The sequence below is a fragment of the Pseudophryne corroboree genome, chromosome 1 (assembly GCF_028390025.1).
Source record: "Pseudophryne corroboree isolate aPseCor3 chromosome 1, aPseCor3.hap2, whole genome shotgun sequence".
In the NCBI taxonomy this organism is placed as follows: Eukaryota; Metazoa; Chordata; class Amphibia; order Anura; family Myobatrachidae; genus Pseudophryne; species Pseudophryne corroboree.
Genome location: NC_086444.1, coordinates 903,010,292 through 903,154,470, shown reverse-complemented (window position 1 = coordinate 903,154,470; position 144,179 = coordinate 903,010,292).

Genomic DNA, 144,179 nt, shown 5'->3' with positions numbered 1-144,179 from the left:
TTGGGATCGTGTGACCGGTGGTTGGGAGACCGCTGGCACAATACTGATGGCAGGATACCGGCTTTTAGATGGCCTGCGGGGGCGAGCACAGCGAAACCCCTTGCGGGCTCACTGCACTCACCATGCAGTGGTCTCGGTGGCTTGCTGTGCTTGCCACAGGTTCTATTCCCACTATATGGGTGTCGTGGACACCCACAGTGGGAATAGTCCCTATTGGTCGGAATACCGACTGTCGGGCTGTTAGCTGTTTGGGATCCCGGTGTCGGCATAGTGACCAGCGGTCACATAACCGCATTCCATTAGGAGAGATCTTTCCCCATTCATAGACTATATTATTTATGTAGTGAAGGAGATTAAAATCTGATGATCAATGTGACAGATAGAGGGACTACAATCCCTAGACCACACTATTTTCGCAATTCTTTTTTTTTTTTAACAGTGCTGCCAGTCTTCTGTACTGGTGGGGAGAAGGTGACTTCTTTTCCAGGGGAACTATAGAGGGTTCATACTACAACCCCAGAGGCAAGTTAGGTGTTTGTGCCCCCCACCATTTGCATTCACTACTAACACCCAGAGGCAGATTTAGTCCTCATGGGGCCCTAAGAAACATCAATTATGGGCCCCCCTTCCTCAAACAATCCTCAGTGTGCCCCCCCCCCCACCAATTGTAGCAGACAAGTCCTGCTGCCCCCCAGTGCTGCCCATTGCTGATTATAGCAGGAGAAAGGTAGTTGTACTAGTGTATTGATTATTATTTATTACCAGTTATTTATATAGCGCACACATGTTACGCAGCGCTCTACAGAGAATATTTGGCCATTCAGTCCCTTCCTCAGTGGAGTTTACAATCTATATTTCCTACCACATGTACACATTCATGCTAGGGTAAATTTTGTTGGGAGACAGTTAACCTATCAGTATATTTTTGGATTGTGGGAGGAAACCGGAGCACCCAGAGGAAACTCACGCAAGTATGGGAAGAATATACAATCTCCACACAGTTAGGGCCTTGGTGGGAATTGAACCCATAACCTGTGTGCTGTGAGGCAGTAATATTAACCATTACACTGCCCATACTGCCCTTAAAATCACACCTGGCAGCTATCTAGTCACTGAGAGCCTGCCGGGGGTATTCACCCAGACATTTTCAGCGGAAATCAGTAATGCCCTTCCGACTCCATGATCTGTCGGCGAGCCCCCTGTGACCCGTCGGGCCTTGCGGCTGCTTTGGATGCATACTGGTAAATCCGCTACTGCACAGTAGCCTGTTCGCTAACTTAGTTGTCTGATTTCGTATAATGGAGTCACACTACAGTCACTGATATACAGTCAATACAGTCACAGTCTCTGAGGGGTGCAATAATGGATATTATAAGGGATGGGGGACTTGCTAATAGGGGATGGGTAACATGCTACAATCAGTGTGTGTGTGTGTGTGTGTGTGTGTGTGTGTTAAGCACTGATATATAATGCAGGCACCCATACCTTATAATACTTAGTATTACACCCACTTACATTGTTGACAGCATTATAGTGCCTCTCTCCCCCCCCTTACTGATTGTAGCAGCCTAGTAGGTCCCCCATCCCTTATAATACCCATTATTACATCCCTCAGTCAGTGTAACTGTATTGATTATATATCAATGCCACACTGATTGTAGCACACATCTCCCATAACATGGTCGTACTTAAAATTAGTGATGCGCACCGGAAATTTTTCGGGTTTTGTGTTTTGGTTTTGGATTCAGTTCCGCGGCCGTGTTTTGGATTCGGACGCATTTTGGCAAAACCTCCCTGAAATTTTTTTGTCGGATTCGGGTGTGTTTTGGATTCGGGTGTTTTTTTTTACAAAAAAAACTCAAAAACAGCTTAAATCATAGAATTTGGGGGTCATTTTGATCCCATAGTATTATTAACCTCAATAACCATAATTTCCACTCATTTTCAGTCTATTCTGAACACCTCACACCTCACAATATTATTTTTAGTCCTAAAATTTGCACCGAGGTCGCTGGATGACTAAGCTAAGCGACCCAAGTGGCCGACACAAACACCTGGCCCATCTAGGAGTGGCACTGCAGTGTCAGACAGGATGGCACTTAAAAAAAATAGTCCCCAAACAGCACATGATGCAAAGAAAAAAAGAGGCGCAATGAGGTAGCTGTGTGACTAAGCTAAGCGACCCAAGTGGCCGACACAAACACCTGGCCCATCTAGGAGTGGCACTGCAGTGTCAGACAGGATGGCAGATTAAAAAAATAGTCCCCAAACAGCACATGATGCAAAGAAGAAAAGAGGCGCAATGAGGAAGCTGTGTGACTAAGCTAAGCGACCCAAGTGGCCGTCACAAACACCTGGCCCATCTAGGAGTAGCACTTCAGTGTCAGACAGGATGGCAGATTAAAAAAATAGTCCCCAAACAGCACATGATGCAAAGAAAAAAAGAGGCGCAATGAGGTAGCTGTGTGACTAAGCTAAGCGACACAAGTGGCCGACACAAACACCTGGCCCATCTAGGAGTGGCACTGCAGTGTCAGACAGGATGGCACTTCAAAACAATAGTCCCCAAACAGCACATGATGCAAAGAAAAAAAGAGGTGCAATGAGGTAGCTGTGTGACTAAGCTAAGCGACCCAAGTGGCCGACACAAACACCTGGCCCATCTAGCAGTGGCACTGCAGTGTCAGACAGGATGGCAGATTAAAAAAATAGTCCCCAAACAGCACATGATGCAAAGAAAAAAAGAGGCGCAATGAGGTAGCTGTGTGACTAAGCTGAGCGACACAAGTGGCTGACACAAACACCTGGCCCATCTAGGAGTGGCACTGCAGTGTCAGACAGGATGGCACATACAAAAAATAGTCCCCAAACAGCACATGATGCAAAGAAAAAAAGAGGTGCAATGAGGTAGCTGTGTGACTAAGCTAAGCGACCCAAGTGGCCGACACAAACACCTGGCCCATCTAGGAGTGGCACTGCAGTGTCAGACAGGATGGCACTTCCAAAAATAGTCCCCAAACAGCACATGATGCAAAGAAAAATGAAAGAAAAAAGAGGTGCAGGCATCGCAACCGACACAATTGGACTCTCCTTGGGGATTTGTGATTTAGAAGAACGCACAGTTCTTTGCTGTGCTTTTGCCATCTTAACTCTTTTAAGTTTTCTAGCAGGAGGATGAGTGCTTCCATCCTCATGTAAAGCTGAACCACTAGCCTTGAACATAGGCCAGGCCCTCAGCCGTTCCTTGCCACTCCGTGTCGTAAATGGCACATTGGCAAGTTTACGCTTCTCCTCAGACGATTTTGATTCAGATTTTTGGGTCATTTTACTGAGCTTTATTTTTTTTCATTTTACATGCTCTCTACTATGACATTGGGCATCGGCCTTGGCAGACGACGTTGATGGCATTTCATCGTCTCGGCCATGACTAGTGGCAGCAGCTTCAGCACGAAGTGGAAGTGGATCTTGATCTTTCCCTATTTTACCCTCCACATTTTTGTTCTCCATTTTTTAATGTGTGGAATTATATGCCAGTAATATATCAATAGCAATGGCCTACTACGATATATACTGCGCACAACTGAAATGCACCACAGGAATGGATGGATAGTATACTTGACGACACTGAGTTAGGTAGAGCAGTGGCCTTCTGGGGTCTGGGACTCAGGGTCGACAACAAAAAGGTCGACACACCTTAGGTCGACGCCAATTGGTCGACACACCTTAGGTCGACATGGACAAAAGGTCAACATGGACAAAAGGTCGACAGGAACAAGGTCGACATGGAAAAAGGTCGACATGAGTTTTTTATGTTTTTTTGGTGTCGTTTTCTTCGTAGAGTGACCGGGAACCCCAATTAGTGCACCGCGTCCCCTCGCATGGCTCGCTTCGCTCGCCATGCTTCTGGCATGGTGCATTCGCTCCGCTACTGCTTCGCTTGGCACATATTACCGTTCCAATCGTAGTCCACATGGATCGTTAAGTATGAAAAGGTTCCAAAAAAGAAAAAAATCGTGAAAAACTTATGTCGACCTTTTTCCATGTCGACCATGTTCCTGTTGACCCTTTGTCTATGTCGACCTTTTGTCCATATCGGCCTAAGGTGTGTCGACCAATTAGCATTGACCTAAGTTGTGTCGACCTTTTTGTTGTCGACCTGGAGTCCGGATACCGGCCTTCTGTACCGTACTGCTATATAGTATATACTGTTGGTCAGCAAACTGTGCAAAACTGAAATGCACCACAGGTATGGATGGATAGTATACTTGACGACACAGAGGTAGGTAGAGCAGTGGCCTACTGTACCGTACTGCTATATATTATATACTGGTGGCCAGCAAACTGTGCAAAACTGAAATGCACCACAGGAATGGATGGATAGTATACTTGACGACACAGAGGTAGGTAGAGCAGTGGCCTACTGAACCGTACTGCTATATAGTATATACTGGTGGTCAGCAAACTGTGCAAAACTGAAATTCACCACACGTATGGATGGATAGTATACTTGACGACACAGAGGTAGGTAGAGCAGTGGCCTACTGTACCGTACTGCTATATATATAGTTATACTGGTGGTCAGCAAACTGTGCAAAACTGAAATGCACCACAGGTATGGATGGATAGTATACTTGACGACACAGAGGTAGGTAGAGCAGTGGCCTTCTGTACCGTACTGTTATATAGTATATACTGGTGGTCAGCAAACTGTGCAAAACTGAAATGCACCACAGGTATGGATGGATAGTATACTTGACAACACAGAGGTAGGTAGAGCAGTGGACTACTGTACCGTACTGGTATATATATAGTTATACTGGTGGTCAGCAAAATTCTGCACTGTCCTCCTACTATATACTACAATGCAGCACAGATATGGTGCGTTTTTCAGGCAGAGAATGTATAATACTGGTGGTCACTGGTCACTGGTCAGCAAAACTCTGCACTGTCCTCCTACTATATAATACTGCTGGTCCCCAGTCCCCACAATTAAAGCAATTAGCACACTGAGCACAGATATTTGCAGCACACTGAGCACAGTCAGATATGGAGCGTTTTTCAGGCAGAGAACGTAGATATTTGCACTTGCAGCACACTGAGCACAGATATTTGCAGCACAATTTGCAGCCCACTGAACATAGAAACTGAGAGGACGCCAGCCACGTCCTCTCACGATCATCTCCAATGCACGAGTGAAAAATGGCGGCGACGCGCGGCTCTTTATATAGAATACGAATCTCGCGAGAATCCGACCGCGGGATGATGACGTTCGGGCGCGCTCGGGTTAACCGAGCAAGGCGGGAGGATCTGAGTCTGCCTCGGACCCGTGTAAAATGGGTGAAGTTCAGGGGGGTTCGGACCCCGAGGATCCGAACCCGCTCATCACTACTTAAAATACAGTATTATAGCATATTGAAATATCCCCAGTCAGTATGTGCTTCCTACCAAGCCATGATTATAGCAGGTGGATGTTAGACACTGTACTTAAAATAACACTGTCATCACCCACTCATGCCTGACTGAAATTTGAAGTAGGTGGTGGATGTTGTATAAAATGTAAAAAAATACTGTAATAAAGTACACTGGAAGAACTCATGTTTTTTTCTGTGCACATCCTGGCTCTTCTCTCTAAGCAACTGATGTCATACACACGTGTTTCATGACTGGTCACACGCACAGTACTGCAGGACTGGAGACACAGGCATGCGCTGGAGCCGGCACCCAACAGCTGTCTAATTACTGACAGCCTGCTGGGAGTATTCAGCCAGCTCAACTCTTGGACAGTTACGGTGAAGCTCGTGGCCTGCCAGAAATGCCCTTTATACAGCCTTGTCAGCGGGCCCCCTGAGACCAACAGGGCCCTAAGCAGATGCTTTGGTTGCCTTGTGGTAAATCCTCCTCTGCTAACACATTGTCCAGGCAGATCACCCTGACACACACTCTCTCCAGTGGCACCACACTGGGAAGGGGGGTTCTAATTACCTGGGCCCGGGCTTGTTAGAGGGTTCTGGCCTGAGTCATCTGTACAGCTACAAGGAGGAGAGGACATTAGAGATATCACAGCTTTTAATAGAAATTATAACATATTGTTGGTATTTTGTGGTACCAGTTGTGGCCGCTCCTATTGAATGTGCCTGGAGATAGCCCTGTCACTAGTAACAGTGACATGGAGAAACATCAAAAGATTTCACAGAGCATTTCAACAAAAACAGATGCTGGAGTACAGTTATGGAGCATAATACTCTGGCACAGAATAGTGCCCAGAGACTTCTTTTTATAGGGAGGAGGCTAAAACTGGTGCCAAATGTGATATCACAGCAGCAGGTGAGGGAGTGATGACAGCAGCAGGACCAGATCACAGAGAGAGGTGACAGCAGGTAGGGGACTGGCACATGCCTACCCCAGCCCCACAGCCACATGGGAAGACCCAGTATGAGGGAGCCGGGCTCCGGTGCACTGTGAAACCCATATTTTAGACAAACGTCTGTGATGATGTGAAATAAAATATAACATTACAAATATATACCTCTATAATCAACACACACACAATAACTTATCTCTAAAATATTTGTAACATTAGCATGCATTTTTAAAATGTAGAAAGACAGCAACATTGTTTTTATCATTAATTGCAAGAGTCAATGAGAGTATTAACCCTCAATGTGCAGCTACAAAAATATACAGTATTTGTGTTGAATAGACTATGCAGTTCTTGTGTGTAGAATCATACCCCTTTTCCACTTGCTAGCATGGGTCGCACCCGGGAGCCTCACATGGCTGCGACCCGTGCTAGAGCCCCCTTCTACACTGAGCTCACCAACCCGGAATATTGCCGGGTTGCTGACGCTGCTAGTGACGCGGCAAGGGCGGCGCTGGGAGATCACATGATCTCCCAGCGCCGCCCTTCCATACACTGTGAACGGGAGCCATGTCGCATCGACATGGCTTTCGTTTACACTACACAGCTTACCGGGTTGAACAGGTGTTCAACCCAGCAAGCTACCCGGGTAGGATTCCCGGATTACTAGACCCGGGAATTTGTAGGGGGGGCATTTCCACTAGAAAAAAACATGGGTAAATGCCCGCCCCCACGCATTTACCTGTGTTTTTAGAGCTAGTGGAAAAGGGGTATAAGATGTGCCTCCATGGATTTGCTCCTACAGTATGTGGGCAGTGCTATTCACTACCAACCCTTTCTTTGCTTGCTGTGTCCATGTATTTATTCATGAGCCTGAATCTCAATGAGCTCTGGATCAGCCACAATAAAATATACTGTATTGCCATAGAAAGAGAAAACAAGTTTAATGGTAGCACTGAAATGTGAGATAAAAAGATAATTTTCTATACATGAGTTCTCATACACTGTGGCTTCAATTGCACCAAATAGCCACATTTCCCCCACCTCCCTCCCCGGTATGTCAGATCCCCAGCTACTGCCTGCTTCAAACGTGCTTTACGTTCAAAATATGTGTTTTATTCACAGAAATAAAACTGTACAGGAAGATCCTCCGTGGTTAGAGGCGAAATGCATCATAGGGTTATTTGAGCATACTTTTATTTTTATTTTTATAATATCCATCACTACAGAAAGCTTCCTATTCCAGTCTGTCTTAATTACTGGCACCGGTGCATCTCCCACACTGATGCTGCATCTGGATTGGTCGTTTTACATACAGTACAGAGTGGAACAGAAAATTGCCATGCCAGCTTTACTTGTACCGAACTTGAGAGCCTAAGTTTAGCCAGAAGACTGTCTGGTAATTAAGATGCCCAGGTTGTGTTTAGATTTAAATACTGTTACATTGGTTACATCTTTCATTGGGACTTTTAGTTCCACTTATATATATATCTGGAGGTTCACCTGGAATTATGAGTTATCATACTGTATATCAAGCCCTGTGCCATAGTATACACACTGGATACTTATACTATTACAAACAAGATCCAGTAGCGGATCTTGCCATGGGCAAGCAGGACTTTTGCCTGGGGCGCCGTTTCCCCAAGGGCGCCGCTGTGGGAAGATCCGCTACTGGTGCTGGTGCCGTGTGGTGTGCGATGACATCATCACGCACAGCACGGCATTGTGGGAGCGGCCATAGACGCTAGAGGTCATAATTGACCTCTAGTGTCCATGAGGTGCTATGGTAGAGACGTCATGACGTCTCTCCCATAGATCTGAGGAGCGGCGCCGGCGGCCGGAGACGGAGGGAAGCAGCAGTCAGGAAGCGGGAGCAGGCATGGTGAGAATTTATTTATTAATTTATTTTTGTAAGCAGCACAGCTACAGGAGTCACAGTACTGGGGGCACAACTACTGAGGGCACAGCTACACAGTGGGCACAGTACTGGGAGCACAGCTACAGGGGGCACGGTACTGGGGGCACAACTACTGAGGGCACAGCTACAGGGGGCACAGTACTGGGAGCACAGCTACAGGGGGCACAGTACTGGGGGCACAACTACTGAGGGCACAGCTACACAGTGGGTACAGTACTGGGAGCACAGCTACAGGGGGCACGGTACTGGGGGCACAACTACTGAGGGCCCAGCTACACAGTGGGCACAGTACTGGGGGCACAGCTACAGGGGGCACAGTACTGGGGGCACAACTACTGAGGGCACAGCTACACAGTGGGCACAGTACTAGGGGCACAGCTACAGGGGGCACAGTACTGGGGGCACAACTACTGAGGGCACAGCTACACAGTGGGCACAGTACTGGGGGCACAGCTACAGGGGGCACAGTACTGGGGGCACAACTACTGGGGGAACAGTACTGGGGGCACAACTACTGAGGGCACAGTACTGGGGGCACAACTACTGAGGGCACAGTACTGGGGGCACAACTACTGAGGGCACAGCTACAGGGGGCATAACTGACCACGCCACTTCCCTATGAAGCCACGCCTATGGCGTGCACTAACCCTTTTTTGCTTGGCGGGGAGGGGGGCGCCGAAGGAAACTTTCGCCCTCTGCACCACAGGGTCTAGAACCGGCCCTGACAAGATCAACAATTATTTTCTATTTCTGTAGTGTTGGTGTTTATTTATATAATATAGAAATGTATAATCTATTTTATAATAGTATTTATGTTGATATGTACAGGTTGAGTCTCCCATATCCAGAATGCATGGGAACAGAAATATTCTGGATATCAGATTTTTCCATATTTTGGAATATTTGCATGCCATAATTAGATATCTTGGGGATGTTACTTATCACTGAATACACTTATATATACTGTACCTTATCATAGCCTGAAGGTCAATTTATACAATATTTTCTATAATTTTGTGCATAGATCAAAGGGGTTACGGTCATTAGGTTGACAGCACTTAGGTCGACAGTTACTAGGTCAACCACTATTGGTCGACATGCATTAGGTCAACATGGTCAATAGGTCGTCATGGAAAAAGGTCGACATGAGTTTTGTTATTTTTAATCTTTTTTTTTTTTTATACTTTATGATCCATGTGGACTACAATTGGGAACGGTAACCTTGCCCGAAGCATGGCGAGCGAAGGGACACGGTGCACTAATTGGGGTTCCTCGTCACTTTACGAAGAAAACGGCACCAAAAACAGTCGAAAAAGTAATGTCAACCTTTTTCCATGTCGACCTAGTACATATCGACATATTGACCATGTTGACCTAATGCATTTCGACTAATAGCGGTTGACCTAATGACTGTCGACCTAAGTGCTGTCGACCTAATGACCCATACCCGGATCAAAGTTTGTTTACATGCAAAAAATGAATTTATGTTTCATATACACCTACTCACAGCCTGCAGGTAATTTTATTCAATATTTTTAAGAATTGTGTGCATTTAACAAAGTTTGTCTACATTAAACCTTCAGAAATCAAAGGTTTCACTATCTCAGTCACGCCAAAAAAAATTCATTATTTCGGAATATTCCGTATTTTGGAATTCTGGATATGGGAAACTCAACTTGTATTTTTACTGTGTGTAGAATGTATCCATCCTTAAGGCCAGTACTGACGGGAGAGATGTGTGCTGAGCGATCTTAACACAGACCGCTCAGCACACATCTCTCCACACACTCTGCACAGCGTCATGTGTGCTGAGCGAGGGGGGCGACGGGGGGCGCTCACTTCACAGCGCTGAAGTGAGCGATCCGCTAGATTGAGCCTGCATGCAGTGCGGGGCCGCGCATCGCTATCGCTGGGGGGCATACACACGACAGATCGGTGCTTAAAATCTAAGCAATCTAGTCAGATTGCTTTGATTTTAAACACGGATCTCTCTGTGTACCCCCCCCCCCCCCCCTTTAGTAGTTTTTGATTGTTTTCTAGAGTAATTAAGGCAAGTAGTTGGAAGTTAGATAACAATAGAAATCTACATTCCTGAGTCAGACTGAGGTTATCAGTAAATGGATATCCAGACAAAGTAGAATTCTTTGAGCAGGTAGTCTTTGTGTCTTACAGGGGGAGAGAGATAAAGTGGAGAGAGTAGAGATGAGCGCCGGAAATTTTTCGGGTTTTGTGTTTTGGTTTTGGGTTCGGTTCCGCGGCCGTGTTTTGGGTTCGACCGCGTTTTGGCAAAACCTCACCGAATTTTTTTTGTCGGATTCGGGTGTGTTTTGGATTCGGGTGTTTTTTTCAAAAAACCCTAAAAAACAGCTTAAATCATAGAATTTGGGGGTCATTTTGATCCCAAAGTATTATTAACCTCAAAAACCATAATTTCCACTCATTTTCAGTCTATTCTGAATACCTCACACCTCACAATATTATTTTTAGTCCTAAAATTTGCACCGAGGTCGCTGTGTGAGTAAGATAAGCGACCCTAGTGGCCGACACAAACACCGGGCCCATCTAGGAGTGGCACTGCAGTGTCACGCAGGATGTCCCTTCCAAAAAACCCTCCCCAAACAGCACATGACGCAAAGAAAAAAAGAGGCGCAATGAGGTAGCTGTGTGAGTAAGATAAGCGACCCTAGTGGCCGACACAAACACCGGGCCCATCTAGGAGTGTCACTGCAGTGTCACGCAGGATGTCCCTTCCAAAAAACCCTCCCCAAACAGCACATGACGCAAAGAAAAAAAGAGGCGCAATGAGGTAGCTGACTGTGTGAGTAAGATAAGCGACCCTAGTGGCCGACACAAACACCGGGCCCATCTAGGAGTGGCACTGCAGTGTCACGCAGGATGTCCCTTCCAAAAAACCCTCCCCAAACAGCACATGACGCAAAGAAAAAAAGAGGCGCAATGAGGTAGCTGACTGTGTGAGTAAGATAAGCGACCCTAGTGGCCGACACAAACACCGGGCCCATCTAGGAGTGGCACTGCAGTGTCACGCAGGATGTCCCTTCCAAAAAACCCTCCCCAAACAGCACATGACGCAAAGAAAAAAAGAGGCGCAATGAGGTAGCTGACTGTGTGAGTAAGATAAGCGACCCTAGTGGCCGACACAAACACCGGGCCCATCTAGGAGTGGCACTGCAGTGTCACGCAGGATGTCCCTTCCAAAAAACACTCCCCAAACAGCACATGACGCAAAGAAAAAAAGAGGCGCAATGAGGTAGCTGACTGTGTGAGTAAGATAAGCGACCCTAGTGGCCGACACAAACACCGGGCCCATCTAGGAGTGGCACTGCAGTGTCACGCAGGATGGCCCTTCCAAAAAACCCTCCCCAAACAGCACATGACGCAAAGAAAAATAAAAGAAAAAAGAGGTGCAAGATGGAATTGTCCTTGGGCCCTCCCACCCACCCTTATGTTGTATAAACAAAACAGGACATGCACACTTTAACCAACCCATCATTTCAGTGACAGGGTCTGCCACACGACTGTGACTGATATGACGGGTTGGTTTGGACCCCCCCCAAAAAAGAAGCAATTAATCTCTCCTTGCACAAACTGGCTCTACAGAGGCAAGATGTCCACCTCATCATCATCCTCCGATATATCACCGTGTACATCCCCCTCCTCACAGATTATCAATTCGTCCCCACTGGAATCCACCATCTCAGCTCCCTGTGTACTTTGTGGAGGCAATTGCTGCTGGTCAATGTCTCCGTGGAGGAATTGATTATAATTCATTTTAATGAACATCATCTTCTCCACATTTTCTGGATGTAACCTCGTACGCCGATTGCTGACAAGGTGAGCGGCGGCACTAAACACTCTTTCGGAGTACACACTTGTGGGAGGGCAACTTAGGTAGAATAAAGCCAGTTTGTGCAAGGGCCTCCAAATTGCCTCTTTTTCCTGCCAGTATAAGTACGGACTGTGTGACGTGCCTACTTGGATGCGGTCACTCATATAATCCTCCACCATTCTTTCAATGTTGAGAGAATCATATGCAGTGACAGTAGACGACATGTCCGTAATCGTTGTCAGGTCCTTCAGTCCGGACCAGATGTCAGCATCAGCAGTCGCTCCAGACTGCCCTGCATCACCGCCAGCGGGTGGGCTCGGAATTCTGAGCCTTTTCCTCGCACCCCCAGTTGCGGGAGAATGTGAAGGAGGAGATGTTGACAGGTCGCGTTCCGCTTGACTTGACAATTTTCTCACCAGCAGGTCTTTCAACCCCAGCAGACTTGTGTCTGCCGGAAAGAGAGATCCAAGGTAGGCTTTAAATCTAGGATCGAGCATGGTGGCCAAAATGTAGTGCTCTGATTTCAACAGATTGACCACCCGTGAATCCTTGTTAAGCGAATTAAGGGCTCCATCCACAAGTCCCACATGCCTAGCGGAATCGCTCCGTGTTAGCTCCTCCTTCAATGTCTCCAGCTTCTTCTGCAAAAGCCTGATGAGGGGAATGACCTGACTCAGGCTGGCAGTGTCTGAACTGACTTCACGTGTGGCAAGTTCAAAGGGCATCAGAACCTTGCACAACGTTGAAATCATTCTCCACTGCGCTTGAGACAGGTGCATTCCACCTCCTATATCGTGCTCAATTGTATAGGCTTGAATGGCCTTTTGCTGCTCCTCCAACCTCTGAAGCATATAGAGGGTTGAATTCCACCTCGTTACCACTTCTTGCTTCAGATGATGGCAGGGCAGGTTCAGTAGTTTTTGGTGGTGCTCCAGTCTTCTGTACGTGGTGCCTGTACGCCGAAAGTGTCCCGCAATTCTTCTGGCCACCGACAGCATCTCTTGCACGCCCCTGTCGTTTTTTAAAAAATTCTGCACCACCAAATTCAAGGTATGTGCAAAACATGGGACGTGCTGGAATTTGCCCATATTTAATGCACACACAATATTGCTGGCGTTGTCCGATGCCACAAATCCACAGGAGAGTCCAATTGGGGTAAGCCATTCCGCGATGATCTTCCTCAGTTGCCGTAAGAGGTTTTCAGCTGTGTGCGTATTCTGGAAACCGGTGATACAAAGCGTAGCCTGCCTAGGAAAGAGTTGGCGTTTGCGAGATGCTGCTACTGGTGCCGCCGCTGCTGTTCTTGCGGCGGGAGTCCATACATCTACCCAGTGGGCTGTCACAGTCATATAGTCCTGACCCTGCCCTGCTCCACTTGTCCACATGTCCGTGGTTAAGTGGACATTGGGTACAACTGCATTTTTTAGGACACTGGTGAGTCTTTTTCTGATGTCCGTGTACATTCTCGGTATCGCCTGCCTAGAGAAGTGGAACCTAGATGGTATTTGGTAACGGGGGCACACTGCCTCAATAAATTGTCTAGTTCCCTGTGAACTAACGGCGGATACCGGACGCACGTCTAACACCAACATAGTTGTCAAGGCCTCAGTTATCCGCTTTGCAGCAGGATGACTGCTGTGATATTTCATCTTCCTCGCAAAGGACTGTTGAACAGTCAATTGCTTACTGGAAGTAGTACAAGTGGGCTTACGACTTCCCCTCTGGGATGACCATCGACTCCCAGCAGCAACAACAGCAGCGCCAGCAGCAGTAGGCGTTACACGCAAGGATGCATCGGAGGAATCCCAGGCAGGAGAGGAATCATCAGAATTGCCAGTGACATGGCCTGCAGGACTATTGGCATTCCTGGGGAAGGAGGAAATTGACACTGAGGGAGTTGGTGGGGTGGTTTGCGTGAGCTTGGTTACAAGAGGAAGGGATTTACTGGTCAGTGGACTGCTTCCGCTGTCGGCCAAAGTTTTTGAACTTGTCACTGACTTATTATGAATGCGCTGCAGGTGACGTATAAGGGAGGATGTTCCGAGGTGGTTAACGTCCTTACCCCTACTTATTACAGCTTGACAAAGGGAACACATGGCTTGACAAATGATGTCCGCATTTCTGGTGAAATACTTCCACACCGAAGAGCTGATTTTTTGGGTATTTTCACCAGGCATGTCAACGGCCATATTCCTCCCACGGACAACAGGTGTCTCCCTGGGTGCCTGACTTAAACAAACCACCTCACCATCAGAATCCTCCTGGTCAATTTCCTCCCCAGCGCCAGCAACACCCATATCCTCCTCATCCTGGTTTACTTCAACACTGACATCTTCAATCTGACTATCAGGAACTGGACTGCGGGTGCTCCTTCCAGCACTTGCAGGGGGCGTGCAAATGGTGGAAGGCGCATGCTCTTCACGTCCAGTGTTGGGAAGGTCAGGCATCGCAACCGACACAATTGGACTCTCATTGTGGATTTGGGATTTCGAAGAACGCACAGTTCTTTGCTGTGCTTTTTCCAGCTTGAGTCTTTTCAGTTTTCTAGCGAGAGGCTGAGTGCTTCCATCCCCATGTGAAGCTGAACCACTAGCCATGAACATAGGCCAGTGCCTCAGCCGTTCCTTGCCACTCCGTGTGGTAAATGGCATATTGGCAAGTTTACGCTTCTCCTCCGACAATTTTATTTTAGGTTTTGGAGTCCTTTTTTTACTGATATTTGGTGTTTTGGATTTGACATGCTCTGTACTATGACATTGGGCATCGGCCTTGGCAGACGACGTTGCTGGCATTTCATCGTCTCGGCCATGACTAGTGGCAGCAGCTTCAGCACGAGGTGGAAGTGGATCTTGGTCTTTCCCTAATTTTGGAACCTCAACATTTTTGTTCTCCATATTTTAATAGGCACAACTAAAAGGCACCTCAGGTAAACAATGGAGATGGATGGATACTAGTATACAATTATGGATGGACTGCCGAGTGCCGACACAGAGGTAGCTACAGCCGTGGACTACCGTACTGTACTGTGTCTGCTGCTAATATAGACTGGTTGATAAAGAGATGTAGTATGTATGTATAAAGAAGAAAGAAAAAAAAACCACGGGTAGGTGGTATACAATTATGGATGGACTGCCGAGTGCCGACACAGAGGTAGCTACAGCCGTGGACTACCGTACTGTACTGTGTCTGCTGCTAATATAGACTGGATGATATTGAGATGTAGTATGTATAAAGAAGAAAAAAAAAAACACGGGTAGGTGGTATACAATTATGGATGGACTGCCGAGTGCCGACACAGAGGTAGCTACAGCCGTGGACTACCGTACTGTACTGTGTCTGCTGCTAATATAGACTGGATGATAATGAGATGTAGTATGTATAAAGAAGAAAGAAAAAAAAAACACGGGTAGGTGGTATACAATTATGGACGGACTGCCGAGTGCCGACACAGAGGTAGCTACAGCCGTGGACTACCGTACTGTACTGTGTCTGCTGCTAATATAGACTGGTTGATAATGAGATGTAGTATGTATAAAGAAGAAAGAAAAAAAAAACACGGGTAGGTGGTATACAATTATGGATGGACTGCCGAGTGCCGACACAGAGGTAGCTACAGCCGTGGACTACCGTACTGTACTGTGTCTGCTGCTAATATAGACTGGATGATAATGAGATGTAGTATGTACAAAGAAGAAAGAAAAAAAAACCACGGGTAGGTGGTATACAATTATGGACGGACTGCCGAGTGCCGACACAGAGGTAGCTAATGCCGTGGACTACCGTACTGTACTGTGTCTGCTGCTAATATAGACTGGTTGATAATGAGATGTAGTATGTATAAAGAAGAAAGAAAAAAAAAACACGGGTAGGTGGTATACAATTATGGACGGACTGCCGAGTGCCGACACAGAGGTAGCTACAGTCGTGGACTACCGTACTGTACTGTGTCTGCTGCTAATATAGACTGGATGATAATGAGATGTAGTATGTATAAAGAAGAAGAAAAAAAAACACGGGTAGGTGGTATACAATTATGGATGGACTGCCGAGTGCCGACACAGAGGTAGCTACAGCCGTGGACTACCATACTGTACTGTGTCTGCTGCTAATATAGACTGGATGATAATGAGATGTAGTATGTATAAAGAAGAAAAAAAAAACCACGGGTAGGTGGTATACAATTATGGATGGACTGCCGAGTGCCGACACAGAGGTAGCTACAGCCGTGGACTACCGTACTGTACTGTGTCTGCTGCTAATATAGACTGGATGATAATGAGATGTAGTATGTATAAAGAAGAAAGAAAAAAAAAAACGGGTAGGTGGTATACAATTATGGACGGACTGCCGAGTGCCGACACAGAGGTAGCTACAGCCGTGGACTACCGTACTGTACTGTGTCTGCTGCTAATATAGACTGGTTGATAATGAGATGTAGTATGTATAAAGAAGAAAGAAAAAAAAACCACGGGTAGGTGGTATACAATTATGGATGGACTGCCGAGTGCCGACACAGAGGTAGCTACAGCCGTGGACTACCGTACTGTACTGTGTCTGCTGCTAATATAGACTGGATGATAATGAGATGTAGTATGTATAAAGAAGAAAGAAAAAAAAACCACGGGTAGGTGGTATACAATTATGGACGGACTGCCAAGTGCCGACACAGAGGTAGCTACAGCCGTGGACTACCGTACTGTACTGTGTCTGCTGCTAATATAGACTGGTTGATAATGAGATGTAGTATGTATAAAGAAGAAAGAAAAAAAAACCACGGGTAGGTGGTATACAATTATGGACGGACTGCCGAGTGCCGACACAGAGGTAGCTACAGCCATGGACTACCGTACTGTACTGTGTCTGCTGCTAATATAGACTGGATGATAATGAGATGTAGTATGTATAAAGAAGAAAGAAAAAAAAACCACGGGTAGGTGGTATACAATTATGGATGGACTGCCGAGTGCCGACACAGAGGTAGCTACAGCCGTGGACTACCATACTGTACTGTGTCTGCTGCTAATATAGACTGGATGATAATGAGATGTAGTATGTATAAAGAAGAAAAAAAAAACACGGGTAGGTGGTATACAATTATGGATGGACTGCCGAGTGCCGACACAGAGGTAGCTACAGCCGTGGACTACCGTACTGTACTGTGTCTGCTGCTAATATAGACTGGATGATAATGAGATGTAGTATGTATAAAGAAGAAAGAAAAAAAAACCACGGGTAGGTGGTATACAATTATGGACGGACTGCCGAGTGCCGACACAGAGGTAGCTACAGCCGTGGACTACCGTACTGTACTGTGTCTGCTGCTAATATAGACTGGTTGATAATGAGATGTAGTATGTATAAAGAAGAAAGAAAAAAAAACCACGGGTAGGTGGTATACAATTATGGATGGACTGCCGAGTGCCGACACAGAGGTAGCTACAGCCGTGGACTACCGTACTGTACTGTGTCTGCTGCTAATATAGACTGGATGATAATGAGATGTAGTATGTATAAAGAAGAAAGAAAAAAAAACCACGGGTAGGTGGTATACAATTATGGACGGACTGCCGAGTGCCGACACAGAGGTAGCTACAGCCGTGGACTACCGTACTGTACTGTGTCTGCTGCTAATATAGACTGGTTGATAATGAGATGTAGTATGTATAAAGAAGAAAGAAAAAAAAACCACGGGTAGGTGGTATACAATTATGGACGGACTGCCGAGTGCCGACACAGAGGTAGCTACTGCCGTGGACTACCGTACTGTACTGTGTCTGCTGCTAATATAGACTGGATGATAATGAGATGTAGTATGTATAAAGAAGAAAGAAAAAAAAACCACGGGTAGGTGGTATACAATTATGGATGGACTGCCGAGTGCCGACACAGAGGTAGCTACAGCCGTGGACTACCGTACTGTACTGTGTCTGCTGCTAATATAGACTGGATGATAATGAGATGTAGTATGTATAAAGAAGAAAAAAAAAACACGGGTAGGTGGTATACAATTATGGATGGACTGCCGAGTGCCGACACAGAGGTATCTACAGCCGTGGACTACCGTACTGTACTGTGTCTGCTGCTAATATAGACTGGTTGATAATGAGATGTAGTATGTATAAAGAAGAAAGAAAAAAAAACCACGGGTAGGTGGTATACAATTATGGACGGACTGCCGAGTGCCGACACAGAGGTAGCTACAGCCATGGACTACCGTACTGTACTGTGTCTGCTGCTAATATAGACTGGATGATAATGAGATGTAGTATGTATAAAGAAGAAAAAAAAAACCACGGGTAGGTGGTATACAATTATGGATGGGCTGCCGAGTGCCGACACAGAGGTAGCTACAGCCGTGGACTACCGTACTGTACTGTGTCTGCTGCTAATATAGACTGGATGATAATGAGATGTAGTATGTATAAAGAAGAAAGAAAAAAAAAACCACGGGTAGGTAGTATACAATTATGGATGGACTGCCGAGTGCCGACACAGAGGTAGCTACAGCCGTGGACTACCGTACTGTACTGTGTCTGCTGCTAATATAGACTGGATGATAATGAGATGTAGTATGTATAAAGAAGAAAGAAAAAAAAACCACGGGTAGGTGGTATACAATTATGGACGGACTGCCGAGTGCCGACACAGAGGTAGCTACAGCCGTGGACTACCGTACTGTACTGTGTCTGCTGCTAATATAGACTGGTTGATAATGAGATGTAGTATGTATAAAGAAGAAAAAAAAAAACACGGGTAGGTGGTATACAATTATGGATGGACTGCCGAGTGCCGACACAGAGGTAGCTACAGCCGTGAACTACCGTACTGTACTGTGTCTGCTGCAAATATAGACTGGATGATAATGAGATGTAGTATGTATAAAGAAGAAAAAAAAAAACCACGGGTAGGTGGTATACAATTATGGATGGACTGCCGAGTGCCGACACAGAGGTAGCTACTGCCGTGAAGTACCGTACTGTGTCTGCTGCGACTGGATGATAAATAATGATATAAAAAATATATATATATCACTACTGCAGCCGGACAGGTATATATTATATAATGACGGACCTGCTGGACACTGTCAGCAGAATGAGTTTTTTATAGAATAAAAAAACACCACACAAGTCACACGACGAGTGTTTAACTTTTTCAGGCAATCACAATATAGTATACTATACTGGTGGTCAGTGTGGTCAGGTCACTGGTCAGTCACACTGGCAGTGGCACTCCTGCAGCAAAAGTGTGCACTGTTTAATTTTAATAATATGTACTCCTGGCTCCTGCTATAACCTATAACTGCTCCCCAGTCTCCCCCACAATTAAGCTGTGTGAGCACAGTCAGATATTATACATAGATGATGCAGCACACTGGGCTGAGCACAGATATGGTATGTGACTGAGTCACTGTGTATCGTTTTTTTCAGGCAGAGAACGGATTATATTAAATAAAACTGCACTGGTGGTCACTGGTCAGTGGTCAGTCACTAGTAAACTCTGCACTCTCTAGTACTCCTAAGCTCCAGTAAATCAAGTGTCTCTGTCTCAATCTCACTCTCTCTCTTCTAATCTAAATGGAGAGGACGCCAGCCACGTCCTCTCCCTATCAATCTCAATGCACGTGTGAAAATGGCGGCGACGCGCGGCTCCTTATATAGAATCCGAGTCTCGCGATAGAATCCGAGCCTCGCGAGAATCCGACAGCGTCATGATGACGTTCGGGGCGCGCTCGGGTTAACCGAGCAAGGCGGGAAGATCCGAGTCGCTCGGATCCGTGTAAAAAAAGCTGAAGTTCGGGCGGGTTCGGATTCCGAGGAACCGAACCCGCTCATCTCTAGGAGAGAGATAAACTACCAAGCGGCTCCTGTCATTTTTCAAACATAGCCTGTAAAATTGCAGTTAGGAGCTGATTGGCTGGTACTCTAATGGTCCCACATACTGTGCTATCTGTTAGAGATGAGCGGGTTCGGTTTCTCTGAATCCGAACCCGCCAGAACTTCATGTTTTTTTTCACGGGTCCGAGCGACTCGGATCTTCCCGCCTTGCTCGGTTAACCCGAGCGCGCCCGAACGTCATCATGACGCTGTCGGATTCTCGCGAGGCTCGGATTCTATCGCAAGACTCGGATTCTATATAAGGAGCCGCGCGTCGCCGCCATTTTCACACGTGCATTGAGATTGATAGGGAGAGGACGTGGCTGGCGTCCTCTCCGTTTAGAATAGATTAGAGAGACACTTGATTTACTAATTTTGGGGAGCATTAGGAGTACTCAGTACAGTGCAGAGTTTTGCTGATAGTGACCACCAGTTTTATTTATAATCCGTTCTCTGCCTGAAAAAAGCGATACACAGCACACAGTGACTCAGTCACATACCATATCTGTGTGCACTGCTCAGGCTCAGGCCAGTGTGCTGCATCATCTATTATCTATATATAATATTATATATATCTGTCTGACTGCTCAGCTCACACAGCTTATAATTGTGGGGGAGACTGGGGAGCACTACTGCAGTGCCAGTTATAGGTTATAGCAGGAGCCAGGAGTACATAATATATTATATAGTGAGTGACCACCAGACACACAGTGCAGTTTATTTAATATATCCGTTCTCTGCCTGAAAAAAGCGATACACACAGTGACTCAGTCAGTCACATACCATATCTGTGTGCACTGCTCAGGCTCAGGCCAGTGTACTGCATCATCTATATATATTATATATCTGTCTGACTGCTCAGCTCACACAGCTTATAATTGTGGGGGAGACTGGGGAGCACTACTGCAGTGCCAGTTATAGGTTATAGCAGGAGCCAGGAGTACATAATATTATATTAAAATTAAACAGTGCACACTTTTGCTGCAGGAGTGCCACTGCCAGTGTGACTAGTGACCAGTGACCTGACCACCAGTATATATAATATTAGTAGTATACTATCTCTTTATCAACCAGTCTATATTAGCAGCAGACACAGTACAGTGCGGTAGTTCACGGCTGTGGCTACCTCTGTGTCGGCACTCGGCAGCCCGTCCATAATTGTATATACCACCTAACCGTGGTTTTTTTTTCTTTCTTTATACATACATACTAGTTACGAGTATACTATCTCTTTATCAACCAGTCTATATTATCAGCAGACACAGTACAGTGCGGTAGTTCACGGCTGTGGCTACCTCTGTGTCGGCACTCGGCAGCCCGTCCATAATTGTATATACCACCTAACCGTGGTTTTTTTTTCTTTCTTTATACATACATACTAGTTACGAGTATACTATCTCTTTATCAACCAGTCTATATATTAGCAGCAGACACAGTACAGTGCGGTAGTTCACGGCTGTGGCTACCTCTGTGTCTGCACTCGGCAGCCCGTCCATAATTGTATATACCACCTAACCGTGGTTTTTTTTTCTTTCTTTATACATACATACTAGTTACGAGTATACTATCTCTTTATCAACCAGTCTATATATTAGCAGCAGACACAGTACAGTGCGGTAGTTCACGGCTGTGGCTACCTCTGTGTCGGCACTCGGCAGCCCGTCCATAATTGTATATACCACCTAACCGTGGTTTTTTTTCCTTTCTTTATACATACATACTAGTTACGAGTATACTATCTCTTTATCAACCAGTCTATATATTAGCAGCAGACACAGTACAGTGCGGTAGTTCACGGCTGTGGCTACCTCTGTGTCGGCACTCGGCAGCCCGTCCATAATTGTATATACCACCTAACCGTGGTTTTTTTTTCTTTCTTTATACATACATACTAGTTACGAGTATACTATCTCTTTATCAACCAGTCTATATTAGCAGCAGACACAGTACAGTGCGGTAGTTCACGGCTGTGGCTACCTCTGTGTCGGCACTCGGCAGCCCGTCCATAATTGTATATACCACCTAACCGTGGTTTTTTTTTCTTTCTTTATACATACATACTAGTTACGAGTATACTATCTCTTTATCAACCAGTCTATATATTAGCAGCAGACACAGTACAGTGCGGTAGTTCACGGCTGTGGCTACCTCTGTGTCGGCACTCGGCAGCCCGTCCATAATTGTATATACCACCTAACCGTGGTTTTTTTTTCTTTCTTTATACATACATACTAGTTACGAGTATACTATCTCTTTATCAACCAGTCTATATATTAGCAGCAGACACAGTACAGTGCGGTAGTTCACGGCTGTGGCTACCTCTGTGTCGGCACTCGGCAGCCCGTCCATAATTGTATATACCACCTAACCGTGGTTTTTTTTTCTTTCTTTATACATACATACTAGTTACGAGTATACTATCTCTTTATCAACTAGTCTATATATTAGCAGCAGACACAGTACAGTGCGGTAGTTCACGGCTGTGGCTACCTCTGTGTCGGCACTCGGCAGCCCGTCCATAATTGTATATACCACCTAACCGTGGTTTTTTTTTCTTTCTTTATACATACATACTAGTTACGAGTATACTATCTCTTTATCAACCAGTCTATATTAGCAGCAGACACAGTACAGTGCGGTAGTTCACGGCTGTGGCTACCTCTGTGTCGGCACTCGGCAGCCCGTCCATAATTGTATATACCACCTAACCGTGGTTTTTTTTTCTTTCTTTATACATACATACTAGTTACGAGTATACTATCTCTTTATCAACCAGTCTATATATTAGCAGCAGACACAGTACAGTGCGGTAGTTCACGGCTGTGGCTACCTCTGTGTCGGCACTCGGCAGCCCGTCCATAATTGTATATACCACCTAACCGTGGTTTTTTTTTCTTTCTTTATACATACATACTAGTTACGAGTATACTATCTCTTTATCAACCAGTCTATATATTAGCAGCAGACACAGTACAGTGCGGTAGTTCACGGCTGTGGCTACCTCTGTGTCGGCACTCGGCAGCCCGTCCATAATTGTATACTAGTATCCAATCCATCCATCTCCATTGTTTACCTGAGGTGCCTTTTAGTTGTGCCTATTAAAATATGGAGAACAAAAATGTTGAGGTTCCAAAATTAGGGAAAGATCAAGATCCACTTCCACCTCGTGCTGAAGCTGCTGCCACTAGTCATGGCCGAGACGATGAAATGCCAGCAACGTCGTCTGCCAAGGCCGATGCCCAATGTCATAGTACAGAGCATGTCAAATCCAAAACACCAAATATCAGTAAAAAAAGGACTCCAAAACCTAAAATAAAATTGTCGGAGGAGAAGCGTAAACTTGCCAATATGCCATTTACCACACGGAGTGGCAAGGAACGGCTGAGGCCCTGGCCTATGTTCATGGCTAGTGGTTCTGCTTCACATGAGGATGGAAGCACTCAGCCTCTCGCTAGAAAAATGAAAAGACTCAAGCTGGCAAAAGCAGCACAGCAAAGAACTGTGCATTCTTCGAAATCCCAAATCCACAAGGAGAGTCCAATTGTGTCGGTTGCGATGCCTGACCTTCCCAACACTGGACGTGAAGAGCATGCGCCTTCCACCATTTGCACGCCCCCTGCAAGTGCTGGAAGGAGCACCCGCAGTCCAGTTCCTGATAGTCAGATTGAAGATGTCAGTGTTGAAGTACACCAGGATGAGGAGGATATGGGTGTTGCTGGCGCTGGGGAGGAAATTGACCAGGAGGATTCTGATGGTGAGGTGGTTTGTTTAAGTCAGGCACCCGGGGAGACACCTGTTGTCCGTGGGAGGAATATGGCCGTTGACATGCCAGGTGAAAATACCAAAAAAATCAGCTCTTCGGTGTGGAGGTATTTCACCAGAAATGCGGACAACAGGTGTCAAGCCGTGTGTTCCCTTTGTCAAGCTGTAATAAGTAGGGGTAAGGACGTTAACCACCTCGGAACATCCTCCCTTATACGTCACCTGCAGCGCATTCATAATAAGTCAGTGACAAGTTCAAAAACTTTGGGTGACAGCGGAAGCAGTCCACTGACCAGTAAATCCCTTCCTCTTGTAACCAAGCTCACGCAAACCACCCCACCAACTCCCTCAGTGTCAATTTCCTCCTTCCCCAGGAATGCCAATAGTCCTGCAGGCCATGTCACTGGCAATTCTGACGAGTCCTCTCCTGCCTGGGATTCCTCCGATGCATCCTTGCGTGTAACGCCTACTGCTGCTGGCGCTGCTGTTGTTGCCGCTGGGAGTCGATGGTCATCCCAGAGGGGAAGTCGTAAGCCCACTTGTACTACTTCCAGTAAGCAATTGACTGTTCAACAGTCCTTTGCGAGGAAGATGCAATATCACAGCAGTCATCCTACTGCAAAGCGGATAACTGAGTCCTTGACAACTATGTTGGTGTTAGACGTGCGTCCGGTATCCGCCGTTAGTTCACAGGGAACTAGACAATTTATTGAGGCAGTGTGCCCCCGTTACCAAATACCATCTAGGTTCCACTTCTCTAGGCAGGCGATACCGAGAATGTACACGGACGTCAGAAAAAGACTCACCAGTGTCCTAAAAAATGCAGTTGTACCCAATGTCCACTTAACCACGGACATGTGGACAAGTGGAGCAGGGCAGGGTCAGGACTATATGACTGTGACAGCCCACTGGGTAGATGTATGGACTCCCGCCGCAAGAACAGCAGCGGCGGCACCAGTAGCAGCATCTCGCAAACGCCAACTCTTTCCTAGGCAGGCTACGCTTTGTATCACCGCTTTCCAGAATACGCACACAGCTGAAAACCTCTTACGGCAACTGAGGAAGATCATCGCGGAATGGCTTACCCCAATTGGACTCTCCTGTGGATTTGTGGCATCGGACAACGCCAGCAATATTGTGTGTGCATTAAATATGGGCAAATTCCAGCACGTCCCATGTTTTGCACATACCTTGAATTTGGTGGTGCAGAATTTTTTAAAAAACGACAGGGGCGTGCAAGAGATGCTGTCGGTGGCCAGAAAAATTGCGGGACACTTTCGGCGTACAGGCACCACGTACAGAAGACTGGAGCACCACCAAAAACTACTGAACCTGCCCTGCCATCATCTGAAGCAAGAAGTGGTAACGAGGTGGAATTCAACCCTCTATATGCTTCAGAGGTTGGAGGAGCAGCAAAAGGCCATTCAAGCCTATACAATTGAGCACGATATAGTAGGTGGAATGCACCTGTCTCAAGTGCAGTGGAGAATGATTTCAACGTTGTGCAAGGTTCTGATGCCCTTTGAACTTGCCACACGTGAAGTCAGTTCAGACACTGCCAGCCTGAGTCAGGTCATTCCCCTCATCAGGCTTTTGCAGAAGAAGCTGGAGGCATTGAAGAAGGAGCTAAAAGGGAGCGATTCCGCTAGGCATGTGGGACTTGTGGATGCAGCCCTTAATTCGCTTAACAAGGATTCATGGGTGGTCAATCTGTTGAAATCAGAGCACTACATTTTGGCCACCGTGCTCGATCCTAGATTTAAAGCCTACCTTGGATCTCTCTTTCCGGCAGACACAGGTCTGCTGGGGTTGAAAGACCTGCTGGTGACAAAATTGTCAAGTCAAGCGGAACGCGACCTGTCAACATCTCCTCCTTCACATTCTCCCGCAACTGGGGGTGCGAGGAAAAGGCTCAGAATTCCGAGCCCACCCGCTGGCGGTGATGCAGGGCAGTCTGGAGCGACTGCTGATGCTGACATCTGGTCCGGACTGAAGGACCTGACAACGATTACGGACATGTCGTCTACTGTCACTGCATATGATTCTCTCAACATTGATAGAATGGTGGAGGATTATATGAGTGACCGCATCCAAGTAGGCACGTCACACAGTCCGTACTTATACTGGCAGGAAAAAGAGGCAATTTGGAGGCCCTTGCACAAACTGGCTTTATTCTACCTAAGTTGCCCTCCCACAAGTGTGTACTCCGAAAGAGTGTTTAGTGCCGCCGCTCACCTTGTCAGCAATCGGCGTACGAGGTTACATCCAGAAAATGTGGAGAAGATGATGTTCATTAAAATGAATTATAATCAATTCCTCCGCGGAGACATTGACCAGCAGCAATTGCCTCCACAAAGTACACAGGGAGCTGAGATGGTGGATTCCAGTGGGGACGAATTGATAATCTGTGAGGAGGGGGATGTACACGGTGATATATCGGAGGGTGAAGATGAGGTGGACATCTTGCCTCTGTAGAGCCAGTTTGTGCAAGGAGAGATTAATTGCTTCTTTTTTGGGGGGGGTCCAAACCAACCCGTCATATCAGTCACAGTCGTGTGGCAGACCCTGTCACTGAAATGATGGGTTGGTTAAAGTGTGCATGTCCTGTTTTGTTTATACAACATAAGGGTGGGTGGGAGGGCCCAAGGACAATTCCATCTTGCACCTCTTTTTTCTTTTCTTTTTCTTTGCATCATGTGCTGATTGGGGAGGGTTTTTTGGAAGGGACATCCTGCGTGACACTGCAGTGCCACTCCTAGATGGGCCCGGTGTTTGTGTCGGCCACTAGGGTCGCTAATCTTACTCACACAGTCAGCTACCTCATTGCGCCTCTTTTTTTCTTTGCGTCATGTGCTGTTTGGGGAGGGTTTTTTGGAAGGGACATCCTGCGTGACACTGCAGTGCCACTCCTAGATGGGCCCGGTGTTTGTGTCGGCCACTAGGGTCGCTAATCTTACTCACACAGCTACCTCATTGCGCCTCTTTTTTTCTTTGCGTCATGTGCTGTTTGGGGAGGGTTTTTTGGAAGGGACATCCTGCGTGACACTGCAGTGCCACTCCTAGATGGGCCCGGTGTTTGTGTCGGCCACTAGGGTCGCTTATCTTACTCACACAGCGACCTCGGTGCAAATTTTAGGACTAAAAATAATATTGTGAGGTGTGAGGTATTCAGAATAGACTGAAAATGAGTGTAAATTATGGTTTTTGAGGTTAATAATACTTTGGGATCAAAATGACCCCCAAATTCTATGATTTAAGCTGTTTTTTAGTGTTTTTTGAAAAAAACACCCGAATCCAAAACACACCCGAATCCGACAAAAAAAATTCGGTGAGGTTTTGCCAAAACGCGTTCGAACCCAAAACACGGCCGCGGAACCGAACCCAAAACCAAAACACAAAACCCGAAAAATTTCAGGCGCTCATCTCTACTATCTGTGCTAGGTGCGATTTGAGCCTATACAATGTGCGCTTTGCAATATGGACTAAGTGGTATGCGATTTAAACTACACCCGATTTTGACTACACTACAATATGTAATGTATGCGATGTAGTACAAACATACCTGACTGCACATACTATTTTGCCTTGCGCATCTTATCGCAAGGTAAAATAGACACGTTGCAATTTGAACTAGATGCAATGCAATTTGAACTAATAAGATCAAATCGCACGCAATAATCGCACCGTATGTGAGCACCATAATACTCTCCACTTTATCTCTCTCCAAGGCTTGATACATATCTCCCTGAGTTTGTCTAAGAGTTTAGATAACAGCAACAGAATAGGATTCCAATGACAGTTAATGGAACAAGGAACTTGACAAAGTCCACATAGGTGGTTTAAATGCATAGCTAGTAAAGCCCTCAGTGTGCCCCACAAGTGCAGCTACAAGAACCTACAGTATAAGCAATGGAACTTTGATTTGTCCTCCATGTTGTCTCATGGACCTGTAACCTGCAGTATCTGCTGCAACGCTGTGATCTCCCATAATACATGGACCAGGACTGTTGACAGTGAGAACTTTGTAACAAAATACACTATATGGAATCATACATACTGTACATCTTTGTATCAGCTTTTATTAACAATATCTAACTTCTTCCTGTGGTAATAACATCGGACACAATAAGTGAGCTGATTGCTGTTGCTCTCTTAGGGGGTCATTCCGAGTTGATCGCTCGCTGTTGGTTTTTGCAGCGCAGCGATCAGGTAAAAAAACTGCAAAACTGCGCTTGCGTATGCACCACAATGTGAACGCGCATCATACGGGTACAAACAGCATTGTTGCTGTGCAATGCTTATAGCGACGATTCCATTCGCACAGCCGATCGCAAGGAGATTGACAGGAAGAGGGCGTTTATGGGTGTCAACTGACCGTTTTCTGGGAGTGGTAGGAAAAACGCAGGCGTGCGCAGGCGTTTGCAGGGCGGGTATCTGACGTCAATTCCGGGACCTCCATCGCTTGGCTCATCGCACAGGATAAGTAACTTCAGGGCTGGTCTTGTTTGCACAAAATGTTTTTGTACTGCTCGGCTGCTCATGCGATCGCACACTTGCAAAGCAAAAATACACTCCCCCCGTGGGCGGCGACTATGCGTTTGCACGGCTGCAAAAAGTAGCTAGCGAGCGATCAACTCGGAATGAGGGCCCTAATAACAAATGAACTGCTTTAGCTGCACTTCATAATACAAGACACTCGCTGCTTGTTTTACTAGGATCAGTTTATTTCACTAGTATCCCTCTGAACCTCAGACCTCCAGTGACACACATGTTTTTTAATAGTGGATTTCCTCAACTACTGTAAGTCTTTCTTTATGAAGATACTGTATTTTAGCTCTATTCTATTAGCTAACTTATTCATTATCTATTAATTGGTATTATATGTAACACGTATACATGGCCACTTATTATTGTAATCGTCCTTTAAGAATCTATGGGGGGGATGTAATATCCAGCGTAAAAGCAGATAGTATGAGACGTTGTCCTGCTTTTTAAAGAGGCAATCATTTACACGGACAAACCAACTTGGGTTTACCATGTAAATTATTGCTACTTAAAAAAAATGGCTATTACATTCCCCCTTTATCTAAATTTTAAATAAATGCATTTATATTTATATTGATATCTGCAGGTTCACTAATTATTTGGTTTATGTCAGTACAGTGATCATCTAAAGAAAGGAGTAAAATAGCCAAGAACATGAGCTGGAAGAGTAGTCAGATAATGCAAGATAACAGGAGTTGGGATGCCACCACAGGAAGCCAATGTCATAAACAAATAATCAATGATCAGTTATTTGGTACCCCAAAAAATATGTTGATAAAGATGATTACTGCAGGCCCAATATTACCTTGTTGCTGTAGGGGGTGAGGGTTCAGCTCCTTGTTCTGGTACAACCATCAGCAATGCCCTTCTGCAGTGCCTGTCCAAACATCACAGCAGGGAGGCAGGGGAACTCAACTCAATAAATGCACACAGTTATAATACAATAATAGGGCCGTAACTAGGTGTGTGCCAGTGATGCCTGGTACACAGCGCCGCATGTGCACTGTGGGTGCAGGACCGCTGGCAACAAGCAAAGGTCCGCTGTACCATCCTGTGTGTCCACACAAGTTACAGTAGCTACAGTACTACTTGTACAGCGCTACATAGATCGGTAGCTGGGTAGCACTTCAGGTTGTGTGTACATGCTCTGGCCATTATAGTTTAGTCATAAGGTATAGTTGTGTGCAGCGGGAAGAGGGGGTCAGACAACTCTAACATACACACACCTTGCATAATGTGTATCAGGGGCTCTACCTGGCATTATGTATATCAGGGGCTCTACCTGGCATGATGTGGGCTCTTCCTGACATAATGTGTATCACAGGCTCTACCTGGCATAATGTGGGCTCTACCTGCCATAATGTGTATCAGGGGCTATACTTGGCATAATGTGGGCCTTACCTGGCATAATGTGTATCAGGTACTTTACCTGGCATAATGTGCATCAGGGGCTCTACCTGGCATAATGTGGGCCCTATCTGGCATAATGAGTATCAGGGGATCTACTTGGCATAATGTGGGCTCTACCTGGCATAATGTGTATCAGGGCCTCTACTGTGGTGTAATGTGTGTAAGGGGTACAAATGTGTGGTGTTATGTGAATCAAAGGAACTACTGTGCCATTTAATGTGAATTGGTACTATTCTGTGGCCACGCCCCTTCCCCTTAAAGCCACACCACTATATTTTGGGAACACCTTAGGCACGCACTGTCCATGTTTTATATGGTGAGAGAGGGGGCACCAATTCTTTTTCTTGCACAGGGCACCAAAATGTCTAGTTATGGCACTGTGCAATAATACAGATGTGTCATCATACATCATTGCTGCAGATGCATCAAACAGCCACTCTTGGCTCGCCAAGTCCCGTGAGACTCTACTAGCGCTGGGTGTCTTTTTTGAGGAAAATGCATCTTAGTCACGTTTCATCTTAGTCATATTGACATTTAGTATTGCATATAGCAAAAAATATTGATACACGGAAATTATTATAACATTTATAGTCAAGAAACAGATAACATTGATAATGAACACATTTTTTAAGGTAAAGAATTGACTACTTGGGATTAGAGTACATATCTTTCTGAATCTACTTAATTAACTTGAATGTAAATAGCCCAGGCCATGGTTGAAAAATAATAATTGATTGCACAGTTGAGACCCTTTTCGTATTCAAACAACTCCATGTTGCAGCACCGTTAATTCAATTAAGGTGTATCTTTAGTGAATGCAATCAACATAGAATACTGGTTTTATCTTACCAATCTGATAAGATTTCTATAGGAGGATGATGCGCTCTCAGATGTGGATCAGCAAACATTCATTCCAACTTGTGGCATTATAGATCTCAGATTAACCTGCCTTCCATCCTCTGTAACATTAGAAATCAGCCTCTGGACACTCTTTGCAGACATAAAGGTCTCCTTCCCTCTTGTGAACTGCATATCACTCCAGCAATCCATGTAAACAATAGTTTAACAGCAGACAGTCTCTCGGGAGCTTGCCTGTTTTCTCACAACACAACTCTGTTGAGGATCCAAACATGAAATGCCTAACCAATACTCAGGCTTTCCATACAGCAAACCCTCTAGACTCATGCTTAGCTGCCCAGCTTCCAGCTTCACGTGCAGTTCTCCAACAACTTGGCATCTGTCTCTCCCATCTGCCCAGCTTCCAGCTGATTGCCTTAAGGCCTTATGTGATGTATAGTCTTAAGTGTGACACTTTTCAGCATGTGGGTTATCACAGTTACATAAATAACAGTTATTAAATGGGAAACTTGCTGAGGGCTGATCTGTTGCAGTAAGTGACAGTTTGATGTGTGTAAAATGTATGTGCCCATTGGGAGTTGATGTATCAAGCAGTGAAAAGAGTAGAGAAGTGGACCAGTGGAAAGTTTGCCCATAGCAACCAATTTGCTGCTACCTACCATTTGTAGAGTGTGCTTAATAAATGCTTCATCAAAGCTGATTGGATCCTACGGGAAACTTCTCTGTCCACTTCTCCACTCTTTCCACTCCTTGATACATCAACCCCCATATGTGCCTATAACTTTGAATTACTTGTATTGTAACAACCTTGGTTTCATGGAATATGGCTTAGACAGTAAAACCATGTTGCTGAAGCATTTAATAGATGTGGCAGCAGGTAAAGATTGGAGTGAAATCTCAGCAATAGTTTTTAGTCAAAGATGCTGCATGCAAAAGAAACCTTTCTCCACACTGGTATTTTACTAGTATCATAGTGCCTTTTTCAAAATTATATGATATAGCAGAGCTACAGGGATGCTCAGGTCACTCAGCCATCAGGTTACTCAGATTTCCTTCTCAGATCCACAGTCAAGTTCAATAAATCTGTATCGCCAGACACATACACTAATTTCAGCACTCCCACAAAATGGAGGCATCACACCTCCGTTTTGAGGAATGGAAGTGGTCGCTGCCCCTTCTTTGCCCCAAATGACCTCAAACTGTCAATCAGGCTGGGGCTTAGGTGGCAGTCATACTGTCCCAGCGGGGCTGACTTAAATATGGTTAACCGTGAGGTGCGTAATGTGATCAGATTTCTGCATCTAAAGGCACATGCAGTTTCATAGAAATGTCACTAATACCGCTTTCAGATCGCAAACCCAGGTCGGACCCAGCTTTTGAACCCGGGTCTGACCCGACAATAACCTGAGTTATTTTGGCAATGTGAATGGGCTATAACATGAATGTGTCTGTCCTGAATCAGACCTTCCATGAGGCACAAGTTCTCATCTGGTATGATGTACTTGGCTGACTGATATAAAATGGAGTGCCCCAAACCAAAGCCTGCTTCTGTGACATGACATTATCATTGTACACCTCAACAAGTTGGCAATGAATTTCAGCTGCTGATGTGCACTTTAGATGCTTAAATCTGACCATACACTACATACCTCTATGTTTGACCATTTTCCACCAGCCCTGCTATCGAACACCTATTACACAAATATTCTTAAATATTTGATCTTTTAGTTGGATGTTCTGTATATTAAACCTATGGTAGTGTGTGCACATTTATACTCCCTAATTATTGGCACCTCTCAAAAAATTGGGAAAACAATCATAAAATAAACAATACATGTAATGATTCAATAGTTCCTCAAAAAGGTTTGTAGAAATTGCTTACCATTTACAGTAGATAACAGATATCATTCCTACAAGTGTGTTGTTTTAATTCAAGAATACAGTACTGTATTCTTTCAAAAGAATATGGGACGAAATCATTGGTACCCCTAAAGAATGTTTTAAATAAATCCAAAATCATTTTCATCTTAGTGCAAAAACTTTATTGTTCCTACATATCATTCAAATGCTCCTCAAAAATGTATTTTTTTTAGATATTGCTTACCATTTAGATAATAACATCATTCCTGCAAGAGTGTTGTTTTATTTTAAGAATAATGTATTATTTTAAAACCATATGGCACACAAAAAGAATATTTAAAAAAAAAAAAAAATAATTTTCATCTTAGTGTAAAAAAACTTTATTGCTCCTAGAATTCAGGTAATAGTTGGTTATGACAATTTCCTTTTTATCTGGAGTATAATTATGACATTATACACATGTTAAATCCTTTTATCATACATATACATAGCTGAAAACTTATATGAGACAGAAGGTTGTGGACCTGTACAGATTAGTAAATTATATGGAAAAAATGGTAGTCAGTGGAAAACACCATTAAACTAAATCTAGGTGATAATAAACAAGTAAGAAAAGCATGGAACAGTGGAAAATTTGGCAGAAATAGGATGCATGAGCATGCAAGATTACAGTTTCAGAACTGCACAGTTTAGTTGGATCTTGCAGTTTTAAAATTTCAAAATACACTGTATAATGCCACATTTCCTGACCAGATGCTTTCTGAAATTGTTGCAGGAACTGTGAAAGTCGAAATTGCATTTTGCTCTCAGAATGCAATATTGCATTTATTAGCATGCGTATGGACGCATTCTGCGTACTATGGTACCTTGCGGATTACCGCATCTTACCCTTATTACGGTAGAACATGCAGTTGCTAATAAAAGCCATATTACTACACATATCTATACTCCAAACTTACACATAATTTACACATAGTCATAAGATGATTTAATAACAGACTTTAGTATCTAGCAACATTAAGGTTAGATCAGGAGACAGCATTTCACATAGCACAGGTCTAGAAGCATAATATCACATCTTATTTTATATAATCGTGTTCAGCTCTCCATTAGCTGCACCCCGGTATGTACGTACAGAATATTGCATATTGCGAGCGCATGCTATTGGGAGAAATGTATTATAGGTGAAATATTGTGCATTGTGAGGGCCGTAGAACTAGCCTGTTTGTGTTACCTTTTCGGCAAGATCCTGAGGGCATCAACAGTCACATTCCTGAGAACAATACCCTTGAATGGACTAATGGACCACAAAGTTACGAAAATGATTACATCACGGCAGAGCCGGCCCTAACCAATATGATGCCCTAGGCAAGATTTTGGCTGGTGCCCCCTAGCACCACTGCGGGTTCCGCCTCTGACCGTACACCTCTTTCCCAGCATCATCACCCCTCACCCATAACAGTGCTCATTTTGTTTTTTGTATCCCCTATATTTTAAATAGGAACAATTCGCACATTTGGCGCACAGCCCAAAAAGGGGTGTGTTTTTGCTGGCAAGGGGCATGGCCACACAATAGTAACCCCAATTCAAATTACGCCACACGGTACTGCAACTTTATTCACATTTGATCATGCGATAGTGTCCATAATTCACATTACATCCCACAGCAGTATCACTTTACCTTATAAACATTACTCCTCACAGGAGAGCCCCTTATTCACATTACATCACACTGAATTGCTCCTTACTCACATTACACCACACCCTATTGCTCTTTATTCACATTAGACGACAAAGTAATGCCCTTTCTATATGCAATACCACATAGTAAAGCACCTTATACACATAATGCCACACATTAGTAATGCATTTATACACATAATTCCACACAGTAATGCCCCTTACACATACAGTATGAGACACATCATTAATGTCCTTATAAACATAATGCGCCTTACATATTATGACAACCTTTATTAATGCCCTTTTACACATAATGTCCCTTACACATATGCCGCACATTATTAATGCCCTTATACACATAATGACACACATAGTGACCCGTACACATTTGCTGCACATTATTAGTGCCCCTATAGGCATAATGACACACATACAGTAGTACCCTGTTACACATATGCCGCCCATTATTAATGCCCTAATACACATAATGACACACATAGTGCCCCTTACACATATGTTGCACATTATTAATGCATTTTTACATGACACACATAATGCTCCTTACACATTCCGAACACTACTGCACAACCAACCCACTCACATGCACACAGCACTCACACTGCCACTAACACTGTGACCTCTGCCTCTGCTTGGATACAGATGTGTCCTCATAAATCTTGCCTCAATGCTAACATTGGGCACCTTTTTTTCTTTATTAAAATGCATCTTATTTGCATTGCTATGTGGCTAGGATGCACAAGCAGCTTCTGCTGATTAAAATGATATGCAGCATGCCTATGTACTTTGTGAGACTGTGGCTGTATCTGCATATGAAATGCTACACACAGAATATAGGCATGCCGCATATCATTTTAATCAACAGAAGCTGCTGATGCCCCTAGGCATATCAAATGCCCTAGGCAATTGCTTAGTTTGCCTATGCTTATGGCCGGCTCTGCATCACGGACCAATAAGAACAGTGTGTTTACTATTGTATTATGTGTGTTAGAAGCTACTGTATAAATACAGTTGCCTGGTTCCATTCCAGCGAGCTCCTATCTCAGAACTATCACGGTTATCTGCTGACAACTGTTGCCTGGGTCGAGGGTGGCGCTTGTGTATGTATGGCGCGTGAGATTAAGCATGTGCAATTAAGCGCATGCTTGTGTGTACCTCGTGCGTGATTGCGCTTTTGTTTGTCTGAGCGTCTGATTATGTAGTAAACAGCCACATGTCAGAGGTTCTGGCTGCACCACAAAAGCGTACTCTCTTCTGGCTTTAAACTTAAAAGCCACCACAAAATCTATTTATATTACTCCTTACAAACAAAACAGCATAATATTCAAAGTCCCGCTGCGTGTAACTCAATCTCCATAACCGCAGAGCCTGATTGCTATCTATACTTATTATCTATGCTTATACAATTAAATGCTCGCACAGCTTCCTGCTAAAACACAATCCAAACTGAAACAGACCCACTCTATCAATTATTATTATTATTATTATTATTATCCTTTATTTATATGGCGCCACAAGGGTTCCGCAGCGCCCAATTACAGAGTACAAATGCACTTAAAAAAATAGGAAAACAGTAACTTACAGTTGAATACAATATAGGACAAGTACAGGGCAACTAAGCATAACTACACCAGTAAACATAGAGATAAGTTCCAGGTGGTCAAAAAACTGTGGGATCTGGGCAGTTGAGGATTATTAAAGTAAGAAAAAGTATAAGCACATGAGGGAAGAGGGCCCTACTCGTGAGAGCTTACATTCTAAGGGGAGGGGTAGACAGACAGAGATGACACAGATGGGGTACCTAGAGAGCGTGGAACAGAGGGTTATGTTGAGATTTGGCTAGGTTTGGTAAAGAAATGGGTCTTAAGAGCCCGTTTGAAGTTTTGTAGAGAGGTGGAGAGTCTGAGGGGGAGAGGTAAAGAATTCCAGAGAAAGGGAGCAGCACGTGAAAAATCTTGGAGATAGGAGTGGGAGGAAGTAATCAGAAGACAGGAGAGTCGGCGTGCATTAGCAGAGCGAAGAGGACGGGTGGGAGAGTAAAGGGAGATAAGGTCAGAGATGTAGATGGGAGAGGAGTGGGTGAGGGCTTTGTAAGTGAGTGTGAGAAGTTTGAATTGGATTCTGAAAGGGAAGGGAAGCCAGTGGAGGGCCTGTAGGAGAGGGGAGGTAGACGTAGTGCGTTTGGTGAGGAAGATGAGCCGGGCAGCAGCATTGAGGATAGATTGGAGTGGAGAGAGGTAATTGTCAGGGAGGCCAGTTAACAGGAGATTACAGTAGTCCAGTCTGGAAATAATCAGTGAGTGAATAATGATCTTAGTGGCATCCTGGGTGAGAAAAGGTCTGATTCTAGAAATGTTTTTGAGATGAAAATGACAGATTTGTGAGAGGTGCTGAATGTGTGGTTTGAAGGAGAGGGAGGAGTCAAGGATTACGCCAAGACAGCGTACTTGGGGGCTAGGGGAGATAGTCGTGCCATCAATGGATAATGAGATTGTGGGAGGTGAGGCTGTGCGGGAGGGTGGGAAGATGATCAGCTCAGTCTTAGACATGTTGAGTTTAAGAAAGCGCTGAGACATCCAGGAAGAGATAGCAGAAAGACAGTTTGAGGTACGAGTGAGGAGAGCCGTGGAGAGATCAGGGGAGGAGAGGTAGATTTGAGTGTCATCAGCATAGAGGTGGTATTGGAAGTTAAAAGAACTAATGAGTTCACCTAAAGAGGACGTATAGAGAGAGAAAAGGAGAGGACCAAGAACAGAGCCTTGGGGGACACTAACAGTTAGTGGAAGTGGGGGGGAGGTAGCATCATGAGAGGAGACAGAGAAGGAACGATCAGAGAGGTAGGAGGACAGCCAGGAGAGGGCAGTATCACGCAGACCAAGAGAGTGAAGGATTTGCAGAAGGAGAGGGTGGTCCACAGTGTCAAAAGCAGCAGAGAGGTCAAGAAGAATAAGCAGAGAGTAGTGGCCCATAGATTTGGCTGCATGGAGGTCATTGCAGACTTTTGTGAGGGCAGTTTCAGTGGAGTGGAGAGAACGGAAACCAGACTGGAATGGGTCAAGCAGTGAGTGAGAGGAAAGAAAGGCAGTGAGGCGATTATAGACAATACGCTCAAGAAGTTTGGAGGCAAAGGGGAGGAGAGAGATGGGTCGATAGTTGGAGAGAGTGTTAGGATCAAGGGTAGGTTTTTTAAGAATAGGGTAGACAAGAGCATGCTTGAAGGCAGAGGGGACAGTGCCTGATGAGAGGGAGAGATTGAGAAGGTGGGCAAGATGGGAACAGGCAGAAGGGGAGAGGTAACGGAGGAGGTGGGAGGGGATAGGGTCGAGCGGGGAGGTTGTGGGGGGGGAGGAATGGATGAGGGCCATGACTTCCTCGCCAGATACATGGGAGAAAGATGTCAGAGTTGGTAAGAGGGAAGGGGAGGGGTGGCAAGGGATGGGTGGTGGCTGGTTGCTGGTCTGGTGGGAAGTGATATCCTGACGTATGGAGTCAATCTTGGATGTGAAATAAGTGGCAAAGTCAAGAGCAGACAATGAGGAAGGGAGAGGAGGTGGTGGTGGGCAGAGAAGGGAGTTAACAGTGGCAAAGAGGCGCCGGGGGTTGGAAGACTGTGTAGAAATGAGGATTTTGAAGTATGATTGTTTAGCAAGGGAAAGGGCAGTACTGAAGGATGAGAGCATGAATTTGAAATGGAGGAAGTCTGCTTTAGAGCGTGATTTCCTCCACTGTCGCTCGGCAGTACGTGAGCATTTTTGTAGGTATCTGGTGCATTTGGTGTGCCAGGGTTGAGGTGTTGATCTGCGAGGGTGAATAGTGGTTGGCGGAGCAACAGAGTCAAGGGCAGAAGTAAGAGATGCATTGTATAGGGATGTGGCTTGTTCAGGGCATGTGAGAGAGAGAAGAGGAGAGAGAAGGGAGTCAAACAGGGAGGACAGGGATGAGGTGTCAATAGCCTCAATGTTACGCTTCGTGATGGTAGCCTTAGGAGGGAGAGATGGGGAAGCAGAGATATATAAGTTAAAAGAGAGCTAGTGGTGGTCAGAGAGGGGAAAAGGGGAATTGGAGAAATCAGAAATATCACAGCGGTGAGTGAAAACCAGATCCAGTGAGCTCCCGTTCACATGGGAGGGTGAGGTGGTCCACTGGGAGAGACCAAGTGAAGAGGTGATGTTAAGGAGTTTAGAGGCAGGTGATTTTGTGGGGTTATCGATAGGGATGTTGAAATCACCTAGAATAATGGAGGGAATGTCAGAAGAGAGGAAGTGAGGTAGCCAGGAAGCAAAGTTGTCGAGGAATTTGGAGGAAATGCCAGGTGGACGGTAAATTACAGCAACTCGAAGATTAGTAGGTTGGTAGAGGCGTAATGCATGGACATCAAATGTAGAGAATGTAAGAGAAGGTTCTGGAGGTATAAGTTGGTATGTGTAGCTTGAGGGTAAAAGGATCCCAACACCACCCCCATGGCGACCCCCGGGTCGGGGTGTGTGTGAGAATGTGAGGCCCCCAGCAGAGAGAGCAGCAGGAGAAGTGGTGTCATGAGGAGTAATCCTGGTTTCTGTAATGGCCAGGAGGTGCAGGGAGTTGGAAATGAAAAGGTCATGAGTGGGGGCCAGTTTGTTGCAAATAGATCTGGCATTCCAGAGTGCACAAGATAGGGGGTATGAGTTTGTGGGAGAGATGTGAATGAGATTATCAGGATTGCTGTAGCGTTGAGGTAGGAGTAATTTGGAAGGAGAGGATAAAGAGGGTGTGATGATGGTGCTGGGGCCTTGGCTAGGAAGGGAGACTGCATGCGTGAGACAGGGAGGGAGTGCAGTTTGATACTGGTGGAGGAGAGGTGAGGAGACAGGCAGAGGAGGGAGAGAGCAGGGTTGAGTGGTTTGGTATAAATGGTGTGAAGGGGCAGAAGTGAATTGCAATGGGGAAACAGAAGAGGGGTAGGGAGGCAGACAGAGGAGAGAGGATGAGATGTAGGAGACTGGGAGAGAGGGATAGAGGTGGTAACAGGGGACAGAATAAAGGATTAGAAGGACAATGAGTAATGGGGGTTGCCAGCCTGGCCATAGTGTGGATGGTGTGTAAACTGGTAGTAAAATGAGAATAGGAGGAGGAGTGGTGGCTGTATGAGAGAGCAGTGAAGTTTGCAGAAAGAAATACGATTTGCAAGTATTTAAAATGATGTTAATATCTACAGATTACCAGTAAATCAAATATTTGTTGATGTTAGATGGAAAATTACACAGTGTTGGCAAACCACAAGTCAGTGTTACTTCATCAAATATGCTTCTCAATAAAACATTTGTTTTCCAGGTATTTGCAGGGTCAGAGTAAAAGTTGTATTGCAGGTTTTTTTGCAGAAAGTGAATGTTTAGTTTCCGGGTAAGTGAGGTTTGGAGAATAATAGGCATGTACATACATTTGTAGCTGCAGTCCAAGTTTTGGTGGATTGTGATGATTTATTTGCTTTTGTTTGGAGTTTCCATGCAGTTTCCGTCCAGTTAAAGTCCAGTATAAGTCCCAGACGAATCCCTTAGAAATTTTCTCCCTTTGAGATCTTTCTCCACACAATGATTCAGCAACGCTAATTCAGCTAAACTACACACTAATATAAAGCCCAAACATGTGTATGTAAGCACATTGATTGATTGGACCCTCCCCTAGCCCATCACCCATTTGGAGCAATAAAACTTAAACAAACAAATGATGTGTAGGGATGAAACCATTACACATTCCCCAAATAACTACAAATAAAACTTGAATAAATCTGCTAATATTTAATACACTAGACATACCTATGGCTAGGCATTCAGGATATTCCTATATGATAATTAGCAGACTCAGTACAGCTTGCTGGGCATTGTTGTTCCACTAGACATACCTATGGCTAGGCATTCAGGATATTCCTATATGGTAATTAGCAGACTCAGTACAGCTTGCTGGGCATTGTTGTTCCACTAGACATACCTGGTAAGAGAACAATGAGATATGAGGTTACTTCATAGTTCATGCAAATTGATCACAAAAGTAGTCCAGTATAAGTCCCAGACGAATCCCTTAGAAATTTTCTCCCTTTGAGATCCTTCTCCACACAATGATTCAGCTATCAATGGTGGTCATTCCGAGTTGTTCGCTCGTTGCTGATTTTCGCTATGCTGTGATTTGCTTCTAAATGCGCATGCGCATGGTACGCAGCACGCATGCGCTTAGTTATTTAACTAAAAACTAAGCAGTTTTGCTGTTGTTCGTGCGACTCTTTTCAGTCGCTCGGCTGATCGGTGAGTGATTGACAGGAAAGAAGCGTTTCTGGGAGGTAACTGACCGTTTTCCGGGAGTGTGCTAAAAAACGCAGGCATGTCAGAAGATAATGCAGGCCTGCCTGGGGAAACAGGGGAGTGGCTGGCCGAACGCAGGGCGTGTTTGTGACATCAAAACAGGAACTAAACTGTCTGCAGTGATCGCAAGGTAGGAGTAGGTTTGGAGCTATTCTGAAACTGCATGAAAAATTTTTTCGAGCAGTTCTGCTAACCTTTCGTTCGCACTTCTGCTAAGCTAAGATACACTCCCATAGGGCGGTGGCCTAGCGTTTGCACTGCTGCTAAAAGCAGCTAGCGAGCGATCAACTCGGAATGAGGTCCTATATCTCCGATTTCCCGGATCCTAAGGAAGATTTAGCCAGCTGTCAAAAGTTTGTTAGAGATTTGGCCAATGCTCATGAACCTACTAATAAAGATTGGAGAATAGTGTTGAGGGCGTTTCTCCCTCCCACTATTAATGTCCAGAAATTCATTGAAGACTGTCGATTGGAAGAAGGCGATTCTTTGAATGATGAGGATAACCAGAATAACGTAAAACAAATAAATACCCAATTGGCTGTGTTTTTCCCAGTAACCGCGGACTGGAGCAAAATATTTACAATCAGGCAGAAAGAATCTGAGCTTGCCTCTGATTACTTTAACAGGGCTTTGACAGCAATGGCTAACTATACTGGGATAGCCAACATCAAAGATGATCTACACCAAAGGGAAGTAGCTGTCTCTGTACTAATGGATGGTCTCAAAGAGACGTTAAAGACCAGAGTACAGACCTCATTACCAAATTGGAGAGGAATCTCAGTAGATACCCTTAGGGAGTCTGCTGTGGAACATGATAAGAATATAGGGAAACAAAAGGAGTTGCAGGGGGAAAGACTGATGGTGGTAAGTATCCAGGCTCTAGAGAACATACCTACACGACCCAAATAGTACAACACTCATGTGGAACACAATAGGAGACCGATCATATGCTATTCATGTTGCATGGTAGGACACACTTTCAGAAACTGTCCGGCACCTAGAAATATAAACAGGTATGACACACATAGATGGGATCACAACACGTATAGAAGGGATTACAATTCACCTAGAAGGGATCATGAGACACATAGGGGGGAGGTACGCAAGTACCCACCAAGGAGAGAATGTGATGCTCTTGAAAGGCTTCCACAGATAACCCCTCACCTCCTTGCAACCAATGCCTTATGAGAGAGGTTAGAGCAGCAAAAGGAAGAAGGCCACACCTGTAACTTACAGCCAGTTAGATTAACCCAGGATCTTAGGGAAGAACCCAAGGTGATGGTTGGTATAGCTGGCAAGAAACATACTTTTCTTATTGATACATGGGTGGCCAGGTCCGTATTAACTTCTCCTTTGGGTATGGAGACAACAGGGAAAACCATTCCAGCAATAGGAGTAATGGAAACAGTGAAACATAACCCTTTAACAAAACAAACAGAAGTTTCTATAGGGCCGCTCCACACCAAGCATTCTTTTCTATTGGCAGCGGTGGCCCGACTAACTTACTAGGAAGAGATTTGCTATGTAAGATGGGATGTGTAATTGATTGTACCCCTGATGGTGTATTTCTAGATACCCCAGGAAATTTGGCTCAAGAAGTACAAGACGTGTTGGACACTCCCCAAAGATTAATGTTGCATTCTACCATTCTAGGCTCACATCCATCTCAGGTTGTAGAAATGATCTCACAGATACCGGGTTCCCTATGGACTAAAGATGGACAGGATGTTGGATTAATGGCTGATGTAGCTCCAGTAGTAATTCAGTTAAATACGGAAGGGTAGCTCCAAAAATACAGCAGTACCCTCTAAAGCCAGAAGTGGAATTAGGGGTGTACCCTGTCATTGAACAGCTACTTCAACAGGGGATCCTAATTAGGACCTCCAGTACAGCCAATAGTCCCATCTTTGCAGTAAAGAAGAGTTGGGGGAGGGATTTTAGATTAGTACAGGATTTAAGAGGGGTGAACAAAGTAGTCGAGAGCCAATTCCCCATAGTGCCTAATCCAGCCGTCATCCTAATGCAATTCCCCTCCACCACTACCTACTTTACAGTGATTGATCTTTGCTCTGCATTCTTTTCTGTCCCTCTACACCCTGACAGTCAGTACCTTTTTGCCTTTTCTTACAGAGTGGTACAGTACACCTGGACTCGTCTTTCTCAAGGATTCATTGATAGCCCAAGTATTTTCTCTCAGGCTTTACATGATTGCTTACAGTCTTTTCAGCCTAAAAATGGATTGATTCTAAATCACTATGTTGATGACTTATTGTAATGTTCGATTCATTTGTGTCCTCTGTTGCTGACACTAAACAATTGTTGGTTCACCTTTCACAGACAGGACACAAGGTTTCAAAAGATAAACTGCAGTTGTGTCAGACCAGGGTGAAATATTTGGGACATTGTCTCACTCAAGGATTAAGACATTTGACCATTTACCGGATAAAGGCCATCCAAAACATTACACTGCCGCAGACCCAGCAGCAAATTCGAACCTTTTTAGAAATGTGAGGATTCTGCCGAAATTGGATCCCAGGTTTCTCTGTTTTGGCATTTCCATTACAGGAGATGGTTTCATCAAACAAACCTGAATGGGTATTTCATACCGAGTCATCCGAACTGGTGTTTGAGAAACTCAAGGAGTGCTTGAAAAAAGCCCCTGCATTGGGAATGCCTGATTATGAGAAACCTTTTGACTTGTACAGTACTGAAACTGCTGGGTGTGCTGCAGGGGTCTTGACACAGAAGCATGGTGATGCCAACTGACAAGTAGCATACTACAGTGCACAACTGGACACTGTGGCACGCTCACTCCCTACGTGCTTGAGAAGTGTTGCAGAAATGGCCCTACTGGTAAGTAAAAATGAAGATGTAGTGTTAGGGCATGATTTGACAGTTCATGCACCACATGTTTGAGGAAAAACATTGGTAAGACAATACCAACAGAGCCATCCCATATTACTCCTACAGACGGACCTTTCCAGGTAATATAAATAGACTTTATACAGTTACCACCCGGTAGGAATTTAAAATATGTTTTAGTTTGTACCGATGTGTATTCAAATTGGGTGGAGGCATTTCCACCCACCACCAACACTGCAGTATTCTCTGCCAAGAAAATTATGCAAGAGTTTGTGTGTAGATATGGTATCCCTAAAATTATTGAAAGTGACAGGGGTACCCACTTCACAGGTGAAGTCTTCCAAGTCATGTGTAAGCTCCTGGGGATTAATAGTAAACTTCATACTCCCTACAGGCCTCAAGTGAGTGCAAAGGTGGAGAGGATGAATAGTACTATTAAGAACAAATTGAGAAAAGTGATGGTTGAAAAAGGACTGTTATGGCCGGAAGCATTGCCATTAGTGTTATATAGTATCAGGACCACTCCCAGGGCTCCACTCAATTTATCACGATTTGAAATTCTTTTTGGAAGACAATCGTATGTTATGATAGATCCACAAGAAGATTTGAAATGCAACAATGAGGTGGCAGTGCAATACCTCATAAAGATGAACAAGCATTTGAGAGATCAGCAAAAGAACTTAAAACTGATTCCAGATATGCCAAGTTCAAATTGCCATAACATTGAACCAGGAGACTATGTGATGATTTGCAACTTTTTACACTCAAGTTGTTTAACCACTTAACTGACGATTTATTTAGCCAAAAACCACTCCGAAATTTTTGGTTTTTTTATGAGTGAATTAGGTGAAGAACATGAATTTCACCCTATCCCAAATGATTTTAGCTAAAAAAAAGAAAACTAATAATTTTTTTGATGTAAAAATCCTCCCCCCCCAAACATCAAAACATCGATATGGAACATCGCGACCATTGGAACATCAGGAACATCGTGACCATCGCAGCTTTTATTTTGAAAGCCGGGACAGCCTCGAGGTATGCAGGGGGGGTCTGGGTGCAGCTAGGGAGGGTTTATTTACACTCCCCAGCGGCTGCCATTGTCTGCAGCCGCTGGAGGGGGGGGGATCCTGCCGTGCTGACCGATCAGCAGTGATCGGCAGCATGGCAGACACAAGAGGAGAGTGCAGGGAGGCAGAGGGACCTTCTGGTCCCTCTGACAGCAGCAGCGGAGGGAAGTTTATCTTCCCTGCCGCTGCTAGCACTCTCTATCTGACTGGTCGCATCCTGTGCGACCAGGTTAGATAGAGCACTTGCAGGCATGGTCGCATCTGATGCGACCATGCCAGGAAAGTGGTTAGTAGATCAATGGGAAGGACTGTACCAGGTTTTGTTGACCAGCAACACTTCCCTGAAGGTTACAGAGAGAGAGACTAGGGTCCATTACTCATGCTGCAAGAAAGCCAGAAAACCGGAAGAAGCTCGAGACAGAAGTGAAATTAAAGAGATATCCCTAGAGAATTTGTTCAGGGAGAACTGAGAAGTGATAACAGTGAACATTTCCCTCCCTGAACGTATTAATTGTTCACTGGTCACCCAGGACCTTTGGTCACAAGATGGAAGGTCATAGGCAATCAACATTTTTCTTTTTCCATTTTTATCATTTTGCTTTCATTTTTTCCAGGACTGCCAATTTTTGTGAGGGTTCCCAAGGACTCCAAACTTACACATAGTTTACAAATAGTCATAAGATGATTTAATAACAGACTTTAGTATCTAGCAACATTAAGGTTAGATCAGGAGACAGCATTTCACATAGCACAGGTCTAGAAGCATAATATCACATCTTATTCTATATCATCATGTTCAGCTCTCCAGTAGCTGCACTCTGGTATGTGTGGACAGAATATCGCATATTGCGGGCGCACGCTATTGGGAGACATATATTATGGGAGAAATATTGTGCATTGTGAGTCACATTCCTGAGAACAATACCCTTGAATGGACCAATGGACCACGAGTTACAAAAATATTTATATCACGGACCAATAAGAACAGCGTGTTTACTATTTTATTATGTGTGTTAGAAGCTACTGTATAAATACAGTTGCCTGGTTCCATTCCAGAGATCTCTTATCTCAGAACTATCATGGTTATCTGCTGACAACTGTTGCCTGGGTCCAGGGTGGCGCTTGTGTATGTATATCGGCTGTAACTTACTCTGACGGTGTGTATAATACTTGCTGTTTATCTATATTTCTGTACTTGTAGTATTTTACCTTTTTCTGTTAGTATTAAATCTGTATGTGCATTGGACCATATTACAAATGTATATGGTTTCATATTTGGATTCTTTAAGGTATTTGCCTGCGCATAACCACACATAAGGTACGCTTCGCATTTCCATGCTAACTGCGTCCACAACAACATACTCTGCTTTGTTATTAACATTTTGAACTTCACAGAACATAACATTAAAGTTTTGAAATTGCATTCTCAGTCTCCTGATGTGTATTGACTATTGAAGAGGATAGTCCACAAATGATGATCAAAGAAAACAAAGGAGCAAGAAATGTTCTGCATGGAGAAATGGCCCAAGATCCCTATACAAGTTTTCGCCAACCTTTTTGAACATTACGGAATACGGCTCAGTGATATCATTTATGCGAGGGGAGGCTTTACCAAATGTCAATAATGAGGGTGCAAATATTTTTGGAACCTATTTTTAGTAAAATATTACTTTTAGTAGCAAATCACAGTTGGAAAATAAAAATCATGCAGCTTACAACTTTGTTTAAGCCCAAAATATCAGTTATTTATTCAATGTGTTGATTGTAGCTCATTTCCATAGGTACCAATAATTTTTGCGTTAAATGTATATTATAGTTTCCAATTACTTTCCTTAGTATTCCAATATAGGGCCTGATTCTTAGTCAGACACAAAGGGCGGGATGTAATGCTGCCCGAGTTCGGCCGACAATTGGGATTCTGCCCTAACTCAGACGTTTTTTTTAAAGGGGCATTCACTTACAAAACAAAATCATGCCTTGTAAGTGATTGCCCCACAGGACTACTCATAATGAGAATGCAGTCGCACTGGGGCCATGTTTTTAGTCGCAATCTATTGCAACTGACGTCAGATAGACACCCCAAAACCGTCAATGATCCACTTGTGTTTTTCTAACCACTCCCCACAAACGCCACGTTAACACCCACAAGCAGTCACAACCTGTCAATCAAATTGCAATCGCATTTCACTAAATTGCGATCACAATTTAGCCTTCGCACACGAGCAATGCGATCACAGCGCATGCGCAGCCTGCAGATAATCGCCCGATTTGTGATTTACAATTTTGCAACTAAAACTAAATAAGGCCCCCAGTTAGTAGATCCATACCATTGCCTTTGGAAATGTTCCATGATTTGAGGCTTTTGGCTCCAGGTTTATGCCTACTCTATAGATAATTTGCTCTAATTTGAATGGGATCTGTTTGGAATATTTCACTCCCTGGTAACCCCCTGCAAACCAACTAATACTTGTAACAATATTTGAAAATAATATGGTGATAGAATTTCAGAGATATTTGTTACATATATTTGCAAATATATAATAAGCTGCTGAGCTCCTGATTATCGTCAGTCTCTATACTACACGGTAATAGTGCCCAGTTAAGGCCATGTAATTGTCTCTACTAAGGTATAAAGGTACATATAGAAATAGATCCAGATTGAGGATTCCTATAGTTTACCTTAGGAGACACCCGTGGGATCTCCCGTTAGCACCACAGGGACCAGCATGCCTTCCAAATGCTAATCCCATACAATGCCTTCTCACACATGCAAACAAACACAGTGGTAGCTACTCAATAACTCTGGCAATACTTACCAGGTGCATGAAAGGGGAGGGGTCCCAGCAAACAGCAAAGAGAAAGGAAGTGTATTTTCCCCCCTGGTATTTGTATGTTGCATTGTTTTCTATCAAAAGTACTTTTGAGATGTATCACTGGTGTATTTAGTCATATTTGGGTTTTTGTGTGTGTTTTGCTGATAAAATCATGTTTGTTCAACTGTGTTTAGCATTAGTACATCTACATGTTTTGAAAATTGGCCAAATACGCCCTAGAATGCATTCTTGACCAAACACAATATTTAGTACATATACCCCTATACATCTTAAGTATTATTACACTATTGTTTGTTTATTTTTTTTCTTATATGCTTACACTATTTTATAATATAATGTTTGTTTATGTGACACTTGATGCTATGTTTTTAAAAAAATGTTGTATAATAAAAACACAGAAACACATGTAGTGTTAAAACTGGTTGGTCTTTTTATTTAAAATATTAATAATAAATAGGGATGAGCGGGTCGGTTCCATGAGAACTGAACAGCCCTGAACTTCACGCTCGGAGTCCGAACCCGAGCCCGGCTCAGGTTTTCCCACCAGACTCGGAAACCAGAATGAGGCAAAACGTCATCATCCCACTGTCGGATTCTCACGGGTTTTGGATTCCATATAAGGAGCTGCGCATCGCCACCATTTTCACTCCAGTTCTGGAGAGTGAAGCGAGAGGACGTGTCCTCTCAGTGTCTTTGTGGGAAAGTGGTGTGGCACGTGGGGTGGCGACCTGCTCTTTTGTGTCATTCCAGTGCTGTCTTGTGCTGCATCAGGCCAGTGGTGGTGTCTTGTGCTGCATCAGTCCAGTCACAGTGGTGGTGTCCTGTGCTGCCATAAGTCCACTGTTGCTGTATAAGTCCAGTACAGTGCAGTGGCGCTGTCTTATGCTGCATCAGTCCAGTGGTGGTGTCCTGTGGGGATACGGTCGTTAGGTTTACACAGCTTAGGTAGACAGTAGAGATGAGCAGGTTCGGTTCCCTGACAACCGAAACCCTACCGGACTTCACTACTCAAGCCCGGATCCGCTGTCGGATTCTTGTGGGATTTGGATTCCATATAAGAAGCCGCACGTCGCCGCCGTTTTAACCCTGGCATTGGAGAGTGTAGCGGGAGGATGCGTCTCCATCCTCAGTGTCCTGCATCAGTACAGTGGTAGTGTCTTGTGCTGCATCAGTCCAGTCACAGTGGTGGTGTCCTCTGCTGCCATATGTCCAGTGCTGCTGTATAAGTCCAGTCCAGTGGTGCTGTGTTGTGCTACTTCAGTCCAGTGGTGGTGTCTTGTGCTGCATCAGTCCAGTGACAGTGGTGGTGTCCTCTGCTACCATATGTCCAGTGCTGCTGTATATGTTCAGTCCAGTGGTGCTGTGTTGTGCTGCATCAGTTCAGTGGTGGTGCACTGTGCTGCATCAGTCCAATCACAGTGGTGGTGTCCTCTGCTGCCATATGTCCAGTGCTGCTGTATAAGTCCAGTCCATTGTAGTGGTGCTGTGTTGTCCTGCATCAGTATAGTGGTGGTGTCTTGTGCTGGTGTATATGTCCAGTGGTACTGCCGTATATGTCCAGTGATACTGCCATATACTGTATGTCCAGCAGTACTGCCATATAAATCCAGCGATACTGCTGTATATGTCCAGCGGTACTGCCATATAATTCCAGTGATACTGCTGTATATGTCCAGTGGTACTGTCATAGAAATCCAGTGGTACTGGCATATAAATCCATTCCAGTAATACTGCCGTATATGTCCAGTGGTACTGCCGTATAAATTCAGTGGTACGGGCATATAAATCCAGTCCAGTAATACTGCTGTATATGTCCAGTGATACTGCCATGTATGTCTAGTGGTATTGCCAAATAAGTCCAATGGTATTGCCGTGTAAATCCAGTGATACTGCCGTATAATTCCAGTGGTACTGGCGTATAAGTCCAGTGATACTGCCATATAAATCCAGTCCAGTGTTACTGGCATATAAGTCCAGTGGTACTGCCGTATAATTCCAGTGATACTACCATATATGTCCAATGGTACTGCCATATAATTCCATTGATACTGCCGTATATGTCCAGTGGTACTGGCGTATAAGTCCAGGGTACTTCCATGTAAGTCCAGTCCAGTGGTGCTGTCTTTTGCTGCATCAGTCCATTGGTGGTGTCTTGTGCTGCCATAAGTCCAGTGGTGGTGTCCTGTGCTGTATATTATTTACCTTAAATAAAAGGGTTATATACATTACTTATATTATTATCCAAATGACCTGTGTGGTGTAGGGTTATGCTCGCTTGTGCTGCCTATTATTATATTAGCTCCAAATAAAAGGGTTATTATTATCCAAATTCATTTTACAGGCTTTGCCATATGTTTGTGTGGTTTAGGGGTATGCTTTTCTGTGCCAACAATATTGTGCATGTATTACATCTCAGAAAATTCCAGCACGTCCCATGTTGTTTGTGCCGCACACTTGTTTCACTTAGCTTAGTCATACAGTTACCTTTTTAAGTGCCATCATGTCTGCCATTGCAGTGCCACTCCTAGATGCGCCAGGTGTTTGTGCCGCACACTTGTGTCACTTAGCTTAGTAATCCAGCTATTTCATTGCACCTCTTTTTCTTCTTTGCATCATGTGCTGTTTGGGGCCTATTTTTTAAATCTGCCAACCTGTCTGCCACTGCAGTGCCACTCCTAGATAGGCCAGGTGTTTGTGCCACCCATTTATGTCGCTAAGCTTAGTCATCCAGCTACCTCAGTGCAACCTTTTGGCCTAAAAACAATATTGTGAGGTGTGAGGTGTTCAGAATAGACTGGAAATTAGTGGAAATGAATGTTACTGAGGTTAATAATACCGTAGGATCAAAATTAGCCCCAAATTCTGTGATTTTATCTTTTTTATGATTTTTTCAAAAATCATCCAGATCCAAAACCAAAACCAAAACCAAAACATGAAAGGGTGGTTTTGGCAAAACCAATCCAGATCCAAAATACGAGCATGGAACCAAAACACAAAACATGAAAAGTGCCCGCCGCACATCTCTAAGACAGTCATTAGCTCGACTACTGAATGACAACATGTGTTAGGTTGACATGGTCGATAGGTCAACATGTTCATTAGGTCAACATGTACTATGTTGACAGGTCAAAAGGTCGATATCACATTTTTATTTAATTTTTTGCATTTTTTCATACTTGACGATCCACGTGGACTACAATTGGGAATGGTAACCTGTGCCAAGCGCAGCAGTAGCAGAGTGAGGCACCTTGCCCGAAGCATGGCGAGCAAAGCGAGCCATGCGTTGGGACATGGTGCACTAATTGGACACGGTGCACTAATCCCCGTCACTTTACAAAGAAAACAACACCAACAAAAAGACTAAAAACCCATGTCAACCTTTTGACCTGTCGACCTAGTACATGTCGACCTAATGACCATGTCGACATATTGCCCCTGTTGACCTGTCAACATGTGGTCGACCCAATGACTATCGACCTAAGTTGAGTCGAACCAACGACCCATACCCGTCCTGTGCTGCCATAAGTCCAGTGGTGGTGTCCTGTGCTGCCATAAGTCCAGTGGTGCTGCTGCTGTATATGTCCAGTACAGTGGTGCTGTGTTGTGCTGCATCAGTCCAGTGGTGGTGTCCTGTGCTGCCAAAAGTCCAGTAGTGGTGTCTTGTGCTGCCATAAGTCCAGTGGTGCTGCTGCTGTATATGTCCAGTCCAGTGGTGCTGTGTTGTGCTGCATCAGTCCAGTAGCAGTCTCCTCTGCTGCCATAAGTCCAGTGGTGGTGTCCTGTGCTGCCATAAGTCCAGTGGTGCTGCCGTATCAGTCCAGTCCAGTGGTGCTGCTATATCAGTCCAGTCAAGTGGTGCTTCCGTATAAGTCCAGTCCAGTGGTGCTGCTATATCAGTCCAGTCAAGTGGTGCTTCCGTATAAGTCCAGTCCAGTGGTGCTGCCGTATAAGTCAAGTGGTGCTGCTGTATAAGTCCAGGGGTACTGCCGTATAAGTCCAGGAGTACTTCCATATAAGTCCAGTCCAGTGGTGCTGCTGTATAAGTCCAGGGGTACTGCCGTATAAGTCCAGTCTAGTGGTACTGCCTTATAAGTCCAGTGGTGTTGCCTTATAAGTCCAGTGGTACTGCCATATAAGTACTAAAACAAATTTTGCACTTATCTCAATTTGCGCACTGAAGCAGCAAAGAATGGAATTGTGTCCCAAAAAAAGGGTGTTCCCTCACCCTCAAATGAACTCAGAAAAGCTTTTTGGGGCCCCATACCTAAAAAGCTTTTCTGAGTACTGCCATATAAGTCCAGTCCAGTGGTACTGCTGTATAAGTCCAGTCCAGTGGTACTGCCATATATGCCCAGTCCAGTGGTACTACCGTATAAGTACAGTCCAGTGGTACTACCGTATAAGTCCAGTGGTACTGCCGTATAAGTCCAGTGGTACTGCCTTATAAGTCCAGTCCAGTGGTACTGCCGTATGAGTCCAGTCCAGTGGTACTACCGTATGAGTCCAGTCCAGTGGTGCTGCCATATAAGTGCAGGGGTACTGCCATATAAGTCCAGAGGTACTGCCTTATAAGTCCACTCCAGTGGTACTGCCGTATAATTCCAGTGGTGCTGCCGAATCAGTCCAGTGGTACTGCCATATAAGTCCAGTCCAGTGGTGCTGCCATTTAAGTCCATTGGTACTGCCGTATAAGTTCAGTCCAGTGGTGCTGCCATACAAGTCCAGGGGTACTGCCGTATAAGTCCAGTGTTACTGCCATATAAGTCCAGTCCAGTGGTACTGGCGTATAAGTCCAGTCCAGTGGTGCTGCCATATAAGTCCATGGGTACTGCCGTATAAGTGCAGGAGTACTGCTGTATAAGTCCAGTCCAGTGGTGCTGCCGTATAAGTCCAGTGGTGCTGTCCTGTGCTGTATATTATTTATTCCAAATAAAGGGGTTATTAATATTTAATCCAAATAATTTTTTCAGGGTTTGTCCTATGTGGTGTTGGGGTACGCTCTCCTCTGTTGCATATTATTATATAACTCAAGAAAAATAATGGAGAACAAAAATTTGGAGGATAAAATAAGGAAAGATCAAGAACCACTTCCTCCTACTGCTGCTACTGCTGCTGTTGTTGCCGCTGGGAGTCGATCGTCATCCCAGGGGGGAAGTCAGAAGACCACTTGTACTACTTCAACTAAGCAATTGACTGTCCAACAGTACTTTGTGATGAAGATGAAATATGACAGCAGACATCCTGATGGTGTTAGACGTGCATCCGGAATCCGCCATTAGTGCAGTGGGATTTAGACAATTGATGGAGGTAGTGTGTCCCCGGTACCAACTCTAGATTTCACTTCACTAGGAAAGCGATTCCCAGACTGTACAGGGACATTAAGAAGAGTGTCCTTAGTGTCCTGAAAAATGCAGTTGTACCCAGTGTCCACTTAACCACGGACATGTGGACAAGTGGAGCAGGGCAAACTAAGGACTACATGACTGTGACAGCCCACTGGGTAGATGTATTGTCTCCCGCAGCAACAACAGCAGTGGCACCAGTAGCAGCATCTCACAAACGCCAGTTCGTTCCTTGGCAGGCTACGCTGTGTATCACCGGTTTCTACCGCTGACTACCTCTTATGGAAACTGAGGGACATCATTGCACAATGGCTAGCCCCACTTAGACTCTCCTGGGGATTTGTAATATTGTGATATTGGACAATGCCACCAATATTGTGCTTGCATTACAAATGGGCAAATTCCGGCATGTATGATTAATTTGGTGGTGCAGAATTTTTTTTAAATGACAGGGGCGTGCAGGAGATGCTGTCAGTGGTCTGAAAAATTGCTGGCCACTTTTGACATTCAGCCACTGCGTGCCACTCCTAGATGGGCCAGGTGTTTGTGCCGCACACTTGTGTCGCTTAGCTTAGTCATCCAGCTACCTCGGTGCACCTCTTTTTTTCTTTGCATCATGTGCTGTTTGGGTCTTAGTTTTTAAAAGTGCCATCCTGTCTGCCACTGCAGTGCCACTCCTAGATGGGCCAGGTGTTTGTGCAGCACACTTCTGTCACTTAGCAAAGTCATCCAGCTACCTCAGTGCAACCTTTTGGCCTAAAAACAATATTGTGAGGTGTTCAGTGTTCAGAATAGACTGCAAATGAGTGGAAATGAATGTTATTGAGGATAATAATACCGTAGGAAAAAATGACCCCTAAATTCTGTGATTTTAGCTGTTTTTGTGTTTTTTTCAAAAATCATCCAGATCCAAAACCAAAACCTAAACCCAAAAGGCAAAATCAATCCAGATCCAAAATACGAGCGAGGATCCAGATCCAAAACCAAAACACAAAACACGAAAAGTGTCCGCCGCACATCTCTAAATTATTAATAAACTGTTAAATTTGAAGTGACTGAAAGAAACAGTAGTTGACAGATGTCAATCAGGGGCTTATCTGGGAATAGGCAAGCAGGGCAATTGTCCAGAGTGCTGTGGCCTGAGATCGTGGCCGCAATCATCCAACTGTGCTGTCAATCTGACGGCACCTGCCCACTCTAGCCCGCCACCAGGGCAGTATTCAGGGCTGGCTTTTGACACTTTATTTTTGGTGCTGTCAATCAGCCAATCAGAGCTTGAGGTATGGCAGCAGCGGCTCCTGATTGGCTGCTGGACTACAAACTTTGATTGGCTCATTAGCCAGCACCATATTTAAAATGGCTGCTGGAGACCGGTCTCAGCGAAGGGGGCAACAGGGGTGCATGTTGTGCTCTCCTGCTACCAGGCACGGATGGCAACGGAGGCAGCCAGTAGTAGCAGCAGCATGGTGGCAGTGAGCACTGCTGGGGCATATGTCAGGGGATGGGGTGGAGAGAGGACACAGGAACCAGTGGAAGTGGAGTTTATGTCAGGTGGGGAAGCAGGGGTGTGTCAGGGGGCAGAGAGGACACAGGCATCAGGGAAGCTGGGGTACATGCCAGCGGGGCGGAGGTGACACAGACACTGGGAAGCTAGGGTAAATGTTTGGGAGGGGAACAGAGAGGACACAGGCAGGAGGTAGCTGTGGCTTATGTCAGGGAAGGTGGAAGAAAGGACATAAGTAGGGGGGAGCTAGGTTATATGTCAGGGGGGCAGAAGGAACACAGGCACCAGGTATGGGTGACGTCATTTCTCCATGCATCATCGGGATGGTTACTGTTACCATGGAGAAAGTCATAGCCCAAATACCTATTTGTGTCTTATCCTATATCAGTGTAAAATAGAGGCTGTGACCAGTGTATAAAGCAATTTATAGCTGTTTATAGTGTATTATAGAGCTAGACCTGTGCCCTGTGTAGAGACGGGAATATTAGATGCATCACTAGGATATAAAGCATGAAGCTATGATTACTTGCTTGCCAATATCATTGCTATCACTCCCCCTTCCCCTATTATGGTGCCCCCCAGAATTTTTTTTCTGGATCCGCCCTGGAGGGGTCAAAAAAGTAGTGTAAGGTATTAAGGAGTTAGCAATGTTGTGTAGGGTATAGACGGGTCAATGATTTAGTGTAGGGTATACAGGAATCAGTGATGTAGTGTAGGGTATGGAGAGGTCAGTGATATATTGTGGGCAGTAGCGGATCTTGCCACGGGCAAGCAGGACTTTTGCCCGGGGCTCCGCCTTTCAGAGGGTGCCAGCGCCATCCGGAGGGCACCGCACCATGGCAAGATCTGCTACAGTGCTCCCCACCGCTGTGACCCCCGCCGCTGTGCCCCCCACTGTGACCCCGATGTGAAGGGAACCAGACGCTACGCGTCTAGTTTCCCTTCGTGGAGGGGACCTTTGCTGTGCGGTGCGTGATGACGTCATAGTGCACCGCACAGCATTGTGGCACAGACGCTAGGGGTCATAATTGACCTCTAGTGTCTATGCTGATCTGAAGAGAGGAGAGGAGCGGCGCCGGCGGCTGTTTGCAGCGGTATGGAATCAGGAGTGGGGATAGTAAGTATACATTTTTTTTTCTCTTATAGTGGCGCTACAGGGGGCACAAATGGGGGCGTAACTGACCACGCCCCCATATGAAGCCACGCTCCTATTGTGCCGGGGCGCTAGAAGGGCAAGAACCGGCCCTGATTGTGGGGGACAGAGGGTTCAGTGATATAGTGTAGGTATACAGACATCAGTGATGTAGTTTAGAGTACACTATTGTAGTGTAGGGCATACAGAGGTCCTTGATGTAGTGTAGGGTGTAGTGGGATCAGTGATGTAGTCTAGGGTATAGAGAAGTCAGTAATATAGTGAAGGGTGTAGAGGGGTCAGTACTGTGTATATAGTATACAGGGGTCAGTGATGTAGTGTATGGTATAGAGGGGTCAGGAATGTAGTGCAGGGTATAGAGGGGCCAGTTAAAATACTGATACCAAGTACTTAGTACACCATTATTGAATTAAGATGTAAAATGCAGGAAAAAGTATGAAATCTGAGTAAAAAAACAAAATAAAAAAAGAGCCCTGGTTTGCGCCACCTATCATTCTACTCAACTTAAGATACAGTATTTTTGTTATTTTTTTTTATATTTTATTGTTTTGTTTTTTTTTGGAGGGGGGGGGAGTGCCAAAGGAAATTACCATCAAATCCCGGTTAGGAAGCCGATCAGCCTCTCCTGCAGCCACAAAGAGAGAGAGAGAGAGAGAGAGAGAGAGAGAGAGGAGACTGCTGCTTCTCAGCTGAAGATATAGTTATAGGCCCTTTAGATCTTAAATCTTGTGATGTGCTGTTTGAGGGAAGTACTGTTGCACTTGTGTATGTACTTTCAGTGGCCATTGCTGCTTTGTGATATGAATGAAAGTCTTGGCATGGTGTAACAATAACCACTGGGCAGGTGATGGCAAACTATCTTGTGGTGTGCTTATTAAGTTATGCTACAAACATATTGGTTTTATCACATGTGCATTTTTTCAGCAGGTGTTTGGCTGAGCAGATTGCACTTTCTGCTAGCCAACTGGATTATGAATAGTGGGGACTGCTGATGGTGTGTATACAGTCCCAGATATATGCAAACTCTTTGAACTCTCTACTGTGAATTGCATGGCGTTGTGTGTGATGAGTTTTTATAGGATACCATGTTTACCAATGTGTCTCAAGTTTGGGAATAACAGTAGCACTGGTGAGATTAGGCAGTAATCGAATTCAAACCACCCTGAATAGGAGTCCACCAAGACTAGATGTTCCTTTCCTCTCCATTCAAAGATGTCTGCAGCAGTAACAGGCCAGGGCAAGTCAGGTACAGAGATTCCTTTGGCTGATGTACTTTGAGAGCATTGCAATGACCACATATGGAGACTTCTCTCTCAATGTCACAGTGCATTGTGGACAAATAAAGCAATTTTCTGGCCCTGCACTTGGTAGCTTCAAGGCCTTGGTGGCCCTGGTGGATCTGCTTTGTATAGTAGTTCTACAGACTGTATGGTATTAAAAATATTTGACCTCTCGGGACGACTCCTGTGTGAGCTCATCTCTAATAGCAAAAAAAGGGCACAGATCCTTGGAGATCTCCCTAGAGGACTTGGGTCACCCTTGCAGTATGATTTGAGACAGTCATTGGCAGAGATCATCTGCCAAGGTTTCACACTATAGCTCATCCACTCAGAGGATAAGTATTTGTACAGACATTACATCATATTCATCTTCCACAGTGTGAGGTAAGTAGGCCATGGCGAGGGCATCAGCCATAAACAGTTCTTTGCCACACGTGTAGAACCCATCCAGGTGGTATCTCTGTAACTTGAGCATCATTCTTTGAACGCGAGCAGAAGTATTCCTGAGAATGGTGATGAGTAGTTGATAATCCGTATCTACAGTGATATAGAGTCATGAAGGCTCTGCCTTCCTCCGTCCAAGTGGTGGGACTCCGATCAACTAAGTCTAAGCAGGGTTTAGAAAAAAAGAAATATATTAATTACCCATTGTGAGTGGCTGCCCGCCATGCTTCCTTATGTTAAAACCAGACTCCTCTTACGGACAGTGGCAGTGCCATATTCCTCGCTTTCCTGTGGTAGAGAGAGGTTCTTAAAGTCAGTAGTCCCCCCCTCCCTTCCCGGTGGATACTAGCCAGTCTGACTCTGTCGTGATGTGATATTATCAATCATGGGGTGATTAAAAACAACAAGCTCAACACGTTGATGGAAGCAGAAATCTTGCCATTACTTTGATGTGCCTGTTCGAGCCTTACACCTAACCTTCAAATGCTGGCAGAACATCTGGTTATCAAGAAGTCACGTGGAATTGTAAGATTTTTGTTATGGTTTGTTATATTTGTTTTTCTTTCCATTAAAATACATATTATTGTGTTGTTGAGGAGTTGTGTCTCTTTGTTTAATGGTATTGTTTTAAATTATTCCTGAGATTATGGATAGAGTGCAACCCTACTGAATGTTGGAGGACCCCACATGTAACTCGTCAAGGCATCAGGTTCCCCATCACTGTTCTACACCACTAGATTCAGTGATTTGTCACCATCCTGCAATACTATTGTTATATAAAAAATAGTACATGTTGAATTTTACTTTGTCAGATCGGATTATTTGAATTACTTAAATGAGTTTAGAATAAGAATTTACAGAGGTGTTTGCGTTGCAAAGGTCACATACTGTAGTATTTTCATTGTTCCAAAAGGAAATTAATTCAGTTCAACCTTTGAGGTTTCAGAGATGCGATCTGTTCATTGAAAAAGTTTAAATTAATAAAAGGGGTGCATTGTTTTTGATGTCTGTAAAGTGCCTTGAGTCCTATTGAAAAAGAGCGCTATATAAATAAAATTATTAATATTATTAAAAAGGGTGTAGCTGTAAAGCATACAGTAAGTAAATCTTCATTACTTATTAATTAGTCTCCTTATAGGAGGCTAGGGGTGGTATTCAATTGATTATCGCATCCGATCTCCCATCTAAAGTGATGAGAGATTACAGTGGTGATATTCAATTGTATGCAGTTTTCACACTGGTTGCACCCATAGAGGTCGGGTTTAGCTGCTACCAAAGTGCTAGGCACAATCACAAAAAGTGCCCTTTGAGCACTCAAATAGATCACTTTTCACTAATTGCAGTTCGCCACCGCGGGGGGTGTCAGCTGAAATGCAGATGCCGGCACCCATCACGCCCGTATGGAGCTACAATTGAATAGTTCTGTTTGGGCACCATCTACTAGCTGCCAGTGGAAAAGCAATTGAATTACGCTCTAGGAGTTTAAGATATCAGCAAGCTTTGCAAAGTGCAGGTTGAAAAACTTGATTAGTAAGCACAGGTGTGAGGACTTAAGTTAGACCACATTGTACCAAGCACTAGCCCAAGTCTGCCACTTCAGATCATACAACAGATGGGGCACACTGTGGATTTCCCTGCTATGCCAATAGTCCAAACCTGCACTGTCTGTCATCTGTACACTAATGCATGACACCCTATAATTCCATAATAGAGCTCTTCATCCTTACACTTTCAAATTAATGTCTGAAATGACGAAGGAAAATCTGGTCTAACTATTGTCATTGCCAACAACAAAAGAATGTCCTATATACACAATATTAATAACTGACTCCCCACATAAATCATATGTAGATTCTGCACTCCCATATTAATCCCTTGTGGACCCAGATCAATGATAAACACAGCATACCCTCACCCCCCATCATCACCACCACCACCCCTGTGCGAACATTACCTGTCCAGTGTCCCTGGCTCTACAGAATCCACTATTACCTGCTTCCACAGGCCAAGCAGAGATTGAGGAGGAGCTGAAGTGAGGGAGGTAGAGTGTAACCTATTGTACTTATCCCCCTGTGATCAACTTACAGGGTGAGCAGTAATTGTCAGGCCAAATAATGGCATTGAGAGCTGGAAGAGCAAAGCACACCGACAGCCTTGTCTCCTCTAAGAAATAGGACAGCGTGCAGAAGGACCCAACATAGATTCCATAGTACCCTAATAGGCCAGACCAAATTTAAGCCCCCCTTCAATATATATATTTTTAATTGAGCAATGGAGCACTTAAACTAATCTTATTGTTCACTTTGACTATACTTTATTATGTACAGTATACAGTATGAATAATGTAAGGGAAAAAGTGATGGGAATGCAAAATAATAAATTATGTTCAAGAAACGTTATTCCAAGTACAGTAAAGTCACAAGAGACAAAAACTATAGAAATATGTAGACGTTCAGGGAAAATTACTTAAAGATCATGCAATTCACAGAACAGGCAGCATCCACACTGTGCTGTGACAGCAATGTCAAATAGTTCCTTAGAGTAAAACTATTTTTATTCAGTAAAGGTAGCAGCGAAAATGACTGGGTTCTTTCTGTGAACAGTACAGTATATGATATCTGTCACAGACATTCTTGTACTTGCACTTAAACATAATACAATATATTCATTCTCATTTACAACCATGGATATTATTATTCATGTAATATTAAAAATTGAATAGTACAAAATAATAAAATTAGAAATATTATATGTGATATCAGTAAAAGAACACCACAAGCTGGCTAATAATGTATTATTTGTTTTGTTGTTCATAATTTATTAACCACTTGCCTGGCATGGTCGCATCAGATGCGACCACACAAGGCAGTATTTTATCTGACCTGGTCGCACAGGATGCGACCAGTCTGATAAACAGTGCTAGCAGCGGCAGGGAAGGGAGACTTCCCTCCGATGCTGCTGTCAGAGGTACCGGAAGGTCCCTCTGCCTCCCTGCACCCTCCCAACAGTGTTGCTGGGCTGCCAATCATTGCTGATCTGTCAGCATGGCAGGATCCCCCATAGTGGCTGCAGACAATAGCAGCCGCTGTGGAAGTGTAAAACAGCCCCGCGAAGCCCAAACCCCTGTGTATCTGCAGGCTGTCCGGGCTCTAAGAGGTCAAATCGCGATGGTTGTGATGTTACCGATGTTCCGATCCAATGTTTCGATGTTTTTTGGGGGGAAATTAAAATCATTTTAAAAAGTTTTTTTTTTTTTTAACTAAAATCATTTTGCATAGGGTTAAATTCATATTCTTTACCTAATTCACTCATTAAAGACCGTTTTTTTTGGAGGAAAAGTGGTTAAAGAAATAATGTCCTTCCTCCTCATTAATACTGTATGTATGGGTATATCACCTATTTAGTGATGGCTTCCTCTAAGCATTACACCTTTAAACAATTGAACCTAAATCTTAATTAAAAACAGAGACATGGTTGATGTACAAGGTTACAACTTTTATCAATTGTAATTAGAGATGAGCGGGTTCGGTTCGTCGAGATCCGAACCCCCCCGAACTTCACGTGGTTTACACGGGTCCGAGGCAGCCTCGGTTCTTCCCGCCTAACACGCAAAACCCGAACGGGGGAAAACGTCATCATCCCGCTGTCGGATTCTCGCGAGATTCGTATTCCATATAAAGAGCCGCACGCCGCCGCCATTTTCACTCGTGCATTGTCGAGATAGTGAGAGGACGTGGCTACGTTCTCTGCCTGAATAGCCCAATATCAGCTAAATCTCAGCTCAATATCTGTGCTCAGTATCAGTGCTGCATTGTGGTGACCAGTATATATACAGTAGTACAGTACAGTAGTCTATTGCTGTATTTTGCTGCTCTGTGTCAGTTCTATTATCCAGAACAGTGCTCAGTATCTGTGCTCATTATTATCATTGCTGCATTGTGGTGACCACTAACCTGTATATAGTAGTACAGTCCATTGCTGTATTTTGCTGCTCTGTGTCAGTTCTATTATCCAGAACAGTGCTCAGTTTCTGTGTTCATTATTATCATTGCTGCATTGTGGTGACCACTGACCAGTATATAGTAGTACAGTACAGAAGCCCATTGCTGTATTTTGCTGCCCAGTGTCAGTTCTATTATCCAGAACAGTGCTCAGTATCTGTGCTCATTATTATTATTGCTGCATTGTGGTGACCACTGACCAGTATATAGTAGTACAGTACAGTAATCCATTGCTGTATTTTGCAGCTCTGTGTCAGTTCTATTATCCAGAACAGTGCTCAGTATCTGTGCTCATTATTATCATTGCTGCATTGTGGTGACCACTGACTAGTATATAGTAGTACAGTACAGTAGTCCATTGCTGTATTTTTCTGACCAGTGTCAGTTCTATTATCCTGAATAGTGCTCAGTATCTGTGCTCATTATTATCATTGCTGCATTGTGGTGACCACTGACCAGAATATAGTAGTACAGTACAGTAGTCCATTGCTGTATTTTGCTGCTCTGTGTCAGTTCTATTATCCAGAACAGTGCTCAGTTTCTGTGTTCATTATTATCATTGCTGCATTGTGGTGACCACTGACCAGTATATAGTAGTACAGTACAGTAGCCCATTGCTGTATTTTGCTGCCCAGTGTCAGTTCTATTATCCAGAACAGTGCTCAGTATCTGTGCTCATTATTATCATTGCTGCATTGTGGTGACCACTGACCAGTATATAGTAGTACAGTACAGTAATCCATTGCTGTATTTTGCAGCTCTGTGTCAGTTCTATTATCCAGAACAGTGCTCAGTATCTGTGCTCATTATTATCATTGCTTCATGTGGTGACAACTGACCAGTATATAGTAGTACAGTACAGTAGTCCATTGCTGTAGATGTATTGCCTCCCGCAGCAAGAACAGCAGTGGCGGCACCAGTAGCAGCATCTTGCAAATGCCAACTCGTTCCTAGGCAGGCTACGCTTTGTATCACCGCTATCCATAAGAGGCACACAGCTGACAACCTCTTACGGAAACTGAGGAACATCATCGCAGATTGGCTTACCCCAATTGGACTCTCCTGGGGATTTGAGACATCGGACAACACCATCAATATTGTGCGTGCATTACATGTGGGCAAATTCCAGCACGTCCCATGTTTTGCACATACAATGAATTTGGTGGTGCAGAATTTTTTTAAAAACGACAGGGGCGTGCAAGAGATGCTGTCGGTGGCCCGAAGAATTGCGGGCCACTTTCGGCATTCAGCCACCGCGTGCCAAAGACTGGAGCACCAGCAAACACTCCTAAACATGCCCTGCTATCAGCTGAAGCAAGAGGTGATAACAAGGTGGAATTCAACCCTCTATATGCTTCAGAGGTTGGAGGTGCAGCAAAAGGCCATTCAAGCCTATACATCTGCCTACGATATAGGCAAAGGAGGGGGAATGCACCTGACTCAAGCGCAGTGGAGAATGATTTCAATGTTGTGCAAGGTTCTGCAACCCTTTGAACTTGCCACACGTGAAGTCAGTTCAGACACTGCCAGCCTGAGTCAGGTCATTCCCCTCATCAGGCTTTTGCAGAAGCAGCTGGAGAGATTGAAGGAGGAGCTAAAACGGAGCGATTCCGCTAGGCATGTGGGACTTGTGGATGGAGCCCTTCATTCGCTTAGCCAGGATACATGGGTGGTCAATCTGTTGAAATCAGAGCACTACATTTTGGCCACCGTGCTCAATTCTAGGTTTAAAGCCTACCTTGTATCTCTCTTTCCAGCAGACACAAGTCTGCAGATGTTCCAAGACCTGCTGGTGAGACAATTGTCAAGTCATACGGAACATGACCCACCAACAGCTCCTCTTTCATTTTCTCCCGCCACTGGAGCTGCCAGGAAAAGGATCAAATTTCCAAAACCACCCACTGGCGGTGATGCAGGGCAGTCAGGAGCGATAGCTGACATCTGGTCCGGACTGAAGAACCTGCCAACGATTACTAACATGTCATCTACTGTCACTGCATATGATTCTGTCACCATTGAACGAATGGTGGAGGATTATATGAGTGACAGCATCCAAGTAGGCATGTCAGACAATCCGTAAATACACTGGCAGGAAAAAAGAGGCAATTTTGAGGCCCTTGCACAAACTGGCTTTATTTTACTTAAGTTGCCCCCCCTCCAGTGTGTACTCCAAAAGAGTGTTTAGTGCAGCCAGTCACCTTGTCAGCAATCGGCGTAGGAGGTTACTTCCAGAAAATGTGGAGAAGATGATGTTCATCAAAATGAATTCTAATCAATTCCTCCATGGAGACATTTACCAGCAATTGCCTCCAGAAAGTACACAGGGACATGTGATGGTGGATTCCAGTGGGGACGAATTAATACTCTGTGAGGAGGGGGATGTACACAGTGAAAGGGGTGAGGAATCGGACAATGAGGAGGAGGTGGACATCTTGCCTCTGTAGAGCCAGATTGTGCAAGGAGAGATTGATTGCTTCTTTTTTTGGTGGGGGCCCAAACCGACCAGTCATTTCAGCCACAGTCGTGTGGCAGACCCTGTCGCTGAAATGATGGGTTTGTTAAAGTGTGCATGTCCTGTTTATACAACGTAAGGGTGGGTGGGAGGGCCCAAGGACAATTCCATGTTATGTTACACCTCTTTTTTTATTTATCTTGGCATCATGTGATGTTTGGGGCCAAGTTTTTTAAGTGCCATTCTGTCTGACACTGCAGTGCTACTCCTAGATGGGCCAGGTGTTTGTGCCGCCCACTTGGGTCACTTAGCTTAGTCATCCAGCGATCTCGGTGCAAATTTTAGGACTAAAAATAATATTGTGAGGTGTGAGGTGTTCAGAATAGACTGGAAATTAGTGGAAATTATGGTTATTGAGGTTAAAAAATACTATAAGATCAAAATTACCCCCAAATTCTATGATTTAAGCTGTTTTTGAGGGGTTTTTGGAAAAAAAAACACCCGAATCCAAAACATACCCAAATCCGACAAAAATTCTTAAGGGAGGTTTTGCCGAAATGCGTCCGAATCCAAAACACGGCCGCGGAACCGAATCCATAACCAAAACACAAAACCCGAAAAATGTCCAGTGCACATCTCTAATTGTAATCAATAATGAAGAAATGGGTGGTTGAGAAAGCATTGCACCCAATCAGCTCCAGTCAAAACACCATATAGCCATAATAGAGCCAAGATGGTAATAAAGGGTGTGTGACTGTACTGCCATCTGGTACTACTACCTCATTTGCCTGGCCTCCATTTGCCGCCCAAATGACACCATGTATAGGAAGGCTGCCACCATTTTTCACTTTGAAGATAGCCTGGAGATGTAGTCTACTGCATACAAAGGCACCAGACACATCTATAGGATGTACCATCTTCCTGTTCTCAGTCCTCCACAATGCAAGTTATGTGATGTCAAGATGTCACAAACTCCAGGAAAGGGGGTGGAGTGCGGGTGGGGGGACTGCCATTCAATGTCACATAGGTATCCTGGAAGTACACATGTGGCACCCTGGAAAATTGTGTGTGTGTGTGTCCCTTTAAAGTTTGCTTACAGTGTCCACAGCAGTTAAGGTGAAGCACTGGCACAGCAGGGGTTTAGCACAGACCTAGGTCCAATCACATGGTCCTGATGCTGCTTATGGATTGGTCAAGGTAGTCTGGGAGCAGAAGAGCCTTGTGGTAAGAAGAAGGAGCAGTTGAGAAGTGTTGAGATATGCTGGACACGCTGAGTGAGGTGCGGAACGGGAATTGAGCAACACATGCAGACCGCATGGACATGTGGGGGACATGGGTGGTGAGAGCAACACTGCAGAGCAGAAGCAGTGGCAAAGCAGAGAGCTGGGTAAGTGTGAGACATTGCAACTGGAGGCTGGACACCGCCAGGCCTAGTTACAGGCGCGGATGCCGTGGCCATCTTGTACAGGGAGGAACCGCTGAAACACAGGCAAAACAAGCACCCAGCTACAGTATCCGATTTGTCACATGCTGTGCAGTGTAAAGAGCGCAGACAGCATAGTGCCACATCTTACAAGCCAGTCCTTATTGAAAAATATAGAGGGAAAGCACCTCATGCTTAAAACACTGTTGGCAAGTAAGAGACTGAGTTATTTATGCAAGTGAAAGTGAGTTACAGATGTAGTCACGCTCATCGTTGCTGCTGCTGCACCATACAGGAGTCCTGGGTGCGCGATACAAGTAGTGCAGGTAGGCAAAGTAAGGCGGGATAAGGCTCAAGAGGATCCACAGCATGAAATACACAGCTTCACCACTGGTTGGCGATTGTTCCACTAATGGAAACCACAGTAGAGTGGTGGATAGCAGCCGATGGATATGGCACTACAGAATACTGAACAATGGCCCTCACTCCGAGTTGTTCGCGCGCTAGCTGCTTTTAGCAGCATTGCACACGCTAGGCCGCTGCGCTCTGGGAGTGTATCTTAGCTTACCAGAATAGCGAACGAAAGATTAGCAGAACTGCTACTAAATAATTCTTTGCAGTTTCTGAGTAGCTCCAGACCTACTCACAGACTGCGATCAGCTCAGTCTGTTTAGTTCCCGGTTTGACGTCACAAACACGCCCTGCGTTCGGCCAGCCACTCCCCCGTTTCTCCAGACACTCCCGCGTTTTCCCTGACACGCCTGTGTTTTTTTAGCACACTCCCGGAAAATGCTCAGTAACCACCCAGAAACGCCCCTTTCCTGTCAATCATTCACCGATCAGCAGTGCGACTGAAAAGCGCCGCAGGATCCACAGCAAAACTGCTAAGTTTTTAGTTAAATAACTAAGCGCATGCGCCCTGCATGCCTTGCGCATGCGCATTTAGCAACAAATCGCAGCATAGCGAAAATCGGCAAAGAGCGAACAACTCAGAATGACCCCATTGTTTAAGCCCTGACAAGTGGGCCAGTGCACAGTAAATATAGTAGTTCTTTTTTAATATAATAATACTGTAGGGCAGAATATTAAATCACTGGAACAGCAGGTGCCCAGTGACAACATGACTTACAATTGAAAGCTCCCCTGGTGCGCTTTATAAAATGATCTCTACAGCTAGTAAAAATGTGAACACAAAAAAAGACCTGCTCAGTGTTTCCAATGTACACAAAGAAAAGCACAGTTCAGAGTTCTACACAGCTCTCTATAAGAAAAAAAATAATTACAATCAGCGATGGAGTTGGGACACACAGCACTATAAAAATATTTACAATGAGCGACATCACTATGTCATCACTATGTCTCTTGTCTCCATGGTTCTCTTGGCATAGTGAAATCGCCGATGGTTACCATGCCCGTGAGCTAGGGTTCGATTCTCGCAAAGGACACACTTGTATTGTATATCTGTGTAAAAAATATCATCCCGCAAATGACGCACTTGTATTTTATATCTGTGTAAAAAGTATTGTTCAGAAAAAATTAGTGCAACCTGAAGATTTTTCTGATGAATGTATTGACTTGTTTTAGAGCTGGAGGCGAGGGCAGTGGTGCAAGTAGAAAAAATGTGCTACGGGTACTGTGTGCGCGCGCCTTCGGCGCGCGTGCAAAAAAATGGGTGTGGCCAAATGCCACATGGGGCGTGGCCAATGAAAATGGGGGTGTGATACACATATGGGGGGAGGGGCAGATACACGTATGACCCCAATAGTGCCAGATACACGTTGCCCCACAGTGCCAGATATACATTGCCCCACAGTGCCAGATACACATTGCCCCACAGTGCCAGATACACATTGCGTCACAGTGCCAGATACATATTGCCCCACAGTGCCAGATACAGAAATGCCCCCAGAGTGCCAGATATACATTGCCTCACAGTGTCAGATACACATTGCCCCACAGTGCCAAATACACAAATGCCCCCACTGTGTCAGATATACATTGCCCCCCGTGCCAGATACAGAAATGCCCCTACAGTGCCAGATATGCCCCCAGTGCCAGATATCCCCCAGTGCCAGGTATACATGCCCCCCCAGTGCCAGATATCCCCCAGTGCCAGGTATACATGCCCCCCCTGTGCCAGATATCCCCCAGTGCCAGGTATATATGCCCCCCTGTGCCAGATATGCCCCCAGCGCCAGGTATACATGCCCCCCCCCCAGTGCCAGATATCCCCCAGTGCCAGGTATACATGCCCCCCCTGTGCCAGATATCCCCCAGTGCCAGGTATATATGCCCCCCTGTGCCAGATATGCCCCCAGTGCCAGATATCCCCCAGTGCCAGATAGAAATGCCCCCCCAGTGCCAGATATCCCCCAGTGCCAGAGAGAAATGCCCCCCCCAGTGCCAGATATCCCCCAGTGCCAGGTATAACATGCCCCCCCTTCCCTGCTCACCGCTGCCGCTGGCCGCTGCTGTCCTGTCTGTCATGTGAGGGAAGCAGAGCGCAGCCTGCGCCTCTCCTTCCCCTCAGTCTCCGGCGGGTGTCTCACAGTTTAATTCAGCGCCGATCCGTGAGCCAATCAGAGCTTGCGGTGCGAGCTCTGATTGGCTCACGGATCGGCGCTGAATTAAACTATGACACCCGCCGGAGACTGAGGGGAAGGAGAGGCGCAGGCTGCGCTCTCCTCCCCTCACAACAGCGGCGGTGCGGCGGTGCGGCGATGCGGCGGGGACGGCGGGTGCGGCGTGGAGCCAGCAGAGGGAGGGAGGGAGGGAAGAGGAGCGGCGGCCCGTCGGTGTGGGTACGGCGTACCCACGGCTAAATTCTTACGGGTACGCCGTAACCACCCGTACCCGCCCACTTGCACCACTGGGCGAGGGTAGCTCTATAATAAAGTCTATGGAGATATTGGTCCATGGGTGATCTTGAGTTGAAGGGGATGTAAAAGACCAATATGAGCTTGAAGCTGAATTTGAGCTGAGCACAGATAAAACAGGCTTCCACAAAGTCCATCTTGATGTGTTTACAGATGTCTGTCAGTGACTCAGACTCAAGTTCAACACAGGAAAAAAATGTGTTGGAACATGCCAGTATCCTTTATTGTATTTTGTGCAGTATACATTTTTCATATCCATTTTTTGTAAAACTATAAACATTTTTAATAACATTCATTGGTAACACAAAGTTTAGTTATTAATTATATACCAACTCTAGGGCTGCTTACTCCCACTATTACTACAGCTAAAGGGTGGATTGGGAGACCAGCATGGAGCAATGGATTAAGGGCCTAATTCAGGGGCGTTTTAAGAGAGGAAGAGGCCCGTGTTCAGACTCCTCCGTTGGGGCCCCCTCCTCTCTACCCGGAGCGCTGTAGAGTCTGAGCACTAGAGGGATCAGACTCTACTGCGCATGCACAGATCTCTGGAAAAATGGTGCAGTGGCCATTTTCCCTGAGATTTCTCTACTGCACATGTGCAGAACTCTGTGAAAATGGCCGCTGAGCCATTTTCACTGTGTTCTATTAGCGCTGCGGATGCCGGCGCTGGACTTCGGAGGGGCGAGTATTTTAAAAATGGGTGCAGTGTGTGCGGTGGGGGCCCCCTCCGGTCTCAGGGGCCCGTGTGCACCACACACACTGCACCCATTATAGAAATGCCAGTGGCCTAATTCATGTTTGTACGCTGTGGCTGATGTTCATGCAAGTGAGCGATTATCAGCAGACTGCGCATGTTCTGCGATTGCACTGTACATACATCAAGGTGCCATTGTGATCCTGCTCGCAATGAGGATTTCATGGCAAAGTGATTGACAGGAAGAGACTGTTTGATAGTGTTATCAGGGGGATGTAGTTATGTGACCGACGGTTAGGAGGCCAGTCACAATACCTCCCTCTTCATCCCGCCCCCTCACAATCCCTGCAGTCAGCATGCCAACCAACAGGCACTATTCCCACTCGTGAGTGTCCACGACACCCATAGAGTGCGAATAGAACCCATGGTGACCTTAGTCGGCGTCGGTATGCTGACCTGCGGTCTCCTGGCCGTAGGTCATGCATACCACACCCTTCACAAGGAGTGGTTACAGTGGTACATACCACACCCTTCACAGTGGTTACAATAATGCACCCTCAGAACCAATGTTCCTCGTTTTTGTGTATAGGCTGCAAATGTGAACACAATTGCAAGTGGGTTTGCAATAACACCAGTAGGCTTCCATATTAATTTTTGGGTGGCAGCTTCACTTGCTAACATTAGCAGTCCTGTAGCCTAGAAAGTACAAACTTAAATTAGGCCCATAGTGGGTAACTATGGTTTTCCCTACTTCTATGTAAATTAGAGTCTGTTCTGAATCTGATAATTGTCCATATGCTTTTATGAGGTGCAGTAATGGGTCTTTAGTTTGCCAGCGGCCGGGCTCCCGACGACCAGCATACCGGTGCCGGAATCCTGACCGCCGGCATACCGACAGCTTTTCTCCCTCCTGGGGGTCCACGACCCCCCTGGAGGGAGAATAGATAGCATGGTGTGCGTAGCGCGCCACGGTGCCTGCAAGGGGCTCATTTGTGCTCACCCAGCTGTCGGTATGCCGGCGGTCGGGATTCTGGCGCTGGTATGCTGGCCGCTGGAATCCCGACCGCCAGCATAACATACTACACCCACTGTAACAAAGGTGTGATGATACATAAATACATGAAAGAGGAGTGTCAGGGTAGTCCCTATTTGTGAAACAGAAAGGAAAGTGTTAATTATCATTGGACTGATGTTTGCAATTACATTCAAATAAGTTCCTTGAGAAGCATTAATGCTCAAGACTCAGTACCAACAGTTGTGAAGCACAATACAGAGATATTTTGGGCTCACCTATTACTTGTGGAACTATGGCTCATTGTTTTTTAATTTAATGATATCAGGATTTGACCAAAGGAATTTAGTAGAGAAGTGTTTACTATTACAACAGACTTTGAATTGTTTTTAGACATCACTATTACCGTGGCAAATGTATAATTATTAGCACTTGCATCTACACTGTAATCTCTCAATTCGTGTTTAGACCACTACAGTATGGCCCTCATTCCGAGTTGTTCGCTCGCAAGGCGAATGTAGCAGAGTTACACACGCTAAGCCGCCGCCTACTGGGAGTGAATCTTAGCTTCTTAAAATTGCGACCGACGTACGCGCAATATTGCGATTACAAACGAGTTAGCAGTTTCAGAGTAGCTCCAGACTTACTCTGCCTGTGCGATCATTTCAGTGCTTGTCGTTCCTGGTTGACGTCACAAACACACCCAGCGTTCGCCCAGGCACTCCCACCGTTTCCCCGGCCACTCCTGCGTTTTTTCCGGAAACGGTAGCGTTTTCAGCCACACGCCCCTGAAACGCCGTGTATCCGCCCAGTAACACCCATTTCCTGTCAATCACATTACGATCGCCGGAGCGAAGAAAAAGCCGTGAGTAAAAATACTTTCTTCATAGTAAAGTTACTTGGCGCAGTCGCAGTGCGAACATTGCGCATGCGTACTAAGCGGATTTTCACTGCGATGCGATGAAAAATACCGAGCGAACAACTCGGAATGAGGGCCAATGTTAGAGATGCTTAATTAAGTGCCACATTTATTGTACAGTATATGAAATTTTCCTGAGTGAACATTATTTAAATAAAGATTTTCATTTTAACTGGCTGTGCCTTATAGTGTGCCCCATTGTGAAATACTTTTCTTGGCCCTCTCCTTTGGAGGGTCAAATGTTCACCAGGGACCATAGCCTGAACTGTATTGCAGAAGATTGGCTGGGAATGTATGAAAGTAGGCACAGTACAGAAATTGACAAACAATTTGGCAGCTGCTCAGTCATACCTGGAGATAATTATATATCAGGTGCTGGAAGGGGGAGGGGTCACAGTCAAACAACAGACAGGGGGGGGGGGGGGGTTTGCAAATCCCCACCCCTAAATTCCCTTCCGCACACTGAAAATTACCTGTAACCATCCCTGAACCTATCTGGTAATAAAATTCAGAGAATTAGTCACAAATGTTTGCAAACACATGTTTAGCTGCTGGCCACTTCACGGCCAGCAGCTAAACATGTCACAGTCAGACAGAGGGGGGGAGGGAATTTAGGGGGGATTTGCAAACCCCCCTGTCTGTTGTTTGTCTGTGACCCCTCCCCCTTCCAGCACCTGATATATAATTATCTCCAGGTATGTCTGAGCAGCTGCCAAATTGTTTGTCTGCTTGAGTGTGAAAGGCATTGAATGGGAGCAGTATTTGGAAGGCATGCTGTTCCTTGTAATGCCAATGGGAGATCCTGGGGGTGGCTCCCGGGTAAGTTAGCTCTCTGTCTGGAAGTGTTTTAGTAATAGCCTTTATCATGAGGCCTACTGTGACAAATTACATGGCCCTATGTGGGCACTGCTATTACGTAGGTTAGGACTGCTGTATCCGAGAAGTCGTGAAGTGGCCAGCAGCTAAACATGTGTTTGCAATCATTTGTGACTAATTTTATTACCAGATAGGTTCAGGGATGGTTACAGGTAATTTTCAGTGTGCGGAAAGGAATTTAGGGGTGGGGATTTGCAACGCCCCCTCTGTCTGTTGGCAGTACAGAAATTTTAAGCATGACAGAAGCAGAAGATTGAACATTGCATTTGCTGTGGCTCAGCAAGTCTGGAACGCTGGTCTGAGGGCCATAAAGTCCTGGAATCAAAACATGTGGAGCACATCAGCACTGTTTGTTATGGGATCATGCTTCCAACATTTGTTCTGTGGAAAATAGTTATATCCATCATATCTCCACATGTTACAACAATTACATTTTCATTAAGAGCGGTTTGAAAGTAGCACCATCTGGAGATATCAGGTCATGCTCCACCAAATGATGAAGCCACACCCTTTCCAGAAGACCTCTGATTTTAGTGGAGGATACTTCTGTGTGACACATGATCAGTCATGGCAGACACTCTACTCTTTGTAGAGCAGAGCCAGGGGCATGTAGCAGCATCAATGGGCATCTAACCAAATCAGGCATTGCATTGTTTTTGTTACGTTTACTGTACTTGGTACTCCAGAGATAGGGTGGATGAGCCCCAAGTACAGGAACGTGATGCTGCAAAAGATACGGAGCTCAGCAGCAACCCCTACAGAAACCTGACTCCGTTGTCTCACCCTCGTAGTCAGCTTACGCATGCGAGACTATGGTTTCTTGGGCCCACGGCAGCCGCGTTTTATGTGCAGATTATGTCTGCTCAACTACGATGCCCCCCATCTTAGTTGGAGACAAGGTGTAAACTGTGATGGGATGATGACAAGGGGAACCTCTAACTAAAGACAGAAATACAGAGTTAGGGGCGCTACAGAACTAAATGAAAGCATGCGCGGCTCAGCCGCCAAGACTAACAACCAAGGCAATGCTGTCCACAAGCCTACACGACACTGTCGTATACCGGTGAGGACAGCCAACGCAGAACCTCTGCAGAAACTCCAAAACAAATATAACAAGACGCTGTGGCCTAGGCCGAGGAATGCGGCAGAGCCACTACTTACGAAACCGGTATGAATACTGGCAAAAGGACAGGAACCCCCAAAGTAGCTGACACAGGCTCTCAGGACCGGAGAACAGGCAGAATTCCAAATGACAGACCAGTGGACACCAAGAAGCAGGATACTGGATCAGACACAGGCAAAGCCACAGGACTCCTGGACAGGAATGCTTCTAGGCAGGATACTGGATCAGACACAGGCAAAGCCACAGGACTCCTGGACAGGAATGCTTCAAGGCAGGACACTGGATCAGACACAGGCAAAGCCACAGGACTCCTGGACAGGAATGCTTCTAGGCAGGATACTGGATCAGACACAGGCAAAGCCACAGGACTCCTGGACAGGAATGCTTTAAGGCAGGATACTGGATCAGACACAGGCAAAGCCACAGGTCTCCTGGACAGCAATGCTTCAAGGCAGGAAGCAGCTAGACAGAAGCTATAACCGGTGTATGTGTAATGCACTGAGACAGAATATAACAAGGATTTCTTCCAATCACAGCAGGGACCCTAATTAATTATGTCGTGCAGCTGCCCTGCTGCACGACTCCAAACAGACAGGTGCAATTAACAGACAGGTGAGGCTAAACACATGAAAACAGGCTGCAATTACACAGACTCACCACCGGCGGCCAACAAGAGTCTTTTAAACCAGAGCAAAAGAAATCCTGGCCTGCAAGAGAATTATAGCATAAAATACATAAACAGGAAGCAAACAGGAATGAACCACTACTTGTGGTTCATAACAGTACCCTCTCCTTAAGGGTGGACTCCAGACACCCCATGACACCCACGGGGAGCAGAAACAGAAGTATAACATAAAAAAAATAACCAAAATTCAAAACAGGAATGAGCCACTGCCGTGGCTCACAACAGTTTTGCTGTTAGTTAGCATATTCAGCTGCCATTAATGCACCCAGAGATGTGTCTAGCTCTGCCCAGGAGGAGTATTTAGCACCACCCTATACATATATATATATATATATATATATATACACACACTAATTTTATATATATATATATATATATATATATATATAGTACTTTGGCAAAGTTGTGAACTTATCACACTCTTTTTAAACATGCAGAAGCCACACAGAGCCCCTCTGCTAATCAGCTATTTCTATAGAAGGAGATCTTCAAATCAGGGAGTAAATACATGGGTTAAAAAACAGTAAAATTAGGGTAGAGTTGGGGGGGAGCTTAGCCTTTAAAAAGGTGCTGGTTCCTGTGGGCAGGACAATTGACGCTGAACAAATAAAGCAGATAGCTATTTTGGAGATGTTCGTGTCACACATTTACATGTCATCAGTTCTTATCATCATGTCCTTCCAATCTCCCTCTATTACATGACCCACCCAATATTGCGCCATATTGGTATATAATTATCTCCTTACAATATCCTTACTCCTTCACCGTATCTACTGTACCTACTGTATGACCTGATCAGCCGGCTCAAGCAACTGTAATGCCGCACACTAAACAAAAAGGGAGGTAATCTGCGCACTGGGGTGGTTTTACTGTATGGGATGTGCTGCTAGTCAAAAGGGTGTCCTTGCCCTTTGGTTCAATATGGATATCTGGTTTTCACCTGACTGCGCTCATCCCCTACAGTTTGAGTACTCGTGAAATGATGCAAATGGATACTTATATAAAGGTGTGTTTTACTTTCACATGTATCAAATATGACACTCAATATAATGAAACAGTGCAGATAAATATTGTTGAACATGAAAAAGGTGGTAATCACAATGTGTGCTCCACGGGGAGCACCTGTTTAACTCAGTCCTTTAATCACTCAAATTGGTGATTAAATCCTTTAGGTTCTTGGCGTGTGTGTTCTGACACAAAGGCCAATGGGCTGGAAAAAAAAAATATATATGTAATGATTAAATCTGGCTGTGTTGCTTTAAAAGTCAAATATAGATTTTCCAGTGGAAATGTCTCTAGTCCAGACCGGACTGTGTGGGCTTTAAAAATCTGTCTTTAGTAATTAGATTCATATAGTTGCAGAGGACGGCGTCCCGTACCTCTGCGTGTGGAAGTCAGGTATTCGTGCACTATCGTTGCGGCCGTACTTGTAAGATGTACAGGTGCGGGGGGCAGCGGGAACCTCCTGGCGGCTCCAGACAGACTCGTCCCTCAGCTCGCACACACGCTCTCCGGTTCGACCTGTTAGGGATCTCCCTGTGTGCCTGCGCCGCTCGCTGGGTTGGTCGTGTTCGCGTGGGGGGGAGCTCAGCCACAGGATCTAAACAGAGCCTGTGGCAGTGTTGCACCTCCCCACAACGGAGTACTCACCTGTGTGGTCCTCCTGCTGCCCGTCCGTCTGTACTGCTTACCGATGTCTGCGCCGTAGGTCCGAGGGTCTCACAGCACTCTCCTGTCCTCCAATGGTTTGATGTCTCTTAGTCGTCTCCTCCAACGCGTTTCAACCGGATCTGTCTTCCTCTGGGAGTCTTTGCAGTGTTCTGATAGTGGTGGATGCAGGGCCGAAACTAGGGTTGCTCTCACCCGGGGCAAGATAGTAAATTTGCGCCCCCCCCCGCAAAGTAAAAAAAAAAAAAAGTATAATTAAAATACAATTTTATATATATATATATATATATATATATATATATATATATAAAATCCCACACATTACACCACAGAGGAGCCTCTGCCACACTACAGCCGCTTATGCACGTTACACCACAGAGGAGCTGCGTATACATATTAGATAGATTATATAGGGGGCACACTATCACACATATGGTGCAGGTCCCAGGGGAACTCTGACACCCACACACAGACCAGGGGCACCCTGACACAAAAACAGATTGTATATGACCACATTGACACACACACGGTATAGGGACCAGATGTACACTGACACACACACAAAATATATAGGGACCAGATGTACACACACACACACACACACACACACACACACACACACACACACACACACACACACACACTGTATAGGGACCAGATGCACACTGACACACTGTATAGGGACAAGATGCACACTGACACACACACACACACACACAACACACTGTATAGGGACCAGACGCACACTGACACACACTGTATAGGGACAAGATGTACACTGACACACACAAAATGTGTAGGGACCAGATACACACTGACACAACACCCACACACACACACACACACACACACACACACACACACACACACACACTGTATGGGGACCACAGGAACACTGACACACGCACACACACACACACACACACACACACTGTATAGGGATCAGACACACACTAACACACACACACACTGTATAGGGACCACAGGAACACTGACACACACACACACACACACACACACACACACACACACACACACACACACACACTGTATAGGGACCAGAGGAACAATGACACACACACAAACACATGCACATTGTAGAGGGGGAGCTGTCTGCCAGGTAGAGAAACATACCTCATAATAAATCTCTCTCTGTCACAGCTGCCCCTCGTTCACAGTCCACGCTGCTGCGTTGTGTGCCTCCCCCTGTTCCCAGTCATGGGGGAGGGCTGTGGGCTCAGGGCTGCTGGAGACATGCTGTCTCCGTGAAAGCTCCCCTGTCAGAGGAGCCTGCATAGTCCAGTGCGGAATGCTGCAGCGTCAGTGACAGTGACTCATTCACTGTCACTGACTGACTGACTGCAGCCGCCAGCCAGTGTGCTCTCATCAGTCCCAGGCTCGGCTCTGCTCAACCGCGCCGGCCAGACGACTGTCTCCGTCCTCTCTCCCTCACCTCCGCAGCAACCAGAGATTTTGGCTGCAGAAACAGCCTCCCTAGCGCCCCCACATTCCAGCGCCCAGGGCACGTGACCCCCTAGCCCCCTCTTAGTTACGGCCCTGGTGGATGTTAAAATGGCTTGCGGGCGGGACCAGCATCAGTTCCTCCTTTGTTCCACTGATTTGATTGGTGGTTGAGGTTGTCAGTATTGGATGTTAAATTGGCTTGCGGGCGGGACCAGCATCAGTTCCTCCTTTGTTCCACTGATTTGATTGGTGGTTGAGGTTGTCAGTATTGCAGGGGGCAGATCACATGTTCCTGCAATCTGTCCCATTTGTGAGTTTCAGAAACAGGGAAAGTATGAAAACATAGCAATGCAAATGAAATTCCTTTTTTTTTTTTTTTTTTTTTTGATTGGTGGTTGAGGTTGTTAGTATTGCAGGGGGCAGATCACATGTTCCTGCAATCTGTCCCATTTGTGAGTTTCAGAAACAGGGAAAGTATGAAAACATGGCAATGCAAATGAAATTCCTGTTTTTTTTTTTGATTGGTGGTTGAGGTTGTCAGTATTGCAGGGGGCAGATCACATGTTACAGCAATCTGTCCCATGTGTGAGTTTCAGAAACAGGGAAAGTCTGAAAACATGGCAATGCAAATGAAGTTCCCTTTTTTTTTTCTTTTTCTTTTTTATGTGGCAATGGTATGTGGCTTGTTAGTATGCTATCTGATCACGGAGCTTTTAAAAAATTCAAGATGTTTCTTGTGTGTCAACAATTATGGTAAAGTGGATTCTTTGGTATTGTTATGAAATATCTGGGATATATATAACTTTCCTACTTTGGAGTGGTTTATAATCCTATGTTCCCTGTGGGCTTTTTCTGGGTATTGGATATCTGTATACTAAATGATTGGTTCTACTTGCAGATGATAGACCTTATTTCATTATCAATGTTTAACCCTTTTGGTGCTAGTGTGCCAAAGGAGATTATTAAACGTAACTCTTCTTTATTTATTTTTTGTATATAATCCCCTCCCCTCCAGTTCTTCTTGATTTCTTTCAGCCCCGTAAACTTTAGTAATGCGGGATTTGATTCATGATGGTCTCTAAAGTGTAATGAGAGCGGATGATCTTCTGTTTTTCGTTTAATATTGCGAATGTGTTCACTGATTCTGATTTTCAGTGGTCGGACGGTTCTCCCTATATACTGTAACTTACATGGACATTCTAGTAAGTATATGATGCCTTTGCTGTGGCATGTGATTCTGTCTTTGATTTTGTAACTGTATGAGTTAGTTGCAGATTGTTTCATGATAGTGGGTAATGTGCTTCTTGCTTTTACCATATGGCAACCTGAGCAGGTCCCACAATGGTAAAAACCTCCTTTGTTCTGTGACCCATCTATTGTGGTTTGTATCTGATTTGGTGGCGGTATGTGGCTGTGTGTTAGTTTTTTCTTTATGTCAGGAGCCTTTCGATAGATGACTTTTGGGTTAGGGGGTAGAAGTTTAGCTAAATTGTCATCTTGCAATAATATCTGCCAGTGGTTTGTGATGATCTTTTTGATCTGATGGGCTTGGTCTGAATATTGTGTTATGAAGAGTGGTTCTTCGATTTGTGTCATCTGTTTTGGCTTCTCTTTGTAGTTAAGGAGTGCGGGCCTCTCTATCTTTTTTGCTGTTTCGAAGGCTACTTGTACTGTCTCGGTGTGGTAGTTTTTTTCCTTAAATCTGTCACTCAAAACCTTCCCCTGTGTTTCATAATCACTCATTTTGGAACAGTTTCTACGAAGTCTTTTAAATTGTCCCATTGGTATGCCATTGAGCCATGTCGGATGATGCCCACTGGTGGCTAGTATATAACTGTTCACGTCGACAGTTTTATTGTAAGTGTTTGTGTGTATTCGATCTTCATCTATGAAAATGTTGAGATCTAAAAATTTTACTTTTTCCTTGCTATATGTGGTGGTGAGTTTGAGATTCCGATCGTTCTGATTGAGGTGTGTATTAAAACTTTTGAGTGATTCTTCATCTCCCTTCCAGATGAAGAATATATCATCTATGAATCTGGTCCAGAGGACGAGGTTCGCACCAAGCCCCACATCAGACCAGATTGTATCGTCTTCCCACTTGCTCATGAACAGATTTGCGTAACTTGGCGCGAACCTCGTCCCCATAGCGGTCCCGGTGGTCTGTAGGTAATAGTTGTTGTTAAACCATAGGTAATTGTGGGTGAGAATATACTCTATGCCCCCCAAAATGAATTCTCGTTGGTCTGATAACATGTTGGGGTCTTGTTCGAGGTAATGACATGTGCTGTCTATTCCCTGTGCATGATCTATGATGGAATATAAAGAAGTGACATCGCTTGTGACTAACCAGTAGTCCTCTTTCCATGTGATTGATTCTAACTTTCTAAGGATGTCAGTAGTGTCTCTAAGATAGGATTTCTGAGTTTTAACGTATGGCTGTAGAAAGACATCAATATACTGTGAGAGATTTGAGCTGATTGAATCTATTCCGGATATGATCGGTCTGCCTGGTGGTTTTGTTGGGTTTTTGTGCACTTTTGGTAGGTAGTAGAATACTGGTATGATTGGATGTTGTATGTTGAGATATGTGTGTTCCTGTGCCGAGAGGATCCCTTTGTCCAACCCTTCTCTAAGTAGGGTCTGTAGTTGCTGTTTGAATGTATGGGTGGGGTCTCCTTGTAGTTTTCTGTAGGTGCTTGTGTCGCTCAGTATGTTGTTGGCTTCCTTCATATAGTCATCCTTGTTAAGAAGTACTACCCCTCCCCCTTTGTCTGCCGGTTTAATTACCAAGTTAGTATTTTTGCTGAGTTCTGTCAGTGCTCTTTGTTCCTTATTGGTCATGTTGTGTTTCCTAAGTCTATTAGGTCTGTCGTCTAGTCTCATGACGTCTTTCTCTACCATATCGGTGAATGTCGCTATATGGTTTCCCATCATGTAATTGGGATAAAACTGTGACTTGGGTTTGAGAGAAGTGTGAGAAAAAGGGTCATCTTTGTCTGGTTTATGTTGTGGTAGCGGGGTCTTCTGAAAGTATTTCTTTAGTGTAAGCTTACGTGTAAATTTTTGTATGTCCAGATAAGTTTCGAATTTGTTTAACGGTGCTGTAGGTGCAAATTTGAGTCCCTTATCTAGGGCACTAACTTGATGTTTGTTAAGTACATGGCTGCTCAAGTTGAATATGCCCTGTCCTTCGGTTTGTGTCACTTTAGGGTTCAGTGTTTTGCTTTTTTGTCCCCCCCTGCATCCTCGTCGGGTTCTGAAAGTTTTCTCTTTGTCTGCTGGTTCTGTGTCTTGACAGACCCTATCTGGTGGATGAGGTCCGTCGTTGGTTCTAAAAAACTGTTGGAGTCTCCACATGTTGGATTGGTGTCAGTTTTGGCTTCTGCAATGAATATGGTGCTCTCACCGGTGGCCGTGAGATATTCCGTCTGTGACCCCAGTACTCCTGGTGTTGTATTGAGTAACGCTAATTCAGTGTCAAGCCAGCCCTGTTCTAATGATTTTCTGGCTAAATCATGGGAGAATTCGTAATTAATGTCATAGATAGAAAAGGATGTATCGTTATCAGTTATCTTAGATGTTTTAATGGATGTGTCATGATAGCTTGATTGGGTAATGGGTTTGCCTGTTTCTAAATTTCTCGAATGTAACTTTGTCATGTACTGTTGGTATGTTAATTTTAACCTTTTGTATATGGGTGTTCTAGGTATAGCTGGTGGTGCTTTTGTTCTCGCTTTGGGCAGACTTTTGTTCTGATTAGCGTTTCTGTGTGAATCATGAGTTGCTTTATGTTTGGATTTGTTTTTCTGATGTATTCCAAATTTATCTCTGAGTATTTTATTCTTTTTAATGGTGATGATCTTCTCTTCTCCTTGTCTAATCCTTTGTAGTGTGATTTCTGTTAAAGTGCGGAATTCTTGTTTTTGTTCAAATGGTTCTAGTTCCAAACTTAATTGTTGAATGTTGTGTTCTAGTTTGGCTAACTCCTCCGTATGTGTATCTAGTAGTAATTTAACTAATTGATGAGAGCACTCATCAAGTATGTTGTTCCATTGTTTCGTAAATGTGATGTCAGGATTGTGTAGGGCTGAAGCCTTCTTGATTTTAAGCCCTTTTGGTATAATATTGTTGCTTTTGTACCATGCTAATGTCTGTATGTCCCACCATAGTTTATTTTCTTTCGTAATATGCTTTTCTAATAGGGTAAATTTGTTAAAGAAGTTAGTGGTGTTGGGTACCTCATTGGTGGCACTACTGAATTGTGCAAATAAATCCTTGGCTCTGTTTTCCCTATCTGTTCGATTGTAAATGATGCCCATGAACGTGAATGTAGTGACCCTTGCTGCAGATTATGGACAGGCTAGACAATTAACAAAAAGGGAGGTAATCTGCGCACTGGGGTGGTTTTACTGTATGGGATGTGCTGCTAGTCAAAAGGGTGTCCTTGCCCTTTGGTTCAATATGGATATCTGGTTTTCACCTGACTGCGCTCATCCCCTACAGTTTGAGTACTCGTGAAATGATGCAAATGGATACTTATATAAAGGTGTGTTTTACTTTCACATGTATCAAATATGACACTCAATATAATGAAACAGTGCAGATAAATATTGTTGAACATGAAAAAGGTGGTAATCACAATGTGTGCTCCACGGGGAGCACCTGTTTAACTCAGTCCTTTAATCACTCAAATTGGTGATTAAATCCTTTAGGTTCTTGGCGTGTGTGTTCTGACACAAAGGCCAATGGGCTCGAAAAAAAAAATATATATGTAATAATTAAATCTGGCTGTGTTGCTTTAAAAGTCAAATATAGATTTTCCAGTGGAAATGTCTCTAGTCCTGACCGGACTGTGTGGGCTTTAAAAATCTGTCTTTAGTAATTAGATTCATATAGTTGCAGAGGACGGCGTCCCGTACCTCTGCGTGTGGAAGTCAGGTATTCGTCCACTATCGTTGCGGCCGTACTTGTAAGATGTACAGGTGCGGGGGGAAGCGGGAACCTCCTGGCGGCTCCGGACAGACTCGTCCCTCAGCTCGCACACACGCTCTCCGGTTCGACCTGTTAGGGATCTCCCCGTGTGCCTGCGCCGCTCGCTGGGTTGGTCGTGTTCGCGTGGGGGGGAGCTCAGCCGCAGGATCTAAACAGAGCCTGTGGCAGTGTTGCACCTCCCCACAACGGAGTACTCACCTGTGTGGTCCTCCTGCTGCCCGTCCGTCTGTACTGCTTACCGATGTCTGCGCCGTAGGTCCGAGGGTCTCACAGCACTCTCCTGTCCTCCAATGGTTTGATGTCTCTTAGTCGTCTCCTCCAACGCGTTTCAACCGGATCAGTCTTCCTCTGGGAGTCTTTGCAGTGTTCTGATAGTGGTGGATGTTAAAATGGCTTGCGGGCGGGACCAGCATCAGTTCCTCCTTTGTTCCACTGATTTGATTGGTGGTTGAGGTTGTCAGTATTGCAGGGGGCAGATCACATGTTCCTGCAATCTGTCCCATTTGTGAGTTTCAGAAACAGGGAAAGTATGAAAACATAGCAATGCAAATGAAATTCCTTTTTTTTTTTTTTTTTGATTGGTGGTTGAGGTTGTTAGTATTGCAGGGGGCAGATCACATGTTCCTGAAATCTGTCCCATTTGTGAGTTTCAGAAACAGGGAAAGTATGAAAACATGGCAATGCACATGAAATTCCTGTTTTTTTTTTTATTGGTGGTTGAGGTTGTCAGTATTGCAGGGGGCAGATCACATGTTACAGCAATCTGTCCCATGTGTGAGTTTCAGAAACAGGGAAAGTCTGAAAACATGGCAATGCAAATGAAGTTCCCTTTTTTTTTTTCTTTTTCTTTTTTATGTGGCAATGGTATGTGGCTTGTTAGTATGCTATCTGATCACGGAGCTTTTAAAAAATTCAAGATGTTTCTTGTGTGTCAACAATTATGGTAAAGTGGATTCTTTGGTATTGTTATGAAATATCTGGGATATATATAACTTTCCTACTTTGGAGTGGTTTATAATCCTATGTTCCCTGTGGGCTTTTTCTGGGTATTGGATATCTGTATACTAAATGACTGGTTCTACTTGCAGATGATAGACCTTATTTCATTATCAATGTTTAACCCTTTTGGTGCTAGTGTGCCAAAGGAGATTATTAAACGTAACTCTTCTTTATTTATTTTTTGTATATAATCCCCTCCCCTCCAGTTCTTCTTGATTTCTTTCAGCCCCGTAAACTTTAGTAATGCGGGATTTGATTCATGATGGTCTCTAAAGTGTAATGAGAGCGGATGATCTTCTGTTTTTCGTTTAATATTGCGAATGTGTTCACTGATTCTGATTTTCAGTGGTCGGACGGTTCTCCCTATATACTGTAACTTACATGGACATTCTAGTAAGTATATGATGCCTTTGCTGTGGCATGTGATTCTGTCTTTGATTTTGTAACTGTATGAGTTAGTTGCAGATTGTTTCATGATAGTGGGTAATGTGCTTCTTGCCTTTACCATATGGCAACCTGAGCAGGTCCCACAATGGTAAAAACCTCCTTTGTTCTGTGACCCATCTATTGTGGTTTGTATCTGATTTGGTGGCGGTATGTGGCTGTGTGTTAGTTTTTTCTTTATGTCAGGAGCCTTTCGATAGATGACTTTGGGGTTAGGGGGTAGAACTTTAGCTAAATTGTCATCTTGCAATAATATCTGCCAGTGTTTTGTGATGATCTTTTTGATCTGATGGGCTTGGTCTGAATATTGTGTTATGAACAGTGGTTCTTCGATTTGTGTCATCTGTTTTGGCTTCTCTTTGTAGTTAAGGAGTGCGGGCCTCTCTATCTTTTTTGCTGTTTCGAAGGCTACTTGTACTGTCTCGGTGTGGTAGTTTTTTTCCTTAAGTCTGTCACTCAAAACCTTCCCCTGTGTTTCATAATCACTCATTTTGGAACAGTTTCTACGAAGTCTTTTAAATTGTCCCATTGGTATGCCATTGAGCCATGTCGGATGATGCCCACTGGTAGGTAGTATATAACTGTTCACGTCGACAGTTTTATTGTAAGTGTTTGTGTGTATTCGATCTTCATCTATGAGAATGTTGAGATCTAAAAATTGTACTTTTTCCTTGCTATATGTGGTGGTGAGTTTGAGATTCCGATCGTTCTGATTGAGGTGTGTATTAAAACTTTTGAGTGATTCTTCATCTCCCTTCCAGATGAAGAATATATCATCTATGAATCTGGTCCAGAGGACGAGGTTCGCACCAAGCCCCACATCAGACCAGATTGTATCGTCTTCCCACTTGCTCATGAACAGATTTGCGTAACTTGGCGTGAACCTCGTCCCCATAGCGGGGACGGTGGTCTGTAGGTAATAGTTGTTGTTAAACCATAGGTAATTGTGGGTGAGAATATACTCTATGCCCCCCAAAATGAATTCTCGTTGGTCTGATAACATGTTGAGGTCTTGTTCGAGGTAATGACATGTGCTGTCTATTCCCTGTGCATGATCTATGATGGAATATAAAGAAGTGACATCGCTTGTGACTAACCAGTAGTCCTCTTTCCATGTGATTGATTCTAACTTTCTAAGGATGTCTGTAGTGTCTCTAAGATAGGATTTCTGAGTTTTAACGTATGGCTGTAGAAAGACATCAATATACTGTGAGAGATTTGAGCTGATTGAATCTATTCCGGATATGATCGGTCTACCTGGTGGTTTTGTTGGGTTTTTGTGCACTTTTGGTAGGTAGTAGAATACTGGTATGATTGGATGTTGTATGTTGAGATATGTGTGTTCCTGTGCCGAGAGGATCCCTTTGTCCAACCCTTCTCTAAGTAGGGTCTGTAGTTGCTGTTTGAATGTATGGGTGGGGTCTCCTTGTAGTTTTCTGTAGGTGCTTGTGTCGCTCAGTATGTTGTTGGCTTCCTTCATATAGTCATCCTTGTTAAGAAGTACTACCCCTCCCCCTTTGTCAGCCGGTTTAATTACCAAGTTAGTATTTTTGCTGAGTTCTGTCAGTGCTCTTTGTTCCTTATTGGTCATGTTGTGTTTCCTAAGTCTATTAGGTCTGTCGTCTAGTCTCATGACGTCTTTCTCTACCATATCGGTGAATGTCGCTATATGGTTTCCCATCATGTAATTGGGATAAAACTGTGACTTGGGTTTGAGAGAAGTGTGAGAAAAAGGGTCATCTTTGTCTGGTTTATGTTGTGGTAGCGGGGTCTTCTGAAAGTATTTCTTTAGTGTAAGCTTACGTGTAAATTTTTGTATGTCCAGATAAGTTTCGAATTTGTTTAACGGTGCTGTAGGTGCAAATTTGAGTCCCTTATCTAGGGCACTAACTTGATGTTTGTTAAGTACATGGCTGCTCAAGTTGAATATGCCCTGTCCTTCGGTTTGTGTCACTTTAGGGTTCAGTGTTTTGCTTTTTTGTCCCCTCCTGCATCCTCGTCGGGTTCTGAAAGTTTTCTCTTTGTCTGCTGGTTCTGTGTCTTGACAGACCCTATCTGGTGGATGAGGTCTGTCGTTGGTTCTAAAAAACTGTTGGAGTCTCCACATGTTGGATTGGTGTCAGTTTTGGCTTCTGCAATGAATATGGTGCTCTCACCGGTGGCCGTGAGATATTCCGTCTGTGACCCCAGTACTCCTGGTGTTGTATTGAGTAACGCTAATTCAGTGTCAAGCCAGCCCTGTTCTAATGATTTTCTGGCTAAATCATGGGCGAATTCGTAATTAATGTCATAGATAGAAAAGGATGTATCGTTATCAGTTATCGTAGATGTTTTAATGGATGTGTCATGATAGCTTGATTGGGTAATGGGTTTGCCTGTTTCTAAATTTCTCGAATGTAACTTTGTCATGTACTGTTGGTATGTTAATTTTAACCTTTTGTATATGGGTGTTCTAGGTATAGCTGGTGGTGCTTTTGTTCTCGCTTTGGGCAGACTTTTGTTCTGATTAGCGTTTCTGTATGAATCATGAGTTGCTTTCTGTTTGGATTTGTTTTTCTGATGTATTCCAAATTTATCTCTGAGTATTTTATTCTTTTTAATGGTGATGATCTTCTCTTCTCCTTGTCTAATCCTTTGTAGTGTGATTTCTGTTAAAGTGCGGAATTCTTGTTTTTGTTCAAATGGTTCTAGTTCCAAACTTAATTGTTGAATGTTGTGTTCTAGTTTGGCTAACTCCTCCGTATGTGTATCTAGTAGTAATTTAACTAATTGATGAGAGCACTCATCAAGTATGTTGTTCCATTGTTTCGTAAATGTGATGTCAGGATTGTGTAGGGCTGAAGCCTTCTTGATTTTAAGCCTTTTTGGTATAATATTGTTGCTTTTGTACCATTCTAATGTCTGTATGTCCCACCATAGTTTATTTTCTTTCGTAATATGCTTTTCTAATAGGGTAAGTTTGTTAAAGAAGTTAGTGGTGTTGGGTACCTCATTGGTGGCACTACTGAATTGTGCAAATAAATCCTTGGCTCTGTTTTCCCTATCTGTTCGATTGTAAATGATGCCCATGAACGTGAATGTATTGACCCTTGCTGCAGATTATGGACAGGCTAGACAATTAACAAAAAGGGAGGTAATCTGCGCACTGGGGTGGTTTTACTGTATGGGATGTGCTGCTAGTCAAAAGGGTGTCCTTGCCCTTTGGTTCAATATGGATATCTGGTTTTCACCTGACTGCGCTCATCCCCTACAGTTTGAGTACTCGTGAAATGATGCAAATGGATACTTATATAAAGGTGTGTTTTACTTTCACATGTATCAAATATGACACTCAATATAATGAAACAGTGCAGATAAATATTGTTGAACATGAAAAAGGTGGTAATCACAATGTGTGCTCCACGGGGAGCACCTGTTTAACTCAGTCCTTTAATCACTCAAATTGGTGATTAAATCCTTTAGGTTCTTGGCGTGTGTGTTCTGACACAAAGGCCAATGGGCTGGAAAAAAAAATATATATGTGTAATGATTAAATCTGGCTGTGTTGCTTTAAAAGTCAAATATAGATTTTCCAGTGGAAATGTCTCTAGTCCTGACCGGACTGTGTGGGCTTTAAAAATCTGTCTTTAGTAATTAGATTCATATAGTTGCAGAGGACGGCGTCCCGTACCTCTGCGTGTGGAAGTCAGGTATTCGTGCACTATCGTTGCGGCCGTACTTGTAAGATGTACAGGTGCGGGGGGCAGCGGGAACCTCCTGGCGGCTCCGGACAGACTCGTCCCTCAGCTCGCACACACGCTCTCCGGTTCGACCTGTTAGGGATCTCCCCGTATGCCTGCGCCGCTCGCTGGGTTGGTCGTGTTCGCGTGGGGGGGAGCTCAGCCGCAGGATCTAAACAGAGCCTGTGGCAGTGTTGCACCTCCCCACAACGGAGTACTTACCTGTGTGGTCCTCCTGCTGCCCGTCCGTCTGTACTGCTTACCGATGTCTGCGCCGTAGGTCCGAGGGTCTCACAGCACTCTCCTGTCCTCCAATGGTTTGATGTCTCTTAGTCGTCTCCTCCAACGCGTTTCAACCGGATCGGTCTTCCTCTGGGAGTCTTTGCAGTGTTCTGATAGTGGTGGATGTTAAAATGGCTTGCGGGCGGGACCAGCATCAGTTCCTCCTTTGTTCCACTGATTTGATTGGTAGTTGAGGTTGTCAGTATTGGATGTTAAATTGGCTTGCAGGCGGGACCAGCATCAGTTCCTCCTTTGTTCCACTGATTTGATTGGTGGTTGAGGTTGTCAGTATTGCAGGGGGCAGATCACATGTTCCTGCAATCTGTCCCATTTGTGAGTTTCAGAAACAGGGAAAGTATGAAAACATAGCAATGCAAATGAAATTCCTTTTTTTTTTTGCCGCACACACTCTGCAACTTCCTATTCAGGGTAGAAGGGAAGATCACATTCCATTACCCTATGGGCATATTTTTATAATTAGAACCACATATTATGACACTCAGTAGTTCCCAATTCATGTTATGCCATAAGAACTGCCCCCAATTCATATTATGTCATACAGAAGTGTCCCCAATATTATTTTATACAGAAGAGCTCCCAGGAATGTATATCTTATACAGTACATGTTTAACATATCCAGAAATCACATAGCAACAGATGCAAAGTAACAAAGGACACAGTATGTGATGATGCAAGTCTGGATGTACAGGCCTACTGTAGCTAGCAGAACTACTGTAGGACTGGCAAGGCTTAGATGGGCAAAGGGACATTTTTTTTACTTCTAGCATACCAAGTAAGTCTGGTCTGTAATGCCTTGTATCTGACATAACTGCACCAAGTTACAGATATAGCCATGCTGATCTTACTGCGATGCGACATGTTGCATCACGGCATGCTGCATGGTGTGTCAGGCTGCAACAATTCACAGCCGACGATCACTTTATTAATTAGGAATTCATGAAGCGATCGCCAGCTGCGAATAGTCACAACCTGTCATGTCATGCAGTAAGCCGTGTTGCAGAATGCCGCATTGCAGTAAGTTGAGCATGGCTGATTCTGTATGTGAGGAGTTATTGGGACTATCAGACTCCAGGCTGAATCTGTATGTGAGGAGATGTTGGGACTATCAGACTGCAGGTGGACCTAACCTACATAAATCTTAACCCCGCCACATGTTTTTTAAGCAATGCATAAGGGGATATTTATTAATTCTTGGAGACATATAAAGAAAGATAAAGTACCAACAAATTAGCTTCTAACTTTCAGTTTACGGAATATGCTAGAAAAATGACGTTTAATAGTTAATCTGTTGTTATGAGTAACTCCTCCATTTTATCTCTCTCCAAGATTTAGTACATGTCCCACTTAATTGTTATTTACTTATTATGTAAAACTAGAGAGAAAAGCATTTCAATAAACAAGAAACATCTTTTGCCAATTATTCTACAGCTTCAGTTTTCCTTTAAACGTGGCGTCTAATTAGTTTTTTCACCATTGCAGGTATGGGACTACAAATTCATACATATGGAACTAAAACATTCTTGTACTTTGTAGTGGAACAATCATGAATATGTCCAATGTGCAATTACATCAATGGAATGCCAGTATAAATAGGATAGAAAGTGCATGCAGTCCATACATTTCAATATCATGCTACCGCTGTGGCATATTGTATTATGCATATTATGCGGCATTCTTCTTGAATTCTAAAGATTTCTTTCAGAAAATTAGGAATAATGGTTTGCTCTCCGAAATGTAATAGTTTTTTTTGTTTATTTATACCAAAGCAATATCTACCACTCTGATTCCTTAGCAACAGAAGAGGAGCACATCATAAAGAACAACATCTCAATAAACACGGGGACTAGAACGTCAACATTGGATAGATATACAGAACTTTGTAAATGCTGTCACTAAATATTCTTAACATATGCATAATAAACCTGTAACATATGTAACAAAAAATCTGAGATAAGTTACAAAGTTTCATACTAACTGAGATAGATGTGACGCTGGTTCACATTGATAATGTTGAAATATCCTTAGGAAAGAAAGCTACACCTTAAACACACCTTAAATACACTTTACCATGGAGCCGCTGCGGCCGCTACACTTAACACACACTCTGTGCACTTTGTACGCTTTTAGCGTACAAAGTCCCGTACTGCGTACGGACTTCGCGTACAAACGCCGCGCTGACGGTACAAAGTACTCATAGCGCGTACACACCGAGAGATACACCACAAACCCTGAACAGTTATGCAATGCACTGAAAATACGCTTTAAACCTTAGCAGGGCAATGAAGACACAACACCAATTGTGATTTTATCGCTGGGTTCCGACACCACAGTGGATTATTGCTGAAAGGGGGTTACAATACAAATAATACAATACAATATAACAGAGTAAATGGCTACATTCAATGGTACATACGTGAGTGGACAAGCTTGCGTAGCCCGGACGGTCCTCGGCCATCTGATAGATAACTTGGTGAGTCTTGTGTCTGACCAGGCCTGCAACAGGCTCTCTTTATACAATTGTTCCAAAAGCAATACAATGGATACTGTAATCTCTTTGTCCATTGGACACAGGAATGCACATTTACAGTACAGGAGAGGTCATAGGTCGGTTTGAATAGGTAGGCGATGTCTTTCCCAACTGCTCTTGTGGGTGGTCTCCTCTGGATTCCCGCCGCATACATAATGTACAGTAAATACAGTTTATATCTATTTTCTGCTCCTGCACATAACTATCCGCAGGAACATGCGATCTTTCTCAAACCAACACCGGAATGTTACCCTTAAAATACCCTTCAGCTGGATACCAAACACCACCTTATGACCTTGTTCTGTCCCCTCCTATTCTGTAAAGGTGAATCCCTTTGTTCTGAAACCATTCAAGCTGTTGTTACTTTCTGATGTGGTGCAGGGATACTATGTGTACATTGTGCACTATTTGGATTAAATATGTAATGTGTTTTGATAGCTTTCCATGCGTTCACAAACTCTACCGTAAATAACCATACCACGCGCTAATGCACATGACCGCGGGAGCGACCATACGCAAATTGCGGAAATGTGCACGCACAGCAGAGCAAGTACGCGCACGGAGGCCATCTGTGTGTGGTTTGTACTTGGTGTGTGTGTTGTAATATTTTTGAACTTTGACAGTCCACCCTTTGGCAGTCACCAATAACTGCCACTATCTAATCACTAAACAGAAAAATATCTATACAATATCTACAGAAGCTTTGATGATCGGAGAGAGTTGTAGGTGCGAAATGTATGACCTAGTGGGATAGTAAAAAGCATGCATGTATGAATCCATGTCTGCGGGGCATGTATCATTGTGCCGTATATGTTCTAAATAAGCTTCGAGGTATTGCGAAGTATACATTAAATCCTTCTCATCCCGTACTAAGGGTCTGTAAATGGGCCAACAAACCCTACCGAGCTCTTTTCGGCTTCTGGTTCCTACAAATGGGGTGCACATTGAATTTGATGATACATGGAGGGGGAACATATGTGAGTGCTAGTATGTGGATATCACCTGTTGACTATGTGTGCCATTAACTGGAGGTTGCAGAGATGAAGATAAGACACATATCTAAAATACATTCACAAAAACATTTTGGGTAGGGCAGATGTCTTTTCCGGATGGATGTATCTGGGCAGAGTGGGAAACAAAAGAAAAACGGGTGAAAGAAACAGGCCATGATATTCATTTGCAATCCTTATCATAACACTGTCTCTATGGATGGGTCATAAATTAAATCTGCTGCTATAACAGCACCCTCACTCCTTAGACTCATCAAATTTGTGCCGTGCTTGCGCCGCATAAGAATTCGAACACACCTAAATATCAGACCAATAATTATGACTGCCAACAATATATTTTACTAAAACCCAGCGCTCGCAAACCACCAAAACTGTTTGACTATATATATATAAAAATATCCACAAAGGATTCCTGCGTCTCCCACCGGTGATACTGTACCACCAAAAATAATCTATATAGGAAAAATAGTATACACTATCAATGGAGCGCTTGAATCTTATTGGATTTTAAATATATTTAATTTATTCATACTCCAGTTAACAACATAAAACATAAAACCATATATATGTATACATTCATGTATTAAAATACTCTAATCCACATACAATAACTCATAAAAAGTTGCCCTTAAAGCTCATTTGTAAAAAGTGTCCATGAAGTATCTTTTATATATGTGTATACTTAGTAACAATTGTTACTCATGGACAGCCGTCTCTGTAAGAATGCCGGAATATAAGGTGCAGTCATTAATTTTGGCCACTTGTTCAGATTGATAGGGTTAACAGGGGGAGAGCGCTGTGTATTCAACTGTCCACAGCGGTATGCTACGACCCCAATTTGTATAATGCCATATTAGATCTCTTTAGCCGGAATAAAGGTATAAGATGATAGTTTCACTCACTTATGAGCTTTTTTGCTGCTGACAGGGGGAGTCCGCTGTATTGGATCTTAGCTGCAGCGATACACTCCACCCCTGTGCTGTCTAGCAACGGTAATTGTCACAGGTTACTCACGGCTATAGCGGTATTAGAATGAACAGGGTGCGGACCTCCTTAGCTTGGTCCCGCTGTAGCCTTTACCCTGTTTGGAGACTTTCCGGCAGTCAGAGAAAGTAGATGGTAACGGGCAGCAAGATGCAGGTGCTGGTGCCTTCTTACGCGTTTCTCCGCTAAACTGGCAGGCGGTTTCGTCAGAGGATATTCTCAGCAGCAGCATTGATGTGGTTATTAAAGTAGAGTGGACCAATCAGAATACTAATAACATTAATTGAACACATCTGTTATCTAAATCAATACATATGTGTGGAGTATGTAATTACCATTAAAAGACATCAATTTTAAACAGTTTTAAACAGTTCAAACATTTTTGGTGGTGTAATCATAAAACCGCATAAATTAGCAACATATATCTAGAAAAGTAAAGATGTATAACCTATCTAATCTAGATATAAATAGAAACTGACCAGGAGATATAGTAAACAATTCCACTATAAATCATAAATTTAACATATCGTAAACCCACATTGGATTTAAGGGAAAAGCTTGTGGCTCAGAGGGAATGCAGCCAACCATTCATTCACACAGACCTTGGTTCAAAACCCAGACAGACTCATCTTCCACCGAAGAAGCTCCAACATTATTTTTATTTTTAAACTTAAATCAAAAAATTCTTATTGTTATCTTCAATCAAACAAATAAAATTTATATTAAACACATCCTCTTTGTTATATATCTCATTCTGTAAGTACATAATATCCCTCATAGATCTAAATTCTAATCGGCCGATGATAAACTTATCTAGCAAGCATTTTTTGTTATCACCTCTATGTTAGTAATCATGACATTTATTAATTCCATTTAGGCTGGGCTCCAATAGCTCTGGGAGAACACCGCCGATCATCCATCCACAGGATCCCGAGTTCACAACCCAAGCAATCCCGATCCCACCCCCAACCCAAAAATCCCCAAATGGTTTTTGTTCTTCAAAATAGTTTATATTAAACACCTTTCCTATATATATACACTTTGTTGTTCTTATATACAAAGAACGTACATATAAAAAATATATCAATAGAACTTATTTTGCAAATGTTGTTTGTTAACACATCTGTATTATTAGTCTCGACATTCATTCCTTCCATTTATACAGGGCTCCAATAGCTCAGAAAGAACACCACCGATTATCCATCCACAAAATCCCGGGTTCACAATCTGAGCGATCACGATCCCACCCACAACTCAAGAACACCCCCAATTGTTTTTTTCAATTTATGTTTTTTTCAAAAACAACTTATACTGAACACTTTTATTATATATATACACACACCTACTTTCTTGTTCTTGTGTATAAAAATATATCTAATAATAATAAACTATTGGTGTACTAATTTTACTCATTAGATCCAGAAAATTATTTCGGTGCACATGTTACTATTTTTCTTTAACATTTTGATATTAAAGTGTATGTATACTTATGTGTATATACATATACAAACTTTGTGTTTTCTTACCTTCTATTGATCTAACTTAGTTTGAGGACACCCCAAGCTCAAACCATATGGTACAATAGATGTCTGGTATATTGTGAATTTGCCCTGGAAAAAGGAGAAAAGGGGGAAGAACAAAATAACCCTCTGAGTATGGGAGGAGATAAATTCACTAAACCGGGGACCTTATTATCGATGTCCTCAGATATTTAGGTCCCTAGATACTGATTTGATTATATGCATAGGGATCTTTATTACCAAACCTTACCTAATAATTCTAGACTATTCAGTCACCAATATTGTTCAATTCGACATTCTCGTTGAGACCCTCAGGCATAAGGGTCCCCAACGAGAATATCCAATATGCCTCCCTTGTGCATAGCCGATTATACCTATCCCCCCCTCGTGACGTAGGAGCTATGAATTCTATTCCCTGCACTTTTAATACCCCAACATCCCCTCCATGGCAATAGGTAATGTGTCGTGAAAGGCTATATTTACAATTTTTCTTTATTACATTTCTCCTGTGCTCAAGAAATCTCGTGTTCAAACTTCTAATTGTCTGCCCCACGTACTGTTTTTTACATATACATGTAACAAGATAGATGACATATGAATGTTGACAATTAATTAATGTCTCTATGTCAAACGTATGACCTAAAGAAAAGAACTCAAAGGTCAAACTTCTATTAATAATGTGTGAACAGGTCAAACAATTCTTTCTACCACACTTGTAACAGCCTCGTAATTTGGTTAGCCAATTTTCAGTTCTGGGAGTATCAGTACCTTGATTGTGAAAAAAACTTGGTGAAATAACATTTTTGATGGTCTTAGCCTTACGAAAAACTACCCCCACTGATTCTCCTAAACATGAATTCAATATTTTGTCTAGTTTCAGAATTTCAAAATTCTTAGATAGAACTTTTTTGATTTCATTTGAACCTATATTGTATTTAGTTATAAAAGGGAGTATTTTGTTGTTAACGCTCTTTTTATTTATAATGGTATTAGTATTGGAATCTTGTATAGTACTGCTCGTAGGTTTAGAAAATAGAGAACTTCTATCTCTATTTTTCACTTTCTCTAAGGATTCTTCTAACAATCTGGGGGGATATCCTTGGTCTAAAAAAGCCTCAGTTATTATGGCCGCATGTTTTTGAAATTCACTTTCTTCAGTACAGTTTCTCTTCATCCTCAAATATTGTCCTTCCATTTATGGTGATGACAGCTTGTGTAGTTTAAATAATTATTACATTCAACTTCCTTCCTAAATGTTTCCGTTATTATGGCACTTTCCCTGACAGAGAGAGCAACATCCAGATAAGCAATGTGTGATGGGTGACAAGAGTGTGTGAATTTTAACCCAACGTGTTAGAATTAATATAAGATATAAAAGAAGAAACACTAGAGTCCCCATCCCAAATAATAAAAAGATCATCAATGTACCGACCATAGAGCACCAAGTTCGCCACATATGGACCTCCCCAGATGTATTTATCCTCGAAGAGCCCCATATATAAGTTGGAAAAACTCGGGGCGAACCTGGTGCCCATGGCGGTACCGTGCACTTGTAAGAAAAACTGTGAATTAAACAAAAAATAGTTATGTGTTAAAATGTATTCGATTGACTCCAATACAAACTCACGTCGTCCAGGCATCATACCCACATCGGAACTAAGGTAATGTCGACATGCCTCGATGCCCTCACAGTGTGGTATATTTGTGTAAAGTGATTCTACATCACAGGTCAAAAAGACATAATTAGGTCGCCATTCAATACTACTCACAAGGTTTAAAAAATGGGTGGTGTCCCTAATGTAGGACCGAAGGCCCACGACGTGAACTTGTAAAAAAGAGTCAACGAATGCAGAAAGATTTGAAGTGAGGGACCCAACACCTGAAATTATGGGACGACCAGGAGGTGATACCAAAGACTTGTGGATCTTGGGAAGGTGATAATATGTGGGGATGATTGGGTGTGAATTGAAAAGAAACAAATGCTCATCCTTAGTGGTTGCTCTCTCTGACAGGGCATAATCCAAAAGTGACCTAAGTTCATATACTTTTCAGTGGGATTCCCTCTAAATTTCTGATAATATTCTTGATTAGATAATTGTCTTTCTGCCTCTTCCAAATATGATGATTTGTCTTGTACTACAACCCCCCCTCCTTTATCCGCATTTTTAATAATTATGTTGGGATCTTGTTTCAAAGATCGCAATGCTCGGCGTTCATTTATATTCAGATTATCTTTCCTTCCCTTCCCCTTTCTCTTCTTATCACACAATATGCGGAACTCGTTTAAGGTTGATGTGTAAAAGGTTTCAATATAAGCACTTCTGTGTTGCAGAGGGTAAAATTCAGATCTTTTCTTAAATTGCTTACTACTTACTGTATTCTCTAATATATCAAAGACCCTTACTTGTTGTGTTTCAGTTGGAGCTTCTTCTCCATTCTCTAACAACAAAGAGTTTAATATATATAAGCCATTCTCATCCTCCTTGTTAAGTATTATGGGTGTGCCTTCAATTTCCTTATTTTTGAGAGTTTTATTAATAAAGTATCTCTTACGACAAAGATCTCTCGTAAATTTGTTTAATGCTACAAACAATTCAAATATGTCGGGTTTTACTGAAGGTGCGAATTTTAAGCCTTTGGCTATCACTGCTTTCTCGTGTTCATTCAAAACTCTTGTTGACAAATTATATATACCTCTATTTCTCAACCTAGTTTTACGCTTTTGGCGTTGTACCTTCTGTCCTCCTCTACACCCCCTAGTTCTTCTCTTGATCTTTTGGGGGTGGTCGTTTGTAGGGGTTCGAATCTGTTTTGTGTCTCCCATTTTGATCTTTCTCTTTGTCCTAAAAAAACTTTAGATGCCTCATCTTTCTCTCTATATTGATTCCCTCTTTCCACCATATTACTTTCTTTCGGTCTTGCTCCTCTATCTTCAAATACCCCTTTATCATTAGCCAACTGACCTAAATTTCCTCTATTCTGATGGGTTTGATAATTATCTCTTACTTCTCCTTTTCTCCTTGTATATACAACTTCCTGTCTTTGCCCTCTTGTTGGTTCCTGGTAACCTTGATCTGATAATCTCCTGCTTTGACCGTCAAATCTGTTACCTCTCTCTGAGTGAATATCTCTGGTCATTGGAGTCCTATCTCGTCTATTCCTATTCTTATTTTGATAATTGGAATATTGATTATGATTACTACTTGATCTATTCCTATTATAATGCATGTTCTCTCCCCTATTTTCTCTTTTATTATACGTCCTGACTCGATCAGATCTGTAATCATCGTTGTCTCTTTCCAATTTTTTCTTTTTAAAAAGAATTAATGAGTGCTCAAATTTATTGATTCTATTATTAAGCACCCCATCACGTTCTATAAATTCTTTACTATTCTCGTGGGGTTTAAGGAGTTCTTGAATTTTCTCTATCTCTTCTGAGATTTTATGAACTTTATCCTTCCTAAATTTGATTAATAATTTAATCAAAGAAAATGAGCAATTGTCTAGGATCTCATTCCATTCATTTGTCAAAACCGAATCATCTTTGAATGAGCAAGATTTAAATACCCATAAACCTCTTGGAATTATTTTTGTCTCTAGGTATTTACTTAGTGTTTCTTGGTCCCACCAATGGCGCGTTTCCGCTTTTAATAAGTATTCTAACTCATTAAACAATTTACCCAATTCTGGAACATCATTTTCACCTTCTAAAAAATCAACATCACTATTAGTCATCAACGTTTTTCTCCTGGTCAGTCTCTCAGATATGCTCCTAAATGAAGCCATAATTTACTCTGAAAGTAAATAAACTTTCTAGACAAATGTCTATGCAAGCTGCTACGAAAAAACAGTTAATTATAGATTGCCAACAATATATTTTACTAAAACCCAGCGCTCGCAAACCACCAAAACTGTTTGACTATATATATATATATATATATATATATAAAAATATCCACAAAGGATTCCTGCGTCTCCCACCGGTGATACTGTACCACCAAAAATAATCTATATAGGAAAAATAGTATACACTATCAAGGGAGCGCTTGAATCTTATTGGATTTTAAATATATTTAATTTATTCATACTCCAGTTAACAACATAAAACATAAAACCATATATATGTATACATTCATGTATAAAAATACTCTAATCCACATACAATAACTCATAAAAAGTTGCCCTTAAAACTCATTTGTAAAAGGTGTCCATGAAGTATCTTTTATATATGTGTATACTTAGTAACAATTGTTACTCATGGAGAGCCGTCTCTGTAAGAATGCCGGAATATAAGGTGCAGTCATTAATTTTGGCCACTTGTTCAGATTGATAGGGTTAACAGGGGGAGAGCGCTGTGTATTCAACTGTCCACAGCGGTATGCTACGACCCCAATTTGTATAATGCCATATTAGATCTCTTTAGCCGGAATAAAGGTATAAGATGATAGTTTCACTCACTTATGAGCTTTTTTGCTGCTGACAGGGGGAGTCCGCTGTATTGGATCTTAGCTGCAGCGATACACTCCACCCCTGTGCTGTCTAGCAACGGTAATTGTCACAGGTTACTCACGGCTATAGCGGTATTAGAATGAACAGGGTGCGGACCTCCTTAGCTCGGTCCCGCTGTAGCCTTTACCCTGTTTGGAGACTTTCCGGCAGTCAAAGAAAGTAGATGGTAACGGGCAGCAAGATGCAGATGCAGGTGCTGGTGCCTTCCTTATGCGTTTCTCCGCTAAACTGGCAGGCGATTTCGTCAGAGGATATTCTCAGCAGCAGCATTGATGTGGTTTTTAAAGTAGAGTGGACCAATCAGAATACTAATAACATTAATTGAACACATCTGTTATCTAAATCAATACATATGTGTGGAGTATGTAATTACCATTAAAAGACATCAATTTTAAACAGTTTTAAACAGTTCAAACATTTTTGGTGCTGTAATCATAAAACCGCATAAATTAGCAACATATATCTAGAAAAGTAAAGATGTATAACCTATCTAATCTAGATATAAATAGAAACTGACCAGGAGATATAGTAAACAATTCCATTATAAATCATAAATTTAACATATCGGAAACCCACATTGGATTTAAGGGAAAAGCTTGTGGCTCAGAGGGAATGCAGCCAACCATTCATTCACACAGACCTGGGTTCAAAACCCAGACAGACTCATCTTCCACCGAAGTAGCTCCAACATTATTTTTATTTTTAAACTTAAATCAAAAAATTCTTATTGTTATCTTCAATCAAACAAATAAAATTTGTATTAAACACATCCTCTTTGTTATATATCTCATTCTGTAAGTACATAATATCCCTCATAGATCTAAATTCTAATCGGCCGATGATAAAGAGGATGTGTTTAATACAAATTTTATTTGTTTGATTGAAGATAACAATAAGAATTTTTTGATTTAAGTTTAAAAATAAAAATAATGTTGGAGCTACTTCGGTGGAAGATGAGTCTGTCTGGGTTTTGAACCCAGGTCTGTGTGAATGAATGGTTGGCTGCATTCCCTCTGAGCCACAAGCTTTTCCCTTAAATCCAATGTGGGTTTACGATATGTTAAATTTATGATTTATAATGGAATTGTTTACTATATCTCCTGGTCAGTTTCTATTTATATCTAGATTAGATAGGTTATACATCTTTACTTTTCTAGATATATGTTGCTAATTTATGCGGTTTTATGATTACACCACCAAAAATGTTTGAACTGTTTAAAACTGTTTAAAATTGATGTCTTTTAATGGTAATTACATACTCCACACATATGTGTTGATTTAGATAACAGATGTGTTCAATTAATGTTATTAGTATTCTGATTGGTCCACTCTACTTTAAAAACCACATCAATGCTGCTGCTGAGAATATCCTCTGACGAAACTGAATGCCAGTTTAGCGGAGAAACGCGTAAGGAAGGCACCAGCACCTGCATCTGCATCTTGCTGCCCGTTACCATCTACTTTCTCTGACTGCCGGAAAGTCTCCAAACAGGGTAAAGGCTACAGCGGGACCGAGCTAAGGAGGTCCGCACCCTGTTCATTCTAATACCGCTATAGCCGTGAGTAACCTGTGACAATTACCGTTGCTAGACAGCACAGGGGTGGAGTGTATCGCTGCAGCTAAGATCCAATACAGCGGACTCCCCCTGTCAGCAGCAAAAAAGCTCATAAGTGAGTGAAACTATCATCTTATACCTTTATTCCAGCTAAAGAGATCTAATATGGCATTATACAAATTGGGTCATAGCATACCGCTGTGGACAGTTGAATACACAGCGCTCTCCCCCTGTTAACCCTATCAATCTGAACAAGTGGCCAAAATTAATGACTGCACCTTATATTCCGGCATTCTTACAGAGACGGCTGTCCATGAGTAACAATTGTTACTAAGTATACACATATATAAAAAATACTTCATGGACACTTTTTACAAATGAGCTTTAAGGGCAACTTTTTATGAGTTATTGTATGTGGATTAGAGTATTTTTATACATGAATGTATACATATATATGGTTTTATGTTTTATATTGTTAACTGGAGTATGAATAAATTAAATATATTTAAAATCCAATAAGATTCAAGCGCTCCCTTGATAGTGTATACTATTTTTCCTATATAGATTATTTTTGGTGGTACAGTATTACTGGTGGGAGACGCAAGAATCCTTTGTGGATATTTTTATATATATATATATATATATATATATATATATATATAGTCAAACAGTTTTGGTGGTTTGCGAGCGCTGGGTTTTAGTAAAATATATTGTTGGCAATCTATAATTAACAGTTTTTTCGTAGCAGCTTGCATAGAAATTTGTCTAGAAAGTTTATTTACTTTCAGAGTAAATTATGGCTTCATTTAGGAGCATATCTGAGAGACTGACCAGGAGAAAAATGTTGATGACTAATAGTGATGTTGATTTTTTAGAAGGTGAAAATGATGTTCCAGAATTGGGTAAATTGTTTAATGAGTTAGAATACTTATTAAAAGCGGAAACGCGCCATTGGTGGGACCAAGAAACACTAAGTAAATACCTAGAGACAAAAATAATTCCAAGAGGTTTACGGGTATTTAAATCTTGCTCATTCAAAGATGATTCGGTTTTGACAAATGAATGGAATGAGATCCTAGACAATTGCTCATTTTCTTTGATTACATTTTTAATCAAATTTAGGAAGGATAAAGTTCATAAAATCTCAGAAGAGATAGAGAAAATTCAAGAACTCCTTAAACCCCACGAGAATAGTAAAGAATTTATAGAACGTGATGGGGTGCTTAATAATAGAATCAATGAATTTGAGCACTCATTAATTCTTTTTAAAAAGAAAAAATTGGAAAGAGACAACAATGATTACAGATCTGATCGAGTCAGGACGTATAATAAAAGAGAAAATAGGGGAGAGAACATGCATTATAATAGGAATAGATCAAGGAGTAATCATAATCAATATTCCAACTATCAAAATAAAAATAGGAATAGACGAGATAGGACTCCAATGACCAGAGATATTCACTCAGAGAGAGGTAACAGATTTGACGGTCAAAGCAGGAGATTATCAGATCAAGGTTACCAGGAACCAACAAGAGGGCAAAGACAGGTAGTTGTATATACAAGGAGAAAAGGAGAAGTAAGAGATAATTATCAAACCCATCAGAATAGAGGAAATTTAGGTCAGTTGGCTAATGATAAAGGGGTATTTGAAGATAGAGGAGCAAGACTGAAAGAAAGTAATATGGTGGAAAGAGGGAATCAATATAGAGAGAAAGATGAGGCATCTAAAGTTTTATTAGGACAAAGAGAAAGATCAAAATGGGAGACACAAAACAGATTCAAACCCCTACAAACGACCACCCCCAAAAGATCAAGAGAAGAACTAGGGGGTGTAGAGGAGGACAGAAGGTACAACGCCAAAAGCGTAAAACTAGGTTGAGAAATAGAGGTATATATAATTTGTCAACAAGAGTTTTGAATGAACACGAGAAAGCAGTGATAGCCAAAGGCTTAAAATTCGCACCTTCAGTAAAACCTGACATATTTGAATTGTTTGTAGCATTAAACAAATTTACGAGAGATCTTTGTCGTAAGAGATACTTTATTAATAAAACTCTCAAAAATAAGGAAATTGAAGGCACACCCATAATACTTAACAAGGAGGATGAGAATGGCTTATATATATTAAACTCTTTGTTGTTGGAGAATGGAGAAGAAGAAGCTCCAACTGAAACACAACAAGTAAGGGTCTTTGATATATTAGAGAATACAGTAAGTAGTAAGCAATTTAAGAAAAGATCTGAATTTTACCCTCTGCAACACAGAAGTGCTTATATTGAAACCTTTTACACATCAACCTTAAACGACTTCCGCATATTGTGTGATAAGAAGAGAAAGGGGAAGGGAAGGAAAGATAATCTGAATATAAATGAACGCCGAGCATTGCGATCTTTGAAACAAGATCCCAACATAATTATTAAAAATGCGGATAAAGGAGGGGGGGTTGTAGTACAAGACAAATCATCATATTTGGAAGAGGCAGAAAGACAATTATCTAATCAAGAATATTATCAGAAATTGAGAGGGAATTCCACTGAAAAGTATATGCAGGAACTTAGGTCACTTTTGGATTATGCCCTGTCAGAGAGAGCAATCACTAAGGATGAGCATTTGTTTCTTTTCAATTCACACCCAATCATCCCCACATATTATCACCTTCCCAAGATCCACAAGTCTTTGGTAGCACCTCCTGGTCGTCCCATAATTTCAGGTGTTGGGTCCCTCACTTCAAATCTTTCTGCATTCGTTGACTCTTTTTTACAAGCTCACGTCGTGGGCCTTCGGTCCTACATTAGGGACACCACCCATTTTTTAAACCTTGTGAGTGGTATTGAATGGTGACCTAATTATGTCTTTTTGACCTGTGATGGAGAATCACTTTACACAAATATACCACACTGTGAGGGCATCGAGGCATGTCGACATTACCTTAGTTCCGACGTGGGTATGAGGCCTGGACGACGTGAGTTTGTATTGGAGTCAATCGAATACATTTTAACACATAACTATTTTTTGTTTAATTCACAGTTTTTCTTACAAGTGCACGGTACCGCCATGGGCACCAGGTTCGCCACGAGTTTTGCCAACTTATATATGGGCCTCTTCGAGGATAAATACATCTGGGGAGGTCCATATGTGGCGAACTTGGTGCTCTATGGTCGCTACATTGATGATCTTTTTATTATTTGGGATGGGGACTCTAGTGTTTCTTCTTTTATATCTTATATTAATTCTAACACGTTTGGGTTAAAATTCACACACTCTTGTCACCCATCACACATTGCTTATCTGGATGTTGCTCTCTCTGTCAGGGAAAATGCCATAATAATGGAAACATTTAGGAAGGAAGTTGAATGTAATAATTATTTAAACTACACAAGCTGTCATCACCATAAATGGAAGGATAATATACCAGTGGGACAATATTTGAGGATGAAGAGAAACTCTACTGAAGAAAGTGAATTTCAAAAACATGCGGCCATAATAACTGAAGCTTTTTTAGACCACGGATATCCCCCCAGATTGTTAGAAGAATCCTTAGAGAAAGTGAAAAATAGAGATAGAAGTTCTCTATTGTCTAAACCTACGAGCAGTACTATACAAGATTCCAATACTAATACCATTATAAATAAAAAGAGCGTTAACAACAAAATACTCCCTTTTATAACTAAATACAATATAGGTTCAAATGAAATCAAAAAAGTTCTATCTAAGAATTTTGAAATTCTGAAACTAGACAAAATATTGAATTCATGTTTAGGAGAATCAGTGGGGGTAGTTTTTCGTAAGGCTAAGACCATCAAAAATGTTATTTCACCAAGTTTTTTTCACAATCAAGGTACTAATACTCCCAGAACTTAAAATTGGCTAACCAAATTACGAGGCTGTTACAAGTGTGGTAGAAAGAATTGTTTGACCTGTTCACACATTATTAACAGAAGTTTGACATTTGAGTCCTTTTCTTTAGGTCATACGTTTGACATAGAGACATTAATTAATTGTCAACATTCATGTCATCTATCTTGTTACATGTATATGTAAAAAACAGTATGTGGGGTGGACAATTAGATGTTTGAACACGAGATTTCTTGAGCACAGGAGAAATGTAATAAAGAAAAATTGCAAACATAACCTTTCACGACACGTTACCTATTGCCATGGAGGGGATGTTGGGGTATTAAAAGTGCAGGGAATAGAATTCATAGCTCCTACGTCACGAGGGGGGGATAGGTATAATCGGCTATGCACAAGGGAGGCATATTGGATATTCTCGTTGGGGACCCTTATGCCTGAGGGTCTCAACGAGAATGTCGAATTGAACAATATTGGTGACTGAATAGTCTATAATTATTAGGTAAGGTTTGGTAATAAAGATCCCTATGCATATAATCAAATCAGTATCTAGGGACCTAAATATCTGAGGACATCGATAATAAGGTCCCCGGTTTAGTGAATTTATCTCCTCCCATACTCAGAGGGTTATTTTGTTCTTCCCTTTTGCTCCTTTTTCCAGGGCAAATTCACAATATACCAGACATCTATTGTACCTTATGGTTTGAGCTTAGGGTGTCCTCAAACTAAGTTAGATCAATAGAAGGTAATAAAACACAAAGTTTGTATATGTATATATACATAAGTATACATACACTTTAATATCAAAATGTTAAAGAAAAATAGTAACATGTGCACCGAAATAATTTTCTGGATCTAATGAGTAAAATTAGTACACCAATAGTTTATTATTATTAGATATATTTTTATACACAAGAACAAGAAAGTAGGTGTGTGTATATATATATATATATAAGAAAGGTGTTCAGTATAAGTTGTTTTTGAAAAAAACATAAATTGAAAAAACCAATTGGGGGTGTTCTTGAGTTGTGGGTGGGATCGTGATCGCTCGGGTTGTGAACCCAGGATTTTGTGGATGGATGATCGGTGGTGTTCTTTCTGAGCTATTGGAGCCCCGTATAAATGGAAGGAATGAATGTCGAGACTAATAATACAGATGTGTTAACAAACAACATTTGCAAAATAAGTTCTATTGATATATTTTTTATATGTACGTTCTTTGTATATAAGAACAACAAAGTGTATATATATAGGAAAGGTGTTTAATATAAACTATTTTGAAGAACAAAAACCATTTGGGGATTTTTGGGTTGGGGGTGGGATCGGGATTGCTCGGGTTGTGAACTCGGGATCCTGTGGATGGATGATCGGTGGTGTTCTCCCAGAGCTATTGGAGCCCCGCCTAAATGGAATTAATAAATGTCATGATTACTAACATAGAGGTGATAACAAAAAATGCTTGCTAGATAAGTTTATCATCGGCCGATTAGAATTTAGATCTATGAGGGATATTTTGTACTTGCAGAATGAGATATATAACAAAGAGGATGTGTTTAATACAAATTTTATTTGTTTGATTGAAGATAACAATAAGAATTTTTTGATTTAAGTTTAAAAATAAAAATAGTGTTGGAGCTACTTCGGTGGAAGATGAGTCTGTCTGGGTTTTGAACCCAGGTCTGTGTGAATGAATGGTTGGCTGCATTCCCTCTGAGCCACAAGCTTTTCCCTTAAATCCAATGTGGGATTACGATATGTTAAATTTATGATTTATAATGGAATTGTTTACTATATCTCCTGGTCAGTTTCTATTTATATCTAGATTAGATAGGTTATACATCTTTACTTTTCTAGATATATGTTGCTAATTTATGCGGTTTTATGATTACACCACCAAAAATGTTTGAACTGTTTAAAACTGTTTAAAATTGATGTCTTTTAATGGTAATTACATACTCCACACATATGTGTTGATTTAGATAACAGATGTGTTCAATTAATGTTATTAGTATTCTGATTGGTCCACTCTACTTTAAAAACCACATCAATGCTGCTGCTGAGAATATCCTCTGACGAAACCGCCTGCCAGTTTAGCGGAGAAACGCGTAAGGATGGCACCAGCACCTGCATCTGCATCTTGCTGCCCGTTACCATCTACTTTCTCTGACTGCCGGAAAGTCTCCAAACAGGGTAAAGGCTACAGCGGGACCAAGCTAAGGAGGTCCGCACCCTGTTCATTCTAATACCGCTATAGCCGTGAGTAACCTGTGACAATTACCGTTGCTAGACAGCACAGGGGTGGAGTGTATCGCTGCAGCTAAGATCCAATACAGCGGACTCCCCCTGTCAGCAGCAAAAAAGCTCATAAGTGAGTGAAACTATCATCTTATACCTTTATTCCGGCTAAAGAGATCTAATATGGCATTATACAAATTGGGGTCGTAGCATACCGCTGTGGACAGTTGAATACACAGCGCTCTCCCCCTGTTAACCCTATCAATCTGAACAAGTGGCCAAAATTAATGACTGCACCTTATATTCCGGCATTCTTACAGAGACGGCTGTCCATGAGTAACAATTGTTACTAAGTATACACATATATAAAAGATACTTCATGGACACTTTTTACAAATGAGCTTTAAGGGCAACTTTTTATGAGTTATTGTATGTGGATTAGAGTATTTTTATACATGAATGTATACATATATATGGTTTTATGTTTTATGTTGTTAACTGGAGTATGAATAAATTAAATATATTTAAAATCCAATAAGATTCAAGTGCTCCCTTGATAGTGTATACTATTTTTCCTATATACAATAATTATGACGACTCCCAGGATACAAAGGAGAAACTTCCCTACACTCATAATAACATTTTGAGCCCACTCTTCTAAACCTGAGAACCAATTGCATGGGTTCAACCATGAGACCCAGCCGGTCAGTTCATTACTCACAGCTGCCAAGGTAAGGTTGTGTTTCCTCCTGAACTCCCACTTCAACTGCAAAATATCGTCCATCTTTTGATCGATAATCTCTGTTGGGTCGTCAGTACTGTTCGTAATATACGTACAGCACTTCACCCCATATTGAGTTGCCAGAGTAACACAGTACCCACCTGTCACGGCTGTGATATAATTTAGGACCATCCTGTGCTGAATCAGTTCCTTCTTGTAAGCTTGTAACTCCCTTCCCGTATACCTGAAGGTGTCGTCATACATTTCATTGATATTATCTATCAAGTTCGCTAGCGCATGGATATACCTATAATTTATAATTCCTCTGGCAGTACGGGTGATGTCTAATTCGAGAAGGAATTGAATCCCGGTGGATTCGTGGATCAAATCAGAGGCTGCGTGCTCTGTTCTATCTATGAGGTGCCTCTTGATGATGTGTTCATAGTGAGTATGAGTATAAGGAGCCTGAGCACTGCGGTGAACGTCTTTTATCTTATCATGGGTTATGGTCATAACCTCTGGCAGTACTCTCCCAATATAACACAATCCCTTTGAGCTCGGGGCAAGCCACTTGTATGCCTTCCTCCCACATATGAAATAGGCATCATCTGGGAGAACATAGGGAACAAAATATGACATTACCATATTACAAACTTTCCAAGTAAAGAAACCTATCCCTAGTTCTCCCATCTGCTCTGTACAAGTATCGGGCAGGATGATATGAGCACAGATCCCTGGCAATACTTTTCCAACCCACATGGTCTTGCTTCCACGAGTATACCTATACCGGAAATACCTCCCACTGTTGGCTATTTGGCGTACAAGTTCGGAGTCTATGGGTATCCTATCAGCTCTGTATGAAAAGGCCATTGTCTGGTTATTCCACGTCACTTCCCAATTTCCCGGTTTTAGGTAATTGGAAATATTAAAACATAATAAGGATCTGTCTACATGATACTGGTGGAGCTTCAAACTAGGGGGCCTAGAAATATTGAATTTCTTGTCCATCGGTCTCCCACCCCATAATTCGAGTACCTCATCTATTGCTAAAGGGTACGGTACTAATCCTGACTTGCTCTGACCTTGAGGTACCTGTGAGCACACCCAGCATGCTGTCTGGTTTAAGACCTTACCCACTAGTGAGTGGTAATCACTCAACGGATGACGGTCCATGTCGATATTAAGGTTAGACTGACATCTCTGGATGCACCCATCCTCAACTATATTCTCACAATTCCTACAAATGCAATATTCATCAGACAATAACCCCTCACAGTGCCTCCGAGCTTCTTGACTACCAGAGCGCTTACTGATGCCAGCCTTTACAAAAATGATGTGCTGATCCTGAGATCCTACAAATTCGTACTTGCCATCAGAACCCATTCCAGATCCCTGCTCGACCTCTCTGGGACCCTCACCAAAACAAGCTGTCCTTATCAAAACCAGAATTACTAATAGAACCCGAAACGCAGTCTCTTGTGATCGATCCATTTCGTTAGGGGAAAGGAGGAAAATAAGAAGGAGAAAAGAAAGGAAAAATGCAGGGGGAGGTGAAAAAAGAAAGTGGTACGACAACCGTTCTAGCTCTTGTTACTCTCTGTGCTCAGATGCCCTTCGACAGTCCTGTCTCTCACTTTCCCGGGATAGACACTCCAGTGATACGAGGTTCTCTACACTCTGCTCTTTGTCACGAGTTCTCTCTGGGTCAGCGACCTTCTTGCAGTGGGACGAGTGGACCCAAGTCTCTCTTTCGGCGACCTTCAATGCTGTTGTGCTGGTTAACAAGACTTGATACGGTCCTTCCCACCTGTCTATGAGGCAACCTGAGCGTAAGAAATTTTAAATCATCACATAATCTCCAGGTTCAATGTCATGACAATTACTGTTCGGCAGGTCAGGAATCACCAGGTTTAAATTTCTTTGTTGATTTCTCAGCTGCTGGCTCATCCCACCCAAATATTTCACAGTCACTTCATTATTACATTTCAAATCATCCTGGGGGTCTATCATTACATGAGGTTGTCGACCAAAAAGGATTTCAAAGGGTGATAGGTTAAGGGGAGACCTGGGAGTGGTTCTGATGCTGTGCAACACTAGTGGCAAAGCTTCTGGCCACGACAATCCAGTCTCAGCCATCAGCTTGCTCAGCTTGTTCTTAATAGTGCTGTTCATTCTCTCCACCTTTGCACTCGCCTGTCGACGGTACGGAGTATGCAGCTTGCTATTAATTCCCATCAGTTTGCACATGACCTGAAAGACTTCACCTGTAAAATGGGTACCCCTATCACTTTCAATCATTCTAGGGATACCATATCTACACACAAATTCCTGCACAATTTTCTTTGCAGTGAATATAGCAGTATTTGTGGCAGCAGGGAATGCTTCTACCCAATTTGAAAATATGCCAATACAAACTAACACATATTTTAAATTTCTACAGGGTGGTAACTGTATGAAATCGATTTGTATTACCTGAAAAGGGCCGTCTGTAGGAGGGATGTGGGATGGCTCTGTTGGTATTGACTTTCCAATATTCTTCCTCAAGCAAGTAAAACATGTCATTGCTCTCTTACCTGCATGAGAAGAGAATCCTGGCGCACACCAGTAGGCTCTCACCAGCTTACACATACCCTCTTTACCCAGATGAGTCAGACCGTGTGCCGCCTCAGCTAAGCTTGGAAGATATGCTCTGGGGGCTACTGGCTTACCTTGTCCACCTGTCCACAGTCCCGAGGATTCCTGGCCATATCCCTTTGACCTCCAGACTGCCTTTTCCTGTAATGAACACAAATCTTGCATTTCAATTAATTGTTGTGTGTTGATTGTGTTAAATGTCATCAGTGGTGTGATGTTCGTTTGTATGGAGCTGCTGGCTACTGATTTAGCAGCTTCGTCTGCCCGGCTGTTACCAAGTGAAATTGGGTCTTGGTTTAAGTATGTGCTTTGCACTTGATAACAGCCACTCTGTCTAGTTCTTGTATCGCTGTTAAAAGTCTTTTTATGTGGGACGCATGCGCTACAGGTGTGCCAGCTGCCATCATGTAATTTCTGAGGCACCATAGGGCCCCGAAATCATGCACCACTCCAAAGGCATACCTAGAATCTGTGTATATGTTTGCTGACTTACCCTTGGCCAATTCACACGCTCTGGTTAGGGCGACCAGCTCAGCAACTTGTGCTGAGTGCGGTGGGCCCAGGGGTTCAGCTTTTATGATACCTTCGTCATCTACAACTGCATATCCAGTGCACAAGTCTCCCGATAATGTCTGTCTGTGGCAACTACCGTCAGTGTAGAATGTAAAGTCTACTCCTTCCAGTGGGTTGTCACTGATGTCAGGTCTCGCTGTGAAAGTCTGATTCAGGTATTCCATACAATCATGCGTATCAGTGTCTGCACCAAATCCTCCTTCACCATCATTCTCATCCTCCACCCTTTGTGCCTGTCCAGGCACACTTGGCAAGTAAGTTGCAGGATTTAGTGAGCTGCATCTCTTAATGGTGATGTTTACTGGGGCCATCAGTGATAATTCCCACTTTGTAAACCGAGCAGATGAGACTTGTCTGGTTTGGGCGGAGTTCAGTAAGGCTGATACTGCATGAGGTGTATGGATGGTCAAGTTGTGTCCTAACACTACATCCTCACTTTTACTTACTAGCAAAGCTATCGCTGCAACACTTCGCAAGCATGTGGGGAGAGACCGCGCTACACTGTCCAACTGTGCACTGTAGTAAGCTACCGGCCTGCTGGCATCACCATGTCTGTGGGTTAAAACTCCTGCCGCGCACCCTGCACTTTCTGTACCATATAATTCAAAGGGCTTCCCATAATCTGGCATACCTAATGCAAGAGCCTGTGATAGGCACTGTTTGAGTCTCTCAAATGCCAGTTCGGACTCATCTGTGTGCGAGACCCGTTCTGGTTTGTTTGAAGAGACCATTTCTTGCAAAGGTAAAGCCAGTATGGAGAACCCTGGGATCCAGTTTCTGCAGTACCCACACATTCCAAGGAAAGTGCGGAACTGTTGCTGAGTTTGTGGCAGAGTCATGTCGCGAATCGCCTGTATTCTATCAGCGGTGAGGTGTCTAAGTCCTTGAGTCAAGCAATGGCCCAAATATTTTACTCTATTCTGGCATAACTGCAACTTATCCTTTGAAACCTTGTGTCCCGTTTGGGAAAGATGAAACAGAAGCTGTTTCGTGTCTTTCAAGGACGATTCGAGTGAGTCAGAACACAACAATAAGTCATCGACACACTGTATTAGCACTGATCCACTCTCAGGTTTAAAGGATTGTAAACAGTCATGCAAGGCCTGGGAGAAAATACTCGGGCTGTCAATGAAGCCTTGGGGGAGATGAGTCCAGGTGTACTGTACTCCCCTGTATGTAAAAGCAAAAAGATATTGGCTGTCAGGGTGCAGAGGGACAGAAAAGAAGGCGGAACAGAGGTCGATGACAGTGAAGAATTTTGCAGTAGAGGGAATTTGCATGAGGATGACAGCTGGATTGGTCACTACGGGGAATTGGCTCTCAACTATCTTGTTTATCCCCCTTAGATCCTGCACTAGCCTGTAACCCCTCCCCCCACTCTTTTTCACAAGGAAGATGGGATTATTGGCAGTGCTGGACGTCCTGACTAGGATGCCCTGTTGTAGCAACTGCTCTATGACGGGGTACACTCCTAATTCTACCTCTGGCTTCAGAGGATATTGAGGGATTTTTGGAGCTATCCTACCATCTTTTACTTGCACTACTACTGGAGCTACATTCGCCATCAATCCAGTGTCTTGGCCATCTTTGGTCCAAAGGGAACCCAGTATTTGCGAGATCATTTCTTCTACCTTTGATGGACACTTGTCTATAACAGTAGAGTGCGACATTAGCCTTTGAGGGGTGTCTAATAAGACACCCTCAGGAGTACAATATATGACACACCGCATTTTACACAATAAATCTCTGCCGAGCAGATTAGTCGGAGCTGATGCAGCCAGCAGAAAAGAGTGTTTGGTCTGCAGGGGCCCTATCGTAATCTCTGCCAGTCTACTCAAAGGGTAGTGTTGCACCGTTCCTGTTACTCCCATTGCCGAAATTGTTTTACCCGTGGTTATTATACCTACTGTCGAATTTAACACTGACCTGGCCACCCCTGTATCTACAAGAAAAGGTAATGGTACACCAGCTACTTCAACCGTGATCTCAGGTTCACTACCAAGGCTAGCAATCAACTTCACTGGCTGCAGACTACAGGTGTGGCCCAACCCCTATTGTGTGGTGAGACCCTCCCACAGCGCATTGGCAGCTACAATATGTGAGGAGGGTAGCTGTGAGTTTTCGGAGGCCTGCCAGTCTCTCCTTGGTGGGTATCTCCTTGTTTCCCCTGTATGTGGCTCATAATTTCTCCTAGGTGGTCCCTGATCCCAATTATGTGCATTGTAGTGTGGTTCATATCCAGGTCTAGGGGGTCGGTATGCATTATGCGTACCTTTATTCCTACAGTCCCTTGCAAAATGTCCTACCTTGTGACAAGTATAGCATGTTACTACACGTGACTTACCATCAGGGGTCTGGGGTTTTGGCTGATAAGGCCTTTCTGTAAGTGCGTCTATACTCACTGTCATCAGCCTTTCCCCCTGTAACTCCCTGTGCTTAATGATGTTCCTATCATGCTCAACAGCGGACTCTCTCAATGCAGCCACCGACATACCTCTCCAGTTTGGTAGAGAGGTCTGTACTATTGTTCTTAATGCCTCTTTTAACCCGTCCATTAATACAGTAACAGCTACCTCTCTATGGTGCACATTATCTTTTATGTCCTCGATCCCAGTGTATCTAGACATTTCCTGTAGTGCTCGATGGAAATATTCGGATGCCGTTTCACCTTCCTTTTGTCTTATGGAAAAGATTTAGTTCCATTTGACAACAGTAGGGAAATATACTCCTAATTGCAGATTGATTTGCCGTACATTCTCCTGATTGTATTCATCAGTGAGGGGTACTTCTGCGTCTAACTCACAATCGGTTATGACTTTTGCAGGGTCAATATTTGAGGGTAAACATACCCGTAGCACTATTCGCCAATCTTTGTTCATGGGTTCGTTGGCATTACCTAACTCTTTAATGAACCTCTGGCATGCGACTAGATCTTTTATGGGATCGGGAAATTCTGGCATAATTGACCTTAACTCTGCCCGGGACCAAGGACAATGCATGGCAATGTTCCTGATGGGAGTGACTCCCTGAGCGTCAGTCTTCCCATTGGGGACTGCAATCACCCTGACAGGATTTAATTCAATTACATCATTCTGGTTTGATTCTACAATGTGAGGTGCTATTGTTTCTGCATAATGTACGGTACCGTACTTACCTGTGGACACGACCTCACATATCCCTCCGCTAGGGGGCCTGACTACTGCTCTTGTTGGTTGGGCCGTGCCCACCTGAGTGTCTTGTATGGTGGCTGCTAGAGAGAGTGCCGATATCGTGCTGGGCTCATCTTCCTGCTCGCAGTCCTGGGGAAAATTCAAAATGTGATACAACTGGCAGGGGTTAGCGTTAGTACATTTATCAATTACTCTCCTATCCTGTACCATTGTCTGTAGCCACTTTCTCCCCCACAATATATGGTGGTGGTGGTGCGGTCGCCATTGTTTTCCTGCTAGGTTTGGAACCTGCTGCGCGAGCTAATTCTCTTTGCACATCTCCCTCCTGTTGCCATAAATTTAAACAATCTGTATGTCTAATTCTTTGTTTCTTGGATTTTATCAGACAAATCCTTTTCCTTAAGTTCTGTAATACCTCTGGTTCAAAGCTGCCCACCCGAGGGAATGGTACTCTATCTTTATCAGTCATACATACCCATTCATTGCAAAAAGCCTCCGTGTGTCATCCATATTTTTCACACATAATAAACCTTGCCGACGCTTTTGGTTGCACCTCTTCAGCCTGAACTCTAGCTACAAAACGCCCACTGCTTGTGCAATTGGATCCCATCGCGGACTTTTTGCCAATAAACGCAATCCCCAAATGCACAATACAATAGAAGGTGAAAGACACCTAGCGCTTTCACTCGCTCCTTCTCCGCTGAATACCACAACTCACTCCAATAATGAACACTGCGTACCCAGTGAGGCCCTATCTGGTTTCTATTTACTGGAAATGTTTAGGAGTGACTTACCTATTCCAGTAAATATCTGCCGCTGGAGATTTTCCTGAAAGAGACCAGCGAAAACTCCCTATAACCTTATACACAAATCACACTTGCGTATGCTCTATTCAGCGCTAATGGTACCGCGATTTTACGCAAAAGCTCATAAAGGGGTATCCAGTTGTGCTATATATCTCTCACCCACACAAATGCGCGGTCCAATCGCACAGCGTATAGGTACTTGTTACCTATCTGCCGTACAACCACGGGTCAATGTACAAATTGTGACCCTCAGCCAGGAGCGTAACAAAAACCTTTTTACTTCAATACTTTGCAATACAATGCACTATCACGCTCCACTACAAATCACCTCACGATTTGCGTATTTCAATCTACATTAGTGTGAGTCAGCCACCTCAGGCCACCAAGCCTCCTCTTACCAGATGTACCACGGGACCCGACTTCCGGAGTTCAAATCCACTCACTCCTGCGTTCGCTCACTCACTCGAATAAACTTTGTTTTTTCTGTACAGAAAATGTCAATTCAGTCAGATAGTCAGCTTTACCCCAGAGGCAATTAAAAAAATTATTATTACTAAATTTTGTTTTTATACTTAATTTCTTTAGAAACCGGGTAGTTTGGTGCTATTGTAGCGTAACTACTGTCCCACCTTTAAACTAAACGAACTATCGTGTGGTTTTATTATGCGCACACAACCCTACACAAGCTTGCGTAATTACGCAACCGTGCGTACCTCTATGCCACGTGTGCGGCCTTGCACCACGTGTGCGGCCTTGCACCACATGCACGTTTTTTTGGGGGGGTTTGTACGCTGTCCTCACGTTCCGTACCACGTGTACCAATGTGCGTACGCAATAAAACAAATCACACAATGTCTATAAATGTGAGCAATACTAACTATATTCGCTCACTTAACACAACACAGTTTCTTTCTATATAAAACTTTACAACTAGGCAAGACTGTGTTTGTGCTTTACACTTACTTCCTTAAACATTAATTTTAGTTTTAACTATATAGCAACAAATATCTCTGGTTTCACACAGGTTTTAAATGAATCTAGCAATCTGAATGTTATGGCAACAATGTGAGAGTGTATGCAAAGTATGGGTGCCCTTTTGTGTACGCTTTTGGCGCCAAAAATGTTTTTTCACAGATTTTAAATAGCTTTTTTTCTGTTGTACTACGGGTTCTACCAGCACCTTTACAAACCATACAGAGTAGACGCCATCTAATCAGCATACAAGTAGGGTTTTCAGTGTCTCCAACGACCACGAAAGGGTTACTAAGGATACTGTCCTGTCCACCCTTTGCTGATAGATAAAGTCTGCTTTGACCTGTTAGGTAGTAAGAATGTGGAAAACCGGAGGAGACCCCAATTGATAATGTTGAAATATCCTTAGGAAAGAAAGCTATACCTTAAATACACCTTAAATACACTTTACCATGGAGCCGCTGCGGCTGCTGTACTTAACACACTCTGCGCACTTTGTATGCTTTTAGCGTACAAAGTCCCGTACTGCATACGGACTTCGTGTACAAACGCCGCGCTGACGGTACAAAGTACTCACAGCGCGTACACACCCAGAGATACACCACAAACCCTGAACAGTTAAGCAATGCACTGAAAATACGCTTTAAACCTTAGCAGGGCAATGAAGGCACAACACCAATTGTGATTTTACCGCTGGGTTCCGACACCACAGTGGATTATTGCTGAAAGGGGGTTACAATACAAATAATACAATACAATATAACAGAGTAAATGGCTACATTCAATGGTACATACGTGAGTGGACAAGCTTGCGCAACTCGGATGGTCCTCGGTCATCTGATAGATAACTTTGTGAGTCTTGTGTCTGACCAGGCCTGCAACAGGCTCTCTTTATACAATTCTTCCAAAAGCAATACAATGGATACTGTAATCTCTTTGTCCATTGGACACAGGACTGCACATTTACAGTACAGGAGTGGTCATAGGTCGGTTTGAATAGGTAGGCGATGTCTTTCCCAACTGCTCTTGTGGGTGGTCTCCTCTGGATTCCTGCCGCATACATAATGTACAGTAAATACAGTTTATATCTATATTCTGCTCCTGCACATAACTATCCGCAGGAACATGCGATCTTTCTCAAACCAACACCGGAATGTTACCCTTAAAATACCCTTCAGCTTGATACCAAACACCACCTTATGACCTTGTCCTGTCCCATCCTATTCTGTAAAGGTGAATCCGACCTACGCTGGAAATAGTTGAGTATATGGATATATATATTTTTTTTTTACAGGTGACCTATGGATTTCTACATGGACATGTGGACGTGAATGGCTACGTGGGATGTAGGTAAGTAAATGTAAGTGTTGGGCCATGGTAAAAGTGTGTCTCCTGGCTATGGCATTATCTTCTTGACTAGTGGAGCCCGATGCTGGTTTCAAAACTACGGGGGATGCCTATTTCCTTTTCCCCCTGTATTTTTGGAACCAGGACCTGTCCAAAATCCCAGCATTGGTTATTAAAATACTGGGGTAAATTCCTGTGTTCTTTGAGATGTATGTGAAAAACCAACTGTGTTTGGTCAATATGGAATTGATTCGTCTTTGTGTGGTTGGCCCTGAAACTGAATACGAATTGGCCCAACACTGCCGTGTTTACCGTTTAGTATATTAAATGCAATCTCAAATGGAATCAGTGGCTTAGTAAATTTTTCTAAAAACTCTGTCTGGATCCCCTGTGGAGATCTGATCCAAATCAAGCCCCTGTTTAAATCTTCCTGCGGTTTGGAATTCAGATTTGAAATCTCAGTTTAGTGGTTTTGGATTACAAAAATCACATGATTTTTGCTTTTTTTTAATTGATTTTTTATAAATGATTATCATTCTTGTTAGCGATTTTAAACCAAACCAAAAACACTTGAGGGTGTTTTTGGCAAAACTAAAACACCATGATGAATTAGAACCAAAACATGGGGGTCTGCGCACCTTCCTAGTACTCATACACAGCACCAATGCAACGTAAGGAACATTGACACCTAGGGTTGACCTATGGCTACGCATGCTGGCCACGGCAGTAATGATGTTTCTCTAATGTACATGATCACAGCTGAAGGCAGGTACATGCCTCAAAAAACATCCATGACACGCTTGCATTTTTGCTGCCACCCCCACGTTAACTCCCCCAAATGTTCACTTCCTGTCAAGCACTATAAAATGCCAATGCAATTACAAAGGTACTTCGGTGCGTGCGCAATGCAACTGTGGCACATGTGCAGCCTGCTGATAAATTCTCTATTAAGAAAACATTGGCATTGTGTACAATCATGAATTACACCAACAGTTACTTGCTCTTTTAATCTTTACTCCCACCTCAGAATCAGGACCAATATGTTGTGTGTACTCAGGGACTGATGTACAGTTGGATGTCATTTATTAGTTTTTAAAAACTTCATTATGATCCATATGTAAGTATTGTTTATTTTAAAAAAAACATGCTCCTTCCCCACCTCTTTCCTCTACCCTCCCCCAAAAAGGTACTACCAATACTCATATCGTTGGTATTGATAAAATTGAGAAGATGATAATTGCTGGATTTCCCCAAAAAGTGACAACAAAAAGCATGGTGGACTGACCTGGAATTATAGAGGTGACCTGGAAGTCTAGATTTAGTACTACTTTCCCAATAGTAAAAATAATAATAATAATAATAAGAAGAAGAAGAAGAAGAAGAAGAAGAAGAAGAAGAAGAAAAAGAAGATTACGATGATTATTGTTTTTATTATTATTATTATTATTATTATTATTAGTAATAATAATAATAATAATAATAATAAAAAGTAATGCATATTTGGTCATAACACATATGTTAATAACCTTAACACAAGCATCTATAGATGATGGACTCAAAATGCAGTTCACTAGTCAGCTTACACAAAAGTATAATGCCCATCTTTACTTTCAACCTATTCAATTGTTTCATTTCTTCCCTATGTAAGGGGTGGTTTTGTACAGAGTACATGGACTCAGGCCTGTCTGGGGTCTTGGGAGTCACAGTCATGACCCAAAGATCACAGACAGACACACTGCTGGATGAAGGACCGGAACCGGAAGTGATGGGGCACGCGCGCGGGCACGCACTCGCACTCGCTGGTCGGAGCGGGAAGGGAGCTGGCAGCAAGGGTGGGTGCAGGTGCTGGGAACTGGGGATCACGGTGAAGCAGAGTGATCCCCAGCAAGATTGTTGAACGGAGCAGGGGCAGGTGTGAATTGGCGCAAGTGCAAGCGCCAGGAGGAGAACCAAGTGCCAGGAGGAGGAGGAGAACAAGGTGCAGGACGGGTTACTGAATGTGAAGTGAGTGCTCGTGAAAATGTGGGTGAGGACACCTGAGGTGCCGGTAGCCGGGTGCACATCAGCGAGTAGGTCGGAGGTGCAGTGAAGAGGAGCAACTGCAAGTGAAGAATACGTTGGGGAGAGGAGAAGGGAGGAGGTGAAGCGGTGCTGCAGGAGAGGCAGCCTGCAGATAGGATAAGTATTAGCCTTCGTACTTTACTTTATTTGTATTGTATAAATTGTTCTTCTTTTCTCTCTTTCTCCCCTTGTCCTTGATTGAAATAGTAATTTCTGTTCTGCTGTTAATATTGTTTCTCTTCATACTGTAGCTAGGCCATAGTACAATATAGTATTGCAAAGTTTGCATTGTTTGTATTGTTCTTCAGAAGGTAATAGGGAGTTAGTGTCAATAAAATGGGTGGGGCCGTGATTGAGAATCTCCCTCAGTGCATGTCGTGCAAGATGTATGTGCACCTGGAGCAACTGACCCAGTGTGAATGCATTTACACGAGGTGTGTGCGAACGGTTGCTCTGAAAGCCCAAGTTTCTGATCTAGAGCAAACCGTTACACGGTTGAGGTATATTCACAATCTCGAGCAGAGTTTAGATAGAACGGTGGATGAGTTGCAGGGGGACACACCGGAAGATGAGGTCAAACAGGTAGCAAGCTGGGTCACAGTTAGAAGGAATAAAAAGCAGGGGAGGCACAACATCTCTGAACTACTGAACCTCAATAAATTTGCTGACGGGGATTCAGTGGATGGTAGTGAAGAAATGACAGAGCAGGAGGAGACTGTGTCTTCCAGCAACCGGAAGAGCGGTCCCTCCAGCACTGATGGGATGAAAGATATCGAGGTACCTAGTCAGATTGTGGTGGTAGGGGATTCTATTATCAGGAAAACAGGGCAATCTGCTACCGGGACCATGATCGCCGTACAGTCTGTTTTTTCCCAGGTGCTCGGGTATGGCACATTGCGGACCGGGTGGAAAGATTTTTGGGAGGAGCTGGGAATGACCCGGCGGTCTTGGTGCACGTTGGCTCCAACGACAAAGTTAGTGGTAGGTGGGATGTCCTTAAGAAAGATTATAGGAACTTAGGTCAGAAACTTAAGGCAAGGACATCTAAGGTAATATTCTCCGAAATATTACCTGTGGCACGCGCTAGCCAAGGGAGGCAGAGGGAGATTAGGGAGGTAAATGTGTGGCTTAGAGACTGGTGTAGGAGAGAAGGGTTTGTGTTCCTGGAACACTATGCGGACTTCTCATTCAGGCGCCATCTTTTTTGTCGAAATGGATTGCACCTGAATAAGGAGGGGGCAGCAGTTCTGGGTGGCAGGATGGTTAGAAGGTTGGAGGATATTTTAAACTAGGTGCCTGTGGGAGGGTTTAGCTAGAAAATATGGGTCATGCAGTGAGAACAGTAAGGATGGAGGTAGTAAGCTGTATGGGGGTGGAGAAGGGGGGGAGGGAAAGAGCAGTTGGCAGGGTTAGTAACAAGTTTATTGAAGAGGAAGTTACCAAGGGTATAGTGAAAACAATGATTAACGACGACTATGGGTCACCAATACTGCATACAGAAAATGATGTCACTAGCACAAGGGGGAATACTTATCTTAATTGTATGTATGTAAATGCTAGGGGCCTTACAGGGAAAAAGGGGGAACTAGAAGTCCTTGCAGCAAGCAAACAGTATGATATAATAGCCATTACTGAAACATGGTGGGACGAATCTCACAATTGGACAGTCAATCTAGAGGGTTACACGTTATTCATGAGAGACAGGTTATATAAACGGGATGGAGGGGTATGTCTTTATGTAAAGTCGTTTTTAAAACCTAATATAAGGGATGATATTCACGAGGGGACTGTAAACACTGTTGAGACTTTATGGGTAGATTTTGCATGTGGGGAAAAGGGAACAAAAAAGATACTTATAGGGATTTGATACAAGCCGCCTGGTATTAATGTGCCTGATGAGGAATTGTTACTGAAGCAAATAGAAAAAGCAGCAGGATTAGGAGAGGTAATAGTGATGGGAGATTTTAACTATCCGGAGATTAATTGGACAAATGACTCAAGTGGAAATGCTAGGGGTAATAGGTTTTTAAATACACTAAATGATAACTACTTACTTCAACTAATTGAGGAACCAACTAGGTACAATGCAATCTTAGACCTGGCATTGACTAATAATGGGGACTTGATATAAAATATTATAGTAGGGGAGCCCATGGGAAACAGCGACCACACTATGGTCACATTCAATATCAGTTTTCATAAGCAGTCCTATATAGGCTCAACTAGGACTCTGATAGCCAACTTAGATATGATGAAGGAAGCTCTAAGGGACACTGAATAGGAAATTTTGGTTCAAGGAAAAAATTCTATGGAGAAATAGGATGTTTTAAAAGCGCTGCTCAATAATTACACTCGTAAATTTATTCCCATGGGCAGGAAACAAAGGAGTAATAATGCCAAACCAATGTGGCTCAATAAAAAGATTAAATAATTAATGGAAAAAAGAGGCGAGCATTCAAAAAGTTTAAAGTAGATGGAAGGGCGGAGTCATTCCAGTACTATAAGGATTGAAACAAAATATGCAAAAAAGGAATACGAGCGGCTAAAGTTGAAACAGAAAAGCTAATAGCAAAGGAAAGTAAATCAAACCCCAATTTTTTTAAATACATCAACAGCAAAAGATTGAAGAAGGAGAGTATAGGCCCCTTAAAGGACAAGCTGGGAGTCTTAATCAAACACGATAATGACAGCGGATAAATTAAATGAGTTTTTCTCATCTGTATTTACAAGAGAGGACCAGCTGCAGGGATTAACACAAAATCTCAGCAATGATAATGCTCCACCCATAAGTGCTTATATAAGTGAGGAAGTAGTCTATGACTGATTAAAGAATATTAATATTAATAAGTCACCTGGTCCGAATGGAATTCACCCAAGCATTCTCAGGAAGCTACACTCTGAACTAGCAAGACCGCTATTTTTGATCTTCAAAGACTCACTTACATCAGGCATGGTTCCCAAAGAATGGCGTATAGCAGAAGTAGTCCTGATATTCATAAAGGGAAGTGAATCTAAACCGGGTAACTATAGACCAGTTAGTTTTACATCTGTAGTGGGGAAAGTACTGGAAAGTACTGGAAGGTATTATAAGGGATATTATACAGAAGTCTCTTAAAGCCAAAAAGGTCATTAATAGGAACCAACATGAACTTGTGAAGGATAGATCATGTCAAACAAACTTACTAGGCTTTTATGAAACGGTTAGCGCGATCCTAGATAAGGGTAATGGGGTGGATGTAATCTTTAAAGCTTATGATACTGTACCACATATGAGACTTATCCATAAATTACAAGAACTGGGGCTAAGGAACACAATATGCACTTGGATTAGAAATTGGTTAGACAATAGGGAACAGCGAGTTGTGGTTAATGGAACTTTTTCAAATTGGTCTGAAGTACTGAGTGGTGTGCCACAGTGGTCTGTACTTGGACCACTATTATTCATAATTTTCATAAATGACCTAGCAGTAGATCTGGAGAGCATGGTGTAAATTTTTGCAGATGATACCGAACTGTGTAAGGTTATACATTCGGTGTCTCTTCAGAACGACTTATTTAAACTGGAAGCATGGGCAGTAAAATGGGGAACGAGGTTCAATACAGACAAGTGTAAGGTAATGCACTTTGGTAGCAAAAACACAAATACCCCCTACATACTAAATGGGGTAAAATTAGGGGTTTCTGTGCTGGAAAAAGACTTGGGTGTTCACATAGATAACAAACTTAGTAGCAGTACCCAAAGTAGGATTGCAGCAAAGACGGCAAACAAGGTATTAGCATGCATAAAGCACGGTATTGAGGCAAGGGAAGAAAGTGTTATACTCCCATTATATAAATCACTAGTAAGGCCACATCTTGAATACTGTACACACTTTTGGGCACCATACTACAAAAAGGATGTCCTGGAACTAGAAAAGGTTCAGAGGAGGGCTACCAAGCTTATTAGGGGAATGGAGATGCTGGATTACGAGGAAAGGCTTGCGTGGCTAGGCATGTTTACACTGGAAAAGAGGAGATTTAGAGAGGACATGATTAACATTTACAAATATAAAAGGGAACAATTCACAGAGCTTGCGGGGGATCTGTTTTTTGTAAGATCAACTCACAGGACACGTGGTCATCCACTTAGGTTAGAGGTGAGGAGATTTCGCACACAGAGGTGAAAAGGTTTTTTCACAGTAAGGACAATATGTGTTTGGAATTCCCTGCCAGATGGAGTAGTAATGGTGGACTCGGTCGACGCTTTTAAGAATGGGCTAGATAAATTCCTAATGAATAAGGATATACAGGAATATGGTGGGTAGGTCATGCACTATATTAATAATAAAATATAGATAGATAGATAGATAGATAGATAGATAGATAGATAGATAGATAGGTAGATAGATAGATAGAAAATTAAAAATAGTCCTAAAAACAAAGCAGCATAGGAGCCCCCAATTGGGTTGAACTCGATGGACAAATTGTCTTTTTACAACCTCAGAAACTATGTAACTATGTAACATTGCCACTTCACCATCAGCAGCTGGGAAAAGCCAGGTCCCAACAAATTTCTCCACACCACTACAAACTTTACCATGTCCAACCTTTGAATTAGGGCCTGAAATGTACAGTATCTTGATGCTTGATGGCCCTGCTGGTATCATCAGTGCTGGAACTGCCAGCACTTGGATCCTTAGCACACTGAGAAAGTATCCACTGGCCCTCCACAAAATTTTGTGATGAAGCTCATCACTGCTGTGTCATCATCTTATCATCAGGTATCTTTATACTGGGCTTTCAGTACCACAAAATATATACCTCAGATAGAGGATCTGGGGATATATCCAATCTAAGTGATTTATCCTGGAGTGTGCTACCCTTATGTATAGTTGTCCTTACTGTACTCATTTTATGCTTGCACATTCCTGTTCTGCCTTAATTCATATCAAGATACAGATGCACTTTGATAGACATACTTGTAACCCTAGGTTACGTATAATATTAGTATGCTATGCACTACTGGACTTATGGTACACTGTGCTTCCACCCAAGCTTAACCTAAGTTTTTAATTACTTTTATTTTGCAGGGCTGGCTTGGGACAGCAGGCTATACTTAATCTATTATCTGTGGTAAATAGACTATTAACATTCTTATACTGTTTTACTGTGTTTTAAATTAATGTGATAATATTTAATTAGAATAAAGTAGTACAATATTACAAAGATAGTAATATAACAAGAAAATACAATTTACATATCTCACACACCCTTCTAATCCTACCCTCAAGACCTATACAGTTTACCTGCATGCAATACAAAAGTTACCTTTACCTTTGAGGTAGCCAACTGAGGCCACCATTGACCAAAAATATCTCAAGGTGAACGCCCGGGCTTCGAAATGAGATGTTATGCATAACACACTTTCTCATATGTATTAATTAAATCATGACATTGGGAAAAATACAAGTATACATTTATACAAAACTTTGTGTGTACCTGCAGTCTCTTTTCATTACATGTTACATATATTCATGTTGGCACTTTTAGGATTAAATCAATGTCCACTTTAACCACACATTACTACATACAGTAATAAGCTGAACTTACATAAATAAATTCCAAGTATATTCGTATGTGAGGCCACAAATTTCTGTTTGTCTCTGGCAATTGCTTTACAGCCAAGTTTTAAGTATGAATATGCTGCCTGGGAGATTTTCACTGGTTAAAGTACTTTACTTAGCCAGACAGTACTTGTTTCAATATTGTATCTTTTCCAGTTGTAACCAATATGACTAGACCGTCTGGCAATACTCCCAGAATTTAAAAGTTGCTGTTACTTAATTTGGCCAGACTAAACTGTATCAGTCAATGTAGCATTAATGTTACCAATGCCTTGTTAAGTTTGTCTGGGAGCACTTCAGAGGATTTTTTCTGACTGTGCACTATAATGAGATGTCTTAAAATTATACAGGGTGCCAAATAGCCACGTTCCTGTAATTAATATTGTGGTAAATATAGCTTATTATCCTTCTTTATATTTCATTTCCTGTAGTGTTAGGCTGTAGCCAAGTTAATTGTCAATGTTCCTTGTTAGCTAACAGAGTACTATGGCTTAAGTGTCTGTAGGTATTATGGGTGAGTGCCCGTTTTGGGTCCTCACCAATCCATGACCATGGGGATTCTTTGCTTTCTCTCTCTGTCTGCTCTCTCTGTCTGCTCTCTCTCTCTCTCTCTCACTCTTTGTCTGCTTTCTCTGTGACCAGTGCCGTTTCTAGCGGCGGGCGAGCCGTGCAACCGCACGGGGCGCCCGCCGCGGCACTTTGTGACTCCTTATCTCCTCTCCCCGAGCGCTCCTGCTCGGGGGGCGGAGTTTCGCGGAATGACGCGTTTGCGTCGTGACGTCACGACGCAAACGCGTCATTCCACGAAACTCCGCCCCCCGAGCAGGAGCGCTCGGGGAGAGGAGATAAGGAGATACGCATGGAAGGAGGAGGCGGCCGGCGCGAGGGACGTGAGGCGGCGGGACCGAAGAGCGGGAAGATGTAAGTATCCTCTCTCTCTTTCTCCCTCTTCCTTCCCCCCCACTTGAAACCTGCCTGCTGCACTGTGTAAAATGGGGACACCTGCCTATGGGGATACCTGCCTGCCGCACTGTATAAAATGGGGAAACCTGCATATAGGGTTGCCTGCTGCACTGTATAAAATGGGGACACCTGCATATGGGGTTGCCTGCCGCACTGTATAAAATGGGGACACCTGCCTATGGGGTTGCCTGCCGCACTGTATAAAATGGGGACACCTGTCTATGGGGTTGCCTGCCGCACTGTATAAAATGGGGACACCTGCCTATGGGGTTGCCTGCCGCACTGTATAAAATGGGGACACCTGCCTATGGGGTTGCCTGCCGCACTGTGTAAAATGGGGACACCTGCCTGCCGCACTGTGTAAAATGGGGACACCTGCCTGCCGGACTGTGTAAAATGGGGACACCTGCCTGCCGGACTGTGTAAAATGGTGACACCTGCCTCCCGCACTGTGTAAAATGGGGATACCTGCCTGCCGCACTGTGTAAAATGGGGGCACCTGCCTGCGTACTGTGTAAAATGGTGATATCTGCCTGCCGCACTGTGTAAAATGGGGATACCTGCCTACCGTACTGTGTAAAATGGGGATACCTGCCTACCGTACTGTGTAAAATGGGGATACCTGCCTACCGCACTTTGTAAAATGGGGACACCTGCCTGCCGCACTGTGTAATATGGGGACACTTGCCTGCTGTAATGTGTAAAAAGGGGACTTTTTTTTTTTTTTCCTGTGGTGGGTGTGATGATATCAGACGAGGCTGCGCCCACTTTAATGAGACCACACCCATTTTAATCAGGCCACACACCCTTGTCGGGAGCGCGCGCGCCTTCGGCGCGCGCATGCTTTTTCTTTTTACGGCTATATGGGGGGGGGGGGGCGCATTTTTAAATCTCGCACTGGGAGCCAAATTGTCTAGAAACGGCCCTGTCTGTGACTGCCTTACAACGTGCTGCACTGTCTACGGCTGTCTCTGGCTCTCCCTCGACTTTCTCCTGCTATGCCGGTCGCTGGAATCACTAAGCTCTGCTACACTTGGCTTATGGTTGACTCTTGCTCCACCTGGTATTAACACCCTATAGGCAGAGCCAGCCCTAGGCATATGCAAACTAGGTAAATGCCTAGGGCATTTGGTATGCCTAGGGGCATCAGCAGCTTATGCTGATTAAAATGATATGCAGCATGCCTATATTCTGTGTGTAGTATTTCATATGCAGATACAGCCACAGGCTCACACAGTTTATAGGCATGCTGCATATCATTTTAATCAGCAGAAGCTGCTTGTGCATCCTAGCCACATAGCAATGCAAATAAGATATATTTTCATTAAAAAAGGCACCCGACGTTAGCATTGAGGCAAGATTTATGAGGACACATCTGTATCCAAACAGAAGCAGAGGTCACAGTGTTAGTGGCAGTGTAAGTGCTGTGTGTGAGTGGGTTGGTTGTGCAGCAGTGTTCGGCATATGTGTAAGGGGTATTATGTGTGTCATGTGTAAAAATGCATTAATAATGTACAGCAAATGTGTAAGGGGCACTATGTGTGTCATTACTTGTATAAGGGCATTAATAATGTGCGGCATATGTGTAAGGGACATTAAGGGCACTACTGTGTGGTCTAATGTGAATAAAGAGCAATATGGTGTGGTATAATGTCAATAAGGAGCAATTCAGTGTGGTGTAATGTGAATAAGGGGCACTACTCTGAGGACTAATGTATATAAGGTATAATGGTACTACTGTGTAATGTAACTTGAATTAGGGACACTAACATGTGATAAAATGTGAATAAAGTTGCAGTACTGTGTGGTGTAATTTGAATTGGGGATACTATTGTGTGGCCATGCTCCTTGCCAGCAAAAACATACCTCTTTGTGGGCTGTGAACCGAATGTGCACACTGTTCCTATTTAAAATGTGGGTTAGGAAAACTTAAAATAAGGACTGCTATGGGTGAGGGGAGATGGTGCTGGGAATGGGGTCCACTGTCAGAGGCAGAACTAGAGGTGGTTCTTGGGGGCACCAGCCAAAATCTTGCCTATGGCATCATATTGGTTAGGGCCAGCTCTGCCTATAGGTACCCTCAAATCTCCTGCTTAAGTAATGATTACAGTGGGCAGCTGCAGGAGGTAGAGATACCTTTGGATGTGCCAAGGTCTTGTGAGTGCAAATCAGGCAGCGTCATCAGCCCCTCCACCGCCCTCACGATGTTTACAGCTTCTATATGAGGCAGTGGATGAAGCTTGAATAGCACTATATCCTGCAGGCATGCATAAGTGGCAGTAGCGTTAGTCACCTCTTTGCCCACTCAATATTTACAGCAGAGGTGAGCGGTAGCAAAAGGGACTTCAGTGACACTACCTGATTATGCGCCTCTACACTATCAGCTGCTCGGCACCGGCCTCAGCCCTGGAGCTTTCCTCCGCCAACTATTACATCTCTTAAGTGGCGGGGCAGCACCCAGGTACTGCGCTCGCACCGAGGGATCTCCTGTCTGCAGATCAGCACCAAGGAGCCCTATTTATACTTCATAACAGAGGGTCACTATAGCGGCTCGCGATCAGCGCAAGCTACCCATTTTTCCTCTCCTGCAGGCTATTACATTGAACTGTCATGTAAGTCTATATCGCCTGCTACAGCTGTGGTACCTTTCTCGTGCCAAAACAACTTTATTTACATTGGTTATGGACAAACATACTGCTCTTGTAACCTTGGCAACCATCACATATGTATATACACATATTATTTTGCACACCATATATATATATATATACTTTTTTTTATCAAGTATTATCCTATATATGTACATCTATTTATGATGCTACACATGAAGTTTAATCAACACATTTATATTGTTTGATCATATTTATTATATTTTTAACCTATTATTTACCTATCATAGTTGCAGCAAACATTTTATGAATTTCTAATATATATTTTACTTTATATTTTTAGTAAAAATAAATAATATATATGTATTACTTTTTTTTATAAATACATGGCTACATACTGTAAGCAGTGAAAAATGTTGACATTTCACCACAACATACGACTATACATCTAACTATAAATGAGCCCTTATGTGGGCATTTGAGTGCTAAATTATTTAATCATGACAAAATACCATTTATCAGTTTATTTGAAAAATTTTTGAAAGTTGATAGATGCTGCTTCAACATGATGGGAGAAGAGATTCTCATACAGTATATACAGTTTATCATTTAAACTACTTTTCTATGTCTAATCATTAGAGATGAGCGGGTTCGGTTCCTCGGGATCCGAACCCCCCCGAACTTCCCCTATTTTACACTGTTCCGAGGCAGCCTCGGATCTTCCCGCCTTGCTCGGTTAACCAGAATGCGCCCGAACGTCATCATCCCGCTGTCGGATTCTCGCGAGATTCGTATTCTATATAAGGAGCAGCGCGTCACCGCCATTTTCACTCGTGCTTTGGAGATTGAACGGCGAGGACGTGGCTGCGTTTTCTCCCTGAAAAACTCCGTAATCTGTGCTCAGTGTGCTGAAAATGTCTGTGCTCAGTGTGCTGCAAATAATCTATGCTCAGTGTGCTGAAAATATCTACGTTCTCTGCCTGAAAACGCTCCATATCTGTGCTCAGTGTGCTGCAAATATCTGATCAGTGTGCTGCATTGTGGGGACTGGGGACCACCAGTATATAATATATACTTTTCTATAGCTTCTAGACTGCTTGTCAGGACACATGGTCACAGTTACACTGCTCTGTACTAATATACAGTAATATATATACTTTTCTATAGCTTCTATACTGCTTGTCAGGACACATGGTCACAGATACACCGCTCTGTACTGATATATACAATAACATATATACTTTTCTATGGCCTCTATACTGCTTGTCAGGACACATGCTCACAGTTACACTGCTCTGTACTGATATATACAATAATTTTAAATAATTTTCTATAGCTTCTATACTGCTTGTCAAGACACACATGTGTCACAGTTACACCGTTCTGTACTACTACTGATATACAGTAATATATATACTTTTCTATAGCTTCTATACTGCTTGTCAGGACACATGGGTCAAAGTAACACCGCTCTGTACTGATATATACAATAATATATATACTATTCTATAGCTTCTATACTGCTTGTCAGGACACATGTGTCACAGTTACACCGCTCTGTACTGATATATATACAATAATATATATACTTTTCTATAGCTTCTATACTGCTTGTCAGGAGACATGTGTCATAGTTACACCGCTCTCTACTGATATATATACAATAATATATAGACTTTCCTATAGCTTCTATACTGCTTGTCAGGACACATGTGTCACAGTTACACCGCTCTGTACTGATATATATACAATAAGATATATACTTTTCTATAGCTTCTATACTGCTTGTCAGGACACGTGTCACAGTTACAACGCTCTGTACTGATATATATACAATAATATATATCATTTTCTATAGCTTCTATATTGCTTGTCAGGATACATGGGTCACAGTTACACCGCTCTGTACTGATATATACAATAATATATATACTTTTCTATAGCTTCTATACTGCTTGTCAGGACACATGGTCACAGTTACACTGCTCTGTACTGATATATACAATAATATATATAATTTTCTATAGCTTCTATACTGCTTGTCAGGACACATGTGTCACAGTTACACCGCTCTGTACTGATATATATACAATAATATATATACTTTTCTATAGCTTCTATACTGCTTGTCAGGACTCATGTGTCACAGTTACAGTACACCGCTCTGTACTAATATATATACAATAATATATATAATTTTCTATAGCTTCTATACTGCTTGTCAGGACACATGTGTCACAGTTACACTGCTCTGTACTGATATATATACAATAATATATATACTTTTCTATAGCTTCTATACTGCTTGTCAGGACACATGTGTCACAGTTACACCGCTCTGTACTGATATATATACAATAATATATATACTTTTCTATAGCTTCTATACTGCTTGTCAGGACACATGGGTCACAGTTACACCGCTCTGTACTGATATATACAATAATATATATACTTTTCTATAGCTTCTAGTATTACAGTGCAGCATTTTGGTGACCAACAGTATACATATATAGTACAGTACAGTAGGCCATTGCTATTGATATATTACTGGCATATAATTCCACAATTTAAAAAATGGAGAACAAAAATGTGGAGGGTAACATAGGGAAAGATCAAGATCCACTTCCACCTCGTGCTGAAGCTGCTGCCACTAGTCATGGCCGAAATTATGAAATGCCATCAACGTCATCTGCTAAGGCCGATGCCCAATGTCATAGTAGAGAGCATGTAAAATCCCAAAAACAAAAGTTCAGTAAAATGACCCAAAAATCAAAATTAAAAGCGTCTGATGAGGAGCGTAAACTTGCCAATATGCCATTTATGACACGGAGTGGCAAGGAACAGCTGAGGCCCTGTCCTATGTTCATGGCTAGTGGTTCAGCTTTACATGAGGATGGATCCTCCCACTAGAAAAATGAAAAGACTTAAGCTGGCAAAAGCACAGCAAAGAACTGTATGTTCTTCTAAATCACAAATCCCCAAGGAGAGTCCAACTGTGTCGGTTGCGATGCCTGACCTTCCCAACACTGGACGAGAAGAGATGGCTCCTGACTATTTGGGTGGTGATGACTGGATGTTTTGGTCTCTAACGGTCAGCTGGATATGTAGGCACAGTGATTGCCATGTTGTTTGTTCATATAATTTTTGAGGATATTTGAAACTGAGCCACCTGTATGATATTCTTTGGAGAGCCCTGTCTAAATAAAAATGAGATGGTTATTGTCTTTTGGATATGATGATTGAGTGCCCTTTTTAAATATCTCTCTGTCTCTCTCTACACATATATATGTGTGTGTGTGTGTGTGTGTGTGTGTGTGTGTGTGTGTGTGTGTGTGTGTGTGTGTTTTTATTTTATGTATTTACTATTTTTTGGGGGGAAGGGGGTTAGCCCTAACAGTAACTGTCTACTTTATTTATTGGTGCACAGTCAGTCACACTGGTGCTGTAAGTCTGCAGTGCACCCCAGAGCTCCTAATACAGGGGCAGCATTAACCCTTGGTGCTCACTGGTGTATTTTGTCACTGCCTACATTGCAGCCCAGAGCTCCTAATACAGGGCGGCATTAACCCTTTACTGGTGCACAGTGCACGCTGGTGCCCTCAAATGTTTTTAGTGGAGGTGGAAAAACAGAAAAAAGAATTTAAAAAACATGTTTTTTTAATAAAACCCAGTAGGTGCTGTGCCCCACTGTGTTAATAATTGTAAGCACTGTGAGTATGCAATGTGAATTTGTCATTTGTGAAAAATGAAGAAAAAACTGTTGTTGTTTTTGGACAACTTGAGTGTTCAATAAAGTCAAGTAGGTTCCACATCCCACAGCATTAATAAATGTATGCACAGAGTCAATATGGATCAAAATCAGTCAATGGAAGAGCAGGAGCAGCAACCAAGTACTAGTGCTGTGGCTGCTGCCAGTCATGATAGTACTACAACATCTACTAAAGGTAGACTAGGGGCCAGAACTTTAGGAAAGGGCACCTGAAATAAAAATCTTTCACAATGTTAAAAAAAAGGGGTAGACGTTTTACATTAAAAAAATCAACAAATTGACAAAAAAAGAACACTAAGGGGTTAATGTAATAGGGTGCAAGAAGCTGAAAGTGTAAGAATGCCCATATTGTCAATGCAGCAATACTTTAAAAGGCAAAACCATGTTAGTTTTACCTTGTAATGAGTTGTCACTTTAAAAATACGGGCATTCTTGCATGGAGTCCCGCACTTTAGGTTACGCACCCTCTATTACATTTAACACAAAGGCTTAAGAACACACTGTGTATTCACAAATCCTTGAGAAGAGTCTAGGGGTATCCATGTTAGCTATGTGTGAGTTTGACATTTCTCAGATTGTACTCATAGAGAAGACTCATTTGCCTCCTTCCACCATTTCTGCACCATCTACAAATGTGGGGATGAGCAGTACAAGTAAAGAAGGTGATGATCACAAAACAGAAATTGAGAATGCAAGTGTTAAAGAGGAAAAGTATAAGGGGAATAATTGTGTACTACTACTATCTGACACTAATGAGGAGGAGGAGGATTTTGATTGTGTAAGTCAGCCACCAGTGGCAACAGTTCTTACCTGTGACAAAAAGAAAGCATATCACCAAAAAAGCCACCTCTTGGCTGTGGAATTATTTTTACCAAATCCTGACATTTTTTGGAAGGTTATGAAAAAGAAAGGATGTCCCGCACCAGACCTATTTTGATAATAAACTATGATATAAGGGATGTAGTCTTTTATTCACTGTATGTAGTCCACAAATATAGTTATAGACTGGTGCTACCCACTGATCCTAAAATAAATGCAAAAAAAGGATAAGAAACAGGGATCAGTTTCTCTGGGTACACTCAATCCCATTCATCCAAGTGTTATTATTAATATTATATCTGTATTATTGAATTTTTTGTGTAAATTGGCACTCAGTTTAATAGTACATTACCAATACCCATATGGAATAAATATGCTTTATTGGTATCCCATATGAAGTATTATTATGACCTGTATATAAGGTCACAAAAGGCGAAATATAAAAACAGTAAGAAAATAATTAAACGTGATATAGAAAAAATGGACAAAAAAGAAAAAGTTTTATTTTGTCCTAGTGAAAAATAATAAAAAGATATTAAAAACAATGCCGTGTGCTATCTATTATTTCTTGAATATATAGATTAAATCTGTGGGTTATATTCCACTTGTATATCACTTAGAACAGGATAATTATAATGTATACTGTATATTCATAATAAATTATGACCATATCAATGTTTTATTCTCCGATAGACCTGTCGCAACCTGCTCAAGTGGTATTATGCAATTCCTGCTCTAATTAAACTAGAGCCTTATTATATAGTGTGTTACTTTATAAGGAAAATGATTCCCAACTTTAATGCCACGTCTCTGCTGTTGTTCTATTGAATGTTACAGTCATGGCTAAATGACACACATGTATTCATTCTATGTTAGGCAGAGTAGTGTAATAGATACAAATGTTGCTTGAATATACAGGGCCTTATATTGTATCTGTATCGCTATGCCATTGGAGATCTGCAGTTTCTCCAATGTGAGTTCCCCTGAGAAAATACTTGTTTGGCTGTATGGCACTTTGTGCTCATATAATGAAAACCTATAAGAGTATATAATTGATAGCCAGACGATTCCCAGTTGCAAATGCAATAAGTACTTTTATAGTGACCTCTATTATGTACAAGAAGGTGCAATAATAGTCCCTATTCTATAAAGCCTTTTATGCATATACAGATACGCGTGATGCGACTTAAATGTAATATGTCCCCTTTTGACTAATTGTGTTCATGCACATTAGTGATATATGGACTATTAGGAGAGGGCCGACTGTAGTATTTTAAAGGCACATCTCTAAACTTGATAATTGTGCATTCATTAATCGCAAATAATGCTCTGTGTGCAATCTCAATTAATATATTGTTTGCATACAGTATATCTTCTCAATTTCTTAGATAGTGCAAATTTTGAGGTATTATACTGTACACATAATGCGCTGTTTACTAATACTGTGCTCAAAACAAATCATGCCTCCATCGATTATCAGACAATAAGGAGGCTATTTTACTGATAAGTTGTTATCATAGAATAGGTATATACATTCCTACATGAACCTTGAGCACGCTTATAGTATTCATAGATATTATAATGTCAGGATATAGTATATAGGCAGTGTTAACATATGTTGTGCGGTGTTATTACATAGCATGTATGCAGCTACTGTCTGTGCTATTGAGTGCCACAAATATCTCACAAAGCAGCAGGTGCTGTCTGCAATGTGTACTACGGAGATCTCATAATGCCGTATTGCTTATGGCTAGGACCCTCATAAACATTTAATAAATCATAATGTGATAAATTGCCAGGTATCACAGTGGATTAATAGGGTGTGGTTCATCAAATCGACAGTGTCTTGGTCGACAATGTTTAGGTCGACCACTATAGGTCGACAGTCACTAGGTCGACATGGATGGAAGGTCGACAGGGTTTCTAGGTCGACATGTGCTAGGTCGACAGGTCTAAAGGTCGACATGAGGATTTTTTTTGTGGTGTAGTTTTCTTCGTAGAGTGACCGGGATCCCAAATTAGTGCACAGCGTCCCCTTGCATGGCTCGCTTCGCTCGCCATGCTTCGGGCATGGTGCCTTCGCTTCGCTCGGCACACTTTACCGTTCCAATCGTAGTCCACGTGGATCGTTAAGTATGAAAAAATTCAAAAAAAGAAAAAAAAATTGAAAAACTCATGTCGAACTTTAGACCTATCGACCTAGCACATGTCGACCTAGAAACCCTGTTGACCTTCCATCCATGTCGACCTAGTGACTGTCGACCTATAGTGGTCGACCTAAACATTGTCGACCTAGACACTGTCGATCTTCAGACCGGATCCCGGATTAATAACCCCCACACATCAATAATAAGACATTAATTTAGATAGACGGCGCACGGCTATTCCCAATGCGCATTTCGCTCTGTATTTGAGCTCCGTCAGGGCTCTAGTGTCCGGCGCCCGCCTCATTCCTTGTTAATAAAGGGTATGGGAGCCAATGAGAATCTCCAAGACCTTGGAGTCCAATCACAGGAGCGGGCGGGAGGTTTTCAAATCTCCAGTCCGTTGCCGCATATCTCAGCGGCTCTGAGGTTAATTAACTGATCATTTACGTTCTAGTACCAGAGTTCAGGTGCATCCAATCGTCACCCATTCATAGTTATCAGGGTTTGTATAAGGAACCCTGCAGTCTGTATATTAATTATCAGGACCAATACAAATATAAATATTTATAAATTGCAACATAATAGTACATTTTCAAAAATAAACTAAATTGCATGATTGAAGTCCATGTGAAACAAAGAAGGACTATTGATATATTACTGTACATAAATGCACAGAAATTCATACGTAGTTTTAATGAATACATGATTCTCAGTAAACATGTTGCTAAAGGATTTCATATCTATACATGTCAAAAAACATTATTTCCTATCATAAGTGTGTGTGAATAAAATTAAGTAATCCAAATAAGTGCATCATGTCATTTATTACGCATTCTTTTTATATATTTTTGTATTTGTAATATGACCTCACTTATCCTTTTATTTTAAATATAATGTGATGCATTCTTAAATTCTGTGAAGTGTAAAGTGTGATAATCTGTGATATACATATCCATTCCTGAGTGTAGTGACCTAGTATGTATGTACATATGAAAATTGTACTTAACAGTTAGATGAAATATGCATAAAGGGATGATGATGATACCGTGCATTAATTATACTGTGAGTAGTGGAAAAAAAAAATTTTTAGATATAAAAATGTGACAAATATTCACCACAAATAAAGAAAAAAGGGAAAATATATTAAATATCTGTGAAAAAACAATTAAACCACTACTGTGCTTAATTATATTATATGAACACATACTGTACATATATTTTCTATAAATAGTTATAATAAATAGAGATAGTGCCACATGTACTAATGCATGTATGCATAGAAAGATCCCCCAACCTACATATTAATAATAATTATTAAGTGATGAATTAATGATTGGGTTAGAATAACTGTGCATAATATTGATATTACATACATGCCACTGTAGCCCATGTGTATCTATAAAGTAATACAGTATTGAAAATATACAAAAAACATGGTACTCTTAAGGCATTATACTTGCTGCCAAAATATAACATGAATAGTGGTATATAATGATCACTCACAAACATGATGATGTAAATGTATATAGGTATAATTATTAAGCTATAGTACCAATATGTTGTATACATAGACTCTGTCATTAAGCATACATGTGCATGATATCTAGTGTGTATCAACACACTCATATAAGTAACAGCTAGAGCAAACATTGATTTCCTTCCTCATATTTATAGATGACGATTATACACCCTAAACATCTGATATCCAATAACTACATCTGCTATAGCAAGATGGGTATACAGTGTTGACGTAAGAACCATCTTGATTCCATTCTCATAGTACCAACAGGTAAGTATTTAGTATAATAAGCATAAATCAACATATCATCTTTTTTGTATACCTCCTAGTGTATACTGAGTAAATATGGACCCCCATTAAAGTGCATATTCTTATAGTTCCTGCATGAAGAATATATAGTGTGATTGCTACACATTAATCCTAGGTCTACGGTTGTATTAGCTCAGATTAAAAGATAAATATTGGTAATTGATATTAAATTTAATACATAGTCCATTCAAGATTGTATATGTATATATCTCCCATGGATCAGGGACTCAAGTCCATTCCCTGTTTAATTATTGTAATCTAGTTCAGTCCCAAAATTGACCATGTTGACCACATAAGTATGTCAACCCTATCTTATGGTCCTATTATACATATAATTGGATGTAATTGATGAGGGAGGAGGAGGTATAACCCTCTTCCAATATCAAACATAATATATTTACATCATGTAAAACATGTGTCATAGCTTATTATGTATAACAAGTATATTAAATATAGGCATGGATGTGTCACTTTAAGTTCTCTAAATTTATTGTGAACAATCCTATAGTATGCCTGATGAGATGCATCCTTGTCCTATATGGGCAAACCCAAAAAGTGGCCCTACACAGTTATGGTGGATGATTGAAATTGAGTTCCCAACTATAAAAAGGATGAATATTGTATTTCCTCATTTAATCCATGTAGACTATTCATGAGGAAAATGTGTCTGGATTCTCTCTTCAAAAGTTCTTTCATGATGTCGCCTCCTCTTAGTCCCAACTCAACTTTCTCAAGGCCGTAGATTTTAATTTGTTTCAAATCGCTCCCATGCTTCCTCATAAAGTGTCTTGCCACACTGGTGAGTTTCTTCATATTGGAATGATCTCTCCTGGCATGATTGATATTGCCTACATGTTCCAATATTCATTATTTAAATTGTCTCTTGGTCATCCCTATATAGTTGAGTCCACAGGGGCATGTCAGACAATAAATGACACCTGGGTCGTGCAGTTAATATAGTCCCGAATTTTAACTTTTGTATTGTATTTATTAACATACTCTTTGGTTGTTTGAATGTATAGACAGGCTTTACATTTGCCCCATGTATAGCAGCCCTGGACTATTGGTTCTCGCTTCTTTTTTCTTACAAAGTGGCTGTGGACAAGTTTGTTCTGCAGATTGGGTGACTTCCTCCGGAGGTAAGTATTCTGTTCCCAATTTCTTTTTGTAGATCCTCATCTGTCATTAGTACATGATGATGTTTTTGCAGAGCTTTGTTAACGTCCCTCCATTCTCTGCAGTATGTGCTGATGAATCTTATTGCAGTCTCAGTTTTCTCCTTTTTTGGAGTGAGTAGATTGACTCTAGGGACAGTACTGGTATGGTTGTAGGCTCTTTGTAATTCTTTCTTGCTGTACCCCCTTTTCCTTAGATGGGTTTGTAATTCATCTGCCCTCTGTTTATAAGTAGCCTCATCAGAACAGTTGCGTCTCATCCTAATGTATTCCCCTTTGGAAGATGTGAGCTACTATAATGTAATATGCTATTTGTAGCTGTTTTTTTACGAAAGACATCCATTTTGAGTTTATCTTCTGTTTTTGTTATAGTCAAATCTAGGAAGGTTACGATCTCTTGGCTAATATCGGATGTCAGTTTGAGATTAAGTTCATTCTTATTGAGAACTGATATAAATTTCTCTAGATCATCCTTGTCCCCTACCCAGATGATTAAGATGTCATCAATAAATCTGTACCAACTGACGATGTGTTCCGTATATTCCGCATTGATGTAATTAGAAACCCACTCCTTCTCCCACCAACCAAGATAAATATTAGCATATGTTGGGGCACCGGTACTGCCCATAGCGGTGCCCCGCACTTGTAGGAAATATTTATCATCAAAAAGAATTTTTTTTGTCAAAACAAATCTCAATAATTGCAAAAGGAAGTTGTCAAAATCCTGATGTGTGCCCATGCTGAGAAAATACCTTACAGCTTGTATACCAATCTCATGGCTGATGCTTGTGTACAGTGCTTCCATGTCACATGTACATAGCCAGGTGTTAGGCTGCAGAGTTATATATTCCAATTTATTCAGCACATCCATTGAATCTCGTATATACAAGGGCAATTCCAAAACAAAGCATCTTAGATTTTGATCTATAAAGATACTCGCTTTTTCAGTCAAGCTGCCAATGCCTTATATTATTGCCCTTCCAGGTGGGTGCTCTCTGTTTTTATGCACTTTTGGTAGCATATAATATGTTGGTGTCCTGGTATCTTTAACATCAAGAAATTCCGCTTCCATCTTCGTGATAATTCCATCCTGTAGTGCATTGTTAATAAAGACAGTATACTCCTTAAAAAAATTGTCAGTTGGGTTAAAGATTAACCTTTTATAAGTGGTGGTGTCAGACAATTGTTTGTATGCTTCCTTTAAATAAAGCTCCTTGCTCCACATGACGACGTTACCTCCTTTATCGGAGGGTTTCGCAATAACGTCATCCCACATGCTGATCTCTTTGAGAGCTTCTTGTTCATCCTTGCTAATATTATTGGACTGATTGGTTCTCTTATTCTCAAAAATTATGTCCAATTCTTTGGTCAATAATTCAAAAAACACATGTACCTGTGGACAGATATATGAGTTGGGACAAAAAGTGGACTTCTTCTTGAGGATGGGTCTGGATTGACTCTGAACCTCTATTCCCATCTTATGTTCTTCAGCTAGTTCTAATATTAATAGAGCTTCTATTTCATCTTCACTCAAGGATGATGTTTGGGATTCTACATTCACATCCAAGCTGTTATATTCCATTCTTTTCTGACTGTGGAATTTTCTGAGGAGCAACTTTCTAGCATAGAGATATAAATCCTTTTGAATTTCAAATCTGTCAACATTTTTGATAGGTGAGAAACTTAAACCTTTGGATAGTAATTGAATATGTTTTGGTTCCAATACCTTATTGGTAAGGTTAATAATTTGTAATTCGTCTTGATCTAGGTCCTCCTTTTTTTGCATTTTTTGGAAGGCATCTGCTCCATTTGTGAGGCCAAAGTTAGAAGAGATACTGTAGGATAATTAACCATCTATACACCTCTTCCATGTTAACAGCATTTGCAGCAAGTTCATAGAATGTATTTTACAAAATTATAATAATTTGTTAAATAATAACAAGCAGTCCAGTATCAACTACCAGCAGTTTGGTCTAGCCCATAAAATCTCCACTGCCAACATCATCATCATTAACCTCCTCATAAGTGATCAGAGGTAATCCTTCCAAAAAATTGGTTTGTGTGGTCCCAAACAAAGCACTTCATACATAAAATTGGCAGTCCCTATTGCTGAAATGCTTGGTTTGTTAAACTGTTCATGTCATTTTTAATAACCAACACAAGGGTGAGTGGCAGGGGCAAGGACAATTCCATCTTGCACTGCTTTCCTTTTCTGCTATTGCAGTATGTCAATGTTTAATAGATGTGCTAAAAACTGCAGTGTGTTTGTTCTACTGCTCTGCTGTTTAGAAACAAGCCAGCTCACTGCAGCCTTTGGACAATATTGATGAAATCAATATAAAAAGCTGTGAGGTGGTCAAAATTGACAGGAAATGACTGGAAATTAATATTATTGAGGTTAGTTATACTGCAGGAACAAAAAAGGTCCAATGTATGTGATTTTAGCTATTTTTATAAATTGGAAAAAAAATACAGATACAAAACTATAACATTTGAGGGTGGTTTTGGCAAAATCAATACTGAACAATTAATTAGAACCAAAACCAAAATAGGGGTCAGTGCACATCTCTAGTTTTATGATACACAATATGCACTATGTATGCAGCCAAATAATAAATAATTTCTTATTCATAAAGGTTGAGCCTCCCATATCTAAAAGGCCAATATCCAAAATCTTTCGAAATCTAGAAAATTTTTAGCGTCACTAGTATAGTGACACCTTTACTCTCTGATGGTTCAATGTACAAAAACTTTGTTTAATGCACAAAATTATTACATTGTAAATATATGTTTCATATTAATTAACAATTCATTAATATTTGCGCTTTAATATATTAATACATAACGAGCTGATGTGCCCTGTTTCCTCTGAGCAAAGGTTTGCTGGGCAGAACATTTACTCATATTCACCCCACTTAGTGAGTGGCTGCAAATAACTGTCACATTTTCCAGAACACTCAGCAGGTCACATGTTCCAGGTCATCCAGCAGGTGCACAGGGAGAGATCACCAACTGTCACATTTTCCAGAGCACAAAAGTAATGTAATGTAAATGGCAAACTCCAAAATGAAGCAACTAAGGTCCTAATTCAGATCTGATCGCAGCAGCAAATTTGTTAGCTAATGGGCAAAACCATGTGCACTGCAGGGGAGCCAGATATAACATGTGCAGAGAGAGTTAGATTTGGGTGTGGTGTGTTCAAACTGAAAACTAAATTACAGTGTGAAAATAAAGCAGCCAGTATTTACCCTGCACAGAAACAAAATAGCCCACTTTCACCAAGACTATTCTGCAAATCAATGGCCATGGGGTCATCCAGACCCGATCACTGCTGTGCATTTTCGCTCAGCAGCGATTGGGTATAAACTGCGCATGCGTATGCACCGCAGTGCGCAGGCACAAGGTCCCCCAGCAACGGGGAGTGCAGGACAGTGACAGGATGGCCGAAGGAAGTGATCGCACCGGCGATTGCAAGAAGATTGACAGGAAGAGGCCGTTTGTGAGTGTCAACTGACCATTTCCTAGGAGTGTCCAGAGAAACACAGGCATGTCAAGCCATTTGAAGGGAGGGTTCCTGACACCAGCTCCGGGACGGATCATCGCACTGGAAGAGTAAATCCTGAGCTGTGCAGAGACTGCACAAACTTTTGTTTGTGCAACTCTCGGCACATGCATTCGCACCCCTGCACAGCAATTACCCCCTCCCCTTGTAGGCGGCGACTACCTGGTCGCAGCAGTTCAAAAAATGCCTGCTTGTGACCAGGTCTGAATTAGGCCCCAAGGCCTTTATATGGCGTGCACTGCTCAGACAACGGCATCATAGAAATATGTCACTCATAAAAGTTGTCCTTCTACTATAAATATATAAATATAAATATTACTTTCTTAACCAAATTAGACTTTATGTTTGTACCCAAACAAATTCATAAATAATATTTTAAGCACTTAAAGGGGCAAATGAAGCCTTGGAGACTGATAAATTGGAGAGAGATGATAAAGTACCAACCAATCAGCTCCTAACTGCCATTTTTCATACACAGCCTGTAACATGGCAATTAGGAGCTGCTTAGTTGGTACATTATCTCTCTCCACTTTTTGATTCTCCAAGGCTTAGTCATCTTGCCCTTACATCTGTTAAATCCACTGTACAGTGCTGCAGCAAGAAAGGGCACAGAGTAAGAACAGATGTCACCGGAGGGGTGGTTTAGAGTAGCGCAACACCTCTATACAGGTTGAGTATCCCATATCCAAATATTCCGAAATACGGAATATTCCGAAATACGGACTTTTTTGAGTGAGAGTGAAATAGTGAAACCTTTGTTTTTTGATGGCTCAATGTACACATACTTTGTTTAATACACAAAGTTATTAAAAATATTGTATTAAATGACCTTCAGGCTGTGTGTATAAGGTTCAAAAAATAAAAGAAAATATCTCCCAGCGCTTATGTTTCTCAAGTGTATCAGTATATTTCCCACTATAATAGTCAAGGTATTCAGGTTTATAAATAAATACAATAAAAATGTTTTTTAAAAATAAATATATTTTCTTTATTCAAAGTATGGTGTTTACAACACATAAAAAGGAATCTAATCTGACTCTACTATCCAATAAACATCAATTTAATTGTGATCCTAATACCGGTATACTTAAGACAAAAAACAAACCAACATATAACATATACTATTAGTGATACGCTTATTTCAGCGGTTTATTCACTTAAATGTCCACAGTAACAATTTCCAAGCATGTTTTCATTCCTAACAGGAAAAATTGAGTTTTAACTGGGTAAATAAAGTCCTGTGTTTCCAGAAATAGGCTGTGCCCAACTAGACCAAATAGCTCTGCTCACCGCAATAGTTAGTCCTTGACTAGCATCAGCATATTTTTATGGTCAAAACAGCATTCTTAGTCGAGAGTATGTCATGAATAGACTTACTTTAATGCCACAGGTCCAGAAAGGTACGAGTGTCTGCCGGCAGACAGTTGTATTTATTTATAAACCAGAATACCTTGACTATTATAGTGGGAAATATACTGATACACTTGAGAAACATAAGCGCTGGGAGATATTTTATTTTATTTTTTGATCCAGATTTCAAGAGGCTAGTGGAAAGCCTCTTTTTTCTCCATAGCAGCTTTAACCGATCAAGTGAGGCGAACAAGCGCAGTCCTCAAATCCTCCCCTTTTTTGTGTGTATAAGGTGTTTATGAAACATAAAAAAATTGTGTGAATGTACACACACTTTGTTTAATGCACAAAGTTATAAAAATATTGGCTAAAATTGACTTTAGGCTGTGTGTATAAGGTGTATATGAAACACAAATGCATTCTGTGCTTAGACTTAGGTCCCATCACCATGATATCTCATTATGGTATGCAATTATTCCAAAATACGGAAAAATCCGATATCCAAAATACCTCTGGTCCCAAGCATTTTGGATAAGGGATACTCAACCTGTATTAATAAATATAAACAAAGTGATTCCGTTAAAAAGAACTAAAATTAAAACATTCTTGCCTTAAAAAAGTCAACTAATGATACAAACCCCTGTTGTATGCATATAGTGCATCAACCCCATTGCTCATGGACCCACATTGAGTCATGTTATGCCCAAATAAAGAAACAGCTGGCATTGGCATTTGTCTACAAAAAAAAGTGAGATGTTGTTACTTGTGCTGTCTGTAATGGTTTATGGTTTCACTATGCCAAAGAATTGCTCTCAGTTCCTGAAGTGCCTTACCTTCCTTGGTCCATTGTTGCTGTTCCTCACTGACAATGCCATGCAATTCTTAATTTTTTTCTGGGAGAACAATGCTTTTTATCTAGGCACCATTGTGTCTTTATTCAACTGGCTGCCACCACGTCTCTACATTTACTTCATCAGAAGAGGAGGAGGAATTTAAGTGTGAACAGAGGACAAGGGGAAGAACAGAGAGATAGGAGCAGGTGCAGGGCAATAGAAAAGGTGTTTTTTATGAGCAGGAAAAAGTTGGTGCTGGGGCAAATGGTTGAAGAATATTGATAGATATAATAATAGGGGTAAATAGAGACACACACAAAGGTGAGAAAGAAAGGACACAATGCAGAGAAGGGCTTGGGACAAAAAGAGTAAAAAGGAACACATATTATTTTAGAGACATACACATAGAAGCTGAAAGTTAGGAACAGACATACACAAAGTGAAGACAGATGCTCAAACACACATAAAGACAAAGGAAAGAGGGCAAGGGTACATATGGGATGGAGACACATAAAAATGGGAGATAGAGAAGCAAGTAGAAAAAGTGCGAGATAGATATTGGTTAAAGGTGGACTGCAGACAGTGGATAGAAAAGAGGCGCTCAGGAACTCAACACACAGTGGAGCAGTAGAGGTGGAAGACAAGGGACAAAATGTACAGTATGTGTAAAGGAAGAAACTGCGCCACTTATGCAATAATCAGAATGCAGCAAATTGTGGCAGTCCTACTGGAAGAAGCTCAGTAGAGAGACTGAAAAAACTGGGCAGAGAAAGGGGAAAGGTAGTTGTGATACTGACATTTGGTTTTAGCATTACATTTATGTTTGTTGTTATAAAATGTTGTAATTAATTAATGTATTTTTTTTATAAATTGATCCTGGGCTATTGGTTCTAATTATCTTTGACTTATTAACATATTATACAATATTTTTATATTTTTTTTTTATATGTCTGGGACATAGGTGGTGGTACTGTAGATTTTATTTAATTCTTAGTATTTATGGGAGTGTCAAGAATTGTTTACTATTATACCTCAGGAGAGGCTGCAGGACAGTAAGTCAGTCTAGGTGGGACTGCAGTAGGAGACCAGTGTGGTCTGGGATGCCACTGGTGGCTAGGAACCAGGGGTTCAGAACTACAGGAGGTCGAGAGGACTCTAAAACTCTAAAGACTGTGAAACTGCATTTGTGGAGTGTGGCATCCAGCCAAGCCAGGCAAGATCCTGTGTTACCTGCAAGAAGCAGGGCAGACAGTGAGCCTGAATGTGAGTAGGCTGGAGTCTATATTACCTGCAAGGAAGCAGGGACTGTTGACGTGTGAGTAGCTGTGCAGTCAAGCACTGGTGTATTTATAATGGGTACAGTGTGTGCGGTGCTCATGGGCCCCCAGGTTTCAGAGAGTACCACACAGCACACCCTGCACCCATTATATTTAATACTTACCTATCGGAGTCCCACGGCGCAGCAGCAGCGCTGTAGAAATCACTAGGAAAATGGCTCTGTGCCATTTTCCTGGTGTTTTGGTATGCACAGTAGGAAAATCACTGGGAAAATGGCCACCATGCAATTTTCCCCTAGTGCCCAGAATCTATGCGCTGCTGGCTAGAGAGGAGACTCAGATGGAGCCTGCACACGGGCCTCCTCCTCTCTAGAAATGCCCCTGAAGTTAAACCTGGCCATGCTAACTATACCTGTGAGAGACAGGTCTGGAAAGACTTCAAAAGTCTTTTGTGTTTGCAGATTCGCTGCTTTATAGAGATGGGTCAAGAAGTGAGTTAGTTGCCTTGTATTGGCTGGGTGATAATTATTTTTGCTCCTGATTTTATGCTGACAGTAAAGCACTATTTAATTTATTTACTTAAAAAGCTGTGCGTGGACTCTGACTTAGCACCTAAACACTGAATCAAAACATCCCTCTACCAAACTAATTACTCCAAATTGTTACTATATATATATATATATATATATATATATATATATATATATAGCACATGCAGGTACTCGCCACTCCACAATGGATACAGCAAACATCAATTCGCCCAGTGCCCTCTTAAATACATAAGTATGAATACATGGTAACAGAGGTAAGCGGCACTCCCGGTCTTATTCTTATCAATCAACAGGTCAACATCCTGGAAACTTTAGCAATGTTTAGATTTATTTCAATCGTCGTGACTCGTCAGGCATATGATAAGACTAAGATAAAAATAAGACCGGGATTGCCGCTTACCTCTGTTAGCATATATATATATAAATGTATATATATATATATATATATATATATAGAAAAACAGAACGGGCGGCACTTGGAGTCTTAGCTTCAATGATAAAAGTGCAGTGACTTTATTGTCAACATAGACTTCAACGTTTCGGGGTCGCAGCCCCGTCGTCAGGATAAGTGACAGTGTAATACAAAGTGTATAAATACCTTTTAGTTTA